General features: G+C 37.5%; 4 protein-coding genes, 2 long non-coding RNA genes and 60 other non-coding genes across 68 annotated transcripts in view; 3 read left to right on the top strand and 63 right to left on the bottom strand.

Moving 5' to 3' along the window:
• Positions 1-6,027: 6,027 nt before the first annotated feature.
• On the bottom strand, positions 6,028-12,462 carry LOC115928450 (ATP synthase mitochondrial F1 complex assembly factor 1-like). Its single transcript, XM_030995621.1, has 10 exons — positions 12,198-12,462; positions 10,754-10,844; positions 10,255-10,308; positions 9,637-9,699; positions 9,188-9,238; positions 8,892-8,939; positions 8,193-8,288; positions 7,844-7,910; positions 7,635-7,675; positions 6,028-6,950 (listed from the first exon to the last, which is right to left on the bottom strand). Exons 1-10 carry the CDS (start codon positions 12,398-12,400, stop codon positions 6,786-6,788), a joined length of 879 nt encoding a protein of 292 aa, XP_030851481.1. The 5' UTR covers positions 12,401-12,462; the 3' UTR covers positions 6,028-6,785.
• A 10,470-nt stretch (positions 12,463-22,932) lies between these two features.
• Positions 22,933-31,771, top strand: LOC115928449 (UDP-N-acetylglucosamine transporter-like). Its single transcript, XM_030995617.1, has 7 exons — positions 22,933-23,128; positions 23,995-24,152; positions 26,977-27,099; positions 27,563-27,731; positions 28,493-28,611; positions 29,337-29,470; positions 30,048-31,771. The coding sequence occupies exons 1-7, from the start codon at positions 22,933-22,935 to the stop codon at positions 30,145-30,147; spliced, it is 999 nt and encodes a 332-aa protein (XP_030851477.1). The 3' UTR covers positions 30,148-31,771.
• Positions 31,772-38,287: 6,516 nt separating this feature from the next.
• On the bottom strand, positions 38,288-40,690 carry LOC115928835. The gene is made up of 3 exons (XR_004066244.1): positions 40,484-40,690; positions 39,739-39,964; positions 38,288-39,150 (listed from the first exon to the last, which is right to left on the bottom strand). It is a non-coding gene; the product is annotated as an uncharacterized LOC115928835 (long non-coding RNA).
• Positions 40,691-47,197: 6,507 nt separating this feature from the next.
• On the top strand, positions 47,198-50,542 carry LOC100889735 (beta-1,3-galactosyltransferase 5). The gene has a single exon (XM_003724366.3). It carries the CDS (start codon positions 47,847-47,849, stop codon positions 48,987-48,989), a length of 1,143 nt encoding a protein of 380 aa, XP_003724414.2. The 5' UTR covers positions 47,198-47,846; the 3' UTR covers positions 48,990-50,542.
• Positions 50,543-58,584: 8,042 nt separating this feature from the next.
• Positions 58,585-58,657, bottom strand: TRNAI-AAU. Its single transcript has one exon. It is a non-coding gene; the product is annotated as a tRNA-Ile (tRNA).
• Positions 58,658-58,779: 122 nt separating this feature from the next.
• On the bottom strand, positions 58,780-58,852 carry TRNAI-AAU. The gene has a single exon. It is a non-coding gene; the product is annotated as a tRNA-Ile (tRNA).
• A 685-nt stretch (positions 58,853-59,537) lies between these two features.
• On the bottom strand, positions 59,538-59,610 carry TRNAI-AAU. Its single transcript has one exon. It is a non-coding gene; the product is annotated as a tRNA-Ile (tRNA).
• Positions 59,611-59,733: 123 nt separating this feature from the next.
• TRNAI-AAU lies at positions 59,734-59,806 on the bottom strand. The gene has a single exon. It is a non-coding gene; the product is annotated as a tRNA-Ile (tRNA).
• A 123-nt stretch (positions 59,807-59,929) lies between these two features.
• On the bottom strand, positions 59,930-60,002 carry TRNAI-AAU. Its single transcript has one exon. It is a non-coding gene; the product is annotated as a tRNA-Ile (tRNA).
• A 123-nt stretch (positions 60,003-60,125) lies between these two features.
• On the bottom strand, positions 60,126-60,198 carry TRNAI-AAU. Its single transcript has one exon. It is a non-coding gene; the product is annotated as a tRNA-Ile (tRNA).
• A 123-nt stretch (positions 60,199-60,321) lies between these two features.
• Positions 60,322-60,394, bottom strand: TRNAI-AAU. Its single transcript has one exon. It is a non-coding gene; the product is annotated as a tRNA-Ile (tRNA).
• Positions 60,395-60,713: 319 nt separating this feature from the next.
• Positions 60,714-60,786, bottom strand: TRNAI-AAU. Its single transcript has one exon. It is a non-coding gene; the product is annotated as a tRNA-Ile (tRNA).
• A 122-nt stretch (positions 60,787-60,908) lies between these two features.
• TRNAI-AAU lies at positions 60,909-60,981 on the bottom strand. The gene has a single exon. It is a non-coding gene; the product is annotated as a tRNA-Ile (tRNA).
• A 122-nt stretch (positions 60,982-61,103) lies between these two features.
• Positions 61,104-61,176, bottom strand: TRNAI-AAU. The gene has a single exon. It is a non-coding gene; the product is annotated as a tRNA-Ile (tRNA).
• Positions 61,177-61,299: 123 nt separating this feature from the next.
• Positions 61,300-61,372, bottom strand: TRNAI-AAU. Its single transcript has one exon. It is a non-coding gene; the product is annotated as a tRNA-Ile (tRNA).
• Positions 61,373-61,495: 123 nt separating this feature from the next.
• On the bottom strand, positions 61,496-61,568 carry TRNAI-AAU. Its single transcript has one exon. It is a non-coding gene; the product is annotated as a tRNA-Ile (tRNA).
• Positions 61,569-61,887: 319 nt separating this feature from the next.
• On the bottom strand, positions 61,888-61,960 carry TRNAI-AAU. The gene has a single exon. It is a non-coding gene; the product is annotated as a tRNA-Ile (tRNA).
• Positions 61,961-62,082: 122 nt separating this feature from the next.
• TRNAI-AAU lies at positions 62,083-62,155 on the bottom strand. The gene has a single exon. It is a non-coding gene; the product is annotated as a tRNA-Ile (tRNA).
• A 122-nt stretch (positions 62,156-62,277) lies between these two features.
• Positions 62,278-62,350, bottom strand: TRNAI-AAU. Its single transcript has one exon. It is a non-coding gene; the product is annotated as a tRNA-Ile (tRNA).
• A 123-nt stretch (positions 62,351-62,473) lies between these two features.
• TRNAI-AAU lies at positions 62,474-62,546 on the bottom strand. Its single transcript has one exon. It is a non-coding gene; the product is annotated as a tRNA-Ile (tRNA).
• Positions 62,547-62,668: 122 nt separating this feature from the next.
• TRNAI-AAU lies at positions 62,669-62,741 on the bottom strand. Its single transcript has one exon. It is a non-coding gene; the product is annotated as a tRNA-Ile (tRNA).
• A 122-nt stretch (positions 62,742-62,863) lies between these two features.
• On the bottom strand, positions 62,864-62,936 carry TRNAI-AAU. Its single transcript has one exon. It is a non-coding gene; the product is annotated as a tRNA-Ile (tRNA).
• A 123-nt stretch (positions 62,937-63,059) lies between these two features.
• On the bottom strand, positions 63,060-63,132 carry TRNAI-AAU. The gene has a single exon. It is a non-coding gene; the product is annotated as a tRNA-Ile (tRNA).
• Positions 63,133-63,255: 123 nt separating this feature from the next.
• On the bottom strand, positions 63,256-63,328 carry TRNAI-AAU. The gene has a single exon. It is a non-coding gene; the product is annotated as a tRNA-Ile (tRNA).
• Positions 63,329-63,647: 319 nt separating this feature from the next.
• On the bottom strand, positions 63,648-63,720 carry TRNAI-AAU. Its single transcript has one exon. It is a non-coding gene; the product is annotated as a tRNA-Ile (tRNA).
• Positions 63,721-63,842: 122 nt separating this feature from the next.
• TRNAI-AAU lies at positions 63,843-63,915 on the bottom strand. The gene has a single exon. It is a non-coding gene; the product is annotated as a tRNA-Ile (tRNA).
• Positions 63,916-64,037: 122 nt separating this feature from the next.
• TRNAI-AAU lies at positions 64,038-64,110 on the bottom strand. The gene has a single exon. It is a non-coding gene; the product is annotated as a tRNA-Ile (tRNA).
• A 123-nt stretch (positions 64,111-64,233) lies between these two features.
• Positions 64,234-64,306, bottom strand: TRNAI-AAU. The gene has a single exon. It is a non-coding gene; the product is annotated as a tRNA-Ile (tRNA).
• Positions 64,307-64,429: 123 nt separating this feature from the next.
• Positions 64,430-64,502, bottom strand: TRNAI-AAU. Its single transcript has one exon. It is a non-coding gene; the product is annotated as a tRNA-Ile (tRNA).
• A 123-nt stretch (positions 64,503-64,625) lies between these two features.
• On the bottom strand, positions 64,626-64,698 carry TRNAI-AAU. The gene has a single exon. It is a non-coding gene; the product is annotated as a tRNA-Ile (tRNA).
• Positions 64,699-64,821: 123 nt separating this feature from the next.
• TRNAI-AAU lies at positions 64,822-64,894 on the bottom strand. Its single transcript has one exon. It is a non-coding gene; the product is annotated as a tRNA-Ile (tRNA).
• A 122-nt stretch (positions 64,895-65,016) lies between these two features.
• Positions 65,017-65,089, bottom strand: TRNAI-AAU. Its single transcript has one exon. It is a non-coding gene; the product is annotated as a tRNA-Ile (tRNA).
• A 122-nt stretch (positions 65,090-65,211) lies between these two features.
• On the bottom strand, positions 65,212-65,284 carry TRNAI-AAU. The gene has a single exon. It is a non-coding gene; the product is annotated as a tRNA-Ile (tRNA).
• A 123-nt stretch (positions 65,285-65,407) lies between these two features.
• TRNAI-AAU lies at positions 65,408-65,480 on the bottom strand. Its single transcript has one exon. It is a non-coding gene; the product is annotated as a tRNA-Ile (tRNA).
• A 123-nt stretch (positions 65,481-65,603) lies between these two features.
• Positions 65,604-65,676, bottom strand: TRNAI-AAU. The gene has a single exon. It is a non-coding gene; the product is annotated as a tRNA-Ile (tRNA).
• A 123-nt stretch (positions 65,677-65,799) lies between these two features.
• TRNAI-AAU lies at positions 65,800-65,872 on the bottom strand. Its single transcript has one exon. It is a non-coding gene; the product is annotated as a tRNA-Ile (tRNA).
• Positions 65,873-65,995: 123 nt separating this feature from the next.
• Positions 65,996-66,068, bottom strand: TRNAI-AAU. Its single transcript has one exon. It is a non-coding gene; the product is annotated as a tRNA-Ile (tRNA).
• Positions 66,069-66,386: 318 nt separating this feature from the next.
• On the bottom strand, positions 66,387-66,459 carry TRNAI-AAU. The gene has a single exon. It is a non-coding gene; the product is annotated as a tRNA-Ile (tRNA).
• A 123-nt stretch (positions 66,460-66,582) lies between these two features.
• On the bottom strand, positions 66,583-66,655 carry TRNAI-AAU. Its single transcript has one exon. It is a non-coding gene; the product is annotated as a tRNA-Ile (tRNA).
• Positions 66,656-66,778: 123 nt separating this feature from the next.
• Positions 66,779-66,851, bottom strand: TRNAI-AAU. Its single transcript has one exon. It is a non-coding gene; the product is annotated as a tRNA-Ile (tRNA).
• A 123-nt stretch (positions 66,852-66,974) lies between these two features.
• TRNAI-AAU lies at positions 66,975-67,047 on the bottom strand. The gene has a single exon. It is a non-coding gene; the product is annotated as a tRNA-Ile (tRNA).
• A 123-nt stretch (positions 67,048-67,170) lies between these two features.
• On the bottom strand, positions 67,171-67,243 carry TRNAI-AAU. Its single transcript has one exon. It is a non-coding gene; the product is annotated as a tRNA-Ile (tRNA).
• Positions 67,244-67,365: 122 nt separating this feature from the next.
• TRNAI-AAU lies at positions 67,366-67,438 on the bottom strand. Its single transcript has one exon. It is a non-coding gene; the product is annotated as a tRNA-Ile (tRNA).
• Positions 67,439-67,560: 122 nt separating this feature from the next.
• On the bottom strand, positions 67,561-67,633 carry TRNAI-AAU. The gene has a single exon. It is a non-coding gene; the product is annotated as a tRNA-Ile (tRNA).
• A 122-nt stretch (positions 67,634-67,755) lies between these two features.
• TRNAI-AAU lies at positions 67,756-67,828 on the bottom strand. Its single transcript has one exon. It is a non-coding gene; the product is annotated as a tRNA-Ile (tRNA).
• A 123-nt stretch (positions 67,829-67,951) lies between these two features.
• Positions 67,952-68,024, bottom strand: TRNAI-AAU. The gene has a single exon. It is a non-coding gene; the product is annotated as a tRNA-Ile (tRNA).
• A 123-nt stretch (positions 68,025-68,147) lies between these two features.
• On the bottom strand, positions 68,148-68,220 carry TRNAI-AAU. Its single transcript has one exon. It is a non-coding gene; the product is annotated as a tRNA-Ile (tRNA).
• A 123-nt stretch (positions 68,221-68,343) lies between these two features.
• TRNAI-AAU lies at positions 68,344-68,416 on the bottom strand. The gene has a single exon. It is a non-coding gene; the product is annotated as a tRNA-Ile (tRNA).
• Positions 68,417-68,539: 123 nt separating this feature from the next.
• On the bottom strand, positions 68,540-68,612 carry TRNAI-AAU. The gene has a single exon. It is a non-coding gene; the product is annotated as a tRNA-Ile (tRNA).
• A 122-nt stretch (positions 68,613-68,734) lies between these two features.
• On the bottom strand, positions 68,735-68,807 carry TRNAI-AAU. The gene has a single exon. It is a non-coding gene; the product is annotated as a tRNA-Ile (tRNA).
• A 318-nt stretch (positions 68,808-69,125) lies between these two features.
• On the bottom strand, positions 69,126-69,198 carry TRNAI-AAU. The gene has a single exon. It is a non-coding gene; the product is annotated as a tRNA-Ile (tRNA).
• Positions 69,199-69,321: 123 nt separating this feature from the next.
• Positions 69,322-69,394, bottom strand: TRNAI-AAU. Its single transcript has one exon. It is a non-coding gene; the product is annotated as a tRNA-Ile (tRNA).
• Positions 69,395-69,517: 123 nt separating this feature from the next.
• On the bottom strand, positions 69,518-69,590 carry TRNAI-AAU. Its single transcript has one exon. It is a non-coding gene; the product is annotated as a tRNA-Ile (tRNA).
• A 123-nt stretch (positions 69,591-69,713) lies between these two features.
• TRNAI-AAU lies at positions 69,714-69,786 on the bottom strand. The gene has a single exon. It is a non-coding gene; the product is annotated as a tRNA-Ile (tRNA).
• Positions 69,787-69,909: 123 nt separating this feature from the next.
• TRNAI-AAU lies at positions 69,910-69,982 on the bottom strand. Its single transcript has one exon. It is a non-coding gene; the product is annotated as a tRNA-Ile (tRNA).
• A 122-nt stretch (positions 69,983-70,104) lies between these two features.
• On the bottom strand, positions 70,105-70,177 carry TRNAI-AAU. The gene has a single exon. It is a non-coding gene; the product is annotated as a tRNA-Ile (tRNA).
• Positions 70,178-70,299: 122 nt separating this feature from the next.
• TRNAI-AAU lies at positions 70,300-70,372 on the bottom strand. The gene has a single exon. It is a non-coding gene; the product is annotated as a tRNA-Ile (tRNA).
• Positions 70,373-70,690: 318 nt separating this feature from the next.
• Positions 70,691-70,763, bottom strand: TRNAI-AAU. The gene has a single exon. It is a non-coding gene; the product is annotated as a tRNA-Ile (tRNA).
• Positions 70,764-70,887: 124 nt separating this feature from the next.
• TRNAI-AAU lies at positions 70,888-70,960 on the bottom strand. The gene has a single exon. It is a non-coding gene; the product is annotated as a tRNA-Ile (tRNA).
• A 123-nt stretch (positions 70,961-71,083) lies between these two features.
• TRNAI-AAU lies at positions 71,084-71,156 on the bottom strand. The gene has a single exon. It is a non-coding gene; the product is annotated as a tRNA-Ile (tRNA).
• A 122-nt stretch (positions 71,157-71,278) lies between these two features.
• TRNAI-AAU lies at positions 71,279-71,351 on the bottom strand. Its single transcript has one exon. It is a non-coding gene; the product is annotated as a tRNA-Ile (tRNA).
• Positions 71,352-71,474: 123 nt separating this feature from the next.
• TRNAI-AAU lies at positions 71,475-71,547 on the bottom strand. The gene has a single exon. It is a non-coding gene; the product is annotated as a tRNA-Ile (tRNA).
• A 123-nt stretch (positions 71,548-71,670) lies between these two features.
• On the bottom strand, positions 71,671-71,743 carry TRNAI-AAU. Its single transcript has one exon. It is a non-coding gene; the product is annotated as a tRNA-Ile (tRNA).
• A 2,472-nt stretch (positions 71,744-74,215) lies between these two features.
• On the bottom strand, positions 74,216-74,288 carry TRNAI-AAU. Its single transcript has one exon. It is a non-coding gene; the product is annotated as a tRNA-Ile (tRNA).
• Positions 74,289-87,329: 13,041 nt separating this feature from the next.
• On the top strand, positions 87,330-92,472 carry LOC115928662. 3 transcript variants are annotated; one of them, XR_004066153.1, is made up of 4 exons: positions 87,330-87,556; positions 88,788-88,954; positions 89,630-89,777; positions 92,273-92,472. It is a non-coding gene; the product is annotated as an uncharacterized LOC115928662 (long non-coding RNA). The 3 variants fall into 3 exon arrangements; XR_004066151.1 differs by lacking the exon at positions 92,273-92,472 and having other exon boundaries at positions 87,332-87,556; positions 89,630-92,156; XR_004066152.1 differs by lacking the exon at positions 92,273-92,472 and having other exon boundaries at positions 87,336-87,556; positions 88,788-88,939; positions 89,630-92,156.
• A 35,223-nt stretch (positions 92,473-127,695) lies between these two features.
• Positions 127,696-137,500, bottom strand: part of LOC105437347 (multiple PDZ domain protein-like) — a 67,598-nt gene continuing 57,793 nt past the window's right edge. The window contains exons 24-30 of the mRNA XM_030996902.1: positions 133,670-133,753; positions 132,822-132,897; positions 132,154-132,238; positions 131,080-131,191; positions 129,620-129,769; positions 128,534-128,778; positions 127,696-127,808 (exon numbers count right to left, since the gene is read on the bottom strand). Coding sequence (XP_030852762.1) covers positions 128,566-128,778; positions 129,620-129,769; positions 131,080-131,191; positions 132,154-132,238; positions 132,822-132,897; positions 133,670-133,753 — 720 coding nt within the window. The 3' untranslated portion in view covers positions 127,696-127,808; positions 128,534-128,565. The remainder of the gene's footprint in view (positions 127,809-128,533; positions 128,779-129,619; positions 129,770-131,079; positions 131,192-132,153; positions 132,239-132,821; positions 132,898-133,669; positions 133,754-137,500) is intronic.

Genomic DNA, 137,500 nt, shown 5'->3' with positions numbered 1-137,500 from the left:
GGGTATTGTGTCGAGTTGTCCAGGGTTGAGCTGTCTTTGGGTCGAGTTGTCTGGGATTCAATTGAAATAATGACAAATTTGACACTACAGATTTCTGTCCTGTGTGTTCAAAGGTCTTATTTATATTATTGCATATTGAACTATCGTATCGTTTTGTTTTGTTTGGTGAGAGCCAGAAGGCTATTAACTTGCTTGATTTTGCTGAGTTAAGACCCTTCTGGTCCTCACCAGGCAATATTTGTCTACTTTATTCTTGCTTTTAAAGCCCCACTGCACTACTTATAGCTACTTGCGCCCTCTATATAGCAAACAATGCCTAATCGGTGCCTGTTGGTCCCCCATGATTCCCTTTTTCTTATGTTAATTGAGGGCTGATTTGATGAGATAACCACCTGTCAGTGACCATGGTGGGAGGTCCAATCCCTCTTGGCCAAACTAGTGCAGACGGGCTTTAAAGGTAATGTGGAGTTCATATTTCAAGTTGAAATAATGACTGGAAATGTAATTTTCTTTGATATATCAAAGGGACTGAAATAACTATGTATAGAATTTGTTTTGGTGACAAATCTTTGCTTCATTTAATGCGGCTATAATTGAAAGGTGACATGAAAGAGCCCGATGTTTATAATTGATTCAAAGAAATATTCAAATTTCTGGCAATGAAAGAAGACAAGTCGATATGTCAATAATCTAGAATTGATTTTTTTCCCCCCTTTCTTTGCAGTCACACTATAAAGATATGTAGATTTTATTTTTCCTTTGCAACAGAGATAGTTTTTTGCTGAAGGTAGTCATCCATTGATTTCAGGTTTACTCCATGTTATGTATTATCAAACGCTTCTATTGAATGAAGCACACTGTAATATAGGGCGGAGTTATTTTGATTAATCTGAAATATATATCGAAAGATAAATTTAAAATGTTTGGAGATTTAAGAAAGTAATCTATATTATAATGATATATCAAATAAGAAGTAACCAAAGTCCATAGGCATTTGAGATGTTTTTAAATCGTATGCCTCTTTTACTGAAATGGAAAATGTGTGGAGAATTCATTTTTGAAGTACTGTAATCCAAATAAGTTTTTAAATTTCTACATGACTATATTAAATCAATTCTGTTTATTTTTATACTTCAAACATTATAATTATTAAATTAATATGTCGTATGTAAATTGAGGCTAATAAGCAATACATGTAAACAAAATGCCAAAAATATAAATCTGTTTGAGAGTTGCAAATAATTTGTTTTGTTTTTGTTTTGTCAAGCTTTATGATTTGTTTTAAATCTAACAAGTAAGGATTTAATGAAAGAAAGCTTGAAATTTTATTTTTTGTAATCACATTGAAGCTAGGATTGGAAATGATTGAAGATTGAAATGGAATTGAAGTACTCTGGTTATGGTATTCAACATTTACTGATTTTTTTTAGCCATCCACAATATTAATTAATATTTGTAATCTATATTGCCTGAATTTAATGAGTAATCTTCCTTTATTTAATTGCCAGACTCTTCCTTTAATGTCCTTTTCTACAAAAGTAAATCTGAATTTAGCTTGTTTGCATTTTGTATCTATGTTGTTAGTAATCCCTCATCTGTCAATGTAAGTTAAAAGTTGTAAATACTAGAGTTATATAAAATATATATATTTCCCTTTACCATACATGTGTATGTAAGGGCTATTATTCAAACTGAAATGGGAAAGATCAGTAATAGGTTATCAAGGTTATTAAGTTGTCTTAAGTTGGTACTCACCACCTCATTTTGATGTTCTTTCGAGCTTACACAAGAACTTATTATAAATAAAATTGTCAACCTATAATTGTTAATCTTTCTTAATTATGAATTTGATATTTATGAGTGTTATGTTTCAACAGTACAAGTTGAACTATGGGAAAATTCACATCTAGTTGTCAAGTGTGTGTCTCTATCTTTCTACCTCTTGTCCTAACATATCACCTAGTCCCAGGTGTAGCATATTGTGCAGTGGTGCATTTTTATCTGCTCCTTTAACATATTGCTTCATGCATGAATTTATATGCCATAGACATGTTGTCTGTTTGGAGCCAGAAGGGTGTTACAGAGCTGCCAACCATTCCGTTTTTGCCGGAATTACTCCTGTTTTTTCCACCAAATTACCGTAGTACGTTTTTTCTTCATAAAATACGTTTTAAAATTATTATTATTATTTTTTTTTTTTTTTACACACCGCACATCAAACAACTGCCCTAGAATGTTGATTTGATCACAAATTCAATAGAAAACTAAGGTTAAAACAAACTTGAAGAGAAAAATATTCTCAAAAAGAATGAAATGCCGATAATACCAAAATAACAGAAGGAAAAAAATTCTTGCTTGTATGGAAAAAACAGCACGAGGAATGGACATTTTTACATTGGAAGTGTGACGCGCATGGTTATAAGTTGTTTTTTTGCCATCATGGTTCCTTTTTTGATCGTACAAGGTTGGCAACTCTGCTGTTAGTTCATATACTATGCTCTTCTGGTTCTAAACAGACGCTGTATTTCAGTTATTGCATTATACAAGATGTTTTGCATGAAATGTATACATTTATAGATGTAGTCTACTGAAGTAACAAACTGATTGATTCCATATCATATGGATGTAGGAGGATCAAATAGTGGTGTTATTGGCATTGATGCATTTGTATATATGATATACATGTATTTATGAATTTAATTCAACCATACTCGAGTCTTGAACTGTGTGTGAATCGAGTGTACAAAGCAAGTTAACACTTTTCACCATTCTGTCCTGCTATTCAACCTACTTTTAATAGTGACCACCTGTCTATAAAGACCACATTTGTTGTCCCCCTTTAATAAGGATTTCTGCTGAAACGTGTACTAAAGGAACCTTATATGTGAAGACCACCTGCCTATAAAGCCCTCTTTTCTTGTCTCCCTTGAGCGGTCTTTATATACAGGTTTTACTGTATTTTTAACCAGTCACCATACAGGGTATGCACAAGTCGTAAGCATTTTAAAGGTCGTCTTCTTGCATGCATTATTGTATTTATTACGTTGTGGCTGATGCTATGTATGCTAACATGCAAATTCAATTCATTACTGGTACCTTGCATGTACATTCAGTTATGAAAGACACTGTACTTTAAAAAAAAAAGATCTACATTTCTTAATCAACTCGTGCATGATGCATGTATCTGTACATGAATATTTGTGTCTTTTTACAGTGCATATTATAATGCATCAACCTTAATTTGTCATCATGAATATATAATTTTCTTCTGCAGCAATTACACATTTGATAATTTCTGGTTTGTTTATTGATTGTTTATCATGTATCAATTTCCTGACTTAGTCAAGATGCTTTAGTTTTATTAATTTTTAGAGAAAATGATATTAAATAAGATATGAATGACATACTCATGCTGTGGATGGCTGGTGTATATTTTGTTTTGTGTGCCTTGGTAGTTGTTAGTCTTACTTAAGAGTAAATTTGCAACTTAACTTATTTGCACAATTATGTTATTTGACAATCTCTTTCCACATGATGGGGCATGTATTATGAATTTATACTTTCAGTGACTTATATACCAAATGCATGCCAAGAAACAGGAAAGAAAGAGTCAATTTACTTTCAATGTACGTTTGTCTTAATGATGACATCTATAGATTATAAACCTTGGCTTTATATGAATTCATGTTTACCAATGCTACACATGTGTGCGGTTTCATCAATCAACTTTTGATTTGTTATGTTTTATATTCCTAGGCCTGTCTTCACCAGCTCGAGATTGCCAAATAACCCGCTATTTTTCTGATGCATCTTTACCAGCCCGAAGACTCGCACTGCGCGAACTCTGAGCAAAATATCTCAAGCTTCGAGGTCGAGTCTCGAGCTGATGAAGACGCGATTTGTAACTTTGGGCTTATTTCCCAAATCAGAAATACCGGGCTATTTGGCAATCTCGAGCTGATGAAGACATACCTCCCACATGTGTTCTGTACAAGATGGTGTACCTAAGGTCTTAGTTCGATTGTGTAACTATGATCTTCATTATCTCATCAAATAAGCTCTCAAGTAACATAAGAAAAAGGGGGGACCATCATGGGGGACCATTGGTCACCGATTATATAGGCATTGTTTGCTACATGGAGGGCGCAAGTAGCTTTGGGTAGTGCAGTGGGGCTTTAATTGATGTGGAGGTACATTGGCATGATAAAGTACACTTTACATTAGATGTGTGTGAAGCATTTCATTTTAAGTATTTTATTGAAGAGCACAACATTGTAACATGATATGAATAAATTCTTTACATGATGTGCTAAAAATATCACTCTGTGAAATTCAGTAACAATGAATGATAGGACTTGTTTATGAGGTAAAGAGCCAGAGAGAGGGGGAAAGAGAGTGAGGGGGAGGGGGAAAGAGAGCGAGGGGGAGGGGGAGAGCGAGGGGGGGGGGGGGAGAGAGAGGGGGAGGGGGAAAGAGAGTGAGGGGGAGGGGGGAAAGAGAGTGAGGGGGAGGGGGGAAAGAGCGAGGGGAGGGGGAAAGAGCGAGGGGGAGGGGGAAAGAGAGAGAGGGAGGGGGGGGGGAAAGAGAGTGAGGGGGAGGGGGGAAAGAGCGAGGGGAGGGGGAAAGAGCGAGGGGGAGGGGGAAAGAGAGTGAGGGGGAGGGGGAAAGAGGGGGAGGGGGAAAGAGAGTGAGGGGGAGGGGGGAAAGAGAGTGAGGGGGAGGGGGACAGGGAATGAGGGGGAGGGGACAGAGAGTAAGGGGAGGGGGACAGAGTGAGGCAGAGGGAAATGGAGAGAGAAAGGGAATGAAAAAACCCTGCTTCACATGCATAGTTGGCTGCACTCCGGTTCATGGGGCCTCCATTTAACATCCTATCTGAGGGACAGTCTTGTTCAAAGCACATCTTGAGAAGGCGTCATGGTAGAGTGGTACTCTTGACCTTTAATCATAGGATTGAGTTGATGAATCCCCGTCCAGCACCAATATCCTTTGGCAAGACATTAATCAATCCATGTTTGCCACTCTGCATCCAACTGTACATGGGCACCAGATAAACAAGAGCGCAACTTATCTGGCTGCTCGGCTATGAATTGGGTAATGACGATGGATCACTAGGAGCATCACGGAGTGTAAGACATGAGTGCTTGAACAAAACCAGCATCATAAACACTGATCATCCAGTGTCGACTAGCTCAGTAAAACTTACTGTTCAAGTCGAACATCTGCCATCCTCTCAACATACCTTCCTTTTTCTGTCCTGAGGCCGTTTCAATGCAGCATCCCATCATTGTCAGACAAGTCTGGATAACCCAGATTGACCACTGTTTTGGAAAGCTAACCCATCATATTCACATGCTTCTACTTGTCTGGGTCCCGTTTCACAAAACTTGTCATCCGAGTGACAAATGACAGTCTTTACTTTACCTTTACTTTACCGCAAATACTGGAAGAATGCTGAGACAGCAGTCAAGCTTCCAGGTCTATCTTCTTGTACTCATTCTCTTTAAAGGAAACCAAAACCTTCATACTAAATTACTTTTATTGTAAAGTTTAAAAGATTTGAATAAAATCAGTGAAAATTTGAACAAAATCGGGCAAGGAATAAGAAAGTTAGAGCATTTTGAAATGACTAGTCACTAGAGGGCAGTATTCAATTTGATGACATTATCTGTGAACAACTCTCCAATTTCACAATTTTTTTGTTTTCTTCGTATTTATTTGTGTTCTTGATCCGACTTCATAACATGAGAAGTAGAATATCATTTTGCATTCTATATCTTGCTTTCAGGGGAGTACATTATCTCAATCACAAGAAAGAAGGAAAAACATGAAATTTGATGTACAAAAGGCATGGAGAGTTGTCCACAGATGATGTCATCAAATTGAATACCACCCTCTAGTGACTAGTCATTTCAAAATGCTCTAACTTCCTTATTCCTTGCCCGATTTTGTTCAAATTTTCACTGATTTTATTCAAATATCTTAAACTTTACAATAAAAGTAACTTAGTATGAAGTTTTTGGTTCCCTTTAATGATAATTCTCATTACCGGTATATACAAGGGAGGCAGAGGGGCAAGAGGTTGCATCTTGTCCCAGGAGCAAAGAAAATTAAGAAATTAAAGAAATCAGTTCGAGTATTGAGAGATATGACACTGTTCCTTCCAGCAATGATCAAGCCTGGTTTTGAAGGCGTCTAAGGTGGGAGCCTGAACTACTACTTCAGGCAGAGAGTTCCAGTCGTCAATCCCTCTGTGACTAAATGTGTTCTTCCTTACATTTGTCCTACACCTCGGCTTTGCAAGCTTGAGACTATGCCCTCTTGTTGGTGGTAGGTCTATGGTGTAAGCTACTGAAATCCTTGCTTCTGAGTGGTTATCTGTCATTTGTCATTGAAAAAAGGCTTTGTGAAACGGGTCCCTGGTCTCTTGTTGAAATCTTTTGTTTTGGACATCCATTATACATCACATCTCACAATGAAGGTCATCTCCTTCTGTCTTAAAACCTTGTCGGTGCAACAGAACATCTCTTTGTTGTTCAACGAGTCTGGCAAACTCAGGTCGACTCACGTTTTGGAGAGCTGATCTATCAGGATCATATATTTGAAATCAGTTAATTTCTCTTTCTGTACAATATAGTTCCTTAGAAAACACATTCCATCTGCATCAAACTGAAAATATGTCATCGTTGAAATACTTGAAGATTGTTATCACCATTACAAGTTGCCTTTTTGTCTTTGGAATACTTTTCATCCAAAAATCTCTCAATTGTCTCGATTAAAGTTAGTTAGCTCAAGTTGACGGTTGTGTTTGATAGCTGATCTATCAGGTCCGCATGCTTAAAATCGGCTGGTCTCTTGTTGAAAGCCCTTAGCAACCGCAATCTGTCTGCATCATCTGAAGCATAGTAGAGCTGGACTTCATTGGCAAAGAACTGGGCTTGCTGAACGGTCTAAAAACAACACAAACAAAAATAGAAAAGTGACATGTAGGATGACAATGGAAGATATCGCGGGTTCATTGACACAAAGACGAAACTCAATATTTTGCCAAAATGATATCAAAATGTTCAGAAAAATGTGGGCTTTCCAGGAAACACAAAGACTTAACTCCACCGAAACACCCCATTGAAATCAATGGCTAGTGAAACATGAATTAACTCCTTATTAAGGCCCAAGTGCTCGGTAACACATAAACCACTTTTTCTCAAAATGGCCAAAATGGAGTTACGTCTTTGTGCCACTGACCCCTCGATATATACAAATGAAAGAGTTTGATACATAGTGTGTTTTTTTATTTTCTGTCTTTTTTCATCCTTTTTGCCGTCTTATTTTGGGGTTGTCATGGAGGAAACAGAATTAAACGTAAAATATTCCTGTTTGCATATAAATCTTTTTCCTACTTTAAATGCTGTACCCCAAAATCGAATAACTTTATTTTTCTGAGGTGATCTTCGGGGGTACCAAGGTCAAAGTTCACCTCTGTATTAAGTGGTGCTTGAGATATGCAGAGTGATGTACAAGCAGCTACCGGTAAACAGAACACTACATCAACATAAAATGGTTCTAGGACCAGCTTAGCTGCCAGTGGGGGCGTGCAGTACAAAAATGTCACTCTTTTTTGACAACAAACTTACCAAATATTTTGTGTCCAACTCTCCCCTCATCAGTACAATTCCTGAGGATAAAATAAAAACATTCAGTAAAATAAATACACGTAATTATATTTAAAATCAGATTATTCTTTCATTACAAAACTTTTTAAAAGTCCACTTGCACCCCATCACAAAATGAATATAGCCAATTCTACATTGCTGAATTTCTAAATTGATGAAAGGAACAGTACCTTTTTCTTCTTGTAGCTCGGTGTAGTGAGTGAGAGTCAGAAGAGCTGGAGCATTTTCTTGGTATGCCTGAAATAAATCAAAAAGTTGTTCTGAATTAATGTTAGCTTGAATAAGACCTACCTGTATCACTCTCTTAGTAATATTCTTGTAATGAACATGTTCCAAAGGGCACTTAATTAGGTGATTATTAAAACAAAAATTTGAGTTCCATATCTATATTTGTGTAGAATTACTCTTTTTAATTGCCGAGTTTAAGTTATTTATTTTGTCAATCCATGGCCGAGATCTCCAGACACAAGTGACGCCAAATATTTAATAATATTAGTAATAATAATAATAAGAACTTACCTGATAATTAATGACCGAGGTGAAGTAACAGCTGTCAATGAAGAATTGGGCAAAGAAGAACTCATACCCTTCATCCCTAGGTAGTGGATACAGGAACTGGTTCACAAAATCAAGAAAAGTAATACCATTTAATCATTAAGATTGTAAATATCTGGGACTATGATAAATAAAACTTAATTTTTTGTGTATGTTTTGGGGTTATCTGATGAAAAACAACACAATAAGGATGATCAAATGAGCCAATTGTTCAGACACCAACCTAGCCATTATTTCAATTCATACCACACATACCACAAAAATGAAATACATGTAGAGAATTACTACTCCCTCCCCCCCCCCCCCTCTCTCTCTCTCTCTCTCTTTCTCTCTCTCACTCACTCTATATCGTTGTATTATTGTATTGCACTATTAAACATGTCAACCACGAGCCGCACATTTGTTCTCAATTGATATTTTACAGAATGTGGGGGTAACACAGCTACCGGTAGTTCTTTTCATATTCAGTGGGTAGATGGATTTGTTGAACGTGCTCCCTCATTTCTCTCTCTTTCACCATTTCTATCTATCTATTTCTCTCTTTTATCTCTCTCTCTCTCTCTCTCTCTCTCTTGCTCGCTCTCTTTCTCTCTCTCTCTCTCTCTCTCTCTCTCTCTCTCTCTCTCTCTCTCTCTCTCTGTCCAGCTTGTCCCTCTGTCTTACCATAGGAAACTCTTTTGCCTTCTGCTGTATTTTAGCATAGGTTTCTTTCTGTAATACAAAAGGGATGAAGAGAAAGAAAAAGATATTTTTAAAAGTCACATCATGTTTGCAATACAAACTTGCAGTCAGCTAAAGGTTAAAATACACAACAATAATACACCTGCACTAGGAAAATGCATCATTTGTCATAGAAAATTAAAGGGCAATCTACATTCTGAGCCAATGACTTACACATCTCAGGAACTGTTTATCTAATTTAAAGTAAATCAAGTTAGAAATGAATCATGTATACTAACAGGTATGACTGCGCAAATGAAATCCTTTTCACGGTGGAAGCCTTTCCATATCTGAAAAAGAAAGGTTTTCAACATAAAATACAGATGATTATTACATGATTTCACACTGAATAAGCCAATTCAAATATTTTTTTTCAATCACATTTTTAATATTTATGTTAAGGATTAACAGAGTTGGTAATAATAAGAACTGAGCATTTCAAAACTAGATTTTGCTTGGAGCATGTAGAGTGTATTTAAGGTTAAGAAATGTATCATTGTAGAAAAGTAGATTACTTTCAATATAAATGTTATCAACAATGGTACGTAATTATAGTCCAATGCAAGCAAACAACCCAGGTTGCCCTGTTGTGCATGTGTATTTTAAGAAATTCTATTTTGACATTCCATCATTACCCTTTCATTTTCATCCTGTAACATTTGACCAACAAAAAGTGTGTTCTTCTCACCTCTGTTATTTCTTCTGCAGAATGTTTTCTTAGTAGATCTACCTTGACCACAGAGTCCAATCCCTGAATATAGTGTGATGGATAGAGAGAAGAATGGATAAAACGAAGAATGGATAAAACGAAGGATGGATAGAAAGAAAGAAGGGAAGATGAGTACAAGAGAAGAGGGACATGGAATACAATAGATAAGGGCCAGGGGGAGGGGGTGAGAGAGAGAGAGAGAGAGAGAGAGGGGGGGGGGTTACAGTGAGAGGGAAGCAATACATTGAAGAAAGTGAGTCATGTATTAAACTTCTCTTTTCACTTTTTATTTTCAAAATCCATAGATCTACAATTTAAAATTAGCCTAAGATATATAATATTTATAATACTTAGCTTTTATATAGCGCTTAATACAATGTCTCTAAGCCCTTTACAAATATACTATTACCCCAGTCATTGGATTCAGTGCTTGCCCACACACACTGTGTGCACATCTTCACTCGCCTGATATGATGACATGATGATCTTGACTTTCTAGAGATTACTAGTTGACAATAGTATACTTCAAGATTTTATAGCAAACTACTTTTTTTACTATTCAAATCACTAACAATCTTCTTAAATTTTTGTTTTTACCTTCTCTTCTCCACTGGTTCCAGACATTAACTTTGGCCTTGGCTGATCTGATAGCTGTGAAAATACAACAACAAAAAACAGCATGGAATTGAAAGTGAAAGACATGAAGAAAAAAAAATAACAGCACGGTTTTGAAAACTTCACAGAGGGTAGCTAGGTGTGCATGCCGGAAACATTTTTTAATCTAGTTTAATTCACAAAGCAGGGTCTGAAGACTCTGAAGTTTGAAGTTTATCATCCAAACAAAAAGTACATCAATTTAACAATAAAATGTGAATGTTTAACATAGAAAGGGTAAACTTTGTATATTGGTTGTAGACTAAATAGAAAAGAAGGAGGATGAGGAGGAGGAGGAGGAGGAGGAGGAGGGGGAGGAGGAGGGGGAGGAGGAGGAGGAGGGGGAGGGGGAGGAGGAGGAGGAGGGGAAGGGGGAGGAGGAGGAGGAGGAGAAGGAGGAGACTGGGATAGAAGATGTGTGATCTACCCATGAAATACTCACTGTGGGAGTTTGCTCTTGAGTGACATCTTCCTTTTTCTTTACAGATTCTCTCATCAAATGAAGACGTCTTTGGTATTCCTCAGGGTTAGAACTGCAGAACAAGAAGGGTCCAATTCACAAATTTATTTACATCAAATTAAATCAATGTATTTTCAAGAGCTAACTAACTTTAGTCCAGGTTAAAACCCTGCTAAGACCTAAATTCAAGCATCAAGACATCCCAACTGATTAATGAATAGGCACTGCACATCGTTACTTGATACTTGATGAGTGTAGCAGCTCACACAGGTGAGCTGAGCTGAGGAAGCCTTATTGAGATGGGGTGAGGGGGGGGGGGGAGGGGTGGGGTGAGGCGAGTATCGGTAGTTGCAAGCAGGGGATCAAGTGCCATGAAGTGCATGTGATGTGTGTAGTTCATGGTTCATCGTTGGATTAATTTTAAAGCAAAATACGTAAAAATGCATAACATCATAAGTAAATACCATGCCAACGACCTAATTTATATAAATTTATAAATAAATAACAACAATAATATTATCAAAAATAATTAATAATAATAGGATCTAGATCTAGACTAGGCCTAGACCGAATTTTTCTGTCTCTTTCGTTCGTTAGCCTCTGATTTGGGTAGGTCGGCTCTCTCTTTAGAGACAGAACAGCCCCATACGCTGTAGTGGCCGCGCGTTTGTACTAAGAAACGTTACACAAAACTTGGCCAAACTTAATCCCTAATTTTTATATTTTACCGGATGCGTATCCGATGCATTTAAAGTCCTAAATTAGCTAAATACTTAACTACTTCGGTTCCACTTACCAACTTGACTGGAATAATCCGTTTAATGGTCCATTTTTAGGAAATTATGGGTCAAGATCGACATCCATGAAGAAAATCTTGCAGCCGAGTCTCATTCTTTCTAGTCTACGCCGAAGGCAAAATGATTATAACGGAAAAACTGTGCATGTCATTACGAACTCGTAGCTCGTGCACAGTTTTTCCGTTATAATCATTTTGCCTTCGGCAAGTCACGGCAAGTCGGATACGCATCCGGTAAAATATAAAAATTAGGGATTAAGTTTGGCCAAGTTTTGTGTAACGTTTCTTAGTACAAACGCGCGGCCACTACAGCGTATGGGGCTGTTCTGTCTCTAAAGAGAGAGCCGACCTACCCAAATCAGAGGCTAACGAACGAAAGAGACAGAAAAATTCGGTCTAGACTAGGCCTAGAGTCTATTCATTAATTATCATTAACAAAAGTCTGTAATCGAATGACAATGATGAATTAAATCTTTGAAATAAACTCATTAATTGCTTATAAATATAGACAGTCAAAGAAAACAATTCAAACAAAAGGTGAAAAACTGAAAACACATTTTATTCTTTTAGTTTACTGATACTGCCCACTGGGGCTACAATTTCCAAAATGTTTTTTTATAATTTACTTACCTCTGCAATTTCTTTAACTTGTCTGCGTATTTCTCGTAGAGGGGATTTTTGTCAATAGACGAATCTTCATCTGCCTTGCTACTGTGGGCATAAGATACATTCAGTGTCCTTGCAACTGGTCTCCATGATGCGGGAGTAAGCAAAAACTTGTTGACATTGTGCTGAAACATGACTCGCATGGAGGCTGCCATTTTTATTATCATGCAATCACCGATAGAGGGCCTAAAAGTGCTCACAGTTCCGTAGAGGTACTGTGCTACTACCGTACCGTTTAATGCTATGCCGCTACGCTGGCCGACTTACGTTGCGAATTCCTGTACACATCACCAGACCAGCCAGCCAGCCGAGCAGCTAGTTTGCATTGTTGTTGAATTGACTCCATAATCTAGTTAAACATCATCTTCTTGTAAAAATTCGTTGAATACTCCTAGGGGAAATTCTGAGATACTATTTTACCATTTGCCTGTTGTGATCAAGATTGGATCCAATCCAACTTCCAAGCCAACACAGAATCTGCTGATGAGCATGACTCTGCCTCTGGAGATAAAAAAAAATTGAAATTGAAGACAAAAAGTGAAAGAGAAAAAGGTTGGTATTGACGATTGTTTAATTGGCTCCTACGGTCCTACCTGCATGTATTTTGAAGTTTGACTAAAACACGATATTGTTTAACTAAATTCTGTAGTCATTACAGTCTAGAGTAGAGTCTGGACTAATTTCTAATTTGTTTGAATAATAGACAATAGATCTAGATCCAGTCATCCAGATCCAGACCATCAACAGATACAACTAGACAACCTAGATTCTAGTAGACTATCAGCACCCAACTATCTTGGTCAGTTATTGTCTGATTTATTTTGAGCCCCACAATTTTAAAAACTGTCAATAAAGTGGATCTAAAAAGATTATAAATTGTGTTGTCATAGCGGGTCAGCCATAATTTGTGTTGTCATTAATGTCAGTGGGTCACCTATTTTGTGTTATCTTTGTCCGTGACCTACAGAGTTGTCAGGAAGTTTCACAAAACCATGATGATAACAGAGAAATTCATGGTTTTGATAATATCGCTGAAAACTATACATTTATTTGTCAGATCACTAAGGCCAAAGACAGTATCATAGTATGCAAGTCCGCAGCACTGTTGGACACTTCCTTCGATGCCCCCTACAAGACCCTCGCGCACACAGATAATTCCTGATTGGCCCGACCTAGCGCCACACGTTCTTATAAAAAAAAAAAAAAAAAAAAAAAAAAAAAAAAAAAAAAAAAAAAAAAAAAAAAAAAAAATCGAAATTTTTCAAAATCAGAATATTCCGGATTTTCAGGTCCTAGAAATCCCCCAAAACAGAATATTCTGATTTATTTGTAAGGGTTGGCAGGTATGGTATTGTGTGCACATAGCTTAAGAAATAGCAATAAGCAATAAGAAAATGCAATATTGTTTTTAATATAAGGAAAATAATTACAGCCTTAAAAAATCCAAACAACTAGTCTAGGATCATTCTCATTTTGTTTTCTTCGTAGCATTGGATAACAAATTCCAACATAGTCTAGACAGATAGAATAACATTGATAATTTAGATTATTTAGTGCAAGGTTAAATATGACAATGACCTGGAATATAATACCATGATAAAGATTCATCAAATTACTTGTAATACTTGTAAAAAAAATATTAAAAAAAAAAAAAAAAAAAATTACTTTTTTTTTTTTTTTTTTTTTTTTTTTGGGGGGGGGGGGGGGGGGGGGTCCCTCGGGTCGCGCCACGGGTTTTAATTTCTTGGCGAGAGGCCTGGCCCCCTAAATTACAAAAGAGATTATGAGGCTTAAATCTTTGATTTCTATCAAACTGTTTGAAAAAAATGTAAGGGAATTTGTAGCATCATTAGCATGAATGATACTAACATCAAATTTGGATGAAAACCTGTGTCACTTACGCCGCTACGCGTCTAAGAATGAATAAAATTGAGGAAACTCAAGGTTCCTTTTGCGACAAGCGAATCAAAAGTTACAAGTAAGAGGATACAATATTTTTACAGTCAAACCTGTCTATAGTGACTGACCGCCCAAGGGAAACACAAAAAGTGGCCTTGTAGACAGGTGGTCTTTGTAGACAGGTTCATTTAGTACATGATTCAATGAGAAACCCTTTTCAAGGGAAAAAACAAACGTGGCCTTTGTAGACAGGTGGTCAGTAAAGCAGGTTTGACTGTATCCAATCAAAAGAAGAGTTAGAAGACCCTGATTTTATTTCTATTAAAAGAAACCCTGGATGAAACACTCGCCTACCTGACCATTAAGGGGATAGTTGAGTTCTGTTTTCAGACCGCAAATGCCTTCAAAGTGCATGGTTATTGCTCTTATTCTTATTAATGACATTTTTAGTGCCCTGTGAGGACCTAAAATTGCTATGAAGGTAATTTTAGACCCCAAAATGTGTGAAATTTAGCCAATACGATCATACCAACTCGGCTCTAATTTCAAAAAAATATGGTGACCGTTAATTAATTGATTAATTAATAATAACAATACATGGGCCGCTGGTTGGGCATAAAAGAACCATAACAAAAAAGCCAACATCGGCATTGGCTGAAATACAACGTAAAAAGCGTTATTTCGTTTTTTCAACGTTTTTTTCAAATTATCAAATATTTTTGTTGAGTACCGGTACACAAATATTAGAATCGTTATATGGATATTTCAGCCGTCTCTGAACCGATTTTGATCAAACAAAGATGATTTTCAAATTTGACCCTCAGATTTTCATTATCTCACAAAAAATTACTTTGTGTAGCACCCTCTGCAACAGAACTCAACTATCCCTTTAATCCTAACTCTAGACCTAACCTGCACCCCATTTGCAACCTAACCCTGTATCTTGGATGAAATAAAGCCCCGAGCAGTTGTCACTGGAGGCTTCTGTCAGGGTACCGAATGTACATGTGGCATATTACTCTCAGTCACTGTATGACACGTAGGTTGTTAGCTATTAGCTAGAGCAGTGATAATTGCTTTAAACATTCTGATTGATGGCTTGGTGTTTGTTTTACCACAAAAGGAGGGAGCCAGCAAAAGGGATAAACTAGTGCAGAGCTGCCAACCAGTACGATTTTATTGTATTTCATACAATTTTTCCTCAGTAAAATATGATTTTCCAACAATTTTTGTTTTTAATTGCCCATTCTTTCCTGTAGAGTATCCTACAACAAGCATCTCACATCAGCATTTTGGAAATGTTTGTTGGTTCATCGAACACACCAGTCATGACAAAATCATGCATATTATATTCAACTATAATGGTCCATAAAAATACATTAACATGCAGCTCATTGGTTCATTGAACAATCATTCATGACAAACTCTTACTTGCATATATTCAACAAAATGTTTGTAAAATCAGGAAGCTGTAATGAATGGAGATACCGTCTCGAAAGAATTTTCCGAGGGAAAAATAATTAAGATTAACCTGGCTTAACAAAACGGAATGTAACCCTCTCCAACCATCATTTCCATCAACAGCTGTCCATATCAATGCACAGTCCCTCTCTGGAATTCCAAATAGTACGAAATGTTACGTAACGCCATCTGCTTCCCTAAGTTCTCTATTCACTCTTTTGCAAATATATGCAAGCATCGAGCTTTGAAGCCATGCGTGGCACCGAAAAATTAAGTCATGTTCAGTGAAGATGTATTTAGCTATAACATATAAAATACAGAATTAACAGCATAAGACCATTGCAACTTTATATTAGTCATCAAATGCTTTTTCTGTTCTCCGATGGCTCTACTGAATGCATGGCCATTTCAACCAGCGAAATCGACCAAGGAAATCGTGAGTTAGAGCGAATGAAAGGTTTTCATCATCATGATTTTCTCATTTAATTATTGATATTTTCCGAAAATTTCCGAAATTTGTACATAGCTAGGAAAGTAGTCTAAAGGTTTATCTTCCTAAAGAACTAAATGAAATTGTGTTATATGTTTGCGCATTTATTGATTGAGGGCTAGAAGTTGTCAAGTTATCACCACTATTCACCCCAAATACGGGCCCACAAAGCAAAAGCCGCCGTGCTCGCTGGGCTGGGATGTGTGTGTAAAGGGAGGACCTAGTGCTACTAGGGAGCTGTACGGTTTCGGAGGGGGATTAAGGGGATTACGATAGGGGAAACAAAAGACACGCGGTGCCACGGATGGCTTCAAAGGGGCCTCTTGGACGGGATCTCCATTCATTACAGCTTCCTGGTAAAATGTACTTGTGCATAATTCTTCAAGATATCAACGAACACAGTCTAACAACAAGAAAGTACTTAACGATCAAAAATAGGATTTTTGTTCAGATGGGGTTGGCAGCTCTGCAAGTGATTTTCACAGAGAGTTGCAATTAAACACACAAGTAAATAAATCAAATATAGGTTTTTTTTAATCTTTTGATTGAGTTGAGTAAATCACAATTGATTTTTTATCATTTCAGTGTGCACTGCAAGAGCCCCCAAGAGCCCCCAAGGGCATGTGCATGGCTTAAAGGTAAAGACCAGTATTGGAAACGCCCCAATTTCAAAAAATGAAATGGAAGCTCTCATTACCAATCATGTGAAAGAATATGTTTTGACTAATGCATGATGATAAAAAATTTGCCGGGAAACCGCCTACTAATTCATATATATGGTAAATTTGTTTCTCTCATGGTCTGTGAGAGATATAGGGTAGTCCCATATACATATTTCTGTGTATAGTGCTTGTAACTTTACGAAGAATGGGCCAAATTTCTTATCATTTTGATGATTCCAGAACCTTGCAGATGCTAGATGCTAGATGATCAACCTTTTCTGATCGATTCCACAACGTTCCTTTCACAATGCAATCGCATGACCATAACTGGTCTTTACCTTTAAAGTCACACTGAAAGGATTCATGTTGATATCAATAGTCAATGCATTTTAAAGAGAAAATTATTACAAATAAAATTATAGCATTGAAAACATGGATAGATAAATTATTGAAGAGTTAAGAGAAGTAAAAAAAAAAAAAATTATAATAGAATAAAAGTTAAGAATTCCTGAAAGATATCAATTTATAATAATTGATTTTGACCGGTGTGTTGGCTCAGTAAGTAGAGCGTCTGCCTCACAACCGGGAGGTCGTGGGTCGAACCCGGCCGCGTCATACCAAAAGACATGAAAAGACGGGAGTTGCTGCTACCTTGTTTGGCGTTCAACAAAATAAGGGATAGAGCAACATCGATCTGGCGCTGCTCAGTGGCTGCCGAGCTCACGATCAATTAGGCAAAAAGAATTTCCATTTTCGGTTTAACATTATAAAATTTGGAGTGGACTTTAAAAGATTATTATTATTATTATTATGTATTAGATTTGTATAAAATTCAACACAAGATGATGCCTTTCCTTAATGTTAGTAATGAGATTCTAGTATGAATGTATGATAGTAATTAGTAACAGAAAATTTGATGACATTTGATTTGATGACATCATTTGTGGACAACTCTCCATGCCTTTTGTACATCAAATTTCACAATTCTTTCGTTTTTTTCCTATTTATTTGTGTTCTTGATCGGATTTCATAACATGTGAAGTAGAATATCATTTTGCATTCTATTATCTCAATCACAAGAAAGAAGGAAAAACATGAAATTTGATGTACAAAAGGCATGGAGAGTTGTCCACAAATGATGTCATCAAATTGAATATCGCCCTCTAGTGACTAGTCATTTCAAAAAGCTTTAACTTCCTTATTCCTTGCCCGATTTTGTTCAAATTTTCACTGATTTTATTCAAATATCTTAAACTTTACAATAAAAGTAACTTGTATGAAGGTTTTGGTTCCCAGTTACTAATTACCATATTCATGAATACCTATTAATTAGCATATGAACAAAATGCCATTTGTTTGGGTGTGTACATGTATGCAGTGAGGATTTTATAAATCTGTTTGTGTGTTCCTACTATGAGTTTTGTGCTGCTAAGTATTTCAGAACAATATTTTCAGTTATGAGGCTAAAAACAAGTAAAATTATTAATAAATAGAGAATTAAAATCATATTTCTCGTTTTTTACATATTTACCGGACGGTATTTACCGGTATTTACCGCCGGTAATTACCGCCACCGGTATTTACCGCCCAACCCTGGTATACATGTGATTGTGTTCATTACATGTGTAGGACTATTTGCACATCTGTTCCACAAATCTGTTTTCCTACCAATATTTGAACAAGTTGATTTTGTATGCGTTCAAAATTTACAGTACATACTGCAAAAACACCTACATGTAGGTCTGTACCCTGCTAATTCTTGTTGATCTTCGAATAACAAACTTTGATCCTAATTGAACAGATTCGAACCGGTTCTCCCTTCCTGTCCTCTGATGTATTACTTTATTACATATCATAACATTTCCTCTTAAACCACCTTTAAAGGTACGTATGTCCCTTTTGCAGCCAACCTCAAATTCTGTAGAACTTTGCAGGAATTATGAATATGTCATGTATGTCCTATCTGTGAAATTTAGACATTAGCAGTGTCCTCATATTCAAATTATACAAGGAAACCTGTTTACTTGCTAGACTTCACTGTCAGACACTATTGAGTGACTGACTGGCTTTTTTTCTTCTTTGGTAAAAACATACATGAAAAGAGTTGTAAAGGGTACATGAGCATTTGTCTACATCAATAACCCACTTCTTGTGATGGCCAAGATTAAACTGATTGAATCTTTGCGCAGCATAAAACGTATGACCATTCGGTGCAATTGTCTGAAAATCAAGACTATTACTTTTGGGCTCTATAGCCCTAAAGTCGATTTGACAACTAATAGTCGTTATTTTCCCACTTGAAGACATTTTCAAGCCCCACCTTTTTTAGGGAAGTTCTAAATTAGTATTATCTTTCAAATGCAGTTGGAATTTAACTTTTTCATTTTTTTGTCCTGCAAAGGGGACATAGTACCTTTAAACCCTAACATTGAGTCATGTTTACCTTTTGCGAAACTCAAGGCTCAGTCTACTATCATGAGCACACAACCATTTTAGATCAACTTTGTGTTGCACAGCTGCTTTTGTGCTATATTTAAATGCATGAGTTACTGTGTAGGCCATTACCTCTTTCACAGTTTCACTATAAATGAATTGCAATTTTGCAAGAGTTTACGAATTACAGATACACATTTTCTTCTTGTGTGAAAGGCTTCTGGCTTTGGTCTGGATGACAGTTTGCAGACACCGTTAAAAGGAAACATTAGTTTGATAGGAAAGTTTGGTTCTTCAAAATCATGATTAAGGATTCTGAGGTGAGTTTAAATACATATTGGGGATTTCTAAGCTTTCTTCTCGGGATCTTATCAGGCTCACATGAGGGACTATAAACCTTACAGGAAAACTAATCTAAAATGAAGAAGAAAAAAAGATTATTCAGAGAAGAAGACTGGTGAAAGTGTACTTGCGCCCTCTATATATCTATCTATATAGCAAACAATTGCTTAATCGGTGCCTGTTGTTCCCCCATGATCCTCTTTTGATTGAGAGCTGATTTGATGAGAAACCCATCACTCAGGTACCTTGCAGGAGGTCTAATTCCCCTGGCCAAACTAGTGCAGACTGGCTTTAAATGTTTCTGTCTAATCGCTTTATGTGGTGGAAGGTGAAGGAAACATCTCATTGCCCCATCGGAGACAAACATTTCAAACTAGCATGTGTTTGCTTGAAATCTGTGTAATGATGCTTGCCTTTCATTGTTGTCTTTGAATCAGAATTTACTTATCAAAGTTTTTCCGTATTTTTTTCATACCAGAGCACCCTTAACTTTTTACATGTAGGTTAGTTTTAACTCTTGATTGTTATGGTCAGTATCTTTGTCAAATAGATTTGTCACTGGGGGGGGGGGGGGGGGGGGGGGCTCTGCAATACAATACAATGCTTTGGCAACATTTGCTTGCCTTCTGCTTTGTCTTGTCAAAGATATAGAGTACGGACAGTAATCAAGTCTGGTTCTAGGATGGGGGGGGGGGGGGGGGGGGCCTGGGGTTTTGCGTTCATTTTTACATGTGCCTCGCTTAAATTAATTTAACATTAAGAAAATATTAATTCCAGCATGAGCTAATCCTAATCCTCCCCTTTCTCCCCCTCCCTTCCCCCTCTCCCTTCCCCCTCCCCCTCTCCTCTCCCCCTCTCCCCCCTCTCCCCTCCCCCTCTCCCCTCCCCTCTCCCCTCCCCTCTCCCCTCCTCCCCACCCCCTCTCCCCTCCTCCACTCCCCTCTCCTCCCCTCCCCTCTTCTCTCCTCCTCTTCCCTTCCCCTCTCTGCTCTCCCCCTCCACTTCACTTTCTGTGATTTGACTTGTTCTCATCTATGACTCTTTGAAAAAGCTTATCATGCAAATGACAATGAAAATTAGGGCTGAAAATATATTAACATTGGTACCCGCTGTACATGTATCATGATGCACGATGCTTCATTGTTAACATATATTCACACAATATTTAGATATGCAAATGCCGTTCAGGATGATCTGGGATTTTTAGAGGGACTTTTGGAGGGTGTGTCTGTTTCGACTGTTTGTCTATTTGTATTTATATATATTCCTTACCTCTTCTGTTTTCTTTCAAACAGTCAATTCTACTAGAGTACAATCTCATGTACTTTTTGGTAAAGTGCCAAGTAGACACAAGAGATTTCATCTAAACTCTGATAGTTCTGCCTGTCACAAATGGAATGATTGAGGGATGCTATATCTATGAAACATAGAAGTAGTGGACTATATTCTTGGTTGAAGATTATTTCATGACAATAAAACGAGCAATTTCCCGTCAGTAAAACTGCAGGATTACAAAATTGTGCACCAGCATGCAGGTAGTGTACTGGTAGTGTATTAGTACTTTTGCTTGTACATGTAGTTTGTTGGTTATTTAATACTAATTTGAAAGACTGTACCTGGAGTTTTGTATTATTGAGTCTTACTTTTCCATGATTTTCTTTGTCAATCTGCATTTTTGATTTTTCATAATTTTATTTTTTTAAACCTTAAATTGAATTTGCCTTATATACGCTGTTCTGAGATTGTACCATGGATATACAGTTAACAAATAAATTATTCATACCCTTACCAACTTTGTCAATTTGTAAGTATGTGAAAAATCAAGTTTTCCCCATTTATGTTTCTTGAGAATGTAATACCGGTATATATCAAAGCTTACATCTAAAAATATTCAACAAAGGCCCTAATTCAACCGGTCCTGTTTTTATTATTGAGTTAGGAAACACGGACCAAAACACAGAATTTACAAGGGGTATGAATAATTCAGGTGTTAACTGTATGTTTTATCGCTCTAGTTTAAAGATAAACTTGAGTTCTGGTAAAAAAAGAAAATGAATTCTCACAGAATCTAACGAAACTTACACTGAATGTTCAAGATTACAAATAAATGTCATGTGCCAAACAATTTTGGAAGAAAATGTATACTGGCTGAGTAATGAGCATAGAAAGATAAGGAAATCAGGGTAGTACAAGCCCCGACACCATGTGTGTTGTCCCATATACATCTATCTGTGTAAGTGATTGTTACTTTACCAAGACTCTGCCAAATTTATGATGATTTTGATGACTCTAGAACCTTGCATTACACACCATTACTAACATGCTATATGATCAACTTTTCTGATCCATTCCACACCTTTTCTTTCACAATGCAAGCGCATTACCAGTACTCAAGTTTATCTTTAATTCCTAAAACATTCACATTTGTATGCGGTCCCATCTGCTCAAATGTCATTCATCATTCCAATTACTGTTTCTTTTGATGTGATTAATTATTTAAGAGTACAGTCAAACCTGCTTTAGTGACCACCTGTCTACAAAGACCACCTGCCTACAAAGGCCACATTTGTTGTTTCCCTTGAAAATGGTTTCTCATTGAATCATGTACTAAAGGAACCTGTCTTCAAAGACCACCTGTCTACAAAGGCCACTTTTAGTGTTTCCCTTGGGCGGTCGCTATAGACAGGTTTGACTGTAGTTACTTTTTATGATAGAAATTGTAGAGGGTATGTAATATGTATAGACTTCTATTTGGTGCTGAACATTTGTTTCATTCTTAACATTAAACCTAATGAACACCAAACCTAATCTTAATGCTTAAACCTAAAACCTAAAACCTATAACCTTATTGTTATACTTTTGAGGTAATAAAGCCCAGAGCATTTTGTCTCAGGAGCTATAATGTCAGATCTTTAGATCAAGGCTAGGATGGTAATATTGAAAGCATACTGGTATAGAGATGTTAAAGATAAAGTTGAGTTAATTCTGGTCATGCGATTGCATTGTAAAAGAAACGTTGTGGAATCAGTCAGAAAAGGTTGATCATGTAGCATGGTGTTCATCATGAATCATCAAAATGATAAGAAATTTGGCCCAGTCTTGGCAAAGTTACAAGCACTGTACATAGAAAGATGCATATGGGGCTACACGAACATGTGGCATAAAATCTGTCCTGATTTTTATCATGTTACATGCCATATTTAGAATATTAAGGCATTTGAAGAGCCTTGCTTTTCAGGGAACATTTTTTCTCTGATGTTCTTCCACACTTGCATAATACAATGATAACGCTCACAAATTATTTTTCACCTCTTCCCACTACTCAACCTTCTCTTTAATTCAATGTGTAGTACATGCTATAGATTAACAAATTGAGTCTTATTGATTTCATTCATTCCTATCCCTCTTTCAGATGAACACTGTAAAGTACAACCTTAAGTACCTGTCGCTGGGCATCCTGATCGTCCAGACGACGACTCTCGTCTTGACCATGAGGTACTCCAGGACCGTCGAGTCGGAGGGACCACGCTACCTCAGCTCCACGGCCGTTGTCATGGCCGAGTGCATGAAGATAGTGGCCTGTATATTGCTTGTATACTTCCAAGAGGGTGAGTTGAGTGGTAGTTGTGGTAGGGGTGGTAATAGTGGTAGAAGTAGTAGTTGTAGTAATGGTAGTGGCAGTGGTGGTGGTGGTGGTAGGAGTGGTGGTAGGAGTGGTAGTAATATTAGTAGAAGTAGTGGTAGTAATAATGGTAGAGGTGATGGTGGTAGTCTAAATGTTAGTGGTATACATGTAGGTGGAAGTGCAGTGGTGGTGGTTGTAGAGATGTTAGTGATGGTGATGGTGATCATGTAGTTGTTTTATAAGATAAGTAGATGGTACATCCAGGTTTCTTCTGGATAGTACTTATATTTGTGGTAGTGGTACTGGTAGAGCTTGTGGTAGTAGAAGTAGTGGTTGTGGTATCGGTCGTGGTAGTGATAGTGGTAGAAGTAGTGGTAGAAGTAGTGGTAGTAATAATGGTAGAGGTGATGGTGGTAGTCCACATGGTAGTGGTATAGGTGATAGTGCTGGTTGTAGAGATGTTAGTGATAGTGATGATGATCATATAGTCGTTTTATAAGATAAGTAGATGGTACAGTGTTCATGCAGGTATTTTTTCTTGATAGTACTTACATGTATATTTGTTTCAATTGTTTTACTTTGTTTAATGTATGAAGGGAGTGCATTCCACAAACGTGGGGCTGCTACAGAGAAGGACCTGTCGCCCCAAGACCGCCTTGTTCGAGCTTTCTGAAACTGGTGGACATTTCCTGAACGTAGACCAAGTCCAGAGGATCTCTTCTCCTCCAGTAGATCTGACAAGTATAATGGTGTCTGGTTGGTTTTGGTTTTAAAAACCAGGGACCTTCATATTCATGTATTACTACAAACCAATATTTGGAATTAAAACGTCTCTACTTTATTTTGCAGGGGGCAGAACAATCGAAGGCTTTACGAAAGTGATCAGAGAAGAAATCATCAACAGCCCTATGGACTGCCTCAAATTAGCAATCCCAGCCGGTCTGTACACACTCCAGAACAATCTGCTCTTCCTTGCGCTCTCCCATCTGGACGCAGCCACATACCAGGTACTCATAACATGAATCACATCTGTCGTAGAGTGCGTTTATCGTCTTTTCCCACTCAGAAACAGCGTTTCTATATCGTACTCCACTGTACTAATGTGTTTTGCGGGATGTCACTTTTATCAACTCATCACGATTCGTCATGCTATTTCTCCAAACTGGAAATTAGCCTGGGAAAGTCCGATATGTATATGCATTTCTTAAAAATGTTTGCGTTTATCACCATGCAAATTTGCCTGAAACACGTTAGAAACACTGATTTTTAGCAAAAATAGGGATGATAAGCGCACCCATTAACAAGGGATTGATTCATTCATCTCCATTGTACATCATATGACAAGAAAGAGGTTATTATGATATCACACCTAATTGCTTCAAAAATCTTCAAAATCAAACACATGTATACTCAAAATTTACAAAATCAGTATGATGATAATGATTCACATCATTTATGAGAGTATTTATTTTTGTTTGAAGTAATTCGAATGCGCAGGCTCCTCCAGTGAATCAATAGCATTGACTGAAATCAGTATTTCACATTTGCTGATATACATCAGGGTGCTACAAGAATTTTTTTCACCACTTGCCCTGTCGGGCAAGTGGGTTTTCAATTTACTTGCCCAAACAATATTTCCACTTGCCCAAAACTTTAAAGCGAAAAAGTAGTTCGCTTTCTTGGCTGGCGGTGCCTCCATGTTTACTAGCACAATCGAGAAAAAACAGCTGATCAACGCACGTGTGTGTCTGTGCAAGCCGCTGTCATTTGGAAACGTAGGCTAATTTTCAGCTGTTAATAATTTGGGTCAACTCTTCCATCAAGAAACGTCATGTAAATAATGGGTAATCAACTATTTTAAATAAAGTACGGACATTTTTATTTCATCATTCACTGCTATAAATATCATGCCAAAATTTGTAAATTCTTACTAAATAATAATATTGAAGATATTTTACGATAAATCTCGGATAAGTATGCGAAAACTAGACTAAACAACGTCGCTAAAACCATGAAAACAAAACAACAACGGCTTATATTCTGGGGGTCTCGATACTATTATCAAAATGACTCGCTCGGTCGGATCTTGAGACCGCAGTAATAAATTGAAAACGAGACAAAAACATTCATCTGATTTATATGAGCAGCGAGTTTTAAATAATATGTTCACAATCATTAACAGTCATTATGAATAAATATCAAACATTTGACTTTTTGTACTTACTAGAAAATCCCTGTTGTTTATTCCATTCCGATTCGCACGTGTTCATTTCCCTAGAATAATGACGTCATATTTGGCGTGATTCAACCAATCGGCAATCAGAGAATAGCAAAGGCCTGTCGGTGCGGCCTGCAGAGCTAGAGAGAGAGAGCGCGAATAAGCTCGCAGCTGGTACGATCGCGCTAGCTGTCTCTAGCTAGCTCACGGCCGGCCGTGCGTGGAGGCGGAGCGGCATTCATGGCTTGAAGTGTCACTGTTGCATGCGCGCTGAGCTAGCTGAGCTGGCTAGCTGTCTGTGAAGTTTTTTCGAAATCGGAACGATCGCTTTTTTGCTTCTGGATTTTGACGACGGGTAAGAAGTTGACGGGTGAATGGTAGAGTTCTTGGACACTACATGTAGGAAATTACTGTAAAAGTATCACTTGCCCGAATCGGGCAAGTGATAATTTGATTTACTTGCCCGACGGCTCAATTTGGTTGCCCCGGGACGTCGGGCAAGCGGGTTTGTCGCGCCCTGTACATGAAGGTAAGTTTTGATGCGTGATTTGAAGTGTTTTAGACTGTCAATCTCACGAAATGAGGAAGGAAGTGAGTTCCAGAATGGGCCATAATAATGTAATGTAATCAAACCTAATACATAAATCTTTGTCAAGTGCCTCTTTACAAATCATTTCATTCACCTGTTACAAATAATTGTATGTCAATAGTCAGAATAAGAACTGCATATAATACATGTTGCTAGGTAGGACAAGGCATAATGTTTGTTCTTCCTAGCAACAACTAATGTATGCATTTTGGATTCTGACTATTGAATACAATTATTCATAACAGGTGAATGAAATGATTTGTAACAAAAAAAAAATTGCATTATATTTGACTACCAGGACATTACAAAAAAAATGGTCTACATTACGAGCACTGGATGGAAGCATGGTCTCTATATCCCTTGGGATGTGTTATATGTACCTACAGAGACCAGATGAATGCAAGCCATGTTTGTTGTTTTTTAATTAGGAGCCTACTGTACTTGGAACAGGTGCATGACCTTTCACCCCTGTCTATTATTGATCAATCATTTTCATTGATTGAGACTCTGAGTATTAATGTACATGTGGCAGGTATACTGTATGTTTACATCCTAGGCAGCTAGCCCCATAGTGGATGAGGGTATTGTTGTTTTTTATTTTAATTCAAATAAAGCATGGTGAAAGAAGGAGGGATCCAGCTTTCGCTTTTTGTATACTTTCATAAGGGGAATGGAAATGCTGGTGAACTATTTGTGGGCCAGAATGTGTATTGCAGAACTCATCTCTCTCTCTCTCTCTCTCTCTCTCTCGCTCTCTCTCTCTCTCTCTCTCGCTATATATATATTTTTTTTTCTCTCTCTCTCCATCTCTCTCTCTCTCTCATTTTCTTTATCTCTTTCTTTACCGACTTCGTTTTTTGTGTTTAATTATAAGTTTCAAATCTCCTAATTGTAATCCATTTGTATTAATTTATTTTTGATTGCGTAATTTGTGGTCATGGATTCTTTACTGCATCCTGATGTGTATTACAATTAATCTATTCTTAATTTGCATCTTTTCTTAATTGTGAATCTCCCCAAACAGGTGACCTACCAGTTAAAGATCCTTACAACGGCCATGTTTTCAGTGTTCATGCTGGGGAAGCAATTGAATGCATCAAAGTGGATATCCCTGATCCTATTAATGGCTGGAGTAGCCCTGGTCCAGGTAAGTAATCAATCTCAAGTATGATTTATAGAATGGATCACGGTTTGAAATTGTAAGGACAAAGTTATTACAATGATAGATGTTTCACTTTATGTTTGGGGAACATTGTGGGAACGATTGTTTCTTATTTATAGCATAATGAACCATGCAGAATAACCTCTAGACATTGCCTGTCCAACGTGTAACAAATTCTTTAACGTTTTTTATAACACTACAGTCTATTGGGGAAAATAAGTATGGTATAACCAGTCACTCAAAGATTTTTACTTTTTTGAGGCACTTCATGATCATTTTGAAGCGCAATTTTTTTAGAGCTTCAATATTACACCATATCACAGACACTGATATTAACACGTAGGGCCATGCTTCTCAGATTTAACATTATTAAACGATGCCTTTAAGACAATGGCCTCTGATTCATCTAGTATGTATTAAAGTCCTTTTCAATCTTGTGATTTCGCAGATGCCCTCAGAAAGCAAACCAAAAGAAGAAGAGCACTCTATGTCGTCTGAGCTGATCGGTTTAATAGCGGTCCTATGTGCGTGTTTCTCCAGTGGGTTTGCAGGTGTCTACTTTGAGAAGATCCTGAAAGGCACAAAGCAATCATTATGGCTCAGGAATATACAACTAGGTCAGTGTGAAGGATTTCTACCTCACAAGATGAGTTTGGGAACTGTTTGATTCTTCTTGATTCAGAAAGAGTCTTTAAAAAAAATTTAATTATAATAATAATAATGATATACGTTCATTTGTATAGTTTACATATCCACCAAGCAAGGTGCTCAAGGCGTTCAAATATTACCCTGGCTCTGCTAGGCCACCGAGCATTCAAGGAATCTCTTCCTACCAGTGCTCATTTAATACCTGGGTGGAGAGTGGCAAATGTAGATTAATGTCTTGCCAAAGGACACTTCGTGACCATGACACCTCTACGTAGGGCATACTCTCAATACTAGATGATTGATTGATTTGTTGCACTTGATGTGGGTAGGAATAGATCCATGGACAACAGATTTACATTTCAAGAAAAATGTATTCAAAAGCTTTGATCTCTCTTTAGCTACATCTACCAACACATTTTAATCTGTATGTTTTCAGAATTGCTAATTGCTATTAATTAAACAGTGATATTTTCAAATCGTAAAAAACAAAGCTAAACAAATCAAAACTAACTTTTATTGTGCCGTCCTGGCAGGCTCACCACTAGTAACTGCAAGATATGTAGGTTCACTAGGTTGTAATAAGAATTCAGCTATTGTTATCATATATTTTGAAGAGTTACGATTGAAGAAAAAAAATGAAAGATTAATTCATGAGACCAGTCAAATATACTGAGAAAGTAATTCATGTAAATTTTGTTTCTCTTTGTTCTTCCATTGTCATATTCTGTAGCATTCTTTGGAGTAATCTTCGGTCTAGGGGGTGTTATAGGAAAAGACGGTTCCAAGGTCGCAGAGAACGGTTTTCTTCAAGGCTACTCTACGATTACATGGAGTGTAGTCATTTTACAGGTCAGTTTATCTGTCTGCAAGGGTGTGTGTGTGTGTATTACATGAAAAGTAGGTTACAAAGTGGCAAAATTGGCATTTTTCATGGATTATACACAATAATCATGTGAAGTTTAGTACTCTTAAATCCAGGTCAGTATAGTTCAACTGTCTGTCTGTGTGTGTGTGTCTGTCTGTAAGACTGTGTGTATGTTTCAGTACGAGTATTATATTGTGAAAGATTGCAAAGGTTGACCTTTTTCAAAGCTATGCAATGATCACATGGAGTATAGTTTTATAAAAGACAGGTTAGTATCTGTCTGCGTGTCTGTCTGTTTGTTGTGTCTGTCTGTATGTGTGTTTGTCCCTCTCTCTATCTATTGTGTAATGCTACAGGAAGAGATATGATTTTTGTTCCAGGAAAATAGATAACATAATCTTCTTTCTGGGGTCAAGATACACTTGGCCTTAATTTCATTCTGTCTCAAAAGGCTTCATATTTTATTCAATGTGCAAAATTGTATGGTTCAAAAACAATAATATTTCCTTTACAGTTGTGAGAACTTTTCATAAGGAACAGCAGCCATGCTCTCAATTGCCTTGTTATGTTTGATAATAATATTCTGGGATATATGTAGCGCTTATTACATCAAGCCAAATGAATGAACCACTAAACCACGACACCTTAACATTTGTGCATCTGGCTCACTTTTTTAATTGATCACTCTCTCTTATGTTTATCATACCAGGCACTTGGTGGCCTCATCATAGCAGCTGTTATCAAGTATGCAGACAATATACTGAAAGGATTTGCCACATCATTATCGATCATCTTGTCCACCGTAATCTCCTATTATCTGCTGAATGATTTCACACCGACGAGGTAAGGAAAGGGGTTTAGAATCTGTTTTGATGAAATTATTTATGTCATCGGATGGAAAAATAATGTTAGAAAATATTTTACTATCAGCAATGCCAATTAATTAGGCTTTTTTAGAGTAGGTAATATTTAAATTTCCTTGTAGTTATTAAAAGAATGATATCCTTCCCATAATTCTGTGACCAGTTGTTAATTTACTTCAATATACAAATGATGCAAACCAATGATTTTTGTTTGCAAAAGGTTTAAGATAGTTTAGTAACATTATTTTCATTTACAGGCTGAGTTTATTTTTGTCCCGTCTGAATGTGCTAAGATATGTATTAAATACAATAATATATGAGGCTGTTCTGACCATAAAAGAATCTTAAAGTGAGTCAATTCTCAAGTTTCTTACTTCAATGTTTCGCTGTTAACAGGGAACATATTGTTCAGTCCATCTTTGTAATGGCACTTTCCTTTTTACAATTGATTTGAACCTAGCATTTCCCCAAATGGACTTTGAATTGACCAGATTCCATGTTCTATGTTATGGCTTTTTGTCTAATATTCCCCTTTTCATGTTTCTTTCTTTGTTCAGCTATTTTTTCATTGGGGCTGCATTCGTCATTTCAGCAACGTTTCTCTACGGCTACGTCCCCAAGGTAACAACGGATCCCACGGTATCGAGCGTTGTTTAGTTGTGAGCATCTCCTTCAAAACGTTTAATCAAACAGTAAAAAGTCCTAATCACCAGCTGGAAGACGTTTTTGAAACATCATTGTGCAGCTGTCATCATTTTACCATGACTGTTTCAGTCTATTTAAAAGTGTTCAATCCAGCCTTGTGCAAATATATATATTGTAAATGTCAAATATGTTTGGAACGTTAAAGTGTGGAAGCGTTCAATCAAACATTCAGGATTGTCTGACAGTTCGTGGGTGATCTGCACATATTTTTATCTACTTCAAAAGCCTTTTGTACATATTATATTCAGAGTTAACTATACTTTTACATTCATGTAATTAGAATCAAAAAGACTTGTGGTATTGTAATGCAAGGTCTGGAAGTTCCAGAATATAGACTACTAGTATGCAGTAACTCTTTTTTTTTGAATGCGTGTCATTTATGTTGAAATATCAAACAGAGTCTGTTCTTCTAGACTAGCATTTAAGTGTAGTCAAGTTGTTAATTTAAGATATTTTAGACCCCTACATCAGTGTCATTGAGACATACTATTACATTTCTTTACTAGTATAATTGGGTAGATTAAGTCCTCTGGCTTATGGAATGCCAAGGTTCGAGCTCCTCATGCAGGAAAGATTACCAAAACTGTGTAATTAAATTAACAAATGTATATCATATCATCATGAAATCAATGTCCAATTTCTTTTCATGGCTGAATTAAGTGTCTATTTTTTGTTGTTATAGAATTCCAATGATATTTAAAAAAGCAAAGAGATTTACACTTTGTGCCCCATTAGAATAGATTTACAGTAATTTCTATAAAACACAGAATTTGACACTCCATACTCCATATGTGAGTGGACCAAGTTAAACCGGGTTTAAATTTGCCCACTTTTCTTCTGAATATGAGCTCTTGGTGTTTGTATTGTTTTGAAATCTAACCAAGGTCCCGTTTCACAAAGCCTGTTTCAATGACAAATGACAAAAATCTGTGACAAATGAGGAGGCGCAATAGCTCAGTTGGTAGAGCAGTGGTCTCGTGATCCGGTGACCCGGGTTCGAAACCAAGTCGATGCGTAGTGCCTTTTGGTAAGGCATTAATCCTCATTACCAGGTCCCTCAGAGAGGACCTAAAGCAGTTGGTCCTCTGGTTGCTTACTTACAAGCATTCATACTTTCTTAGCAGTCAGGTAGAATAAACTCCACTACTATGTCTACTATAACCAATCGATAGCAAGGATTTCACTAGCTTATAACAAAAACTGTCATTTGTCACTGATGACAAGTTTTGTGAAAAGGGGCCCAGGAGTTCTGGTTATGGAATGACAAGAGACATTTTTACAGAATGAAGAAAAAAGCCATTGCAGAAGCATGCTACCCTAAACAACTGTAGAAGTTGGTATTTTAGATACCGGAGACACATGACATTACATGTGCACCTTACAAACGCATGACTTCATGTATCAACACATTGCTCCATCAAGCATGACCATGGTTGCAAAAGTATCACGTTTTGAAAACGATGTTGTCTGACAGAAATAGCCTTAGAAAACAAAAATGCCTTTGATGATCTTGGTGTCATTTTGATCAGAAGACATGAAAATAAACAGATGAGAGTGTATGAATGCTGTCCTTGAACTTATAGATGTCAGAATTTGTGTTCTTTATCGGCCGCCCCATTTTGTTTCTTTTTCACCTTGTGTCCCTTGAGCATTTGTTTCTACTTGTAATTACTACGAACATAACGGACAAAGAAAGCGGACAAAATATACAGTTCCTCATTCTACCCTCAACAATTGCTATGGTAGACAAAGGAACATCCCTTCACTGCTATTATGTACAAATCTGTGGTAACAGCTGTCACATGCATATTCACCTGTTCTACACATTTTTACATAATAGCAGTGAAGGGATGTTCCTTTGTCTACCACAGCAATTGTTGAGGGTAGAATGAGGAACTGTATATTTTGTCCACTTTTTTTGTCCGTCATGTTCATAGTGTTTGGTGCCTTACAAATCTCATATATCATCACTATTATCATTATGGTACCTTCATGTCCGGTGGCTCAGTCCAATGTCTGAACTATGAACTATGACCTTTAAATTGACTTCAGTTTTGATGTGTATTCTCATGATTAAGTCTGCTTTTTTTAATGCCTAGAAGACAGTGACATAAGTTTTATCCTCAACTTGGAGGTGAGTTTTTAAAAAAGTTTTGTTTGCGTTTGCTATCCAGCTTTTAATATCTAACCCCAAGTGTCGTCATTGATTATTTGTAATTTTTTTGGCTTTTTGTTAGTTTTTTATAAATTTATCACTGCGTAGCTTGTTTCTCAGGATGACTTGTTTCTTTTGTCATCCAAAGCAAAATTAATTTAAAGTCCCACTGCACTACTTATAGCCACATGCGCCCTCTATATAGCAAACAATTCCTAATCATTGACCATTGGTCCCCCATGTTCCCCTTTTTCTTATGTTAACATTTCATACAGAGCTGATTTGATAATATAACCACCTGTCAGTGACCATGCAGGGAGGTCTAATCCCTCCTGGCCAAACTAGTGCAGATGGGCTTTAAACTGAGTCTGGAGTTTGAAGACTCTCACTGCCTTCCCAGCTTAACTAATTAAACACAGAAATATATTTGCTACTGCTGTGTTACCTGTGTACAATTAAAGCACTTGAAAGTAATGCAATTGCATAGTATTGATTGAGAATACTTTTCATTAATTTTCAACATTTTGGATACACCTACAAGTATGAGGTTTGCACACAAGAGTTGTACCATCTGTTCTAATTGCTTCAAGTTTAATTAAATCTTGCATGAAATGGACACCATCTGCTACATGTCCTTGTGATGTATATAGCATAGAGCTACTGGTATGCCTGAAAAGCTGTTTGATTGGTGGAAATACCATTACGGGTGTACAAGTCTCGCACACAGCAATTGTAATGTCCCACCAAGAAATACAACCCCCACCCCCCCCCCCCTCCAATCTCACCAAGAAGTCTTTGGGTAATAGAACTTTTTCTTACGGAGCGGTTGGTGGAAAGTAGATTTTTTTTTTTTTGGGGGGGGGGACAAGTCCATTGTGCCCACTCAAACAAATTGACTGAACTAAGCAATTAAAAAACCATTGATGCATTTTTGAATGGTAAATACTTCAGGAGAGTTTTAGGTTTTCTTTCCCAGCAGCATATCTTGATGGGTAACATCAGATATAGTGTTTTTATAGGAAGATGGTAAAACATATTTCATTGTTTTTGTTTTTTAAGATGTCCCTAGCTCTTTGTTGCTTCTGTATGATCCCAGTCCAATGTTTGATTAATCTGTGATTAACATTTGTTTCAAAGTGGAATGTGTCTGCCCTTAAATGCTTTTAAACACCTGTGATAATCTAATCTAACAAATGTGTGTTCATTAAATATAAGGAAAACTAACAAAGAAGAGAAGAATACAAAGAAAACTATGAAAGAAAAAAAACGAAGGAAAACTGAGAAAAAAAAGGGAAAAAAAGATTTTATACACTACATGTATTTTCAGATTGATGATAACCAGAATGTGTGTTCAATAGTTCATATTAGAAGATGAAGTTTTGAACGGAAAGATTAACATGTAGGTAAATAATAACAGTCCAGTGGCAATATATTTTATGTTACAAAGGTTCAGAGACCTACTGGTGGATTTAAATTAGGATGGGGGGGGGGGGGGAGGGCACAACCAGCAAGTCCCCCTTGTATGCCCAGTCTACCATTCTAGTTCACAAACAAAACTTTTGTTGCTCAATTATATATTTTTCCAAAATGTTGCACCTCCCCCTTTTTTAGAATCCTGAAACCAACATTACAGTGACCAAAAGAGACATAAAGAAATAGTTATGTAATGAATGGGTTTAAACACCTAAAGCCCCACTGCACTACTTATAGCTACTTGCGCCCTCTATAGCAAACAATGTCTAATCGGTGCCTGTTGGTCCCCCATGATTCTCTTTTTCTTATGTTAATTGAGAGCTGATTTGATGAGATAACCACCTGTCAGTGACCTTGGAGGGAGGTCTAATCCCCCTGGCCAAACTAGTACAGACAGGCTTTAATATGAGTACATGTATGCTGTAAACAACATTGATAGATAAGTGAAAGTATGGCTGTCATGGTTTCAAACCATTTTATCTCTCTTCCTGTGCATTTTTTTCTGGAATAATTCTTCTTTCATTTCCCTCTCTTCCCACTCTTCACCATGCAGATGAAGAACCTGAATAGCGCCCCCTATGGGTGCATTATTACATCTTCTGTTGCTAGAGTATTCAGCATAGCTACCAATCATTCCTATGAAGGAGGAATCCTCCCTATTTTTGTCCTCTCCTTCAAAGTAGTGTTATGAATCATAGATTCATCTCTTTCTCTTAAAACTTCTGTGTAAAGGCATCCAAAATACAATCTATTCATATTTTGCTTTTGGAGATTTCTGATTTTTTGCTCTGGAAGGTTGGCCAGTATGGAGTTCTAATGGAATGGCTATTGGCAGAGTATAAGACCAAATAATTAAAAAACGTGTTTAGCGTCCTGTTTTTTCAAAAAAATAGGAAGGAGGAGGCGCTTTTTTTTTTTCTTTCAAAATGGCCGCTCGGTACATTTTCCCTGACTGTCGGGCTATTTTGCAAGATGGCCGCCAACATTTTATTTTTTTTAAATTTTTTTAAAATCAGAAATAGATCCATTTTAGCAGTGTTTTTCATGTTTTTTTTCTTTAAAAAAAAAAAAAAAATTATTAAAAAAAAAAGGAAGCGGGCGGGGACACTAAACATGTATATTTTTTTAATGGCCTAATAGTGAACATTTAGTATGGGTCAGGCCTGGTCCTATTCAAGCTGGGCAAATTTGAAACTAGACCAGGGATATGTTCCGCTGAGACTCTTGGAGGAGAGCATCAAAAGACAAAATATATTTTTTAAACTCCTCTGAGCTGACGTTTTTTTTTCTTTCTTATTCGAAACTTTCCATTGATCTTGGGCCATTTTGAGCTGTGGAGCTAAGTGTGGTAAAAGTGGAGATACTTATGCCTATTAATGATTAAGCCATGCTTCTTCTGTGTATCTGTATGCCCCGCTGAATTAGTTTGTATTGAGTGGTAATGTCAACGAGATTAATGGCAACTTGAATTAAAATGCGTATATTCAGTGCTGTCCCATATGAACATTGAAACAATCTATTATATAATAAAGAGCTAGGTACATGTAGGTCTTGTTTGTTGGGTAAAATACTTCAAAAGTTACCCATTGAATTGATTTTAAAACAACTAAAACATAACTATCAAGATGGCCATGATAAACAAGAGTATGGAAATGTTTTTTAAAGAAGGAGCAAATGCGTTAATTGCAATTGAATATTCCATCTTTAAAATAGGATAAATTGTCTTTTCTAAAATAATTGGAGTGTAGTTACCCCTAATTGATGCATTAGTCCTGTCCAGAGAGAGTTATTATGGTTATGTGTACAATACTGTTTTTAGTTCTTTTTTTAATTTCATCTCAAATTCTCATTCATTTTTGTATGCTGTAAAAGTGTAAATATCATTTATTTATTCCAAACAGAACTGTGTCATTGGAATACATCAGGGCCCTGTGTCATAAAACTTGTTAAGTTGTTATCAATAACAAGTTACAATAATAAGTTACAATAACTGTTATGAGCTACTGAAATGGTGGCGTTCGATTGGCTGAGAGCAAATTTGTCATATAAATTTTGCATTTTTTATTGATAACAAGTTTTAGTGAAACATGGGCCAGAGGATAAAGGGTCCAACATCATCAAAACAGTTTTTGAAACAATATTTTGATGAGGTTTATTAAAGGACAAAGTGTTTTCATCTTTCATAGTGCATCTACGTTCTAGAGGTGTTGTAGTCTAGGGTTGCGTTTATCTAGCAAATTTTTGGCTAGAATCAGGTTTCTCAAACGTCTTTCAGGCAAATTTAGAAGTAGATAAACGCAAAGCCTTTTTCAAACGTCTTTAGATATGGGCATATCTAAAGACGCAAAAAGGTGCGTTTTGAATGTGACATACAGCCAGAATCACGTTTCTGAGAGATCGATAAACGCAAAGCTGTTTTGAACCTCACATACAAATATGACCACCCAGGTGTTGTGTACAAGCATACGTGTGAAGTTGACCTCCGAGAAACTGTCTGCTTCCCGGGTCAAAACAGCTGGGCAGACACAAGGCCTTTATTTTGAATCGTGAAGGGTCGATAAACGCGACATCCCGCAAATCACGATCGTATAGTGGGGTACGATAGTGGGGTTCGATTGTGGGGTACGATATGTACATATCTAGTGGCAAGCCTAGATAAACGCGCTCTAGGATTGGAGAATGAGTCTCTGGACTGTAAACCACAAGGTACAGGGTTCAAATCCCTTCCAGCTCCTTTGGCAAGACATCAATCTCTATTTGCCACACTTGACCCAGGTGTATGCAGTTGGTGCCTGGTAGAACTTATTCCTTGAATGGACTGAGCACTGTCATAGCTTCAGCAAAGATAATAATTTGCAAAGTCCTTAAGAAGCATCTAGAGACATTATATTATAGTGTCATATGTGCAATAGACAATATCAGATTAATATTATTAATATTATTTTTTATTTTTATCATGATTATTATCAATAATATTAATAGTAGTAATAGAAGTGGCGGTATTAGTGGTAGTGGAAGTAGTAGTAAGTAGTAGAAGTAGTAGTAGTAGTAGTAATAGTAGAAGAAGTAGTAGTAGTAGTAGTAGTAGTAGTAGTAGTAGTAGTTGTAGTAGTAGTAGTAGTAGTAGTAGTAGTAGTAGTAGTAGTAGTAGTAGAAGTAGTTGTAGTAGTAGTAGTAGTAGTAGTAGTAGTAGTAGTAGAAGTAGTAGTAGTAGTAGTAGTAGTAGTAGTAGTAGTATTAGTTGTAGTAGTAGTAGTAGTAGTAGTAGTAGTAGTAGTAGTAGTAGTAGTAGTAGTGGCAGTAGTAGTAGTAGAAGTGGCAGTAGTAGTAGTAGTAAACAGAGGACCTTTAAAACATAAAGATGAAAACATTCTGTCGTATAAATTTGTCAAAATATTCACGTTTCCCTTAAAGTTAAAAAAATGATGGAGTATGGCCTTTTTCTTCTCACGTATTCATTAATTGGAAATTAAAAGGAAAAGTGGTGGAGAAATATTTTTTCAAACAGATGTTACATCATGTGAGATGTAATCACTTTCAAGTCTTTCATTTCTGCTGCATTCCCAGTGGAATGTACTTGTATGCTTCCAATGTTTGTTGCAGCATAATTGTAAATAAGAGTGACGACACTATATATGAAGAGTTTAATTCCAAAAGGCGCTAAATCCACTTTTGGCGTTTTCGAGTAAATCAAGGTTTTCTGTTAGACCACTTTTGTTTCAACGAAACTGCCAAATTTTCACACAGTTCAAAGATCTACCCCCAAAGATCATTAAAATATTGCTTAAAGAAATCCTGCCATAGTAATTATTTTTTAATATTTTTTTATTTTTTCAATTTGTTCGGATTTAGCGCCTTTTGGAATTAAACAAGGATTTAGCGCCTTTTGGAATTAAAGTTTTGATGTGTCATTCCGCATTTCAAATTTGTTTGTTTTTTTGTTTTAAGAATGATGTTCGGATGTAATAACATACTTCTTTAATTATAATTCAGGGTCTAACACACACATATCTATCCATTTAACACATTGAAAGCCTACATTATGTTGAACATACTTCTCACATCTCATCATTCTAGACGTTTTCGCTCCACACTAATTTCAATCAAAATTTTACACATTTCGCAAATAGTTAGTACATGAGCAACTTCAATCATAAAAATGTTCTCTCTATTCAACTTGTAAAAAAACACAACAACTCGGGTGACTCAGCACATTTTTAAATTGACAAAATAAACAGGCAGTAAAGACTTGTATTGTGTGAAATTTGAAAATCTTGTAAATTTGCTTTACTCATTATCTGATGTCATAACGGTGAGTTAATTAAGACATACAAGAATTGGCAAGTACTTAAATAATTAACATACAGTCATTAATGAACAGTTTCTTTAACAATATCATATGAATGTCAACAAGAAGATACCTTACAATGGAAATTATTCATAGTTCACTAATGTAAACGACTCCTCATAAACAGCAGATAAAATACATACTTAAGTGCTGATTATGCATACATATTATTTGAATAATTGTTTGTTAACATCCTAATGGAAATAGGAGCAATAAAACTCTACCCATACAATATCAGTACAATCTACCGTAAAGTTGTGAGATTAGCCACAATCAATTAGTTGTTATTATACAGTGAAGGTAGCAAAGCGCCAAATATTAATTATCTGTGTGCATGCATTCTGGTTTAGTAAATTTGCATTAATAATTACCAGCGCTACTTACAACAAAATGCATACATGGGTAATAAAACGGAATTTGATTCCAACTGCACTGCTCAATGAATGCACATTTTAGAAGCCTTCTCTGTTCTTGAATTAAATAGTTTAAACTGATCCATTAATTGTGTAAAAGGCATAAAATCAAATGTCAATCTTCATAGGCAGCAATGATGCCTTCGTCCTCATCACTCTCCACGTCCATTGCATCAGTAGGCGCGCACACCTCTTTGTAAAAGGCACCTACTTCCTGAATGAAGTTGCGTGGCCCATACCCTACTAGCGGGTCCACTTGTAGCTCCACCCCCATCGCTCGTAGAAGATTTGCTACATCCCGCTGCTTCAGCAATGGGAGCTGATTGACCCGAAGAGTACTCCATCTCTTTCCTCTCTTTAATATGGTGTACTCATCTCCAGGTGCGCTATAATACTTGGCGACAGTGACTGGGGCTGGGGCTGGTCTCACGTTGATGCGTTTGGCCTCTGTGATTTTGAATGGTAGGCGTACTTCATTAGGTTGCCCAGACGTTTCCTACCAAGTACAGAAAGGATCTGAATCTTCGGGAGCATACCTCCACATTTTTCCCTTGCTGTGTCGTAATCTGTAAATTAAAAGTGAAACATTGTTAATGGACATTTCCAGCTACCTGTATTATAAATCACAAAAACCGTACATGAAAAGTTTATTTTTGTTGGTTTCATTCAATCTAAATAAACAAGTTTGTAATACTAAGCACAGCCCCCCCCCCCTTCCACCAACTGTCCTTGCCTATACTGCTCATGTTTGTTATATCTACATACAGAATTGCATTGCGCGAGTGCACATTTTTTTGCACAGTGTGACATGCAGTGTATGTTGATTGCGCGAGGGGAATTCGTGAATTCACTTTGACCCAGTTGTTTATGGTTCAACCTACGCTACCGGTATAAAATAAAAACAACATTACGACCTAGTTTGACATGTGTATCATAGATAGCATATTACACATGACAAAACATGTACGCCCCTCCCCCCCCCCCCCCCCAGTAGCAAGAAAAACCCCAGCGAATAAACAACTCAATTAAAATTAACAGAAAATTATTGCAATGAGAAAATTGGTATCAATTCTGGCAATTGTGTATGATCTGTATTCAACAATTTGATTTGCAAGCAAAGGATAATTTGTTTTAATGACTCGATTAAAACTTACTTGAAATGTTGGGGCATAGTTCCGCTCTCTCCTTGGTTGTGGACCATTTCCTCGATGGCGCATGACTGGATTGAGTTGTAAGTGGCACATGATGAATGAATCTTGCCGCGGTTGTTCGAGTCTCTGTAGCAGTCCTGGAAAGTATCTGTGATGTCTCCTTCTGTCAGCAAATACGCCTTACAAAAGCTGTGAGGTATGTGCTGGCATCCAATGGCTGGTTGCTTCCCTATTGATAAACGAAAGTCATCATGGTAAACATCAGGTATTCCACGAAAACAAATTCCTCAAATTTAACAAAACACCGATTATGACTGCACTCAAATACAAAATGTTTGTTACAGACTTACAGCAGATATTTTCTTAATAGATGGCAAATTATCATTACACTTATGCTATGGCATGAGTAACAACGGCTTGTGAAATATCCATAAACTACTGCACCAGGTCCAGGGCAGATAGTGATCAAAGCCAGTGACCAGTGACTGAAGCCGGCGAAGGCGAAGGCGTGGCGCGCCAGTAAACACATAATTTACCCTCACGGCCTCAGTTTAATTACAAAATTGTATCTAGTAATTCGTTTTGGTTAAGCCTTGAGCTCATACTACATGCAAACAGAATTGCAATAGTCTTAGTTAGACTATTACCTATTAGTATTACAATTCATTCAATGCAATATAAATAATGCAAATGCATCTGCACTTAATTACACACTAACACAAAAATGAGTAAGTGGGACTAAACTTACCAGGAGCGGTGTTATGATCTTCCTTGTTCTGGTTTTTGGCCCATTATTTTTCATTTCGCTTCCTTTTTCTTGGATTGTTGGTTCTCTCAACTAGCACCCTTCCCTCATCCATGCTGCTAAGTGAGCTAAAGACTGTCAAAACACTGTAAATACTGCAGAAATAGGATCGATCTCGATGCAAGCAGCAAGCTAAAAGCTGTTGTCAATCCGGGTCGCGCGTTTCCGTTTTACACCCTGCCCTAGGCTTTTCGGCAAGAAATTACACGAAACATGCTGTATCCGAAGTCTAAGTTTGTTTATATCGACGTCAAGAATAGCGAAGCCAAAGCTTATGTACAATTTCAATTGGGGATGCGAGGGTCTTCTTGTTCAAGACGGTTTTCCCGATATATTATTGTTTTGTTATCGCTGGGCTAAATTTTGCGAGCTGATCACGCATCCTCACGCTCTTAGAGTATTGCGTATTAATGGATAAAAATAAATGATACGACTAGGAAGATCAACTAGTATAGAGAGTTAGCTAGCGCTACGTGACGTTTTCAGAGTGGTGGTGTGCAGAGCGCCGAGGCAAGATGTGGACGACTAGACTCCGAATACCAGTCGGTTTGTAAAATTTTATTGGAGAAAAGCCTAGGGCAGGGTGTAAAACGGAAACGCGCATCCGGGTCACTGGAACAATACTGCGCTCTGATTGATCAAAACACACAAGGTGGATATAGCGCCTTTTGGAACTAAACACTTTTGGATTTAGCGCCTTTTGGAACTAAACAAATTTTTTGTGTCAATTTTTTTCATATTTCTGAAAATTATTTTCAGAAAAGGAATGGTGATTTAAATGCGCATGTGCAACTGGAATGTACTCATACTAATAACTCCATTTTGGTAAAAAATGGATTTAGCGCCTTTTGGAATTAAGCTCTTCATATAGTGTTTATTATGTATAAGATATGTAATAGTATGTAATAGATACATCGATGATGATATTAGAAATTATTACTTCATCAGGATGTGCCAACGAGGATGTTTATATTATGTAATGATCAGGCCTGTTTTCATCAGCTCAAGTTTGCCAAATAACCCACTATTTTCAGACTCTGGATATTATCCCGAAGCTCGAAATTAGGTCTTCACCCAACCGATATGCTCATCACAAACTAGCTCAGACAGGCGCAAATTAGCCCGCTATTTCCCAAATAGGGGTATATTTTGGAAACAAGACCAATATTTCTAGGGATATTTTCTCGACCAAATATCCCGCTAATTGCAACTGCGGGCTGATGAGGACGCAAATTAATTGGCTAATTTGAGATCGGGATAGTTAAAATAGTTGGTTGTTTGGCAAACTCAAGCTGATGAAGACAGGCCTACAGTTGGAAGTTGGATTGGTGTTTAGAGTATATGTTGCAGTATTGATTTGACCATGATCAATTATTAGTACTGAAGTACTGTTGTTTGTTGTTGGCCATGCATTGACCTATTTCATTGACCTATTTCGGAAGGGGAAAAATCTTTTATTTTTTCCTATAAGAAATATTATTTCATGAGCTTTACCTATAAATCAAACTGTCAGACTTTGTCATTAATTTGATCGCAGATGTTGTGTTGGATGTGCCTCGTTTGATCCTTATTCACGCATGACGTTATAGTGCGGTTGAGTTGACATGGTAAACCGCCTATTAAACCACTAATGTTTTCACTTTAATCTGTGCATGATTAGATACAGTAATGTAAAGGGCACCACTCACATGTCAGTTTACAATGCTCTATACTGAGAATATGTTAAGGTACGCTATCAATGGTTATGACTGCTTCTTTTCCATTCCATCTCTGATTTGCATTGTTTTCCTTCTTCTTGCAACTACTATATTAAAATAGACCTTGGGCAATTCAATAGCCTTGCATCTGATCGACCTGTTGAAATGTGCGAACATGACAATGGCGCATTGCGTATTCCAAACATAATTTCTATGGGATATTCAATAGGGTACTGAAGTTGCCCTTGAGTTGATTTTGCGAAAGGAATTGCAATAGACCATTTTCGTAATGTAACCAAATTTAATGCACAAGTCTTGGTGAAGTGCCTCAATACAAATTATTTCATTCACCTGATAAGAATAATAGTATTTCAATAGTCAGAATGCAACTGCATATATTATTAAGTGTTGCTAGGTAGGTCAAGCCATAATGTTTGTCCAACCTGGCAACAACTAATGTGTGCATCTTGGATTCTGTCTATTGAAATACTATTATTCTTACCAGGTGAATGAAATAATTTGTATTGATGCACTTCAGAAAGACTTATGCATTAAATTTGGTTACATTACGAAAATGGCCTATTATGTTAATTTGAGACTTATTTGTTTACTTGTTAGTTAGTGCCATAGTGGTCTATTCTCCTTTGTAGATTCATATTTTAGTAGATCACATATTACCCAATTCAAATTGTGTATAAATCTAATAATGTGAAAGAAATGTTATCTATATGAATATTGGTTCAATATGTTTGGAACTATACTTTTTATCATATTTCTTGTAAAATAGGCAATTCACTGATTCCTTGATCAGGGATTATTTTCAATCAAACATTTATTTCTCCTTTGCTTAGTCGAAAAAGCTGAAATAAACACAGATATTTTTCTTGTGTAATATTCATCATCGTTTACATTGCTAGCGTGAAGGATGAAAAGTCTTGAATAATTTTGTAACTCCAAATGTTGATCAGCTGAGCATAAGGTATGTTTACATGGTCTGCTGTGAGCTAGAAGGACGTTTCCTCTGTGTGTGAACGCCTAGCTTCTGGCTTCCACTAGACGATATTAGATGTATCTCAATTGATTTATATGATAAAGTTGAGTTTTCAGTTACATAATGTTGCATTTTTAGTTATTATAATATTTCTATATTCCTAAGTTATTTCATGAGTAGATTGTGTACAAGCATGAATATATTTGTGTCATTGACACATATAAAGATAAACTTGAGTTCTGGTAATGATAGAAAATAAATTCTGACAGAATCCTACAAAACTTACACTGAACGTTCAAGATTACAAATAAATGACATGTGCCAAACGATTTTGGTAGAATATGTATAGGGGCTGCGTAATGAGCATAGAAAGTAAAGGAAATTAGTCAAGTAGGCCCGACACCATGTGCTTAACACAGCTCACTTTGTGCAAATAATTAGAGTTGTGGAATTGATTGAAGATGATTTCCAGCAAGTTTTGTGAGGCTGTTTTTGTGACTGGTTCAAACAATCAATCTACTGCAGGATAAACAATTCAAAATATGATGCCCATGGCACTTTTATACCAGAGAACAAGATTAGCTTTGTAGTTCAATCACAATTCACTTCTCTACATCGAAATTATTTGAGGTTACATGTATATATATTTTGTTAATGTTATTAATTCCCATAGGTTATTGATATCATCTGATTGTGCGACAGTAAAAAAATAATGATTATTACTGTATTTTGTAGATATATGTATATGAAATTATGGCTATTGGATTTTTAGGTACTTTGTAAGATTTTGTAACATGTTAATTCTCTCTACCTTGTCATTTGGAAAAATGGAATAAACTATTTCAGGTAAAAGTGTACCCTGTTGTGTAAGACTTTTTTTGTTGTAATTACTGGTGTCTGTTTTTATCGTTTGTTGCAGCTCAATTATGATATATAGAAACACCTTATGAAATTGAGCAAACAATGTAATGAAAATTGTTTCTTTGATATGGCCATAACCCAGATGAATATGTAGGCCGATAGGACAATGCTCTTGGTGTGTAATTTTGTTATCCCAAAATACAATTGAACATTGACAAATATGTCCTTTGTATCTTGTAATGTTATGTTTTGTCCAGAATTATTCTGTAGGCTTTGACCTAAAAGGGTAAAAGAAGATGATAAAGGAGGGGAGAAGAAAAAGAATGAAAGAATTAAGGAGAAGGAGATGAAGAAGTATAGAACTCGAACTGTTGAAGAAGAAAAGCCTCTCAATTTGACATTTTGCAACAACTTTTGCCTAACAGAATCCTGTCTTAATTCTTATCCAGCTCCTTTTGTTTTCTCAATCTATTCACTAGGAATGTTTATGTGCCTAAAATACTACATCGGATATATAAATATATATATAGGACTGACGCGTGCATCATACAATGCCGTACACGTTATAGCCTAACCATATACATGTATACTCTCTGTGCTGACGTCATCGTTGTTTACTTACGCACTGTCCGATGTCTGCTTCCGTAAAGACGAGAAAGTTTGTCGACCTCTATCCACATCCACGGTGAAGGAAACACGCGTAGTCTCTTTGCTTCAGACCCACATTGTTTTCTTGTGACTACTCCGATCCTCATCCACGTACGTACACAAGCTCACATACATTCAGTGTAAAGTTTGTCGACCTCGAGCCAGAGCCATTATACGCGTAGTCTCTGTGCTTCAGACCATACATTGTTTTCTTGTGACTACTCCGATCCTCATCCACGTACACGTACACAAGCTCACATACATTCAGTGTAAAGTTTGTCGACCTCGAGCCAGAGCCATTATATGCGTAGTCTCTGTGCTTCAGACCTAGATTGTTATCTCATGAAGCGATCGCTGATTTCCTTGAATTTCAATCTCATATTGTACTTTATTTGAACATTGCACAGTAGCACTAATTTAAAAAGAAAATGAAATCTGAATAAAACGAGCAATTTTTCAGACAAAAATATAGACTTACTCCCTCAAGAATTGATGGTCTTGTATGATCATTACTCTCAGATTATTTTGTTCTTTTATCTTGCTGTTACACATACTAATAAAGCAATAGGCCGTTCAAATAAAATGCAAGTTTTTTTCCTGTTGGTGTGTAGTCCTGCATACATTTCATATGTTGATATGTAAACTTCTGAATGTGTTTCATGGATTTTTAAATGGAATTCTGAGATATGGTGGTGGTGGTTATTTTACCTGGCTGCTAAGAAAGCATAAATGCTTGTAGTAAGCAGCCAGATGGTCGATGGCTTTAGGTGCTCTCCGAGGGACCTGGTAATGAGGATTAATTCCTTACCAAACACTCGTCTTGGTTTCGAACCCGGTTATTTCTTCAAACTTGCATACCAGTTAATACCACTTTCTCAAGTTAGCTCATTTGATGACTGACAGATGATGTCATAGGGGGAGTGAGATCTAGAGGATTTTTAGGGTTTTAAAAATCTATGAAACACATTCAGAAGTTTACATAATTATCAAAATATATGAGATGTATGCAGGACTATACACACCGACAGGAATAATGAATTGAATGGTGTCAGCTTACAAGCGTTTCAAATTTATACTTGAGCTGAAAATCTAGTCTCAATGAGAATCTGACAGATGTTCTGGTAAAACGCCCGGTTTAATGTTTCACAGCGGCTGATGTATGCATTTTTAATTCAGTAGCCATTAATCTTGTCGGCAAATAGACTATAAACATATGCAAAGCCTACATGCCAATCTTTCTATGGAACATAGTCACCGTTTCTTTTATGAAAGTACAATAAATAGATATATATATATTTTTTTTTTTTTTTTTTTTGCCTAGACGACAATGATGCAGGTTAAGAGGAATGATTGTTTTTATCGGTGTGCATGTGTCCGAACAGTTGATTTATAACGGTAATTAAAAAAAGGTAACACGCAATGTTCCATAAGGCTTTGAAGAATTATGATAGTCAATATAATAAGAATGAATATTTCTGATGGTTAGTGCTATTTGGTGCATCCATTTAGTTCAAACCAAAGGCAAAAGCGGTGGCTTTAATTGTCCGGAAACACTGCCCCATACATCATACATGGGGAATTAGAGAGCGTCATAATTTATGTGAGGATCGGAGTCAACAAACTTTCACATCCTTAGCGTACGGTTTCTTGATAGTCTAATTCCAAAACTGTATTTTCATAAATCACAAAATCACTCACTGATTTAGTATTCATTAATTAGAATTTATTTCTTGAATTGTATTGGTTTATTCCAAATCGAAAGAAAATATTAAGTATGATATCCATCAAAGGTACTTGTTTGTTTTCTTTCCCGTTATTCTTCAAATAAATTTGCAACAAATAAATCATGGTCTGCTTTTGTAAGCTACGTAATGAAAAGTTTGTTCACCTTGGATACTCGCTCTTGGAGTATGGTATCCTTGAAACGTCCAGCCTTTCGATTATCGTAATATTGGCACCCGCTGATACAGCATAAATTAGCAATATTTTAGGACAAGAATGTCGTTCAGATTATACCCATTGAAAGCATGATGTTAAAATATACCATTGCATCCCCTTTTTCTTAGATTTAACGTTGGTTATTATGTTTTACGTTGATTAATATGCTGAAAGCATAATCATATTACAGATAGGGTGTTTTATTGGAGTTTTTTTAGAAAAATATCTTTCTTGACAATCGAATAATTGCGTTCTTTTTTTACATATTGTCACCATTTTTTCCTTTATTTCAAGAAAGGCTTAGAAATCGTAGAAAGAATGGTATAAATCTTACGACCACGTTGCACTAGGGTTTACGACTTAGACTAGCAGCAAATTTTTGCGGGAAAGTTTGTCGACCCAACATTGTCCCCTGCCAAGCCTCTCCGCATGGCCAATCAGGGAAGAAAGCGAAGTTGTGTCGAATTTACATCATGAATACTACCGACCGCATTCTCCTCGCCAACTATAATGCTTTCACTCATTCATATTATAGAAGCTTCGCATGCGAATTGATATGTTTTGTTTTTCCTTTAGAACGTGACGGACTATTCTCCTCGTGATCTGTAAAGAGATTTTTTTGCGTAGCGAAAAGGGATAAGGAGAGAACGAAATTCCCTGTTTCCCAGCCGACAACCAGTTCGCATTCTCCGTCTCAGACTCGGAGTCAGATATCGTGCTTATTTTGCTGGTCAAAAAGTAAACAAAGTGTAGGCCTAGTGAGTGGTAGATCTATGCATAGATGCACTGGCAGTTCCAGCCAATCGCCTGATGGTGCTTCGTACAGGGGACAAGGCCAGGCATAGTGAGTGAGCCCGGCGAACTGGGGAATGATAGCACTGGGTAAATCGCAGAGGATTGATTCCCTGAATGCTGAGTCCAGCATTAGTACATTTTTACTGCCACGTTACATGGAGCCGTTTTCAAGCTGATGCCCAGCAACTCTGACTGAATTTGTTGAAAACTTTTTTGAACTAAATGATTGGATCTAGAGTTCTCAGACTCAGTGCTGTTTGTTGGAACAATATTATTATTTAATTATCCATGTGGATCAAATCGCTTCTCAATATGATTCTTTAATGAAAGAATGGAACAACAGTGAGTGACTTGCCATTCACAAGATTTGGACAAAATGCCTATCCATTTGAACATGTCACCAATTCTCTTGCGAATCCTGAGAATATTATTCATGAAGCTTCTTGGGACAACTTCGGTTTTGGTCGCTACCGGCTTTAGCATATCCCTCCTGCTCCTACTTGCCGTCATAGACACTGAAATCTTCCAGGACGACCGGTTCCGGATGAGCATCGACCTCGACAACGGTCATGGGATCTCAAGAACGTTACCAACATTGGATGATAGAGTGGCGGTGATTGGTCGACACAAACTTCAGTGGGAACAAGGCACCGATGCAGCTGAGCAGTTTATGAAACCCGAATGGGATGTGAAACAATATGTGGATGTGTTTAGCCCAGGCCCAGATTGTTCGGTTAATCCTCTTCTCCTGTTAATCGTCACATCAGCACCTGAAAACATCAAAAGGAGAACAGCCATAAGAAATACATGGGCACGATACAGAGACCCTAAAGTCTTGAATACAACACATTTCAAGACTGTGTTTTTAATAGGCAAAACCTCTCCTATGTTGAATGAACAGATTGAAGCAGAAAGTGAAAAGCACAAGGATATCCTGATAGGAGATTATGTTGATAGTTATCGGAACCTCACTTATAAAGTCCAGCATGGGATGACGTGGGCAGCCGAGTCTTGCCGATCCCAGTTTGTTCTGAAGACAGATGACGATTGCTTTGTCAACACTAAAATTCTGGTGGAGTTTCTCATGAGGTATAATCATCAAATGACAAACTTGTACGTCGGCCACAAGATGAGGAGTCAGGAGGTGGTGCGAGATCCTGACAGCAAGTGGTACGTTTCCTGGAAGGACTACCCAAGAGATTCTTACCCACCGTATGCCAGCGGAATAGGGTACCTACTCTCCTCCGATGTGGTCCAACGGGTCGCCAGACGGACGTTGTTCCATCACCCATTCCCGGTCGAGGATGCCTACATGGGGGTCCTTGCGGAGGACTTGGGAGTCGGTCTTAGGGACACGCCTCGCTTTGCTCTCTTCAGTACCAAGTGGACCATGTGCAACTACCTCTATTTCTTTGTGGTCCATGACCTGACTCCAGAGCAGCAGTATGTTTGCCTGAGGTATGCTGATGAGAGCGAGAGCACCTGCCAGAAATCCAAAGACCTGGAGCTTTGGGAATGAATGAAAGATGGTACATACCTCTTCAGTCTTCAAATTTGTTGTGTACTAGTCTGCTACTAGAGAGTGAGGACGTCAATTCTACAATTAAATACAACTTGATTGCAGAAAATTTCAATGGCTACATATTGATGAAATAGAATTGACATATTATAGGAAGAACAAAATGGTTTGAATATTTTCTAGGTATCGACTTCAAGAATGACTTCAAAGAGATGATATCATATATTTTGGAAGTGAAAATAATGTAGGCCTACATGTATTGAAATATATTGACTCTCTTGTTTTTCTTCCAAAAATGTTTATGGTTAGTTGTAAAGTGTGCATGTACAAATGTACAAAAGCATTGGGTTGTATCATAAAGAAAGTCTTCCAAATATGAAAGCAGCTACAAAACTTTTTCATGCACATAGAAATTTGTACACGTAACTTATTACAAAAATCATTGGCAAGCAACATATGTGCTTTATATTGTGCAATAAATCTGTGTCTAAAACTCTATCCTGCTCTATGTCACAGGGTAAAACAGTTTTGTGGTAAACTTTTTAAATCTCTATAAAAAAAAAGTGTAAATGATTGGCAGGATGAACTTTATTCACCTTGTAAGAATGTTTACCAAATGCCAGCTATTTCATCACACCAGTGTGATAAAGTTGATTTATGCAGTGGGTACATCCCTGTAGTTGTGCTATACTACATGTAATTTATGTGTCACATCCATAACATGATGCTGACTGTTCTTGTATTTTTATGCTGTTCCCCCACCCCTCCTTAACCTCTGAAACAAAATATATCTCTGCATACTTGGCACATAGCCCCCAGCTGGCTGTCAGCTAGCGGACACAAACATCATTTTGACATTGGCTTTGGGTAAGGGGAGCATTCCCCTATAACTATGAAGTGCTATGAATCATTCTCACGTTTCCTTCAGTATCCACTGGCCTTCTGTAGGACTAATTCGATGAGGCACCCTGCTTCCACTTCTAAACTTTTCGAGTTGAGGGGTTCAACAGGGTAAAGAACGCTTACTTCCGGGCTTATGTTGTAGGCAGGGTCGCAGACAACATGTCGGTCGAATTTCACAGGTCAAATTCATGACGTAGTCATACGGTTACCTTGAACTTAGAAGTTTCATGAACGAGATGAGTCATTACTCTGTTTGTAAAGGGATGTTTATTTTACTGATCTTTTATAACTACATGGTGTATGAATCATTTTATTTCATATTATGGGGGATAATGGTGACAGAGTTTGAGTGCAATGTTTGCATTCTCCCTGAATCCCTATTGTAAGAAAGAAGAAGGCTCGTAAAGCTCACAAATGTTGTCAATACAATGTGCACTGGAGTTTCGTGTATGATTCATGAACAAAAGGAATGACTGCTAAAAATATACAATCCCGGCCTGGCCCGGGCGGCTGTGGGCGTGAAGGTTTCCTGCTGACTGCTTCCCCCTAACAGATCAAATTCTCAATCTGGTAGCTGACCTCCTACACACTAACTGAATGATGTAGGTTATTACTTGTGTAATGGATATTTAAATTCTCTCACACTTTGTTCCCAAGCATGTTTAAAAGTTTTAAACTTTTCCTATAGCTTTTGAGTAAAAATTGCCTACCGCATTTGGTTTTTTAGTGGTTGAATGTGTTTGTAGTTCATAATTTTTCTGTTTTTTTTTTTTGGGGGGGGGGGGGAGTAATTTTGTTGCTCGGTGTAAAAAAGCAATAACACTTGAGATACCAAGGCTCAAAATGCTATATGCATTGCTGTGAAATTACTGAAATACAACAATTTGTTGCCTGGATTGGTGAATATACATGTGTGCCCTGGAAATAATATTTGTAGTAGATATAGATTACACATAACATTAAGATGTACATTACATTTGTATCTATCATGAATTGGGTGATTATTCAAAGCAGTGTGAGTGTACATGTCTAATCCTAGATTGTGGACTTATCAAAACTAATTCATCCAAACATGCTACAGTACAACTATTGAACACGTGTCCATACTCCATAGATACAGGGCATGGACCTACAGTATTGTAGCAGGTGAACAAAGGCTCCAGACCATTTCCGGTTATTTGAACAGGAGACTGTAAACTCCAGGGAGCTTTATTACAGGCTTCCCTGCCCTGGTTGACCTCCTTGACCTCAGCCCAAGAGGTCAGTAACCATGCTTTCTAAGCATGCTAGTCTGCCCTTGTATTTTCCTTACTTTTCTCCAGGCTTTTATAATACATCCACATGTGTAGACCTGGTACTTTATTGTACATGTAAATCAGTTTATACATGTTTCTCATTAGAACTCATGGTTGCCAACTAATGAGTTCACCTGTTAATTATGATGTATGGTGCAGGTGAAATCCACTTTGCATGCATTGGTTGTTGCTATGTCTGGCAAGTTTTTAGTTGTCAAGAGAAAACATTAAATTGTTCAGAAAGTAAATAGCCAATGGGTCTAATTTTGAAATATAGGCCTCTGGCTCCTGTACATTTTCTCAACTTAATTACAACTCTTAAGTTCATTTCCACAGTTTATTATAATAAATAGGTTCACCTGTTATATGCACATGTTAGAGCTGGGGTTAAAGGTCAGACAGTCGTACCATGTATGCATGCAGTTCCTACTAAGCATTGTGTTACCTAGACTGTTTTGTAAGCTGTTTTGTCAGCTTCTTACAAACCTACAGTACTAGAGATTCATGCTATTATATTAGTCTTTAGACGAGTGACCCTAAAAAAAAAGCTGAACCTGGCTCATTGTCGTAGTATTACGATAGGAGTCTCAATAGGGCAGGTACCTTGATATCAAGCAAAGTAGGAGTGGAAGAAAGAGATTTAAAAAGATATCATGACTAATTGTAAAGTCCTTGAAGAGAAAGTGATCAAAATAAGCTTTGGTCCTGAAAATTATACCAGGTTTTGTTTGTTCAGTCATAAAATTCACGATAGCTTAGATTTATGGCTGTTTTGTTTCCCAAGTTATAGTAAAATGTAATTTTGCTTTAATGGGGAAAAGGGGGAATTGGCCTGTATTTCACATTGTGGATTACCCTTTGTTCACTTTGTTCCCTCTTTTTCTTCGCTAAAAGTGGAATTTCCACATTGCAATGTTATGTCCTTTTCCATTTCCTTTTACCAATACCAGTCTAGAGCTCTTTTCAAAACTTTCCACTTCCAGAGTTAATTGGCAATTAAACCTCAAAAATGCATTTTTTAGATTGTGCACTTCTACAGGTACCTGTACATTGTACATGCATGCCTATGCCTTGTTGTTGGTTGATCATCAATTTCAATTCAATTCAATTTATTTATACTGGTATTATAAAAAATCACGTCAAGTACGTCTATACATTAGGATGTATGGAAGATCTATTGCCCCCAAAGCCAGCGGATTGAGATTATAGGTCCATGCGTATATTCACTATTAAAAGCTACATGTATATTGTAGATGATTAGATTTGTATGCCTACTGCAGCTGTGATATACATGCCTTTAAATTTTGCCCCGTTGGCAAGTGACAGATTTCCTCCCAAGTGTCTAGTTCAGGAATGATTGCAGGAGATGATATGATGAGACCCAGTGGGTCGATTGATGGGTCACAGGTTCAAGGCTCGCTTGCAAAATTTCATTCCCTCTATCCAGTATCCACCCACTCATATTTAGGTCCATGCTAACTTTAATGCATTCTCTGGAATTACTGCCATCTTGCAAAAATGCCAGATTAGTTTTGATGATTCACACAGAAATTTTCCCACAAGCGTGCAGCATAAATGTACATGTACAAATGCTAATATAATATGCTCTTACAGAAGTTGCAGTATTTCTTTGCCGCCTTTGAAATTTAGTTTCAGGCAAGCATTTTCCTACACATGTATGATGCATTACAAACAGCACAGCCCTTTAATGTATGAATTCATGTATAAGGTTCCATGCACGTGATTCCTTTAATGTATGAATTCATGTATATAGTTTCCATGCGTCTGATTCCTTTAATGTTTGAATTCAAGTATAGGTTTTCATGCGTGTGATTCCTTTAATGTATGAATTCATGTATAAGGTTTCCATGCATGTGATTCTTTTGACCCCATAGGTCAAAATAACATTCATCAGAGATATCATTGAAAAGGCTCACAGTTGGGCTAAAATTCCTCCTCTTTCTGTACACCAGGGAGGCATAGAATTACAAAATTGAATATTCTGACTGGTTTCGACAAAGATCCAGTATTTGTGAGTGCTTGTAATGCTGCAGAAAGCTGCTGACTGGACTTCTTTTTTTTAATTCTGAAAATCCAAAGATACTTGTACTGGTATAGTGTTTTGTCAAGTGATGGTTCTTTCGCTGCATAATATGACTTTGGAAAATATATATATGCAAATAGGACATTAAAAGCATCTTTTGTGGTTCTTTACAAAGATAACATTAACAAGTGTATTGTTATCAAATCTTTAATTGTACAATGTACTTGCTATTCATACTTGAAGGAAAAACAGGCGAAAAATAAGTAAGGGAACAAACGTCTGATGTAATTCACAGAGTGATAACGATTTTTTCATTATCAAATTGTGGTTAATACTGCAAGGTGTATGAACTCTCTTATGAGTTCATCTTAGAGTCGCACGATTCTATAATTGTTAACTTTGTTCAAATATTTGCCTAGTGCTTTAACTACTTCAGATGAGATTAAATCTACATAACCGCAACTTGTTATCATCGAACCACCAGTTCCAGGGAGCATTTAAATGTCAGAATAAATCTGTTATCAGGTCTTTTGAAGGTGGAGATAGAAGTAGAAATCCATGTGTCTGGCATCTGTTCCTCTTACAATGCCATTTGTCCCATTCTGATTTTCAAACTTCAAAGTATAAAATTGTAATTTTTCTCCTATATTAATGCCATTTCTGTCCCTAATCGTTTCTCGCTGCTGAATATTTGCTGCTATTAATGATTATGCAAGCATGTTATAGCATTCAAGTCAGTGCTGAGTGTTTTTTTTTTAATATGAAGTGGATTGCCATTGCAGCATATGCTCATCGATGAACTTCTAAGTGTTTGTGCTATTTATGAACTAGTTAGCATGCATACAGAACGTCCCGTGACACATGTGTTAAAGTCATTATCATTGTTAGTTGTAGGAATAGAATACACTTGGCGTATCTCTAATCTTACATTACAGATGTGGAGTTCATATGTTAAGATTGAGGTGTGTCTGTTTGTGCTGATATAATAATCATCTGTTCCGCCTCCATTCTCTTGCCACCGATATGAGAAAACCATACTGAATTTATCTTAATGTATTTTGTCCATGTTAAACTGGTAATACATTTCTGTTCCGGTACATGTACATGTACATGAAAAGTGATGATGTAAAACGTTAACCATCTGTCATATTTTTCTACATTAAAGATTTTTTGAGGGGCATGTTCACATGTGACTGACCCTTTCTGTTATTTTAGCTCATGCTTAACAAAACACAGCATGGTGGAAAAAAAATCTGTGATATATGTAGTTATTTATGAGACAGATGCTCAAAATCATCACCATAGCAAAGAATTAAATGATATGGGACAGTGGTGATGTGCGTGGTATATGTGAAGGAAGTAAGGTAGATGCCATTAAAACATGTGCATGTATTGATATCAATCATGTCAGTATAAAAAGACTTTGTATGAGCTCCTTTCAAACTTCCTTAACTTTGTAAATGTGAAATTTCTATTATTACATTGTTTATCTATGGGTTGAATTCTGTGAAAACAACATTGAACACATTTCTTTGATTCTTAGGTTCTGAGTCTGAGTTGTACATCATTATAGTAAGACCTCCTGGTACTAAAATGGCACTGGTAGTTTGTAAAGTTTTACTGCATTAACATTTTTTCCAGCAAATTTGTCCGCTCTGAGATCTAGAGCATGAAACTTTTGCAGGGACATGTAAAAAAACAACTGAACAATATAACTGTGTACATTGTTTGCTCGCCCAAGGTCTGGAACTATTTACTCCCAAAGCTGAAAAAGAAAAGCAAATGTTGTTTAGGTCTGCAAAACTATTGATGCAGTGAATTGTTTGTTACAAGAAAGCAAGTCAATCAAAATTGTATTTCCCTCCTTATTCCCTCACTGATGGTAAGCTTAACTGAACCGTGGACGGCATAGCGTGCAACTAACCAACTTATATAACAAAAGAACAATCATATTTTTAGGTTGGTGTCATTTGTCTTCACGCCCCACTACGTTAGTTGTATAGTTTATCAGCATATGGCGAGGAGAGGGGTTAGCTTTTATTCGATTTGGTAACCTTTAACCAAGGTCCGTGCTTTAACCCACATTCAAAGCTTTAGTTGCTGTTATACAATGTAAATATGCTGATCGCATTATTCCATTGTTGGAAATTGAAAAACAGGTTATTCAGACATTTCATGCGCATCCTGGTAACATTGCAAAAGACTGTTTGGAGGGCCGGGACAAACCCGTGTTGATTGTAATATGTACATGGATCGAATAAGTGCAAACACTTGAATTTAAGGTAGACCAGGGATTCAGGGAGTCAATCATTAACACCATACAGGTTAATACCCCCAGCCATATACCTGAGAGCAACACAGGACCAACAACAGACCCCTGGAGCAAACAATGATGTTATCCCCACATGGCCCCCAAAATGGGTTGGTTTGGGGTGTGACCGTGGACCTGGGTGTGATTGAGGTACCAGTAGTGCGGTCCCCAGTAGTAAGGGGTGTACAATTTAGGGCTTACAGGGCCTTGTAGAGAAAACTCTAATTATGTCAGTGTTAAAGTGAGAATTGAGCAATTTTCTTAACCCATTGCCTGCAGAAACAGGGTACATGTACATGTAGTACCGTTAAGATGTAGACAACAAAAGGTTGGATTTTATGATGTGTATTTGCCAAATTTGCTAAATTGTAATGGAATGCTGAAATAAGCTGTCCTTGATGTATGTGTTTTATGGATTTATTTGAAACAAGGAACATTCTGCTGTAGTATGACCTTGACATCAATTTCAAACTTTGAAACAAAAACAACTAAAAATTGTTTTGTTCAACAAAGGCCTTTGTCTTGGAGCTTTAACTGTTATATCATTTACAGCATGCCTAAAAAATCTGTTTTAGTTCACATAATTTTGTCTTGTTTTGGAAGATACGACTGTGCATGCTAAGATTATGTTTATTTTTTATTGAAAGTACTTTGTTATTCAACTCACTAAAGTGTAATACCGGTAATGATACAAGTTATTACCATTGTATAATGTATAATGGGTGTGTGTGTATGTATATATACATGTATATATGATTTGTAAATACAGAGCTTTATTGAGTATATACAACTATTGATTTATTTGCCTTTAGTACATATACTTACTAGGGGTGAATAATAATAATATTTTGTCTCATGCAGAGTAAAATGCTATGAGAAAGAAATGTAGAAGTGAAATCTGTGATTTTTCTTACGACTTTCTATTAATTTGAAAGAGAAGTTGGCCTACTGCCAAACAAACAAGGGTAGGTCTATATGAGATAATACAATGTGCTGTTGCATCTCAAAGTATCTTTAAAATAAACCAAGTGAAATATAAACAAGTTGAAGTTTGTGCATTTATTGCTCTCAGATATTTGTAACTATGCTGGTGGTGGTGGTGGTGCAACGATGGTGATGGTAGTGGTGGTGTTTTTGATGATGATGGTGGTGGTAGTGGTGAAGATGATGATATAATCATGATTATGGTGATAGTGGTGATGGTGATGATGGTGGTGGTAATGATGATGGTGATGGTTATGATCAATATTGTGACGGGGTGGTAAAGATGATGATGATGGTAGTTATGATGATGATGATGATGATCAGATGATAACAATTGGGATGGTGAATATGATGAGGAGGAGGGTGGTGGTGGTGATGATAGTAATGATAATGCTAATAAAATGACAGGATTTAATTTCATGATTCAATTTTATTCTTGAATTTTAGGCACCCTAAAGTAAAAACATCAAGAAAATGGAGAATAGAATTACACACAAAAATTGACATGATACATTTTACGTGTTACTAGCCTACTTATTTCATGACCTTGTGTTGTACTTTCACTTCTGTTAACATAAACAACAAAGGCCTCCATTTCAAGGCCAAACAAAATTCTTTCCTTTGAATTCTGTGAAGGATGCCTGTACGAGGAAATGGTAAGGTCACTTCACCACACCCACCCACACGCACACACCCACCCTCACACATACTACGCCATTTTGAAGACGTTTACCACTACATCGATCTCACTGTTGATTGTACCATTGTTCTGAATTCTGCTCTGCATCTATTGATTGTATTGATTTTATTTTGACGTTGTGCCAAGTTTGATAGGGGTGGGAGCCTGGAGAGAATTTTCTGAACGTGAATAGGAAGACAAAAATTGAAATAAACGTTTCATAAAGAATAGTCATATAGTATGCAATTATGCCGAAGCGCGGTAAATTGAAGAAAGAGAGAGAGAGAGAGAGATAGAGAGAGAGAAAGAGAGAGAGAGAGAGAGACAGTGAGAGAGAAGGGAGGGGTGAGATGGTGAGAGATGTAGGCTTTATAACATGAATGTAGGGCCCTCAAGGAGAACGGTGTTCATACTGATGAGGTTATCCAGGGTAAACAAGACTATCATCATTGCCATTATTAGTAGTTTCATTGATATAATATAGTAGTAGCGTTATTGTTATTTTTATCATCATTATCCATGTAGAAGTAAAAGAGGGAGATGAAAAGACGTAGAGTTATTTTGCCGAAAGATAGACATTTGAAAAGAGAGAGGGGGTGGAAAGGAGGGTTCGAAAGAAAGAGAGGAGGAGTGCAAATTATGAAAGAGAGATAGAGATATAGAGGGGGAGAGAAGAGGAACATAATGAAAGAGAGATAGAGAGAGAGGGAGCGGAGGGGAAAATGAAGAGGAAAAGAAAATCTGACTGCACGTATAGGACTTCAAATTGTCAGAATCGGTAATGTCAATGTAATGTTTTTGTAAACAACTTTTCCATTTGTTCCAACACACAAAAAGTTTTAAAATTCTTTTTTTTTTACAGATATATGACTCAGCAGGATCTGTTCTCTTTAGAGGACCTAAGCTAATATGCCAACCATAATATATTTTGATGAGTGTCCCAAAAAACATGGCAATTGAGAGAAAAACATAAATTAATGATATTTGTGTACACCACAAAAAACGGGAGAGTTATCCGCGACTACGTCACAATCCACTGATTAAACTGCCAATTTTAAATTAAGTGATCTCATATTTCAAACACACATAGCTTTCTTATTTTGGCCCGATTTATTTCATACTGTTGTATTCTGCTTGTCTTATTTGTCTGATTAAATATAAAATATGTATGGGTGGTAGTGATTCAGATATTTCTTTTGCCCCCCCCCCCCTCCACCCCCCTCCCCCCCCCCCCAAAAAAAAGACGTATTTGCTCATTAAGCCATTGCCCCTGGAAGATGAACCCCCTGGAATGGTTGCCCCCCCCCTCCAATACCCCAACTGCTCCCGGCGCGCCTGTATTATTACGTTTTGGAAATATAAATAAAAGGAATGGGGTATGGTCCACGTGAGGATCGAACTCACGACCTTCGCGTTATTAGCACGACGCTCTGCCGATTGAGCTAGCGGACCCATACTCGACAACTGAAAAACATCATTACAATTAAACTTATTTTTGTAAGTTTGTGAGAAAATAATGGGCCCAGACTTTTCAAGTATTATATCTTTTGGAAATATAAATAAAAGAATGGGTATGGTCCACGTGAGGATCGAACTCACGACCTTCGCGTTATTAGCACGACGCTCTGCCGATTGAGCTAGCGGACCCATGCTCGACAACTAAAAAGCATCATTACAATTCAACTCATTTTTGTAAGTTTGTAAAAAATAATGGGCCCAGATTTTTCAAGTATTATACCTTTTAGAAATATATAAATAAAATCGTACCTTTTTATGCGTTTGTTGGAAAATCACAAATTCCCTAATGTACAATCAGGCGAAATAATATGTTTATTTAGAAGCTTTCGTGTTAGGGCCTAGAGAACGTCGGGACTCGGGGGCTCCAGCGCCCCCGAACTTTTTTGAAAATGGATGTTAAAGAGCAAAAGATTAAAAGAGAGAACAAAATGAGCGACCTGCCAAAGTCACAAATGAGGTATCAAAATATGCTCATCTCGTAATTAAATGCCTAAAACCCCTGAGCGTACAGGGGCTACGCCCTTTAGACCACACCAAGGGGCCTAAAGAGGGCCATTGGATGCTCATCTGACAGTAATTAAATATGTAAGATTGGTGGTGATTCAGATATTTTTTTGCCCCCCCCCCCTTCCCCCTAAAAATCGTATTTTCTCATAAAGTCATTGCCCCTGGATGGTGAGCCACCTGGAATGGTTACCCCCCCCCCCCCCCCCAAAAAAAAAAAAAAAAAAAAAAAAAAAAAAAAAAATCCCCAACTGCTCCAGGCGCGCCTGTATTATTACCTTTTGGAAATATAAATAAAAGGAATGGGGTATGGTCCACGTGAGGATCGAACTCACGACCTTCGCGTTATTAGCACGACGCTCTGCCGATTGAGCTAGCGGACCCATGCTTGATAACTAAAAAGCATCATTACTAATAAACTCATTTTTGAAAGTTTGTGAGAAAATAATGGGGCCAGACTTTTCAAGTATTATATCTTTTGGAAATATAAATAAAAGAATGGGGTATGGTCCACGTGAGGATCGAACTCACGACCTTCGCGTTATTAGCACGACGCTCTACCGATTGAGCTAGCGGACCCATGCTCGACAACTAAAAAGCATCATTACAATTAAACTTATTTTTGTAAGTTTGTAAAAAAATATTGGGCCCAGACTTTTCAAGTATTATATCTTTTGGAAATAGCAATAAAAGGAAAGGGTATGGTCCACGTGAGAATCGAACTCACGACCTTCGCGTTATTAGCACGACGCTCTGCCGATTGAGCTAGCGGACCCATGCTTGATAACTAAAAAGCATCATTACAATTAAACTCATTTTTGAAAGTTTGTGAGAAAATAATGGGCCCAGACTTTTCAAGTATTATATCTTTCGGAAATATAAATAAAAGAATGGGGTATGGTCCACGTGAGGATCGAACTCACGACCTTCGCGTTATTAGCACGACGCTCTGCCGATTGAGCTAGCGGACCCATGCTTGATAACTAAAAAACATCATTACAAATAAACTCATTTTTGAAAGTTTGTGAGAAAATAATGGGCCCAGACTTTTCAAGTATTACGTCTTTTGGAAATATAAATAAAAGAATGGGGTATGGTCCACGTGAGGATCGAACTCACGACCTTCGCGTTATTAGCACGACGCTCTGCCGATTGAGCTAGCGGACCCATGCTTGATAACTAAAAAGCATCATTACAATTAAACTCATTTTTGTAAGTTTGTGAGAAAATAATGGGCCCAGACTTTTCAAGTATTACGTCTTTTGGAAATATAAATAAAAGAATGGGGTATGGTCCACGTGAGGATCGAAATCACGACCTTCGCGTTATTAGCACGACGCTCTGCCGATTGAGCTAGCGGACCCATGCTTGATAACTAAAAAGCATCATTACAATTAAACTCATTTTTGAAAGTTTGTGAGAAAATAATGGGCCCAGACTTTTCAAGTATTATATCTTTTGGAAATATAAATAAAAGAATGGGGTATGGTCCACGTGAGGATCGAACTCACGACCTTCGCGTTATTAGCACGACGCTCTGCCGATTGAGCTAGCGGACCCATGCTTGATAACTAAAAAGCATCATTACAATTAAACTCATTTTTGTAAGTTTGTAAAAAATAATGGGTCCAGACTTTTCAAGTATTATATCTTTTGGAAATATAAATAAAAGAATGGGGTATGGTCCACGTGAGGATCGAACTCACGACCTTCGCGTTATTAGCACGACGCTCTGCCGATTGAGCTAGCGGACCCATGCTCGACAACTAAAAAGCATCATTACAATTAAACTTATTTTTGTAAGTTTGTAAAAAATATTGGGCCCAGACTTTTCAAGTATTATATCTTTTGGAAATAGCAATAAAAGGAAAGGGTATGGTCCACGTGAGGATCGAACTCACGACCTTCGCGTTATTAGCACGACGCTCTGCCGATTGAGCTAGCGGACCCATGCTTGATAACTAAAAAGCATCATTACAATTAAACTCAATTTTGAAAGTTTGTGAGAAAATAATGGGCCCAGACTTTTCAAGTATTATATCTTTCGGAAATATAAATAAAAGAATGGGGTATGGTCCACGTGAGGATCGAACTCACGACCTTCGCGTTATTAGCACGACGCTCTGCCGATTGAGCTAGCGGACCCATGCTTGATAACTAAAAAACATCATTACAAATAAACTCATTTTTGAAAGTTTGTGAGAAAATAATGGGCCCAGACTTTTCAAGTATTACGTCTTTTGGAAATATAAATAAAAGAATGGGGTATGGTCCACGTGAGGATCGAACTCACGACCTTCGCGTTATTAGCACGACGCTCTGCCGATTGAGCTAGCGGACCCATGCTTGATAACTAAAAAGCATCATTACAATTAAACTCATTTTTGTAAGTTTGTGAGAAAATAATGGGCCCAGACTTTTCAAGTATTACGTCTTTTGGAAATATAAATAAAAGAATGGGGTATGGTCCACGTGAGGATCGAAATCACGACCTTCGCGTTATTAGCACGACGCTCTGCCGATTGAGCTAGCGGACCCATGCTTGATAACTAAAAAGCATCATTACAATTAAACTCATTTTTGAAAGTTTGTGAGAAAATAATGGGCCCAGACTTTTCAAGTATTATATCTTTTGGAAATATAAATAAAAGAATGGGGTATGGTCCACGTGAGGATCGAACTCACGACCTTCGCGTTATTAGCACGACGCTCTGCCGATTGAGCTAGCGGACCCATGCTTGATAACTAAAAAGCATCATTACAATTAAACTCATTTTTGTAAGTTTGTAAAAAATAATGGGTCCAGACTTTTCAAGTATTATATCTTTTGGAAATATAAATAAAAGAATGGGGTATGGTCCACGTGAGGATCGAACTCACGACCTTCGCGTTATTAGCACGACGCTCTGCCGATTGAGCTAGCGGACCCATGCTCGACAACTAAAAAGCATCATTACAATTAAACTTATTTTTGTAAGTTTGTAAAAAATATTGGGCCCAGACTTTTCAAGTATTATATCTTTTGGAAATAGCAATAAAAGGAAAGGGTATGGTCCACGTGAGGATCGAACTCACGACCTTCGCGTTATTAGCACGACGCTCTGCCGATTGAGCTAGCGGACCCATGCTTGATAACTAAAAAGCATCATTACAATTAAACTCATTTTTGAAAGTTTGTGAGAAAATAATGGGCCCAGACTTTTCAAGTATTATATCTTTTGGAAATATAAATAAAAGAATGGGGTATGGTCCACGTGAGGATCGAACTCACGACCTTCGCGTTATTAGCACGACGCTCTGCCGATTGAGCTAGCGGACCCATGCTTGATAACTAAAAAGCATCATTACAATTAAACTCATTTTTGTAAGTTTGTAAAAAATAATGGGTCCAGACTTTTCAAGTATTATATCTTTTGGAAATATAAATAAAAGAATGGGGTATGGTCCACGTGAGGATCGAACTCACGACCTTCGCGTTATTAGCACGACGCTCTGCCGATTGAGCTAGCGGACCCATGCTCGACAACTAAAAAGCATCATTACAATTAAACTTATTTTTGTAAGTTTGTAAAAAATATTGGGCCCAGACTTTTCAAGTATTATATCTTTTGGAAATAGCAATAAAAGGAAAGGGTATGGTCCACGTGAGGATCGAACTCACGACCTTCGCGTTATTAGCACGACGCTCTGCCGATTGAGCTAGCGGACCCATGCTTGATAACTAAAAAGCATCATTACAATTAAACTCAATTTTGAAAGTTTGTGAGAAAATAATGGGCCCAGACTTTTCAAGTATTATATCTTTCGGAAATATAAATAAAAGAATGGGGTATGGTCCACGTGAGGATCGAACTCACGACCTTCGCGTTATTAGCACGACGCTCTGCCGATTGAGCTAGCGGACCCATGCTTGATAACTAAAAAACATCATTACAAATAAACTCATTTTTGAAAGTTTGTGAGAAAATAATGGGCCCAGACTTTTCAAGTATTACGTCTTTTGGAAATATAAATAAAAGAATGGGGTATGGTCCACGTGAGGATCGAACTCACGACCTTCGCGTTATTAGCACGACGCTCTGCCGATTGAGCTAGCGGACCCATGCTTGATAACTAAAAAGCATCATTACAATTAAACTCATTTTTGTAAGTTTGTGAGAAAATAATGGGCCCAGACTTTTCAAGTATTACGTCTTTTGGAAATATAAATAAAAGAATGGGGTATGGTCCACGTGAGGATCGAAATCACGACCTTCGCGTTATTAGCACGACGCTCTGCCGATTGAGCTAGCGGACCCATGCTTGATAACTAAAAAGCATCATTACAATTAAACTCATTTTTGAAAGTTTGTGAGAAAATAATGGGCCCAGACTTTTCAAGTATTATATCTTTTGGAAATATAAATAAAAGAATGGGGTATGGTCCACGTGAGGATCGAACTCACGACCTTCGCGTTATTAGCACGACGCTCTGCCGATTGAGCTAGCGGACCCATGCTTGATAACTAAAAAGCATCATTACAATTAAACTCATTTTTGTAAGTTTGTAAAAAATAATGGGTCCAGACTTTTCAAGTATTATATCTTTTGGAAATATAAATAAAAGAATGGGGTATGGTCCACGTGAGGATCGAACTCACGACCTTCGCGTTATTAGCACGACGCTCTGCCGATTGAGCTAGCGGACCCATGCTCGACAACTAAAAAGCATCATTACAATTAAACTTATTTTTGTAAGTTTGTAAAAAATATTGGGCCCAGACTTTTCAAGTATTATATCTTTTGGAAATAGCAATAAAAGGAAAGGGTATGGTCCACGTGAGGATCGAACTCACGACCTTCGCGTTATTAGCACGACGCTCTGCCGATTGAGCTAGCGGACCCATGCTTGATAACTAAAAAGCATCATTACAATTAAACTCAATTTTGAAAGTTTGTGAGAAAATAATGGGCCCAGACTTTTCAAGTATTATATCTTTCGGAAATATAAATAAAAGAATGGGGTATGGTCCACGTGAGGATCGAACTCACGACCTTCGCGTTATTAGCACGACGCTCTGCCGATTGAGCTAGCGGACCCATGCTTGATAACTAAAAAACATCATTACAAATAAACTCATTTTTGAAAGTTTGTGAGAAAATAATGGGCCCAGACTTTTCAAGTATTACGTCTTTTGGAAATATAAATAAAAGAATGGGGTATGGTCCACGTGAGGATCGAACTCACGACCTTCGCGTTATTAGCACGACGCTCTGCCGATTGAGCTAGCGGACCCATGCTTGATAACTAAAAAGCATCATTACAATTAAACTCATTTTTGTAAGTTTGTGAGAAAATAATGGGCCCAGACTTTTCAAGTATTACGTCTTTTGGAAATATAAATAAAAGAATGGGGTATGGTCCACGTGAGGATCGAACTCACGACCTTCGCGTTATTAGCACGACGCTCTGCCGATTGAGCTAGCGGACCCATGCTTGATAACTAAAAAGCATCATTACAATTAAACTCATTTTTGAAAGTTTGTGAGAAAATAATGGGCCCAGACTTTTCAAGTATTATATCTTTTGGAAATATAAATAAAAGAATGGGGTATGGTCCACGTGAGGATCGAACTCACGACCTTCGCGTTATTAGCACGACGCTCTGCCGATTGAGCTAGCGGACCCATGCTTGATAACTAAAAAGCATCATTACAATTAAACTCATTTTTGTAAGTTTGTAAAAAATAATGGGTCCAGACTTTTCAAGTATTATATCTTTTGGAAATATAAATAAAAGAATGGGGTATGGTCCACGTGAGGATCGAACTCACGACCTTCGCGTTATTAGCACGACGCTCTGCCGATTGAGCTAGCGGACCCATGCTCGACAACTAAAAAGCATCATTACAATTAAACTTATTTTTGTAAGTTTGTAAAAAATATTGGGCCCAGACTTTTCAAGTATTATATCTTTTGGAAATAGCAATAAAAGGAAAGGGTATGGTCCACGTGAGGATCGAACTCACGACCTTCGCGTTATTAGCACGACGCTCTGCCGATTGAGCTAGCGGACCCATGCTTGATAACTAAAAAGCATTATTACAATTAAACTCATTTTTGAAAGTTTGTGAGAAAATAATGGGTCCAGACTTTTCAAGTATTATATCTTTCGGAAATATAAATAAAAGAATGGGGTATGGTCCACGTGAGGATCGAACTCACGACCTTCGCGTTATTAGCACGACGCTCTGCCGATTGAGCTAGCGGACCCATGCTTGATAACTAAAAAACATCATTACAAATAAACTCATTTTTGAAAGTTTGTGAGAAAATAATGGGCCCAGACTTTTCAAGTATTACGTCTTTTGGAAATATAAATAAAAGAATGGGGTATGGTCCACGTGAGGATCGAACTCACGACCTTCGCGTTATTAGCACGACGCTCTGCCGATTGAGCTAGCGGACCCATGCTTGATAACTAAAAAGCATCATTACAATTAAACTCATTTTTGTAAGTTTGTGAGAAAATAATGGGCCCAGACTTTTCAAGTATTACGTCTTTTGGAAATATAAATAAAAGAATGGGGTATGGTCCACGTGAGGATCGAACTCACGACCTTCGCGTTATTAGCACGACGCTCTGCCGATTGAGCTAGCGGACCCATGCTTGATAACTAAAAAGCATCATTACAATTAAACTCATTTTTGAAAGTTTGTGAGAAAATAATGGGCCCAGACTTTTCAAGTATTATATCTTTTGGAAATATAAATAAAAGAATGGGGTATGGTCCACGTGAGGATCGAACTCACGACCTTCGCGTTATTAGCACGACGCTCTGCCGATTGAGCTAGCGGACCCATGCTCGACAACTAAAAAGCATCATTACAATTAAACTTATTTTTGTAAGTTTGTAAAAAATATTGGGCCCAGACTTTTCAAGTATTATATCTTTTGGAAATAGCAATAAAAGGAAAGGGTATGGTCCACGTGAGGATCGAACTTACGACCTTCGCGTTATTAGCACGACGCTCTGCCGATTGAGCTAGCGGACCCATGCTTGATAACTAAAAAGCATCATTACAATTAAACTCATTTTTGAAAGTTTGTGAGAAAATAATGGGCCCAGACTTTTCAAGTATTATATCTTTCGGAAATATAAATAAAAGAATGGGGTATGGTCCACGTGAGGATCGAACTCACGACCTTCGCGTTATTAGCACGACGCTCTGCCGATTGAGCTAGCGGACCCATGCTTGATAACTAAAAAACATCATTACAAATAAACTCATTTTTGAAAGTTTGTGAGAAAATAATGGGCCCAGACTTTTCAAGTATTACGTCTTTTGGAAATATAAATAAAAGAATGGGGTATGGTCCACGTGAGGATCGAACTCACGACCTTCGCGTTATTAGCACGACGCTCTGCCGATTGAGCTAGCGGACCCATGCTTGATAACTAAAAAGCATCATTACAATTAAACTCATTTTTGTAAGTTTGTGAGAAAATAATGGGCCCAGACTTTTCAAGTATTACGTCTTTTGGAAATATAAATAAAAGAATGGGGTATGGTCCACGTGAGGATCGAACTCACGACCTTCGCGTTATTAGCACGACGCTCTGCCGATTGAGCTAGCGGACCCATGCTTGATAACTAAAAAGCATCATTACAATTAAACTCATTTTTGAAAGTTTGTGAGAAAATAATGGGCCCAGACTTTTCAAGTATTATATCTTTTGGAAATATAAATAAAAGAATGGGGTATGGTCCACGTGAGGATCGAACTCACGACCTTCGCGTTATTAGCACGACGCTCTGCCGATTGAGCTAGCGGACCCATGCTTGATAACTAAAAAGCATCATTACAATTAAACTCATTTTTGTAAGTTTGTGAGAAAATAATGGGCCCAGACTTTTCAAGTATTACGTCTTTTGGAAATATAAATAAAAGAATGGGGTATGGTCCACGTGAGGATCGAACTCACGACCTTCGCGTTATTAGCACGACGCTCTGCCGATTGAGCTAGCGGACCCATGCTTGATAACTAAAAAGCATCATTACAATAAACTCATTTTTGAAAGTTTGTGAGAAAATAATGGGCCCAGACTTTTCAAGTATTATATCTTTTGGAAATATAAATAAAAGAATGGGGTATGGTCCACGTGAGGATCGAACTCACGACCTTCGCGTTATTAGCACGACGCTCTGCCGATTGAGCTAGCGGACCCATGCTTGATAACTAAAAAGCATCATTACAATTAAACTCATTTTTGTAAGTTTGTAAAAAATAATGGGTCCAGACTTTTCAAGTATTATATCTTTTGGAAATATAAATAAAAGAATGGGGTATGGTCCACGTGAGGATCGAACTCACGACCTTCGCGTTATTAGCACGACGCTCTGCCGATTGAGCTAGCGGACCCATGCTCGACAACTAAAAAGCATCATTACAATTAAACTTATTTTTGTAAGTTTGTAAAAAATATTGGGCCCAGACCTTTCAAGTATTATATCTTTTGGAAATAGCAATAAAAGGAAAGGGTATGGTCCACGTGAGGATCGAACTCACGACCTTCGCGTTATTAGCACGACGCTCTGCCGATTGAGCTAGCGGACCCATGCTTGATAACTAAAAAGCATCATTACAATTAAACTCATTTTTGAAAGTTTGTGAGAAAATAATGGGCCCAGACTTTTCAAGTATTATATCTTTCGGAAATATAAATAAAAGAATGGGGTATGGTCCACGTGAGGATCGAACTCACGACCTTCGCGTTATTAGCACGACGCTCTGCCGATTGAGCTAGCGGACCCATGCTTGATAACTAAAAAACATCATTACAAATAAACTCATTTTTGAAAGTTTGTGAGAAAATAATGGGCCCAGACTTTTCAAGTATTACGTCTTTTGGAAATATAAATAAAAGAATGGGGTATGGTCCACGTGAGGATCGAACTCACGACCTTCGCGTTATTAGCACGACGCTCTGCCGATTGAGCTAGCGGACCCATGCTTGATAACTAAAAAGCATCATTACAATTAAACTCATTTTTGTAAGTTTGTGAGAAAATAATGGGCCCAGACTTTTCAAGTATTACGTCTTTTGGAAATATAAATAAAAGAATGGGGTATGGTCCACGTGAGGATCGAACTCACGACCTTCGCGTTATTAGCACGACGCTCTGCCGATTGAGCTAGCGGACCCATGCTTGATAACTAAAAAGCATCATTACAATTAAACTCATTTTTGAAAGTTTGTGAGAAAATAATGGGCCCAGACTTTTCAAGTATTATATCTTTTGGAAATATAAATAAAAGAATGGGGTATGGTCCACGTGAGGATCGAACTCACGACCTTCGCGTTATTAGCACGACGCTCTGCCGATTGAGCTAGCGGACCCATGCTTGATAACTAAAAAGCATCATTACAATTAAACTCATTTTTGTAAGTTTGTAAAAAATAATGGGTCCAGACTTTTCAAGTATTATATCTTTTGGAAATATAAATAAAAGAATGGGGTATGGTCCACGTGAGGATCGAACTCACGACCTTCGCGTTATTAGCACGACGCTCTGCCGATTGAGCTAGCGGACCCATGCTCGACAACTAAAAAGCATCATTACAATTAAACTTATTTTTGTAAGTTTGTAAAAAATATTGGGCCCAGACTTTTCAAGTATTATATCTTTTGGAAATAGCAATAAAAGGAAAGGGTATGGTCCACGTGAGGATCGAACTTACGACCTTCGCGTTATTAGCACGACGCTCTGCCGATTGAGCTAGCGGACCCATGCTTGATAACTAAAAAGCATCATTACAATTAAACTCATTTTTGAAAGTTTGTGAGAAAATAATGGGCCCAGACTTTTCAAGTATTATATCTTTCGGAAATATAAATAAAAGAATGGGGTATGGTCCACGTGAGGATCGAACTCACGACCTTCGCGTTATTAGCACGACGCTCTGCCGATTGAGCTAGCGGACCCATGCTTGATAACTAAAAAACATCATTACAAATAAACTCATTTTTGAAAGTTTGTGAGAAAATAATGGGCCCAGACTTTTCAAGTATTATATCTTTCGGAAATATAAATAAAAGAATGGGGTATGGTCCACGTGAGGATCGAACTCACGACCTTCGCGTTATTAGCACGACGCTCTGCCGATTGAGCTAGCGGACCCATGCTTGATAACTAAAAAGCATCATTACAATTAAACTCATTTTTGTAAGTTTGTGAGAAAATAATGGGCCCAGACTTTTCAAGTATTACGTCTTTTGGAAATATAAATAAAAGAATGGGGTATGGTCCACGTGAGGATCGAACTCACGACCTTCGCGTTATTAGCACGACGCTCTGCCGATTGAGCTAGCGGACCCATGCTTGATAACTAAAAAGCATCATTTCAATTAAACTCATTTTTGTAAGTTTGTGAGAAAATAATGGGCCCAGACTTTTCAAGTATTACGTCTTTTGGAAATATAAATAAAAGAATGGGGTATGGTCCACGTGAGGATCGAACTCACGACCTTCGCGTTATTAGCACGACGCTCTGCCGACTGAGCTAGCGGACCCATGCTTGATAACTAAAAAACATCATTACAAATAAACTCATTTTTGAAAGTTTGTGAGAAAATAATGGGCCCAGACTTTACAAGTATTATATCTTTTGGAAATATAAATAAAAGAATGGGGTATGGTCCACGTGAGGATCGAACTCACGACCTTCGCGTTATTAGCACGACGCTCTGCCGATTGAGCTAGCGGACCCATGCTTGATAACTAAAAAGCATCATTACAATTAAACTCATTTTTGTAAGTTTGTAAAAAATAATGGGTCCAGACTTTTCAAGTATTATATCTTTTGGAAATATAAATAAAAGAATGGGGTATGGTCCACGTGAGGATCGAACTCACGACCTTCGCGTTATTAGCACGACGCTCTGCCGATTGAGCTAGCGGACCCATGCTCGACAACTAAAAAGCATCATTACAATTAAACTTATTTTTGTAAGTTTGTAAAAAATATTGGGCCCAGACTTTTCAAGTATTATATCTTTTGGAAATAGCAATAAAAGGAAAGGGTATGGTCCACGTGAGGATCGAACTCACGACCTTCGCGTTATTAGCACGACGCTCTGCCGATTGAGCTAGCGGACCCATGCTTGATAACTAAAAAGCATCATTACAATTAAACTCATTTTTGTAAGTTTGTAAAAAAATAATGGGTCCAGACTTTTCAAGTATTATATCTTTTGGAAATATAAATAAAAGAATGGGGTATGGTCCACGTGAGGATCGAACTCACGACCTTCGCGTTATTAGCACGACGCTCTGCAGATTGAGCTAGCGGACCCATGCTCGACAACTAAAAAGCATAATTACAATTAAACTTATTTTTGTAAGTTTGTAAAAAATATTGGGCCCAGACTTTTCAAGTATTACGTCTTTTGGAAATATAAATAAAAGAATGGGGTATGGTCCACGTGAGGATCGAACTCACGACCTTCGCGTTATTAGCACGACGCTCTGCCGATTGAGCTAGCGGACCCATGCTTGATAACTAAAAAGCATCATTTACAATTAAACTCATTTTTGAAAGTTTGTGAGAAAATAATGGGCCCAGACTTTTCAGGTATTATATCTTTCGGAAATATAAATAAAAGAATGGGGTATGGTCCACGTGAGGATCGAACTCACGACCTTCGCGTTATTAGCACGACGCTCTGCCGATTGAGCTAGCGGACCCATGCTTGATAACTAAAAAGCATCATTACAATTAAACTCATTTTTGTAAGTTTGTGAGAAAATAATGGGCCCAGACTTTTCAAGTATTACGTCTTTTGGAAATATAAATAAAAGAATGGGGTATGGTCCACGTGAGGATCGAACTCACGACCTTCGCGTTATTAGCACGACGCTCTGCCGATTGAGCTAGCGGACCCATGCTTGACAACTAAAAAGCATCATTACAATTAAACTTATTTTTGTAAGTTTGTAAAAAATAATGGGCCCAGACTTTTCAAGTATTATATCTTTTTGAAATAGCAATAAAAGGATAGGGTATGGTCCACGTGAGGATCGAACTCACGACCTTCGCGTTATTAGCACGACGCTCTGCCGATTGAGCTAGCGGACCCATGCTCGACAACTAAAAAGCATCATTACAATTAAACTTATTTTTGTAAGTTTGTGAGAAAATATTGGGCCCAGACTTTTCAAGTATTATATCTTTTGGAAATAGCAATAAAAGGAAAGGGTATGGTCCACGTGAGGATCGAACTCACGACCTTCGCGTTATTAGCACGACGCTCTGCCGATTGAGCTAGCGGACCCATGCTTGATAACTAAAAAGCATCATTACAATTAAACTCATTTTTGAAAGTTTGTGAGAAAATAATGAGCCCAGACTTTTCAAGTATTATATCTTTTGGAAATATAAATAAAAGAATGGGGTATGGTCCACGTGAGGATCGAACTCACGACCTTCGCGTTATTAGCACGACGCTCTGCCGATTGAGCTAGCGGACCCATGCTTGATAACTAAAAAGCATCATTACAATTAAACTCAATTTTGTAAGTTTGTAAAAAAATAATGGGTCCAGACTTTTCAAGTATTATATCTTTTGGAAATATAAATAAAAGAATGGGGTATGGTCCACGTGAGGATCGAACTCACGACCTTCGCGTTATTAGCACGACGCTCTGCAGATTGAGCTAGCGGACCCATGCTCGACAACTAAAAAGCATCATTACAATTAAACTTATTTTTGTAAGTTTGTAAAAAATATTGGGCCCAGACTTTTCAAGTATTATATCTTTTGGAAATAGCAATAAAAGGAAAGGGTATGGTCCACGTGAGGATCGAACTCACGACCTTCGCGTTATTAGCACGACGCTCTGCCGATTGAGCTAGCGGACCCATGCTTGATAACTAAAAAGCATCATTACAATTAAACTCATTTTTGAAAGTTTGTGAGAAAATAATGAGCCCAGACTTTTCAAGTATTATATCTTTTGGAAATATAAATAAAAGAATGGGGTATGGTCCACGTGAGGATCGAACTCACGACCTTCGCGTTATTAGCACGACGCTCTGCCGATTGAGCTAGCGGACCCATGCTTGATAACTAAAAAGCATCATTACAATTAAACTCAATTTTGTAAGTTTGTAAAAAAATAATGGGTCCAGACTTTTCAAGTATTATATCTTTTGGAAATATAAATAAAAGAATGGGGTATGGTCCACGTGAGGATCGAACTCACGACCTTCGCGTTATTAGCACGACGCTCTGCAGATTGAGCTAGCGGACCCATGCTCGACAACTAAAAAGCATCATTACAAATAAACTCATTTTTGAAAGTTTGTGAGAAAATAATGGGCCCAGACTTTTCAAGTATTACGTCTTTTGGAAATATAAATAAAAGAATGGGGTATGGTCCACGTGAGGATCGAACTCACGACCTTCGCGTTATTAGCACGACGCTCTGCCGATTGAGCTAGCGGACCCATGCTTGATAACTAAAAAGCATCATTACAATTAAACTCATTTTTGTAAGTTTGTGAGAAAATAATGGGCCCAGACTTTTCAAGTATTACGTCTTTTGGAAATATAAATAAAAGAATGGGGTATGGTCCACGTGAGGATCGAACTCACGACCTTCGCGTTATTAGCACGACGCTCTGCCGATTGAGCTAGCGGACCCATGCTTGATAACTAAAAAGCATCATTACAATTAAACTCATTTTTGAAAGTTTGTGAGAAAATAATGGGCCCAGACTTTTCAAGTATTATATCTTTTGGAAATATAAATAAAAGAATGGGGTATGGTCCACGTGAGGATCGAACTCACGACCTTCGCGTTATTAGCACGACGCTCTGCCGATTGAGCTAGCGGACCCATGCTTGATAACTAAAAAGCATCATTACAATTAAACTCATTTTTGTAAGTTTGTAAAAAATAATGGGTCCAGACTTTTCAAGTATTATATCTTTTGGAAATATAAATAAAAGAATGGGGTATGGTCCACGTGAGGATCGAACTCACGACCTTCGCGTTATTAGCACGACGCTCTGCCGATTGAGCTAGCGGACCCATGCTCGACAACTAAAAAGCATCATTACAATTAAACTTATTTTTGTAAGTTTGTAAAAAATATTGGGCCCAGACTTTTCAAGTATTATATCTTTTGGAAATAGCAATAAAAGGAAAGGGTATGGTCCACGTGAGGATCGAACTTACGACCTTCGCGTTATTAGCACGACGCTCTGCCGATTGAGCTAGCGGACCCATGCTTGATAACTAAAAAGCATCATTACAATTAAACTCATTTTTGAAAGTTTGTGAGAAAATAATGGGCCCAGACTTTTCAAGTATTATATCTTTCGGAAATATAAATAAAAGAATGGGGTATGGTCCACGTGAGGATCGAACTCACGACCTTCGCGTTATTAGCACGACGCTCTGCCGATTGAGCTAGCGGACCCATGCTTGATAACTAAAAAACATCATTACAAATAAACTCATTTTTGAAAGTTTGTGAGAAAATAATGGGCCCAGACTTTTCAAGTATTATATCTTTCGGAAATATAAATAAAAGAATGGGGTATGGTCCACGTGAGGATCGAACTCACGACCTTCGCGTTATTAGCACGACGCTCTGCCGATTGAGCTAGCGGACCCATGCTTGATAACTAAAAAGCATCATTACAATTAAACTCATTTTTGTAAGTTTGTGAGAAAATAATGGGCCCAGACTTTTCAAGTATTACGTCTTTTGGAAATATAAATAAAAGAATGGGGTATGGTCCACGTGAGGATCGAACTCACGACCTTCGCGTTATTAGCACGACGCTCTGCCGATTGAGCTAGCGGACCCATGCTTGATAACTAAAAAGCATCATTTCAATTAAACTCATTTTTGTAAGTTTGTGAGAAAATAATGGGCCCAGACTTTTCAAGTATTACGTCTTTTGGAAATATAAATAAAAGAATGGGGTATGGTCCACGTGAGGATCGAACTCACGACCTTCGCGTTATTAGCACGACGCTCTGCCGACTGAGCTAGCGGACCCATGCTTGATAACTAAAAAACATCATTACAAATAAACTCATTTTTGAAAGTTTGTGAGAAAATAATGGGCCCAGACTTTACAAGTATTATATCTTTTGGAAATATAAATAAAAGAATGGGGTATGGTCCACGTGAGGATCGAACTCACGACCTTCGCGTTATTAGCACGACGCTCTGCCGATTGAGCTAGCGGACCCATGCTTGATAACTAAAAAGCATCATTACAATTAAACTCATTTTTGTAAGTTTGTAAAAAATAATGGGTCCAGACTTTTCAAGTATTATATCTTTTGGAAATATAAATAAAAGAATGGGGTATGGTCCACGTGAGGATCGAACTCACGACCTTCGCGTTATTAGCACGACGCTCTGCCGATTGAGCTAGCGGACCCATGCTCGACAACTAAAAAGCATCATTACAATTAAACTTATTTTTGTAAGTTTGTAAAAAATATTGGGCCCAGACTTTTCAAGTATTATATCTTTTGGAAATAGCAATAAAAGGAAAGGGTATGGTCCACGTGAGGATCGAACTCACGACCTTCGCGTTATTAGCACGACGCTCTGCCGATTGAGCTAGCGGACCCATGCTTGATAACTAAAAAGCATCATTACAATTAAACTCATTTTTGTAAGTTTGTAAAAAAATAATGGGTCCAGACTTTTCAAGTATTATATCTTTTGGAAATATAAATAAAAGAATGGGGTATGGTCCACGTGAGGATCGAACTCACGACCTTCGCGTTATTAGCACGACGCTCTGCAGATTGAGCTAGCGGACCCATGCTCGACAACTAAAAAGCATAATTACAATTAAACTTATTTTTGTAAGTTTGTAAAAAATATTGGGCCCAGACTTTTCAAGTATTACGTCTTTTGGAAATATAAATAAAAGAATGGGGTATGGTCCACGTGAGGATCGAACTCACGACCTTCGCGTTATTAGCACGACGCTCTGCCGATTGAGCTAGCGGACCCATGCTTGATAACTAAAAAGCATCATTTACAATTAAACTCATTTTTGAAAGTTTGTGAGAAAATAATGGGCCCAGACTTTTCAGGTATTATATCTTTCGGAAATATAAATAAAAGAATGGGGTATGGTCCACGTGAGGATCGAACTCACGACCTTCGCGTTATTAGCACGACGCTCTGCCGATTGAGCTAGCGGACCCATGCTTGATAACTAAAAAGCATCATTACAATTAAACTCATTTTTGTAAGTTTGTGAGAAAATAATGGGCCCAGACTTTTCAAGTATTACGTCTTTTGGAAATATAAATAAAAGAATGGGGTATGGTCCACGTGAGGATCGAACTCACGACCTTCGCGTTATTAGCACGACGCTCTGCCGATTGAGCTAGCGGACCCATGCTTGACAACTAAAAAGCATCATTACAATTAAACTTATTTTTGTAAGTTTGTAAAAAATAATGGGCCCAGACTTTTCAAGTATTATATCTTTTTGAAATAGCAATAAAAGGATAGGGTATGGTCCACGTGAGGATCGAACTCACGACCTTCGCGTTATTAGCACGACGCTCTGCCGATTGAGCTAGCGGACCCATGCTCGACAACTAAAAAGCATCATTACAATTAAACTTATTTTTGTAAGTTTGTGAGAAAATATTGGGCCCAGACTTTTCAAGTATTATATCTTTTGGAAATAGCAATAAAAGGAAAGGGTATGGTCCACGTGAGGATCGAACTCACGACCTTCGCGTTATTAGCACGACGCTCTGCCGATTGAGCTAGCGGACCCATGCTTGATAACTAAAAAGCATCATTACAATTAAACTCATTTTTGAAAGTTTGTGAGAAAATAATGAGCCCAGACTTTTCAAGTATTATATCTTTTGGAAATATAAATAAAAGAATGGGGTATGGTCCACGTGAGGATCGAACTCACGACCTTCGCGTTATTAGCACGACGCTCTGCCGATTGAGCTAGCGGACCCATGCTTGATAACTAAAAAGCATCATTACAATTAAACTCAATTTTGTAAGTTTGTAAAAAAATAATGGGTCCAGACTTTTCAAGTATTATATCTTTTGGAAATATAAATAAAAGAATGGGGTATGGTCCACGTGAGGATCGAACTCACGACCTTCGCGTTATTAGCACGACGCTCTGCAGATTGAGCTAGCGGACCCATGCTCGACAACTAAAAAGCATCATTACAATTAAACTTATTTTTGTAAGTTTGTAAAAAATATTGGGCCCAGACTTTTCAAGTATTATATCTTTTGGAAATAGCAATAAAAGGAAAGGGTATGGTCCACGTGAGGATCGAACTCACGACCTTCGCGTTATTAGCACGACGCTCTGCCGATTGAGCTAGCGGACCCATGCTTGATAACTAAAAAGCATCATTACAATTAAACTCATTTTTGAAAGTTTGTGAGAAAATAATGAGCCCAGACTTTTCAAGTATTATATCTTTTGGAAATATAAATAAAAGAATGGGGTATGGTCCACGTGAGGATCGAACTCACGACCTTCGCGTTATTAGCACGACGCTCTGCCGATTGAGCTAGCGGACCCATGCTTGATAACTAAAAAGCATCATTACAATTAAACTCAATTTTGTAAGTTTGTAAAAAAATAATGGGTCCAGACTTTTCAAGTATTATATCTTTTGGAAATATAAATAAAAGAATGGGGTATGGTCCACGTGAGGATCGAACTCACGACCTTCGCGTTATTAGCACGACGCTCTGCAGATTGAGCTAGCGGACCCATGCTCGACAACTAAAAAGCATCATTACAATTAAACTTATTTTTGTAAGTTTGTAAAAAATATTGGGCCCAGACTTTTCAAGTATTATATCTTTTGGAAATAGCAATAAAAGGAAAGGGTATGGTCCACGTGAGGATCGAACTCACGACCTTCGCGTTATTAGCACGACGCTCTGCCGATTGAGCTAGCGGACCCATGCTTGATAACTAAAAAGCATCATTACAATTAAACTCATTTTTGAAAGTTTGTGAGAAAATAATGGGCCCAGACTTTTCAAGTATTATATCTTTCGGAAATATAAATAAAAGTATGGGGTATGGTCCACGTGAGGATCGAACTCACGACCTTCGCGTTATTAGCACGACGCTCTGCCGATTGAGCTAGCGGACCCATGCTTGATAACTAAAAAGCATCATTACAATTAAACTCATTTTTGTAAGTTTGTGAGAAAATAATGGGCCCAGACTTTTCAAGTATTACGTCTTTTGGAAATATAAATAAAAGAATGGGGTATGGTCCACGTGAGGATCGAACTCACGACCTTCGCGTTATTAGCACGACGCTCTGCCGATTGAGCTAGCGGACCCATGCTCGACAACTAAAAAGCATCATTACAATTAAACTTATTTTTGTAAGTTTGTAAAAAATAATGGGCCCAGACTTTTCAAGTATTATATCTTTTGGAAATAGCAATAAAAGGATAGGGTATGGTCCACGTGAGGATCGAACTCACGACCTTCGCGTTATTAGCACGACGCTCTGCCGATTGAGCTAGCGGACCCATGCTTGATAACTGAAAAGCATCATTACAATTAAACTTATTTTTGAAAGTTTGTGAGAAAATAATGGGCCCAGACTTTTCAAGTATTATATCTTTTGGAAATATAAATAAAAGAATGGGGTATGGTCCACGTGAGGATCGAACTTACGACCTTCGCGTTATTAGCACGACGCTCTGCCGATTGAGCTAGCGGACCCATGCTCAATATCTAAACAGCATCATCGCAATTTCATTCATTTTTGTGAGTTTGTAAGAAAATAATGGGCCCAGACTTTTCAAGTATTATAACTTTTCTGCAATAATTCGTTGTTTGTTCCTAGTATTTAGTTATACATACTTCTAGACTGTTGGTGATAAAGGTGGAATAATATTTTTCCCCAATATATGGAATGATTTTTGACAATAAATTAATCATAATACATCTAAATAATTGTACACATTCTCAGTTTTTATTAACTAATAATTTGCGAGTGTTTGTTTTTCCTGACTGCTAAAGCTTGTGCGTGCTACTATGCTGTAATGAGGATTAATGCCACACAAAAGGGCACTAATATAGCTGATCGACACGGTTTTTATTCTGGGGCCTCGAAATAACGAGGCCATTCCTTAGCAATTGAATAATGACTATACGCAGCGGGGGCTAGGGTACGTCGTCGCCCCTATACATACAAAAAAAACCAAAGAAAATGCAATAAATTATCAATAATTCATCGCACCCCCCCCCCCCCTGGTCCCAAACAGGAACATTCCTCTGTAGAGGATTTTTTTAATTTCATGTTAAGGGTCGTAGTCCACAGCTTCTTATTTTATTTAAAAAATGATTAGTGGTCCCATCCATTCATTTTTTTTAAAGATTTAGCCACACTTACCTTAATAGTTGGAAGTTTGTTCAAAATACTTTATTATACAGTGTGCTGAATTTTTTTTTCTTTTCAGTTACTGTTTATCAACCCGACCATTATTTTTTTCCCACATAGATTTGTATTACTTTTCTCCTTCTATTTTCTCACCAAAAAAAAATCCATCTATACCTCTATCTATCTATCTATCTCCCCGTCACTGTCTATGGTTACGGGCTTGCAGGCCTTTCCTTTACTTTCCCATTTCCGTTTAATCTCAGTCCAGGCAATAACTTACCCCTCCTCTTAGAAACGTCACGACCCATCATTTCCTTTCACGATTAAATCTAAAATTCAAACCATTACATCATTAGTCGTATTAAAAATAAAGGCATGTTGGTGTTTCATGAAAAAATGATATGTTGCGTCACATGACTTGCATAAGGTATTCATGTGTGAAATCTGCTTTTAAAATATTGAAAGACAATTATTACTGACAGATGAATGAAGTAATGGTTTGTACTCAGCTTTCACTTCAAATAATTATTTATAACAAAATAAATATATAAAAAGATGAGGATCTGGTCCATGTGGGGATCGAACCCACGACCTTCGCGTTATTAGCACGACGCTCTGCCTGTTGAGCTAACGGACCTATTCCTGGCGATGCAGTGTGCACTTTTGTTCTTTATAGTTTAGCGTCTCTTGGATTCACGCTAGTCTGCAGTCAAAGACTCTAATTTGACACTACCATAGTACCATGAATATCATCAACTTTTAAAGTTTTTAATCGTGAAAAAACAATGGATTTGAGTGGTCAGGGTAGGAACAATAATAGTCCACAAACGTATGGGTGTCTTCTGCAATAGCTAAAATAGTATTCTGCAATAAGAAAATAGTAGGCCTATCTACAGTAGGCCTACTCTTTAAGTTTGCCCATATAATATGATATTAGTTATTACAATATGAAATATAATATGGCTGATTAAATAGATTATAGAACATCAAGAAATATTCATGGAATGTAATGTTTCAATTTACAGAGCTTACCAATATTGCGTGATGTTTTTTCTTAGAGCTATACTTGACCCTGGAATTCGTACAGCAGGGCGCCGGAGGAGGGGGGGGGGGGGGGGGGGGGGGGGGGGTCTACCGCCCAAATGTGTTATGTGATGAAAAAACAGTTTGATAATGAATTCACATTTTATTTAAACATTTTTGTTTCGTTTCCCTTTGGAATCGTTCACTTATTGATCTATAGTTAGAAGGGTGCCTACCTTTTTTTTTCTTGATCAGAAATTAATCTGTCAGGAGCGGCAAAAAGCCCCCTAACTCCTCCTTGAAATTCGCTACTTGAGATTTATCAAACATTCTACATTAGCGTGTCCAGGGTAGGGGGTTTAGGGTCAGAAGCCCCCCTTACATGTAGGCCCCTACCAAAAAAAGGGAATGAGAGAAATTTGAATTCTCCTAGGAGACATACGAATTAAAAAGAAAATTAATAAGCGGAGGGCATACTGTGTTAAATATCATGCTTAGTTGTACGTTACCTGCCACTACCACACAAACTAAGCACACCTTGTTTATTAATATCACAATACAACATTTTAGTATCATGCTATGTTTTTTATGTTACACTTTAATGTAAAACAATATGATTATTTATTAATTTTTCTGCCAAAAATATAGCGCATGTTTTGTAAATCATTGTGTTTTCTGACCAATAAAACTTATCAAGATAAAAAAAAAAGATAATCTATAATAATAATACGCTAAGGCTCCGCGGGGGGCGCGACGTCTCCGCCAGCCTTTGTATTCTATTGTTTTTTAATGAGATCGCCGACCCAAGTTGGTGCGGCTATCTCCTCCCGAACCCTCCCCTCGGGGTCCCGGTGACCGGTGCCGTCGTCCGCGGGAGAGTCTACTCTAGCGAATTGGCTATACTCCGCCCGAGGTCCTCCTCCGTGTCGACGTCCAGGGCGAAAACAGACGCGACATGCATAATGCAGGATATGCGTGACGACAGAGATACCTCATGGATATTCAACATTGCATCCGTAGACACACGACCGATGACCGTCCACTCACATTAAGTTGCGTATTAAATACACGATGGACAGGGTCGGGATTACCCGAGTGAAGCATCTTTCTATAGGATATCCTTTGTAGTAGCTGCACAAGCCACAAAGATACACACGAAGCTTCCCGTCCACGTCCAAACTTAGAGACGTATTTCCATCATTTTTGCCGCGATTTTTATATAGTTTTCGTGAATGGAGGTATGAAATGAAAGCTTATTTTGTGATTATTACGGCAATTTATACTTAATTTTGATTATCATTTTCTAAAGGAAAGTTTTCACAAGAAAACCATTAGACTGACAGTTTAGTCGCAAGCTGCCTTCAGTCTACATACACATACATACATTACACACAGTGCAGTGTGAATCCGAGAAGCTCCAACACCGGGACCGGGCATCGCAGGCGTCCGACGCCTGCGGCGCCGGTGTTCGAGCATTGAGGAGTTACGCTGTAGTGTGAGTGTGAGTTGAGCTGAGCTGAGCTCGAGTCGAAGAGATTTGACACTTTGAAATTGTTATCTGTTGGTTTGCATCATTATTGCCGCGATTTCAGTATAGTTTCGTGAATAGATTTACGAAACCTGAGCTTAGAATCAGTAAATGTAGTCTAGAGTCTATTACTAATGTCTACGTTTTTAAACGACTGTAGACTAGAAGGGTACGTCTGATTTTCTTGTGAAAATTTTACTTTGAAAAATGATTATCGAAATTCATGGTCAGAAATAGGGTCTATTATGTTACAGTTCTTGCATCAAATCGGTGCATGAAAACTTAGTTATTGAACTAGGAAAATGTTATTTTTTTTTAAATAGGCAATTAAGTAGGAAGCCTGAAACATTAGCCTACTAAACAAATCTCAACAAAGTGTAGGCCTATCCTTTAATGAATTAATGAAAAAGTAGCCCAGAAAAAAGAGCCCCCGAAAGTTGAAAAAGTAGCCCCCGGAAATTTCCCAAAAATTTGAAATGGAGCCCCCGAGATGAAAAACTTAATTTTTTGCCTGCGCCCCCCTCTAGAATCCTGCGGATTTCCGCGTGTCCTGAGTTGAGTGTATATATTAATATAGGCGTGGGGTCCACGGGTTTCAAGGGGCCATAAACCCCCAAAAGCTCGGGGGTTACATTCTTCAAAGTTGGGGGGGGGGGGGGGGAGAGATCAGATCGCAGCGAGTTGAGCATATATATAATATAGGCGTGGGGTCCACGGGTTTCAAGGGGCCATAAACCCCCGAAACCCCCGAAAGCTTTAGGCGTTTAATTAGGGTCAGATGAGCATATTTTTAATTCTTTATTTGTGACACTTGCGGATCACTAATTGGTGTGGGGTCAATACGTAGAGTTGCGTAGTGTTGCGTACCAACTACGCTGGGCTACGTTTCTATATGCTGAGGGACGGAAAGGGGTACGCGCAAGATGAACGAAAACAATTCAACATGTTTATTTTTTTTTGCGTACTTTCGGCGTAGAAACTTGAAGCAGAAAGTACGCCTTTTTACGCAACACTACGCTACATGCCTACGCAACAGTACGCTACCCTATGCCAGATCGTCAAAGCAGTAAAAGCTTTCTACACAGTAAGCAACCATAAGCAATCCTGTACGCCAGCCTACGCATAACCTACGCAGGGACTATTTTCCCATTAATACGCAGCCTAATTTCTGCGTAGTCAGTACGCCACACTACGGAACTCTACGTAGTTCCAGTGGCTTAAAGAATAACTACAGGTACAGTTGGATCGTATTTTTTTTTTTATATAAGGCCAAATTAAAAAAAAAAACATGTTTAGCATCTGTTTTTATGAAAAATGGGAAGGAGGAGGCCCTTTTTTTTTTTTTTTCTTTCAAAATTGCCGCTCCGTACATTTTCACTGACATTCTGGCTATTTTTCAAGATGGCGGCCGACAATTTTTTTTTTTTCTTTTTTAAAATCAGAAATACATTTTAGCAGTGCTTTTCATGTTTTTTTTCTTTCAAAAAAAAATAAAAAATAAAAAAATAAAAAATAAATAAATAAAAATAAAAATAGGAGGCGGCCCCCTTTTCTTTCAAAAAAAAATAAAAAATTAAAAAAAAAAATAAAAATAGGAGGCGGCCCCCTTTTCTTTCAAAAATAAAAAAAATAAAAAAAATAAAAAAATAAACAATTACAAAATAATATAAAAAAATATTTAAAAAAATTAAAAAAAAAAAAAAAATAGGAGGCGGCCCCCAAAAAGGAAGCAGGCGGGGATCTGTTTTTTTTTCTTTCAAAAAAAAAAAAAAAAAAAAAAAATCAAAAAAATTTCAACAGAATTTCAACAAAAAAAAAAAATAGGAGGCGGCCCCCGAAAAGGAAGCTGGCGGGGACGCTAAACATGTTTATTTTTTTAATGGCCTGAATGGCAAATAAAGTTCTTGGTGGTTTTAATTTAGGCAGTCTCTATATATCTATTTACACCCCCGCCCCCCTCTAGAATCCCGCGGATTTCCGCGGGTCCTGCTAGTCTATAATAATAATACGCTAAGGCTCCGCGGGGGGCGCGACGTCTCGGCGAGCCTTTGTATTCTATTGTTTTTTAATGAGATCGCCGACCGAAGTTGGTGCAGCTATCTCCTCCTGAACCCTCCCCTCGGGGTACCGGTGACCGGTGCCATCGTCCGCGGGAGAGTCTACTCTAGCGAATTGGCTATACTCCGCCCGAGGTCCTCCTCCGTGTCGACGTCCAGGGCGAAAACAGACGCGACATGCATAATGCAGGATATGCGTGACGACAGAGATACCTCATGGATATTCAACATGACATCCGTAGACGCACGACCGATGACTATCCACTCACATTAAGTTGCGTATTAAATGCTCTATGCAAAGGGCGGGATTACCGAGAGTAAAGCATCTTTCTATAGGATGTGCTTTGTTGTAGCTAGGATGTGCTTTGCATGGATTTGCATGTAGTAGCTGCACAAGAGATACACGGGGCTTCCCGTCGACGTCCAAACTTAGAGACCTATTTCCATCATGATTGCCGCGATTTTTCGTTTTCGTGAATGGAGGTATGAAATCAAAGCTTATTTTGTGATTATTACGGCCATGTGTACTCAATTTTGATTATCATTTTCTAAAGGGAAAGTTTTGACAAGAAAACCATTGGACTGACAATTCAGTCGCAAGCTAACTTCAGTCACCACACATCACAGTGCAGTAACTCGAGGAATCTCCAACACCGGCACCGGGCACCGCAGGCGTCCGAGGCCTGCGGCGCCTGTGTTTGAGCTTCGTGGAGTTACGCTGGAGTGTTATGTGTGTGAGTAGAGCTGAGCTGAGCTCGAGTCGAAGAGATTTGACACTTTGAAATTGTTATCTGTTGGTTTGCATCATTATTGCCGCGATTTCAATATAGTTTCGTGAATAGATTTACGAAACCTGAGCTTAGAATTAGTAAAAGTATTACTAATGTCTACGTTTTTAAACGACTGTCTGATTTTCTTGTGAAAATTTTACTTTGAAAAATAATTATCGAAATTTATGGTCAGAAATAATCACAATCTAGGGTCTATTATGTTACAGTTCTTGCATCAAATCAATGCATGAAAACTTAGTTATTGAACTAGAAAAATGTTTTTTTTTAAAATAGGCAATTATGAAGAAGGAAACCTGAAACCCTGAGTTGAGTGTATATTTGTTTCAAGGGGCCATAAACCCCCAAAAGCTCGGGGGTTACGTTCTTCAAAGTTGGGGGGGGGGGGGGGAGAGATCAGATCGCAGCGAGTTGAGTGTATATACAATATAGGCGTGGGGTCCACGGGTTTCAAGGGGCCATAAACCCCCGAAAGCTCGGGGGTTTTAGGCGTTTAATTAGGGTCAGATGAGCATATTTTTAATACTTTATTTGTGACACTTGCGGGTCACTAATTGGCGTGGGGTCAATACGTAGAGTTGCGTAGTGTTGCTACCAACTACGCTGGCCTACGTTACTATATGCTGAGGGACAGAAAGGGGTACGCAAGATGAACGAAAACAAGTCAACATGTTTAATTTTTTTCGCGTACTTTCAGCGTAGAAACTTGACGCAGAAAGTACGCCTTTTTACGCAACACTATGCTACCCTACGCCAGATCGTCAAAGCAGTAAAAGCTTTCCACACAGTAAGCAACCATATAAGCAAACCTGTACGCCAGCCTACGCATAACCTACGCAGGGACTATTTTCCCATTAATACGCAGCCTAATTTCTGCGTAGTCGGTACGCCACACTACGGAACTCTACGCAGTTCCAGTGGCTTAAAGAATAACTACCGGTACAGTTGGATCGTTTTTTTTTATTTTTTTATATAAGGCCAAATTTTAAAAAAAACATGTTTAGCGTCCTGTTTTTTCTGAAAAATGGGAAGGAGGATCGAGGCCCTTTTTTTTTTTTTTTTTTTTTTTTTCTTTCAAATGGCTGCTCCGTACATTTTCCCTGACATTCAGGCTATTTTTCAAGATGGCAGCCGACAATTTTTTTCTTTTCTTTTTTAAGATCAGAAATACATTTTAGCAGTGCTTTTCATGTTTTTTTTTCTTTAAAAAAAAAAAAAATAAAAAAAAATAAAAAAAAAAATTCAAAAAAAAAATAAAAAATAGGAGAGGCGGCCCCCAGAAAGGAAGCGGGTGGGGACGCTGTTTTTTTTCTATACAAAAATTTTAAAAAATAAAAAAAATTCAAAAAAATTTCAACACAAAAAAAAATAGGAGGCGGCCCCCAAAAAGGAAACGGGCGGGGAAGCTGTTTAAAAAAAAAAAAAATATAGGAGGTGGCCTCCAAAAAGGAAGCGGGCGGGGACGCTAAACATGTATATTTTTTTAATGGCCTGAATGGCAAATAAAGTTCTTGGTGGTTTTAATTTAGACAGTCTCTATATATCTATTTACACCCCCCGCCCCCCTCTAGAATCCCGCGGATTTCCGCGGGTCTTGCTAGTCTATAATAGTAATACGCTAAGGCTCCGCGGGGGGGCATGACGTCTCCGCCGGCCTTTGTATTCTATTGTTTTTTAATGAGATCGCCGACCCAAGTTGGTGCAGCTATCTCCTCCTGAACCCTCCCCTCGGGGTACCGGTGACCGGTGCCGTCGTCCGCGGGAGAGTCTACTCTAGCGAATTGGCTATACTCCGCCCGAGGTCCTCCTCCGTGTCGACGTCCAGGGCGAAAACAGACGCGACATGCATAATGCAGGATATGCGTGACGACAGAGATACCTCATGGATATTCAACATGACATCCGTAGACACACGACCGATGACTATCCACTCACATTAAGTTGCGTATTAAATGCTCTATGCAAAGCCCTGATAGCAGACTGACGTCTTAAAGACGTCATAAATTGGTCGTAAAGTGGTAAACACGTCGTACGTCGTATGGACGACGTAATTACGACGTCATTATGACGTCTTTATAAGACTATTTTTTCCAAGATAATTTTTGTCGTATTAACGACGTCATAAAGACGTCATTTTGACGTCTTTAAAAGACTATTTTTTCCAAGCTAATTTTTGTCATATTGACGACGTGACAATGACGTCATTATGACGTCTTTAAAAGACTATTTTTTCCAAGATAATTTTTGTCGTATTAACGACGTCATAAAGACGTCATTTTCTCGTCTTTAAAAGACTTTTTTTTCCAAGCTTATTTTTGTCGTATTGACGACGTGATAATGACGTAATTATGACGTCTTTAAAAGACTATTTTTTTCAATGTAATGTTGTCGTATTGACGACGTGATAACGACGTCATTATGACGTCTTTAAAATACTATTTTTTCCAAGCTAATTTTTGTCGTATCGACGACGTCATTATGACGTCTTTAAAAGACTAATTTTTTCAATGTAATGTCGTCGTATTGACGACGTGATAACGACGTCATTATGACGTCTTTAAAATACTATTTTTTCCAAGCTAATTTTTGTCGTATCGACGACGTCATTATGACGTCTTTAAAAGACTATTTTTTCCAATGTAATGTTGTCGTATTGACGACGTGATAACGACGTCATTATGACGTTTCTAAAATACTAATTTTTCCAAGCTAATTTTTGTCGTATCGACGACGTCATTATGACGTCTTTAAAAGACTATTTTGTTTCCAATGTAATGTTGTCGTATTGACGACGTGATAACGACGTCATCATGACGTATTTAAAATACTATTTTTTCCAAGCTATTTGTTGTCGTATTGACGACGTCATTACGACGTCATTATGACTTCTTTTAAAGACTATTTATTCCAAGATAATTGTTGTCGTATCGACGACGTCATTACGACGTCTTTAAAAGACTATTTTTTCCAATATATTTTTTGTCGTATTGACAATGTCATTACGACGTCATTATGACCTCTTTTAAAGACTATTTTTCCAAGATATTTTATTGTCGTAAGGACGACGTTATAACGACGTCATTGTGACGTCTCTAATAACTTTTTTTTTTCAAGATAATAATTGGGTTAAGACTACAACATCTAATATGAGCATAAGTCAAAGTAAATAGGGCAATTATCAGAATTAAAAATAGGGAACAACCCCCCCCCCCCCTCAAATGTCATTAGTCATTAATAGTGGACCAATTTCACACCAAAGTCTGCAATATCGATCAAGACTATACATGCTCGCATCTAGTTTGCTATTTCAAACGGGAATGTGTACGTACGTGTGTGTACAGGTACATTCAGCACTCAAGGCAATGCGTAGGACTACAATGCATTGCATTGCACGATGTGTATGTAATGTATTTGAATTCAGAGTGAAAAAGCCGTTGCAAGAAGTATCCTCCTCCTGAATACTCCAGTTTTCTCCTGCAAATTTACAGTATGGGTAAGTCCTAGAATTACCTAATTTATTTACGAAAAGTACATAAATCTATAGTTACTGTTTTTTATTCTGAAAAGTTGATATGTAGACTCTTTGTTACTGTAATGCATGATCTTATGTCAGTGATAGTGAGCTCGGACTTTCAACTTTTGCTGACTAGATTCGAAATGTATGATCCCATATATGTATTTTTATGTAGGGTTTTGATTGATGGGATGCATGGCATGGGGCATCATTTAAAGCAAAAAAGTTTACTCATTTGCCTACACATGGGCTGCATGGCTTTAAAGGGAAATCTAACTCGAATATAGTATTATACAACTGCTCTAAAACTGAAAGAAAGCAGAAAAATAAGAGAAGCAAACTGATGAAAGTTTTGGCACTAGGTAGGTCTAGATCTACTGCTAAGTCACACTAAGATGGATAATACATGCAGTCACTCCTTTATTCCAAGCAATACTGTAGATCTACTACTAGTTCAGAATCATATCCAGACTTTTTGACCAGTGACCCATGGCGTGGCCGGTGAGAGTCCTAAAAATCTTAAACATAGGTCTAGATCGGCCTACCCCAAATCAAGCAAATATTCATGAAATGTTCAAATAATGCCAGTCATGATTTAAAAGTCGTTATGTTTCTAACCTGTTTCTGGTCAATTTTTCTTATTTTGGGGGGAGTATTTTTCGGGAAAAACGTTGATTGTAGAATACACTTTCTGACAGGTTGCACGGCAAACCGCTGCACAATACAAGTGCATACAGATGGAGGGTTGCGGGGGCACGTAAGTCTGCGTGAAGTGATCTACCTCCTCATTGTACGGTAGATAACTTCACACAGGCGTGCACCCGCCCGCAACCACCATCGGTATGCACTTGTAATGTGCAGCGGTTTACAGTGAAACCTGTGAGAAAGTGTACTATAGTACCGGCCCAGGCCCAGATGTTTGAAAATTGAACATTGCGTGTCGATACGTAGAGGAATAAAGCAGTGACTTGTGTCACAAACATGTAACCTTAAACAATTTGTTTCTACAGTCTTTAGACAGCAAATTTAGCTTATAGGCTACCGTATACAGAAATCTTATCTGGAAATAGTCGGTTAGACCTGTAAATGGTAACCAAAATTCTTTCCCCACAGGCTGTTCAAAGAAGCTTGTAGTATTTGTGTTGCACATGCATACATTATCAACCTTTCATTTTGTTTTAACTTTATTCATTTTCTCATTTATTTGTAGGCATCTTTTTTTAACATCTTTCGTCAAAGAAGTGGATTCAAAGCACATTGTGGCCTCAGTATATTGATGTGAAACCATGCAGAAAATGCTACTTTCTCTCAACCTTGTGGATGTTCCCTACTTCCCTAAGGATCAGCAGCCTCTTGAAACAGGTGAAGCCATTATCGGTAAATGTGTACATGTACTTGTATTATTTCTGTACATTTATTTGTCATATTGTGCATGATCACTGAGACACTGACGAATTAGACACTACATAATGGTTCATTTCATTTGAAAGGCTTATTTCAGTTATTTGTCCTAAGTTTCAAATATATTTATAATTCAATTAATTTTAGATCACTAAAACCTGCAGGTATGTTGCAATAACCGACAATATTATGTGAGTTTCAAACAGTGTTTTTTTACCCTTCAGCATAGGTCAAGGAGCTTTCATTCTACCCTCATCAGCAAACTACAGGAATGCCAGTTTTCAGGCAATAGCCTGAATTCAGGCCCTGAGGAGTTATTTTCATACCATAGTTTAGGTTTTTTGTGTACAAGCTAGCTCATTCTAGGTGATTTTTCAGGTCCTCTGATCAATTCTAACTGGCATCCCTGAAACTAGAATTGTATTGATAATTAACCAAACAAAATCCTGAATCACGTTTTGCATTGCCCACAAATGTTTAAAACCCAAAGGTGTGTTGACTTTATGTTTGTGAGCAATAAGAAATTATTTCTGATAAATCTTACCAAGCAGTACTTTTCTGACAGAATTAATTATTTACGTTCCAGTTTTAAAATATATGAAAGTTTTTCTTAAATTGTATTCCTTTCTTTTTGCTTTATTCATGCATTAGAATTCCTTGCGTCTATGTTCCTTGGATCTGAAAACAGTGCATAATGCAGGAGATTCCACCCAAAAGCTAACCCACAAGTCCAAGCTGAAGTGGAATATTTCGCAAAATTTGATCTACACTCACCCGATAGCTTTACTGCTAGAGAAAGGTTATTTTTTCACTTCATTATACTTTATAGAGAGAGATTGGGGGAGGGGGAGGGGGAGGGGGAGGGGTGAGGTGTAGCCACAAACCTGAATGGATAAGCTGTAGAACTGAAATTTCCAGTCATGTTACTTGCAATTTTAATGAATTACAGGATTTACGAACTGACATAATAACGATTTGGGTAAAAGTCTAAAAGATTCCAGTATTTTGAGGATATTTGTAATTACTATTCATAAAGTTGACCTGTTTCATAATGTCTCATGCTCACCCCCCTCCCCCCACCCCATCCACTTCATATCAGTTCTTAAAACATGTTGCAAATTATATATACATTGTAAGTTGGTAATAGAGAAAAATTGAGTGAGGTAAATGCAATACAAATCGAATCCATTATTAAGCAATTAAGACTTGTTCAGGTACGGCACGTGAACCTCCAACAAATTTAAAAAATGATGCAGTTTGGTTTTATGTGTAAAGTGAATGGCAACAAAGGACCTACCGGTGCGTGTCTTTGTATGTTTTGGACTGCGCAAATTCAGTGAGCTCTTTTTAATAATATACACTATGTAAAGCGTATTGAACTCTATGTCAGCATTTAAAAAACTCTGCGATTTTGACTGTTTTGCAGCATCATATCTGAGCAAGCCTTAACGGGACGTGGTAAAATTGTTCAGATGAGAGACAATTGTGCTAAGGTATGACTTCAATGCTATATGTACACTTAAAGATAATCTGAAAGTTTGAGTGAAAAAAGACCATTATTGATGATAAAAATTGGGAACAACTGATCTGATCGATTCCTTAATTCTTCCAACTATATTATTATAATTTAATTTAATTTTAGGTGAATGTAAATCATCACAAAGAAAAGAATTGGCTCTAATACCTTAGATTTTTAAAGGCCTGTTTTATATCTTATTTTCATGGAAAAACGGTTGGGGGAAAATTCAAAAATTTATTGGGAGAATGAAGTGTTAAAGAGTGACACACAGTGGCGCCTTCAAAGAAAACCATAAATATCTTTGTGGTTTGAGAATTTTTTGGTAGTTAAAAGTATAAAATTCTTGGATTGTATCTGTGATTTTTAGAGCACTATATGGCTTACCTTTATTGAATTCGCTTTTAAAATTTAAGTTAAATTAATATTTTGTGAAACTCCCCCCAGGAGTTTCAAACGTGCCAAATGAATGTTGTGACATTAGCAATAGAATGTATCTCTTTGTGCTAAACTTGTTCAGCATGTTTGCTATTTTATCTTAAACTTGGAAATATCTTCTGAATAATTATTGCACAGTCACCTTGGAATTGCCCAACAAAGCCACTCGTACTGGCGGGAATGTTATCTGATAGAAATTGTATTTTTATACTTGAACTTCAGCTTCTGTATTTGCAACAATTTTTTTTTGGATGATATTTATAAAATATGAATGTTGCCACTAATGCCTTTTCTTGTATTTAAGTCATGTGCCAGTAAGAAGCAGGTTTCTAGCACAGAAAATAGGTACAGTTGAGCTGATATCTGCACAGTTTTCCAATATGCTGTATCGCCAAATGTGAACATCGTGGTTTCAACGGGCAAGCAACCATCATCAGAAAACTCTGCAGGTATCAGTGAAGCTGTCCCTGTTCCCCTTGCTGCCAACTTGTTCCTTTTGAGTGTAAGAAATAACTTAGCTAAGCCATGTGTTTATCATTTGTGCCATTTTTCTCTTGTGTGTGATTTAGATTGTATAGTTTTATACTTTATACTGAATTATTGCCATAAACTTAGATATTCCCCTTGTATGTAACAAGTATTGATCTTTCATGCTCAGGAATTGTTTCCAACAACCTTTTGTTTTATGTTATAGTCTTTATCTGCATTAAAGTATTGGGGTTGTGAGGAGCAGTGTTGCAGCATGGAGAAGAAATAGAGCTGCACTGATGAATGCCCAGCTTTCCACTATGCTGTTTTGCTGAATATGAGGAACTTCCCCAGTCTGATGTTTTCTTGTCTACTAAACAACTGCGGGTATCAGTGTAGCTTTACCTAGTCTCTATGCTGCTAACCTGCTTCTCACAACCGCAAGACTTATAAGTTAAGCCAATATATATCATAGTTTCTTGTAACTGAATTAAATTTGAAATGAAATAGCACAATTTATAACGAAACAAATATCTTTGTGATGGCCTGTTAACTTTCTTAAAATCAATTATGAGACTGACAGAAATACACTAGGTATTTATACAGCATGTTTTGGAAGAAGTTTCAGGATTGTGATGGAAAGATTTTGTATTTATAGAAGACAAGTTAGATAGAAGAAGGTATAAACATAAGTATTCTATATTTTTATTATCCATTTTCATACCATATAAATGAACATTAAAAATATGAAAATTACTTTCTGTCTGGCATGTGTATATATTATGTGATGCAATATCTGTTGCTCTATTTTTACTGTGTGAATGTTCAGAATGTATTCATGAAGTGACTTTTACACTTTCTTCCTTCATCAGGTGGTCATATAGATGTCATTTAGAGGACACAAAAGACGTAAAGATCATGTAAGGATAAAAGGTACATCGAAATGACCAGTAAGACGTAAATATCACGTCAAAATTTGATGTCCATACAACGTATACACGACGTCTGTAGGACGTCTTTCTTGGGTAAAAGTTGACGTCTTAAAGACGTCTTTCTTGGACCAATAAGACCAGAAAAAAATATGACGTCCATACGACGTCTTTCTTGGACCAATAAGACCAGAAAAAAATATGACGTCCATACGACGTCTTCCATGGTACAAGTTGACGTCTTAACGATGTCTTTCTTTGACTAATAAGACGTTAAAATCACGACAAAATATGACGTCCATACGATGTCTTTCTGTAGTACAAGTTGACGTCTTAAAGACGTCTTTCTTTAACTTATAAGACGTAAAAATCACGTCAAAATATGACGTCCTCATGACGACGTGCGCGGGTGCAAAATCATGTCTTTTTGACGTCGTGTTATGTCGTCTTAAAGATGTCTTTCTTTAACTAAAAGACGTAAATATGACGTTCATATGACGTCTTCCTATGGTACAAGTTGACGTCTAAAAGACGTCTTTCTTTAACTTATAAGACGTAAAAATCACGTCAAAATATGACGTCCTCATGACGACGTGCGCGGGTGCAAAATCATGTCTTTTTGACGTCGTGTTATGTCGTCTTAAAGACGTCTTTCTTTAACTAAAAGACGTAAATATGACGTTCATATGACGTCTTCCTATGGTACAAGTTGACGTCTTAAAGACGTCTTTCTTTGACTAGTAAGACGTAAATATGACGTCCATACGACGTCTTCCTAAGGTACAAGTTGACGTCTTAAAGACGTCTTTCTTTGACTAATAAGACGTAAAAATCACGTCAAAATATGACGTCCTCATGACGACGTGCGCGGGTGCAAAATCATGTCTTTTTGACGTTGTGTTATGTCGTCTTAAAGACGTAGTACAAGACGTAAATATGACGTGATATTTACCAGTCTCTGCTATCAGGGAGGGCGGGATTACCGAGAGTAAAGCATCTTTCTATAGGATGTGCTTTGTTGTAGCTAGGATGTGCTTTGCATGGATTTGCATGTAGTAGCTGCACAAGAGATACACTGGGCTTCCCGTCGACGTCCAAACTTAGAGACCTATTTCCATCATGATTGCCGCGATTTTTATATAGTTTTCGTGAATGGAGGTATGAAATCAAAGCTTATTTTGTGATTATTACGGCCATGTGTACTCAATTTTGATTATCATTTTCTAAAGGGAAAGTTTTGACAAGAAAACCATTGGACTGACAATTCAGTCGCAAGCTAACTTCAGTCACCACACATCACAGAGTAACTCGAGGAATCTCCAACACCGGCACCGGGCACCGCAGGCGTCCGAGGCCTGCGGCGCCTGTGTTTGAGCTTCGTGGAGTTACGCTGGAGTGTTATGTGTGTGAGTAGAGCTGAGCTGAGCTCGAGTCGAAGAGATTTGACACTTTGAAATTGTTATCTGTTGGTTTGCATCATTATTGCCGCGATTTCAATATAGTTTCGTGAATAGATTTACGAAACCTGAGCTTAGAATTAGTAAAAGTATTACTAATGTCTACGTTTTTAAACGACTGTCTGATTTTCTTGTGAAAATTTTACTTTGAAAAATAATTATCGAAATTTATGGTCAGAAATAATCACAATCTAGGGTCTATTATGTTACAGTTCTTGCATCAAATCAATGCATGAAAACTTAGTTATTGAACTAGAAATTTTTTTTTTTTTTTAAATAGGCAATTATGAAGAAGGAAACCTGAAACCCTGAGTTGAGTGTATATTTGTTTCAAGGGGCCATAAACCCCCAAAAGCTCGGGGGTTACGTTCTTCAAAGTTGAGAGATCAGATCGCAGCGAGTTGAGTGTATATACAATATAGGCGTGGGGTCCACGGGTTTCAAGGGGCCATAAACCCCCGAAAGCTCGGGGGTTTTAGGCGTTTAATTAGGGTCAGATGAGCATATTTTTAATACTTTATTTGTGACACTTGCGGGTCACTAATTGGCGTGGGGTCAATACGTAGAGTTGCGTAGTGTTGCTACCAACTACGCTGGCCTACATTACTATATGCTGAGGGACAGAAAGGGGTACGCAAGATGAACGAAAACAAGTCAACATGTTTAATTTTTTTCGCGTACTTTCAGCGTAGAAACTTGACGCAGAAAGTACGCCTTTTTACGCAACCCTACGCCAGATCGTCAAAGCAGTAAAAGCTTTCCACACAGTAAGCAACCATATAAGCAAACCTGTACGCCAGCCTACGCATAACCTACGCAGGGACTATTTTCCCATTAATACGCAGCCTAATTTCTGCGTAGTCGGTACGCCACACTACGGAACTCTACGCAGTTCCAGTGGCTTAAAGAATAACTACCGGTACAGTTGGATCGTTTTTTTAAATTTTTTTATATAAGGCCAAATTTAAAAAAAACATGTTTAGCGTCCTGTTTTTTCTGAAAAATGGGAAGGAGGATCGAGGCCCTTTTTTTTTTTTTTTTTTTTTTTCTTTCAAATGGCTGCTCCGTACATTTTCCCTGACATTCAGGCTATTTTTCAAGATGGCAGCCGACAATTTTTTTCTTTTCTTTTTAAAGATCAGAAATACATTTTAGCAGTGCTTTTCATGTTTTTTTTTCTTTAAAAAAAAAAAAAAAAAAAAAAATCAAAAAAAAAATTCAAAAAAAAAAAAAAAATAGGAGAGGCGGCCCCCGGAAAGGAAGCGGGTGGGGACGCTGTTTTTTTTCTATAAAAAAATTTTAAAAAATAAAAAAAATTCAAAAAAATTTCAAAAAAAAAAAAAATAGGAGGCGGCCCCCAAAAAGGAAACGGGCGGGGAAGCTGTTTAAAAAAAAAAAATATATAGGAGGTGGCCCCCAAAAAGGAAGCGGGCGGGGACGCTAAACATGTATATTTTTTTAATGGCCTGAATGGCATATAAAGTTCTTGGTGGTTTTAATTTAGATAGTCTCTATATATCTATTTACACCCCCCGCCCCCCTCTAGAATCCCGCGGATTTCCGCGGGTCCTGCTAGTCTATAATAATAATACGCTAAGGCTCCGCGGGGGGCGCGACGTCTCGGCGAGCCTTTGTATTCTATTGTTTTTTAATGAGATCGCCGACCCAAGCTGGTGCGGCTATCTCCTCCTGAACCCTGCCCTCGGGGTACCCGTGCCCGGTGCCATCGTCCGCGGGAGAGTCTACTCTGTGGAATTGGCTATACTCCGCCCGAGGTCCTCCTCCGTGTCGACGTCCAGGGCGAAAACAGACGCGACATGCATAATGCAGGATATGCGTGACGACAGAGATACCTCATGGATATTCAACATTGCATCCGTAGACACACGACCGATGACTATCCGTATAAAATTGTATACACAAAAATCGGTCGTAAAAAAAACTCGAACCATATTCCATACCTTACCTGGCTTACCATGTCGCACGCAAGTACGCCAAAACACGTGCATTTTCGCAGTTGCGAGATCGAGACGGAGCGTAGGGCTCGAGTTTTTGGCGGTCGATTTTGTTTCGGTAGAAGCTGAATCTAGACCATGAACCACTAAACATCGCGAAACTGCAATCAATTTCCATCACGAATTCACGATTGCTGCAATATTATAAAGTTTCCATAAATAGAGGTATGAAATTAAAGCCTATTTTGTGATGTTCTCGCCATGTTTACGTAATTTTGATAATCATTTCTTCAAAGTAAAGAAAATCAGACAAAATCACCGTAACTGACAGTGCATTGCCACTGTGTAGTGTGTGTGAGATGAGCTGAGTTGCAGTTGAAAGTGTGTGAGTTGAATTCGAGTCGAAGAGATTTGACACTTTGAAATTGTTATCTGTTGGTTTGCATCATTATTGCCGCGATTTCAATATAGTTTCGTGAATAGATTTACGAAACCTGAGCTTAGAATTAGTAAAAGTATTACTAGACTCTAATGTCTACGTTTTTAAAAGACTGTTTGATTTTCCTGTGAAAATTTTACTTTGAAAAATGATTATCGAAATTCATGGTCAGAAATAATCACAATCTAGGGTCTATTATGTTACAGTTCTTGCATCAAATCAATGCATGAAAACTTAGTTATTGAACTAGAAAAATGTTTTTTTTTTTTAAATAGGCAATTATGAAGTAGGAAGCCTGAAACCTAATAGCCTACTAAACAAATCTCAACAAAGTGTAGGCCTATCCTTATATGAATTAATGAAAAAGTAGCCCCAGAAAAAAGAGCCCCCGAAAATTTCCCTAAAATTTGAAATGGAGCCCCCGAAATGAAAAACCGCGGGTCCTGAGTTGAGTGTATATATAATATAGGCGTGGGGTCCACGGGTTTCAAGGGGCCATAAACCCCCAAAAGCTCGGGGGTTACGTTTTTCAAAGTTGGGGGGGGGGGGGGGAGAGATCAGATCGCAGCGAGTTGAGTGTATATATAATATAGGCGTGGGGTCCACAGGTTTCAAGGGGCCATAAACCCCCGAAAGCTCGGGGGTTTTAGGCGTATAGGGTCAGATGAGCATATTTTTAATACTTTATTTGTGACACTTGCGGGTCACTAATTGGCTTGGGGTCAATACGTAGAGTTGCGTAGTGTTGCGTAACAACTACGCTGGCCTACGTTACTATATGCTGAGGGACGGAAAGGGGTACGCAAGATGAACGAAAACAATTCAACCTGTTTAATTTTTTTCGCCAGCCTACGCATAACCTACGCAGGGACTATTTCCCCATTAATACGCAGCCTAATTTCTGCGTAATCGGTACGCCACACTACGCAACTCCAGTGGCTTAAAGAATAACTACCGGTACAGTTGGATCGTTTTTTTAATTTTTATATAAGGCCAAATTAAAAAAAAAACATGTTTAGCTTCCTGTTTTTTCGAAAAATGGGAAGGAGGAGGCCCTTTTTTTTTATTTTTATTTTCTTTCAAAATGGCCGCTCCGTACATTTTTCCTGACATTCAGGCTATTTTTCAAGATGGCGGCCGACAATTTTTTTTTTTCTTTTTTAAAATCAGAAATACATTTTAGCAGTGCTTTTCATGTTTTTTTTCTTTCAAAAAAAAATAAATAAATAAAAAAAAAAAAAAAAAAAAAAAAATAGGAGGCGGCCCCCAAAAAGGAAGCAGGCGGGCACGCTGTTTTTTTTTCTGTCAAAAAAAAAAAAAAAAAAAAAAAAAAAAATTCAAAAAATTTCAAAAAAAAAAAATAGGAGGCGGCCCCCAAAAAGGAAGCGGGCGGGGACGCTTAACATGTATATTTCTTAATGGCCTGAATGGCAAATAAAGTTCTTGGTGGTTTTAATTTAGACAGTCTCTATATATCTATTTACACCCCCCGCCCCCCTCTAGGATCCCGCGGATTTCCGCGGGTCCTGCTAGTCTATAATAATAATACGCTAAGGCTCCGCGGGGGGCGCGACGTCTCGGCGAGTCTTTGTATCCTATTGTTTTTTAATGAGATCGCCGACCCAAGTTGGTGCGGCTATCTCCTCCTGAACCCTGCCCTCGGGGTACCCGTGCCCGGTGCCGTCGTCCGCGGGAGAGTCTACTCTGTGGAATTGGCTATACTCCGCCCGAGGTCCTCCTCCGTGTCGACGTCCAGGGCGAAAACAGACGCGACATGCATAATGCAGGATATGCGTGACGACAGAGATACCTCATGGATATTCAACATGACTTCCGTAGACACACGACCGATGACCATCCACTCACATTAAGTTGCGTATTAAATGCACGACGCACAGGGTCGGGCTTACCCGAGTAAAGCATCTTTCTATAGGATATCCTTTGTATAGTAGCTGCACGGCCACAGAGATACACACGAAGCTTCCCGTCCACGTCCAAACTTAGGGACCTATTTCCATCATTATTGCCGCGATTTTTATATAGTTTTCATGAATGGAGGTATGAAATGAAAGCTTATTTTGTGATTATTACGGCCATGCTACTAAATTTTGATTATCATTTTCTAAAGGAAAGTTTTCACAAGAAAACCATTGGACTGACAATTCAGTCGCAAGCTGCCTTCAGATCTACACACACATACATACAGTACACGGTGGTGCTGCGCTGTGTCGGCCGTGGGTAGCGTACGAAGGTGCGAAGTAACGCTAGGCTAGCGGCCTCATGAATAAACATGAGTACTTTGGCTGAGTGAGGTAGAGTCGAAGAGTATGGGGGGCCAAGCAGGCCAATAATCGTACAACTATACAATTACACATACGTCTATCCATCCATCGAAGAACCCGTCAACACAACAGCGTGTGGGCCGAAGTGCCATAATTTTGTCCACCGACTCTACGTCTACTCAGCCATATCTACAGTAAATTAAGAGAAAGCATTAATTTTAAATAAGGTTATGAATTGTACTCAACCAGAGAGAAGTATGTGACTTCATGCATTGCAAAACAGTTACGTAATGAGTAAAATCGTTTGGGGGGGGGGGGGGGTGCAGAAAGAAAATCTGCATCACCATGCACCATTCTTGCATGTTACATGCAGGCTCCAAGAAACGTTCTTCAAAGTGGGGGGGGGGGGGGGGAGAGATCTGATCGCAGCGAGTTGAGTGTATAATATACATGTAGGCGTGGGGTCCACGGGTTTCAAGGGGCCATAACCCCCCGAAAGCTCAGGGGTTTTAGGCATTTAATTAGGGTCAGATGAGCATATTTTTAAAACTTTATTTGTGACACTGGCAGGTCACTAATTGACGTGGGGTCAATACGTAGTGTTGCGTAGTGTACCAACTATGCATACTTTTTTTGCGTACTTTCGGCGTAGAAACTTGACGTAGAAAGTACGCCTTTTTACGCAACACTACGCTACATGCCTACGCTACAGTACGCTACCCTACGCCAGATCGACAAAGCAGTAAAAGCTTTCCACACAGTAAGCAACCATAAGCAAACCTGTACGCCAGCCTACGCATAACCTACGCAGGGACTATTTTCCCATTAATACGCAGCCTAATTTCTGCGTAGTCAGTACGCCACACTACGGAACTCTACGCAGTTCCAGTGGCTTTAAGAATAACTACCGGTACAGTTGGATTGTTTTTTAATTTTTATATAAGGCCAAATTAAAAAAAAACATGCTTTTAGCGTCCTGTTTTTTTGAAAAATGGGAAGGAGGAGGCCCTTTTTTTTTTTTTTCTTTCAAAATGGCCGCTCCGTACATTTTCCCTGACATTCGGGCTATTTTTCAAGATGGCGGCCGACAAATTTTTTTTTCTTTTTTAAAATCAGAAATACATTTTAGCAGTGCTTTTCATGTTTTTTTTCTTTCAAAAAATAAAAAAATAAAAATAAAAAATAAAAAAATAAATAAATAAAAATAGGAGGCGGCCCCCAAAAAGGAAGCAGGCGGGGACGCTGTTTTTTTTTCTTAAAAAAAATATTAAACAATTACAAAAAAAATTTAAAAAATAAATAAATAAATAAAAAAAATTAAAAAAAATAGGAGGCGGCCCCCAAAAAGGAAGCAGACGGGGACGCTGTTTTTTTTTCTTTCAAAAAAAAAAAAAAAAATTCAAAAAAATTTCAAAAAAAAAAAAATAGGAGGCGGCCCCCAAAAAGGAAGCGGGCGGGGACGCCAAACATGTTTATTTTTTTAATGGCCTGAATGGCAAATAAAGTTCTTGGTGGTTTTAATTTAGGCAGTCTCTATATATCTATTTACACCCCCGCCCCCCTCTAGAATCCCGCGGATTTCCGCGGGTCCTGCTAGTCTATAATAATAATACGCTAAGGCTCCGCGGGGGGCGCGACATCTCGGCGAGCCTTTGTATTCTATTGTTTTTTAATGAGATCGCCGACCCAAGTTGGTGCGGCTATCTCCTCCTGAACCCTGCCCTCGGGGTACCAGTCCCCGGTGCCATCGTCCGCGGGAGAGTCTACTCTGTGGAATTGGCTATACTCCGCCCGAGGTCCTCCTCCGTGTCGACGTCCAGGGCGAAAACAGACGCGACATGCATAATGCAGGATATGCGTGACGACAGAGATACCTCATGGATATTCAACATGACATCCGTAGACACACGACCGATGACTATCCGTATAAAATTGTATACACAAAAATCGGTCGTAAAAAAAACTCGAACCATATTCCATACCTTACCTGGCTTACCATGTCGCACGCAAGTACGCCAAAACACGTACATTTTCGCAGTTGCGAGATCGAGACGGAGCGTAGGGCTCGAGTTTTTGGCGGTCGATTTTATTTCGGTAGAAGCTGAATCTAGACCATGAACCACTAAACATCGCGAAACTGCAATCAATTTCCATCACGAATTCACGATTGCTGCAATATTATAAAGTTTCCATAAATAGAGGTATGAAATTAAAGCCTATTTTGCGATGTTCTCGCCATGTTTACGTAATTTTGATAATCATTTCTTCAAAGTAAAGAAAATCAGACAAAATCACCGTAACTGACAGTGCATTGCCACTGTGTAGTGTGTGTGAGATGAGCTGAGTTGCAGTTGAAAGTGTGTGAGTTGAATTCGAGTCGAAGAGATTTGACACTTTGAAATTGTTATCTGTTGGTTTGCATCATTATTGCCGCGATTTCAATATAGTTTCGTGAATAGATTTACGAAACCTGAGCTTAGAATTAGTAAAAGTATTACTAATGTCTACGTTTTTAAACGACTGTCTGATTTTCTTGTGAAAATTTTACTTTGAAAAATGATTATCGAAATTCATGGTCAGAAATAATCACAATCTAGGGTCTATTATGTTACAGTTCTTGCATCAAATCAATGCATGAAAACTTAGTTATTGAACTAGAATTTTTTTTTTTTTTTTTAAATAGGCAATTATGAAGTAGGAAGCCTGAAACCTAATAGCCTACTAAACAAATCTCAACAAAGTGTAGGCCTATCCTTATATGAATTAATGAAAAAGTAGCCCCAGAAAAAAGAGCCCCCGAAAATTTCCCTAAAATTTGAAATGGAGCCCCCGAAATGAAAAACTTAATTTTTTGCCTGCGCACCCCCTCTAGAATCCCGCGGATTTCCGCGGGTCCTGAGTTGAGTGTATATATAATATAGGCGTGGGGTCCACGGGTTTCAAGGGGCCATAAACCCCCAAAAGCTCGGGGGTTACGTTTTTCAAAGTTGGGGGGGGGGAGAGATCAGATCGCAGCGAGTTGAGTGTATATATAATATAGGCGTGGGGTCCACGGGTTTCAAGGGGCCATAAACCCCCGAAAGCTCGGGGGTTTTAGGCGTATAGGGTCAGATGAGCATATTTTTAATACTTTATTTGTGACACTTGCGGGTCACTAATTGGCGTGGGGTCAATACGTAGAGTTGCGTAGTGTTGCGTAACAACTACGCTGGCCTACGTTACTATATGCTGAGGGACGGAAAGGGGTACGCAAGATGAACGAAAACAATTCAACCTGTTTAATTTTTTTCGCCAGCCTACGCATAACCTACGCAGGGACTATTTCCCCATTAATACGCAGCCTAATTTCTGCGTAGTCGGTACGCCACACTACGGAACTCTACTCAGTTCCAGTGGCTTAAAGAATAACTACCGGTACAGTTGGATCGTTTTTTTAATTTTTATATAAGGCCAAATTAAAAAAAAAACATGTTTAGCTTCCTGTTTTTTCGAAAAATGGGAAGGAGGAGGCCCTTTTTTTTTTCTTTTTATTTTCTTTCAAAATGGCCGCTCCGTACATTTTTCCTGACATTCAGGCTATTTTTCAAGATGGCGGCCGACAATTTTTTTTTTTCTTTTTAAAATCAGAAATACATTTTAGCAGTGCTTTTCATGTTTTTTTCTTTCAAAAAAAAATAAATAAATAAAATTAAAAAAAAAAAAAAAAAAAAAAAATAGGAGGCGGCCCCCAAAAAGGAAGCAGGCGGGGGGACGCTGTTTTTTTTTCTTTCAAAAAAAAAAAAAAATTCAAAAAAATTTCAAAAAAAAAAAAAAGGAGGCGGCCCCCAAAAAGGAAGCGGGCGGGGACGCTTAACATGTATATTTCTTAATGGCCTGAATGGCAAATAAAGTTCTTGGTGGTTTTAATTTAGACAGTCTCTATATATCTTTTTACACCCCCCGCCCCCCTCTAGGATCCCGCGGATTTCCGCGGGTCCTGCTAGTCTATAATAGTAATACGCTAAGGCTCCGCGGGGGGGGCATGACGTCTCCGCCAGCCTTTGTATTCTATTGTTTTTAATGAGATCGCCGACCCAAGTTGGTGCGGCTATCTCCTCCTGAACCCTGCCCTCGGGGTACCCGTGCCCGGTGCCGTCGTCCGCGGGAGAGTCTACTCTAGCGAATTGGCTATACTCCGCCCGAGGTCCTCCTCCGTGTCGACGTCCAGGGCGAAAACAGACGCGACATGCATAATGCAGGATATGCGTGACGACAGAGATACCTCATGGATATTCAACATGACATCCGTAGACACACGACCGATGACCGTCCACTCACATTAAGTTGCGTATTAAATGCACGACGCACAGGGTCGGGCTTACCCGAGTAAAGCATCTTTCTATAGGATATCCATTGTATAGTAGCTGCACGAGCCACAGAGATACACACGAAGCTTCCCGTCCACGTCCAAACTTAGAGACCTATTTCCATCATGATTGCCGCGATTTTGATATAGTTTTCGTGAATGGAGGTATGAAATCAAAGCTTATTTTGTGATTACTACGGCCATATAGTCTAGACCTAGAGGTCTATACTAAATTTTTATTATCATTTTCTAAAGGAAAGTTTTCACAAGAAACCCATTGGACTGACAGTTTAGTCGCAAGCTGCCTTCATACAGTGCAGGGCTTCTGTTCAGTGTGTGTGAGTTGAGACGAGCTTGCAGAAAGCTCCAACACCGGCACCGAGCACCGCAGGCGTCCGACGCCTGCGGCGCCGGTGTTCGAGCTATGGAGTTACGCTGTAGTGTGTGTGAGTTAAGCTGAGCTGAGCTCGAGTCGAAGAGATTTGACACTTTGAAATTGTTATCTGTTGGTTTGCATCATTATTGCCGCGATTTCAATATAGTTTCGTGAATAGATTTACGAAACCTGAGCTTAGAATTAGTAAAAGTATTACTCATGTCTACGTTTTTAAACGACTACCTGATTTTCTTGTGAAAATTTTACTTTGAAGAATGATTATCGAAATTCATGGTCAGAAATAAGCACAATCTAGGGTCTATTATGTTACAGTTCTTGCATCAAATCAATGCATGAAAACTTAGTTATTGAACTAGAATTTTTTTTTTTTTTTTAAATAGGCAATTATGAAGTAGGTAGCCTGAAACCTGACCCTTCTAAACAAATCTCAACAAAGTGAAGGCCTATATCCTTTGATGAATTAATGAAAAAGTAGCCCCAGAAAAAAGAGCCCCCGAAAGTTGAAAAAAGTAGCCCACGAAAATTTTTTCAAAAATTTGAAATAGAGCCCCCGAAATGAAAATCTTAATTTTCTGCCTGCGCCCCCCTCTAGAATCCCGCGATTTCCGCGGGTCCTGAGTTGAGTGTATATATAATATAGGCGTGGGGTCCCCGGGTTTCAAGGGGCCATAAACCCAAAAAGCTCAGGGGTTACGTTCTTCAAAGTTGGGGGGGGGGGGGGGAGAGATCAGATTGCAGCGAGTTGAGTGTATAGGCGTGGGGTCCACGGGTTTCAAGGGTCCATAAACCCCCGAAAGCTCGGGGTTTTTAGGCGTTTAATTAGGGTCATATGAGCATATTTTTAATACTTTATTTGTGACACCTGCGGGTCACTAATTGGCGTGGGGTCAATACGAGAGTTGCATAGTGTTGCGTACCAACTACGCTGGCCTACATTACTATATGCTGAGGGACGGAACTGGGTACGCAAGATGATCGAAAACAATTCAACATGTTTAATTTTTTTCGCATACTTTCGGCGTAGAAACTTGACGTAGAAAGTACGCCTTTTTACATACGCAACACTACGCTACATGCCTACGCAACAGTATGCTATCCTACGCCAGATCGACAAAGCAGTAAAAGCTTTCCACACGGTAAGCAACCATAAGCAAACCTGTACGCAAGCCTACGCATAACCTACGCAGGGACTATTTTCTCATTAATACGTAGCCTAATTTCTGCGTAGTCGGTACGCCACACTACGGAACTCTACGCAGTTCCAGTGGCTTGAAGAATAACTACCGGTACAGTTGGATCGTTTTTTGAATTTTTATATAAGGCCAAATTTAAAAAAAAACATGTTTAGCGTCCTGTTTTTTTCGAAAAATGGGAATGAGGAGGCCCTTTTTTTTTTTTCTTCTTTCAAAATGGCCTCTCCGTACATTTTCCCTGACATTCGGGCTTTTTTTCAAGATGGCGGCCGACAATTTTTGTTTTTCTTTTTTAAAATCAGAAATACATTTTAGCAGTGCTTTTCATGTTTTTTTTCTTTCAAAAAATAAAAAAATAAAAATGAAAAAAAATAAATAAATAAATAAAAATAGGAGGCGGCCCCCAAAAAGGAAGCAGGCGGGGACGCTGTTTTTTTTTCTTTCAAAAAAAAAAAAAAAAAATTCAAAAAAAATTCAAAAAAATTTCAAAAAAAAAAAATAGGAGGCGGCCCCCAAAAAGGAAGCGGGTGGGGACGCTAAACATGTATATTTTTATAATGGCCTGAATGGCAAATAAAGTTCTTGGTGGTTTTAATTTAGGCAGTCTCTATATATCTATTTACACCCCCCGCCCCCCTCTAGAATCCCGCGGATTTCCGCGGGTCCTGCTAGTACACATATAATAATACAAAACAATACAAAATATTTCAGAGATTTTTTATTTTTATTTGTAGCAGTCAGCCCTTTATCGGAGGGGGCGTCTAAAAAAAGCAGCACTTTTAACGGAAATAGCATCAAATGATTTCAGTTGTGAATAATATTTCAAGGAAATCTTGCACCAACATGCGGCGTTTTAATGATGTCATAATGAAGAAAAAAAAAAATTTGATACCACTTTTAATGGAATTGGGATTGATTAACAATGACATTTTTAAGTAACTGAAAAGATGACTTTATGTGATTTAAAAAGAATTCACTCATGTACTATAAGGACAATATCTTGTGCAATTAAGGAGAGGCTCATATCTGTTTCCGGCAGGATTTCCACAAAAACGACAATCAAGTTTGGCCCATATTACATGTATATGTATTGTATTGAGGATGCGTTTGATGTGTTGAATTCGGGTTCTAAAGATACAGTTTAAGTAAAACCTCTAATCACCATGTTTTTAGTGTCAAATTGAATGATCCGGGCCAATAATCTATGGATACCTAACAACTGAGTAAAATTGTTTAATGCAGTTTGATTAGATAATGAGCTGAAAATGTGCTTTTGGTTGATAATTTCCCCCTAATTTTGACCTAGATATCTATTATATAGTAGTCACCCCTCCTTGTTTGGTTACTAACGGGACATTGAGGAGTGATACAGAAGAAAAAGAAGTGAAAAGTCCCCCCCCCCCCCCCCCCCACGCAGTGAGTGAGCTTTGATCGGTCCATTCATTTCATTACCGTTTGCGCATGTCATGCGCAGCAGCCTAAGGCGTAGATTTAGTCTGCATACGCAGGCCCTGATTCAGGCACAATGGAAATAACAATACTATTATGTTTCTATGGCAACACACCCTTGTCCTTTATTTTACGTAACAGTGTTTGCACTTTTAGACTAGGTTGATGGCATGCTGTATGCCTTGAGATTGTCAGAAATTTATGTAAAATGTTTTTGAAATCAATCATGGTAGGGTTAAATTAGAGTCTTTGAAATACAGACTAGCGTAGATCCGAGAGACAGTTAACTTTAAGTACCGTAAAAGCTCACTCGATAACAGGAATAGGTCCGTTAGCTCAACAGGCAGAGCGTCGTGCTAATAACGCGAAGGTCGTGGGTTCGATCCCCACATGGACCAGATCCATATCTTTTTATATATATTTTTTTAATAATTTGAGCGAAAACTCAATATGAATTATGACTTTATTTAAACAAAAATTCCATCCCAATTTAAAGCTTTAACTTTTTCTTCATTTCTACCTAGATATATCCCCCAGACATTTTACTGGCTCAGCCGAAAAATGTATCCCAATTCCATTCCATTTTTTTAAAAATCCTGCACTAAATATATTATTTCCGACTTTTTACAGTTGTTTTAGAAATTTTCTGGTATTTCTAAAACAATTAAGTTCCCTCACAACAATATCTGCTTACCGTAATGAATCAACAATCATCCGCACACTGTATGCTTTTTTAACTTTTTTTTTTGCCGTCCATATTCCCTCGACTTGGAATCTGTATACCACATATATTTTGTTTTGTTTTATCCTTGCAGGCTTTGCAGCTTATACTTTCACCGTAATTATAAATGACAAAGCAGAGAGAGAGGACACCGTTGCCTCACCGGGCACCTTCTGTATAGAAAATGATATGGAAATCCAAACAGCATAAACAAATTACAACTTTTCCACTTGTATTTTTATTAATGTTCGAATCCATGAAATGAAAGTTTTTTTAAATCCACATTTATAGGATTTTATCATAATACACAATATTTTCTTTTAATTTGTCACGGTCACCCCTAATTCGGAGGGGACGACATTTTTCTAAATAAAAACATCATTTTCTATAGGCCTATATTTAATCGGAGAGGTGTCTCTTTACGTAACTTTTCAAGAATTCGTCCATGTATAAGGACAATATCTTGTGCAAAGGAGATGCTCACTAATTAAGTACCTCTTTCCATTAAAAAAAAAGTTCATTCTTTCCACAAAAAACGACAGTTTGCCCATTTTATGTATTAACTGAATGCATATAGTAACGTGTATGAGTGTTATTGAGGATGTGTTTAAATTGGGTTCTAAAGATAACTTTAATTTAAGTAAATCCTCCAAACACCATGTTTTTGGTGTCAAATGATGGATAATAAAAAAAAAAAACTTCAAGTTAATATCACTATTTCACTAGCTGAGTTAAATATAAATATTGAGCTGAAAATGTGCTTTTTGTCATGATTTTGCCCTAATTTTGGCCTAGATATCTATTATATAATACTCAGTTTTATATATCGCTTATTAGAATCACTAATCGCTTTCAAACTTGGAGATTATTACCCGGCCGTCTTTAGCTGTGCTGCCATTGCGGCACTCTAGCATTTCAAAGAATTAATTCCTGCCAGGTACCCATTTACAGTACCTGGGTTGAATGTGGCAAATGTAGATCAATGTTTTGACATAGGACATTGCTGCGGCGGTCTCGAACCGCGGACCTTTCGGATCGACAGTAGTCAAGATATCTATTATAAAGTAGTCAATCTTCCTCGTTGGGTTCCTAACGGGACATTGAGGAGTATACCGAAGAAGAAGAAGTAAAAAGTATTTGGAGCTCCCCCCCCCCCCCCCCCCCATGTACAGTGCGTGACCTTTGATCGGTCCATCAATTTCAATACCGTCTGCGCATGTTATGCGCAGCAGCAGATGGCGTAGTCTAGTTTGCATATATGCAGACACCGATGCAGGCACAATGGAAATTACAATACAATATGTTTCTATAGCAACCAAACCTTGTCCTTTGTTTTATGTAATGGTGTTTGCACTTTGAGACTAGGCTGATGGCATGCTGCATAGGCCAGAGACTGCGGATGGTTTCTATCAATGTTTTTTAAATCAATCATGGTAGTGTCAAATTAAAGTCTTTGAAATACAGACTAGCGTAGATCCGAGAGACAGTCAACTATAAGTACCGTAAAAGCTCGCCCGTTGTCAGGAATAGGTCCGTTAGCTCAACAGGCAGAGCGTCGTGCTAATAACGCGAAGGTCGTGGGTTCGATCCCCACATGGACCAGATCCATATCTTTTTTTTTTTTTAATTATGTGAAGGAAAGCTGATTATGAATTATGAAGAAAGAATAAGTTACTTCATTCACCACCACGAAAAATTGTATTTGAATAGATTAAAAGCAAATTTCACACATCAATACCTCATGCAACTATTGTGATGCAACATTATCTCCTTTATGAAACACCATTGTGCCTTTATCTTTAATATGGTTTGAATTTTAAATTTATTTGAATGTAAGTAAACTAAACAAATACTAATGCAAATCAAATTTTTCTTCAGGCCGAAGCCGCTTTTCTTTTACAAATATAAGTGATAAGTGATCTTAAAACGGCAAACCTTTACGACCTGCACAGCATAATAATTATAAATGACTTTATTTTAAATGATCTCACGATTGATCTTTTGCGTCTTCTTGATATTGAATAGTATATATCTTATGCAATTATATATTCATATAATTCATGTATATTCATGTATATTTATGTATTTTTATGTATTTTTATGTATATTCATGTATATTTATGTATATTCATGTATATTCATGTATATTCATGTATATTCATGTATATTCATGTATATTTATGTATTTTAATGTATATTTAAGTATTAGGCATAAGCTAGTGAGGAGACCCTTCTACAGAAACAAGATTTCTTTTGGTTATCCATATGCATATTAGTTGATAGTTTCTCTTCTTTTATTATTGTATTTATTATTTTACTTCATTTTCTTGTATTCTTTGTTATTTTAAATAAAATGAAACAAGAGGAATCTCGTGTTGTTATAGGTAGGCCTTATATTCCGTTTCCGTTTCATTTATTTCTCCTCAAGAGATCAACAGATATTTAAAAAAAAAGGCATATATAAACAGACTAATGTATGACAATAAATAAAATGAATAAAGTGAGGAAGGCAGTGGCCCCAAAAAAAGAAATAAACCTTGGGTGAGAGGCCAAACCTTTACAAGATATAGCCATAATCGTTTTCCTACTTAGCAACAATTAATAAGGTATACAATTCACACCCTGAATATTGAAATACAATGATAACACCGGGTGAATGTGATAGTTCGTTGAGATGTATGTATTGAAGGTTTTACATTATGCTCGCTTCCAATGTTTTATTTAAATCTGGGCAAAGAGGTCAGTCTCCCTCACCCTCAGCAAATAATTATGTGTCCATACATAAATGACTACAACTCATATCCTTTACAATAAACCCAGGCGTGCAAGCTCACTCAGTACATCTCCCCCTTAGAAATATAACACAAATAATTACTTTATTTTTTATAAGAATCGTCCTTTAGGATACAGATGAAAATCATTCCTCGCACCCTCATAGACGTGTAGTACAAATTACCTATAATGTATTACTGTTTGAGTAATAAAGTTATATTCAATGATAGCCTACTATTTTTATATGCCGGTGAATGAAATGTTGTTTATTTCACTTAGTTGTTGAAATTAACTTTACTTATAGGTCTACATTCAATTTGATTGTTATAAATGTAATTATATTAGTTTACATAATATAAATAGATCTACCACAATACAATGTAAATGTATACGCCTTATTTACTTTGATTATTGTGAAGATGTTCTTTTGTAAGGAGAATGGACTTTGCCCAGTCATGTCAAATATGATTACAATTGCAATCAGACTATGTCCTGTCTACGACCTCGTGGGAGGACAAGCACCGCGGTTTTATCATGTTTGTTGTTTATTCATCGATAAAAATGCACTTCTTCTATCTTAATATTGATGAAACCCATGCAAAGTTCCTTTTCCTGCAGCTGCAAATACCAAATCAATTTATCTCGACAGTAAATATTGAGCTTTCATATCGCAATGCAAAGTTCTTTGCACTGCATGCAGGAAAAAGATATCACTTTAATATTTTTTTATCATGCATTGTGATGCCCTAGCACAGCAGGAACATCAAATCATTCTCTATTTTTTTTTTTTAAATCTTATTTGTGGGTGATCTGTGTGATTGAGAGCAAACTTTTACGAAGGGGCGTCGATATATATATATATATATATATATATATTTTTTTTTTTTGGGGGGGGTGGTCTTGTTGGAACAATTTTGCGGGCTGACGTTTTTCAAAGGATGCCAACTTTGAACCAAATGTTTCCTATTTCCTTTTCAACGTGCTAGACAAGTCTACAATAATGTATTGATTCGTGGACAGAAATTCTTAATAGGGAGGGGGGAGGTGTCCAATTCTTTCTAGCGATGTCCATATACACAGCCAAAGCCAAATAATTCCGCGAACAATGGGCTAAATATGTTTCAAATAGCAAGGGACTCGGTTAAAATATGGATGCCAAATGAAACGAAATTTTTGGCGTTAAAGTTTTAGGTCATTACTTGGATCATCCGATGGAAACAAAACCCAACAAATAAAACATACGCAAAGGGCATCAAGTATATCAGAGTCCAACGGTACAGTAAAATCGTGTTGGAAATGAAGCCTAAATAAAACACATGCCCATGATACTATCAGGTTCCTATAGTGGAACATTCAGTTTAAAGAAAAGGAAGATGATAGATGCATGTATAGATAGAAAAAGAAAACACAAAGGATGTGAGAGTCGAACCCAAATTATTCGTATCTAAAGCGTTAAAAGAGCGGAAACAGGAGTATTTCGCGAGTAGGAGAAATGTATGTTTAATGAAATGGTTTACAGTGATTGGTGTATCATGGGGGAAATGAGCCTTGCACTATCATCAAGTTAATGTCGCTTAAAATTAAATTGGGGCAAAGTTGAATGACAAAAAAAAAAAATTTGGAGGGGGAGGGGAGGGGGAGGGGGGGGGGGGGGGTTCTGAAGTGCAAACCCTTAGCCACGTACAATACTTTTTTTTAATCAATCACTCAGACGATTGTTCAGATATAACGGATAACAGTTGTCAACTTTATCAGTTCAAACGTCAATCCTAAATTCGTTTATTTATTTGAAGCGATAAGGGCGACCCGATTTAGCCCAATTAGGATTCGTGACAAAATTCAGAGCTGATAATTTGAGATGAATAACCTTTGGGGTTTCGCAATATAACGCTTATGATGAACAGAACAAGGGGTATGCGGAAGAGAAAGAGAGAAGTTGAAAGGGAAATGAAATGTATCGGATTAATGATATACTTATTGTACAAGGTGTTTGACATGTACCGGCAATTTATCACAACAACGAGGATGTCGACATTTTAGGATAGCATATATTATAATTTACAAAATATGGGAAACTCGTATTCTCCTCGTCATCACCTTAAATACTTAACCACCACCATCTCCTGCATCTCCACCACCATCAAGATTATTACTATTATCTCCATCTTCATCATCACCACGACCATCATCATCATCATCAACATAATTACCATCTTCATAATCACCATCTTCATCATCACCATCATCCTCATCACCATCATCCTCACCACCGCCATCATCATCATCATCATCATCACCACCATCATCATCATCATCACCATCACCACCATCATCACCATCACCACCATCTTCATCACCATCACCACCATCTTCATCATCACCACCACCATCATCATCAACATAATCACCATCACCACCACCATCATCATCACCACCATCTTCATTATCCCCATCACCATCATCATCATCCTCATCACCACCACCACCATCATCACCACCATCATCAACATAATCACCATCATCTTCAGGATCACCACCATCTTCATCATCACCATCATCAACATAATCACCATCACCACCATCATCATCACCATCATAACCACTATAATAGTATGATTCATCATTATAGTTATCATCATTATTGTAACTTTAACTATTCTGACACCAATATCATTCATATCACTAGGAACACAGATGAGAATTAAACAGACTCATCAATATAAAGGGTATGCGGGTAAGTACTTTAATTTATTTGCATCATTCATATATAACAATAAAATGTGAACTAATTCAAACTAAACATTCATAAAAATATACATATCATCGATGTCAATATTAGAACCCAGTGGCTAGTTTCCATAATCAAGGCACTTTATAGGCATAAACTATAATAGTAAATATGAAAAATGAGTTAAAATACTATTAATCATCTATGAACATGGATTAAAAATGCACCCTTTGAATACCAACAGCGACAAAAGTACTTCCAAATGATCTATAAATAAAATATAAGTATTACATTTATTTATTGAAGTTAAAATGCTATATTTGAATATCGACAGTAGAATATAAGAGATGAATATTTAAGTGACAAATATTTGAATACAATATTGTTTTTAATGTCAAGATGAATTGAGTGGCATTTGACCAATGACAAATTTAAAGACTTACAATTTACATACTACTAATCAAAGGCACTATTAAGCATTTTTAAGAAAAGGTGGTGGAATTCCGCATGAACTGATTTCAATATTCAGAAAAAACTTTGGACAGTTCCTTTTAATTTTCAATGTCATCTTAATAGTGGCCTCATGTATAACAGAGCATTGTTTTCTATATATTTGTACGACACATGCTCCTATGACATTTGCTTTATGGTCAATTATTACGCTAACCAAATTCTTAATTTCAACCCTAGTCTCATGCCTCAGTCACACATTTGTGTATTTGGCTTGCTGATTGCTGCATATTTAATTTATGGCAAGCCGTTTTAACATTTATTCCAATTTCTAGATATCAAGATTTCAATTCTTGAAATCAAGAATTACCATTGCTTTACAACAGTAAATCATTTCTTGATATCAAGAAATAGGAATAAATGTTAATTAATTAATGCCATAAATACGCAGCAATATGCAAGCTAAATGCCCAAAGGTATGACTGAGGCATAACCTTACACTGAACCAAACTGAAAACCCAATTGCAACCCTAATCCTACATTAAAATAAAATCCACAAAATTTGTCTCCCACAGCATTTGTCCACGTAGCAAATATTGGATCAAATCATGTTACAGACAAATGTAGGATCACCAAGGTTGTTAAGTGAAAAAAGATCTTTCCATGGTTATCATATCTCATTATTCTAGACAAATTATTTGATATCCAATCATATAAAAGAAAACATACTGGTAGGCATGATAGCAGGTGCTACTCCCCGTTTCATGATTTTAAAAGTTTGTTGAACCCAAGCTGGCTAGATTAGTCTTACAACTAGCCCAATTTTTCATATATTTCCATCGCTTATAATGAAGAACTACATGTAGGCTATGTATATTTAGTTTTAGAAGCCTGGTACTTAGCCTAAGTGTGGTTAATATAAAACCCCAATATATATGTAGAATTGATATATGCATTGCTTTATGTGCATCAATTTTTTTCTCAGTTTTACAGAGCAGCATAACTGGAAAACCATGTTCATACATTGATACAAGTTTACTCACTGGATAAGTATTTACATAATTTAAAAAAATGAATCATGATTGGTAGTTCTGAGTGATAAACATCAAGAATAAGTTTGTAAAAATGACATATATCCTTCAATATAATGAGACAAAAAAAGTGAGGCATGCAGGGGTGATAGTGAGCACTAAAAAAAAATAGGTTTTTTGTTTTCCCCTCAACCACGCCCCCCTTGAGGAAAAAAGAAGAAGAGGATACGCGGGGAAAACAATGACATCTAACAACATTCCCCCCTTTCGAGTTAGAAAATTGGGACAAAATTGGGAAAATTAGAAGAAAAATAGGGCAAAACATGGAAGAATAGAGAAAATAAGGGGAATTCGGGAAAATCAGGATAAAATAGCGAAGAAAAAAAAAAATTGGTAAAAAAAAAAAAAAAATAAATAAAAAAGGAAACCGATTTAAATCGGGTTTTTATCAGGCCTGGACATGTTGAGTATATCAACGCAAAGTAAGAAGTCTATTATGAATACAGAAATGAATACTTGCACAATTTTAATTTCTTTCTGAATAAATATTTAACGTGATAAATCGGTTGTACGATACATGCTCTGGCGAAAATTGCTCAATTTCCTACACTTAACAAACACTTAATTTAACCCCAGAACTAAACCACACACTATAGCTAACCCTTAAAGCAGTCACCCAAAGAATCAAAAGTGTTTAAATTGATGCAAAATTCATATCATTGCGAAGGGAAAGCCTTACTGATCAAATATAACAATTTCCCTCTTCAAAATATGTTTGGGCCCGCAGTAATAATCTCTCAAAAATGTTAATTTTGAGATCCAGATTTTCTGCCTTCAGCGGTCCTCCATAGAGCGTCAAGATTCGTGACGTCACATGCTAGACAAAGCTAGCCACAAAATTGCATTTCATGCCTTTCCATGAAATCTATATGTTTCTTCAGCAAATTCTTAGTGTTTTTCAAGAGAAAAAATTTCCATCCATAATAATTTGTCCATAATTATCAGTTGTCATGAATTTTCTTTGGGTGAGTATTTTAACCTAACCTTAAACCCAATTGCATGCCAACCCTAACCCAACATATATATCTTTGACAAAATAAAGCCTGGAGCAATTGTTGCCCGAGCAAATGTCAGATCACTGAAAAAATCATGATGCAGGCAAATACCAAGTACTGAGTACACTTGAACGCATTGAAAAATCACACATCAAAATGAATGAATTAATAGTCGTATCTCGTCAGTGAATATACATACCGTCATGGAATGATCGGGTTTATATATAAAGTGAAACGTTATGTTCCTACAAGGTATGGAAGTATGAATAGTAACTTCGATTTTTTGGAAATATTTTAGTACTGGGTGCGAACAAGAATATCATATACGGTATGTAATCTACTCCTTTACTTTATGACAGGAAATATCTGCTACCGGGAATACCTGCAAGTTTATCATGATTGCAAGTAATATACACTGCCCTCAAAATTTTTTATGACATTTCTATATGCCACATGTCACTTTTGCATGAAACAAATTTCACAGTGCAAGCTCATATGTAACCGGTCGGGGTCAAAGGTCATGTGATACCAATAGAGAGTGATACATCATTGAATAACTTGATAGACAATTTAAAAAACAGGACTGAATATTTGAGGGTCAAAGGTCAATGGATATCAATACATCAATACAAAGGAATACAAATTTGATCTCTGTATGCACGATCCGAGAACAGGGTCAAATGTTATTCAGATACCAATATACAGAATGATACAAATTTGCATTTTCCTTTGAAAAAATATATCAGTAGACAGGGTCAAATGTGGTTATGTCAAGGGTCACTGGATACCAATATAGCGCAATACATCTTTGGTCTCTGGGTACAATACAAAGGACAGTTCAGGTCGAAGGTGACTGACCTATGTCAAAGGTCACTAGATATCTAAACAGACGATGCAGGTCATAATCCGATCAATTGGTCACCACAGTCAGAATGACCTGACCCCGAGCCTTCTTCAAGAGATTGACTGCAGTCTGGTGTGTGGCGCCCTCTAGTGATTCTCCATTGACAGCCAGGATCTGGTCGCCTCGTTTGAGCTGCTTGGCGACGGCCGCAGCGCCGCGGTTGAAGACGGTCTTGATGTAGATGGGGAGGTTGCCGTGGGGACTGCCGTAACCCCCGACAATGCTGAAGCCCAGGCCGTCTGGTCCTCGCTCCAAGGTCACGGTCTTGACACCAGAACTGAGGGAAGAGGAATTTCAAATCCATGCCATGGGATCATTTCATCAAAATATTAATAATAATCTACATCTTATTTACCTTCATGCAGGTTGCAGCTGCATTATTATTTCAATATATTCATAACTCAAAATATGCAGTCACCTATGGAATTTGGGATACACGTTAACAATCCTCATTCGTTTTGAATACTAAATCAATATTCAAACTACCGGGTACCTTTCCTAGAAAACAAAAGATTTTAGGTGGCCTTCTTTCGCTATAACCCGTGTGGCAAAAAACCCAATTGTATTATTACTTCATTTTCACTTTCAGCGATGCGCTGATCTTTTAAAAGGTCTGTGACAAATTGCATTTCTGTACTAACAATGAGAACCTGCAAAAACAAAAGATCGAACTGGGAATGGCCTGAAAATGAGACAATATGAAAAAGTCCTTTTGAAACTACCAGATCAAAGAAAGTGGATAACCATAAACCTTTGCTCCATGACATCACTGGAAACATTATCTATTTCTCAATCATCATTCTTCAAACACATTCAGAGAATCCTTAAAATGCTACATCACCTCGTCGAAGGTTCGTTTGTTTGTGTCTCCTTAGATCAAGATTAATGTAAAGTTCCTACATCAAATTAAATTAAGTTCGTCCATCGCCATGTTGGCCTTACACCGCCCCATTCTCATCCGCATTCGATTCAGGCATTTCCACTCCGGCAACTTCAGGTTTAGGTCAAAGGTATTTATGTCCCCACCCTCTCATAGTTGGCGATTACTTGCTTCATATCAACCTTGTTCAATCTTCAAACACAATTCAGAAAATCTAGGACGGGGACCCGTTTCACAAAGCCTTTTTTCAATGACAAATCTGTTGATAACCAATTAGAAGCAAGGATTTCAGTAGCTTATACAAAAAAATCTGTCATTTGTCACTGATGACAAGTTTTGTTAAACACCCCCCAGGTCTTACCCTGAAGATGTTTCTTCTTCTTCCTCAGAAAAGATCTCAGTGCTAGAACCAAACGATTCATGAGACTGGGAGAACTCTTCTCTTCTCGTCTCAGCACCACCTAATATTACAAATAAGAAAATCAAATTTAGCACTTCTTATTAATACAATTTATTAATAAGCCCTATAGTTCCACCAATATCTTATATACTGCAGGTTATTAATTGAATTGATTTATTATCCACTAAAAAAAGGAAATTTGTAGCTCATTGGTATTACAAACAACGTACCGGTACACAATTATACAAATTATAAAACATAATAACAACATAACAACAATGGCATTACATCCAAAAATTTGATCATAATATTTTCAAATAAGGTAATCATATTTTGCACTTATTATTAATAAAGTTTAAATAAAAGCCCAATAAGTCTCCAATGATAATTCATACTCTGCAGGTTCTAAATTAATTTGATACAATATTTGCATGATGCAGTAACATGTATATTAGAGCTGCTCTGATATGGTACTCCAGGATTCACAGATTTTTTTCTCCTTTTAGGAAGCCATGTACTTCACCTGGGTTAAGGGTGGGAAATATAGATTTAATGTATTGTGAAATGGTGTTAGCACCATGGATAATACTCCAGGTGAGGATCGTATCATCCTCAAGACAACTCTCTCTTAGAATGACTACCCTTAAAGGCATCGTTTAACAATTTAAATCTGAGATGCATGGCCCTACATATAATCAGTGTCTGTGATATGGTGTTATATTGAAGCCCTAAAAAAAAAGCGCTTCAAAATGATCAAGAAGTGCCTCAAAAAAGTAAAAAAAATTTGAGTGACCGTTTTTTCTATCCTCATTTTCCCCTATAGACTGTGGTGTTATAAAAACTGTTATGAAAATGAAAAATGAAATTTTGATATCCAATCATAAATATCTTGATAATCACACAGGCGATCGGCTTGTAAGAGTCATGGGGTTCCTGACTGACCTAAAGGTTTATAATTATCATTGCAGCATGGGCTAAATACACGATTTTGTTTCAGAATCTGGGACAAAGTTACCGGATCCCTTTAAGAATGACCCTACAGAATATCACTTCCCTGATGACTACCTCAAGGACATCCCCCCCCCCCCCCCCCCCCCCCCCCCCCCCCCACCCCCGAATATAACCCGTTAGGAGGACTTCCCTCATAGGGTGATTATCTCTCACAACTACCACCAGAGATGTAATGCTCTGAAAAAAACCCTCTTTATACCCTCATACAGCAACCGAGGAGGGTGGGGGGGGGGGGGGGGGAGGGGATATAGATATTGAATCTGGGGGTACTAGATAGTGAAAGTTCAATGACTAGTTGTCTTAGAACACCACCTCTACCTTTCCATATCCAAAGTTCCTATTTAAAGCGCATCTGTACTAGTGTGGACAGGAGGGATTAGACCACCCAGCAAGGTCACTGACAGGTAGCTATCTCATCAACTCAGCTCTCAATTAACATAGAAAAAAGAGGATCATGGGGGACCAACAGACACTGATTAGGCATCGTTTTCTATATAGAGGGCGCAAGTAGCTACAAGTAGTACAGTGGGCCTTTAAGCTTACCTGGACTCGGGGACTGTTCAATGGTGATAGGTTGGGCGGTGACAACGGTCTCGAATGAGCTCATGCTCAGCCGAGATCCTCCACTACGATGGATCTTCAGCAACACATCACCCTCTTCATTCTGGAGGTCAAAGGTTACAAGGTCAATGTGTTGATCAGTGCATATTTCATGGATTTTTAGGTATTTAGCTGTCAAATTCTAAATCCAACTACCGGTACCCACCCATCTGTATCCAAGTCCATAAATAAGGTTTACTTTTATATATATATTTAAATAGAAACATTACTTATCTTAGTGCACTTCAAATGATTTGTTATATTATATTCTTTTTCATGTGATATTAACTCCAATGAATTGTGAAATTGCAAACATGCATGCATAAATACAAATAAACCGGAAATAAACCAGAAAACATCTTGAAAATTATAAGAGAACTGCAGCTTCTTTTCCTATAAGAGCTGGTAGGAAATTATTGCACATGTCTGATATCATTTGTTTTTAAATTACATTGCATTGTAGAGTCTTGCCTGGTACTGTATCAGAAAGTGCACAATACAAATACTTTTTGTATGAGAATTTTATTTTGAATTCCAACACATTAAAGCACTGCATGTGCAATGTGGTCACAAAAATGAGAAATTTGCATTCCAAGTGTTTCAACAGCTGCCAATGCCTGATATGCTAGAAATCGATTTTGTCACCATGGCATCACATTTCTCAGAAGGACAGCTGTTAAATTATTTTTAATAAAAAGATGAATAAATTGATTTCATGCAGGTTTGTGTACCATAAAAGATCAACAGTGCTATACCTACCATGTATCAAATTCAGTTTCTTCAAACAGTGTATTATATTTCCAGAGAGGCCTGCGCAGCGGAAATACACAATTTTGGGGAATAATAATTTTTGTAACATTTCTATTTTCATTGACTTTTCTTCATTTTCATGACTGACCTGTCGAAGGGTGGCTAGAGCTTCCTGTGGAATATTCTTGACCGCTAGATTGTTGACCGCTATAATCTGGTCACCTCTCATGAGCTGACCGTTGGAATCGGCCACACTCCCCTGGGCAATGTCCGAGACATAGAGGGCACCTCCCCTAAACATTGTAGAATTGAAATACAAGTGATTACTAGCATTGTAAATTTTTTTTTTTTTTTAAATATATCTCATCGTGTGCTGACAGCAATTAGGGCATAAAACTCATACTTTTAAAAAGACTAAATACCATTTTGGCTATCAGCGCATCATATTTTACAATTATGTGTGTTACTATAAATAGGAATATTTGAAGAACATCAGCTCCCAACAATATTTGCATTTGATTGAAATGAGCTATTGTCATTGTTGCAGTTGATTGATATACCGTAAGCTACTGAGTTGTTGCATGTGGTTGGTTGTGAGCAGTTATTGAAATTAATTGATATAAGCTCATGAATTTGTTGCAGTTGATTGATGTTGATAAATTACTGCATGTGGTTGATTTATGATACTGAAATTGTGTCATTGAAAGGGCTGTAAGAAAAAGATAATTACAGTAAAAAAGCTTCTCTAATTAATATAACATACTGAAATTATTGCATGTTAGTCATATATGCTACTGAAATTGTTGCAGTTGGTTGTTATAAGCTAAATGTAATTGTAGAAGAAGAAGTAGAAGAAGAAGAAGAAGTTAAAAAGGAGAAGAAGAAGAGGAAGTAGAAGGAGGAGTATAAGAAGAAGAAGAAGCAGAAGGAAAAAAAGGAAAAGAAGAAGAAGATGAAGAAAAAAGAAGAATAAGAGAAGGAGAAGGAGAAGGAGGAGGAGAAGGAGGAGGAGGAGGAGAAGGAGGAGGAAAAATGAAGAAGAAGAAAAAGAAGAAAAAGAGGAAAAAAATTGAACCTAAAAATGTTGCTATTAAAAAAAATAATGAAAGGAGAAGGTTGTCAGAAACGTAAAATAGCGACTTGAAATATCAACAATTTTACATTCCCCATCTTTTTCCTTACTAAAAGAATCCTCTACTCACTTTCCAGCAATGCTGAGCCCGAGACTCTGACCTGCTGGCTGATGTATGATCACTGTAAAAGCCTCTGCATCTTCATCTACCTCCTCCTCCTCCCCCTGGCTTGGGGCAGCGATGGGGGTGGACGGAGAGGGGTCTTCCCGAAGCACCAGCATGCGGACCTTGGAGGCTGTCTGCCGGAGGACATTGAGGGCAGCCTCATGTGTGATGGTCTCAAAGTCTAAGCCGTCCACCTGCAAGACGGTCAGATGCAAAAGGATCTTGATATTATTTACTTCCATTGTGCAAATCTTTGCATTGCCTATTGAAGTGTCCGAGGGCATATGTACATGGGATATCATTAGAATTCAGAGACTGTTTGGGTGATAGCAACATATAAACGGTTCTTTCTGACGTAAAAAAACCCTAGTAACTGGCAACTTAAAACAATTTACTTTAATGACTAAATGGTTCATGTGCACACGATACAATGTGCTACAAATAAAAGCTCACCACAATACAGTGAATTATCATCTTACAAATATGTCTACCCTGTTTCATCCAGCAATTAGTGTCTTTTTATGATTGCCCTACATAATAATGATTTTTCTGTCGATGATGAATCTTTTAACTTTTAAATGCTTTAAACGTAGAAATAAATTTGAACGGTTAGAATCAAATGATTCAAGAACCTACGATGACTCACCTCCAGGATTTGATCACCAGCTTGAAGGCGGCCATCTTTAGCCACTGCTCCATCAGGCTTTATGCTCTGGATCATGATGGTAGTCTAGAGCAAAAAAGAGAAAAGGAAAAAAGGATAAAAATATAATATGCTTACTGGAGTGCATTTCAGTGACATACTAAAAGTCTAAAACACTGAAGATGAAAAGGAATACGAAAGTTAATTTAGGGCATTTTTTCATAGCCTGCAGAGTATGCAAATACAGATAAGCTACAAATTTAGCTTGAAAAGTCATACTTTTTAAAGATACAACTTGATGTCTCACATGTGGCCTGATGCCATGTCTATCTTATTTTTCCATGACCCCCCCCCCCCCCTCCCCATATTTCCAGTATCAGTGAACTGCTTTATTATTCTCTTTTGATTTACACTTCCGCATTTCATTTATCCACTCTTAAATTGAATTGAAGGAGAAAGAGCAGTTGGGACATTATTCCTACTATTATTGTTTACTGTTCAATACATGGAAACCTTAATGTGCTCGCACAAAATAGCTCTAATAAAAGACTCATGAAACGGCCCAAAAGATAAAGTCAAACATGTCTTAGTGGCTTGCTCTCTATAAAGGCTACCTGTCCATAGTGGTCACCCATATTGCCTCCTCGAGAATGAAATGTGTGTTGTAGGACCTGTCTAGAATGACCACCTGTCTATAGTGGTCACCCATATTGCCTTCTCTAGAATGAAATGTATGTTGTAGGACCTGTTTAGAAGGCTACCTGTCCATAGTGGTCACCCATATTGCCTCCTCTAGAATGAAATGTGTGTAGGACCTGTCTAGAATGACCACCTGTCTATAGTGGTCACCCATATTGCCTCCTCTAGAATGAAATGTGTGTTGTAGGACCTGTCTATAGTGGTCACCCATATTGCCTCCTCTAGAATGAAATGTGTGTTGTAGGACCTGTCTAGAATGACCACCTGTCTATAGCGGTCACCCATATTGCCTCCTCTAGAATGAAATGTGTGTTGTAGGACCTGTCTATAGTGGTCACCTGTCTATAGCGGTCACCCATATTGCCTCCTCTAGAATGAAATGTGTGTTGTAGGACCTGTCTAGAATGACCACCTGTCTATAGCGGTCACCCATATAGCCCCCTCTAGAATGAAATGTGTGTTGTAGGACCTTTCTATAGTGGTCACCCATATTGCCTCCTCTAGAATGAATGTGTGTTGTAAGAACCTGTGGCTGTCTAGAAAGGTCAACTGTCTACAGTGGCCATATTTTGTTTCTCTTGGGTGGCTTTAATAGACAGGTTTGACTGTGGTTGTTTGTTGCATGTACCTGTTGTGTATCTGCTCCTCCAACAAGGCTGATCCCAAGCCCCTTGTCGTAGCCCCTATCAACCACAATGAGTGTCTTGTGACCTTTGACTACGGGACAGGTCAAGGGGTCAGAGGGAGGATGAGGATCTGACCTTTGCTCCGCAGGAGAGGTGGCTGGAATGAAATAAATGGGACAGGTCAAGACATTCAGTGAAAGGTCCAAGCAATATTTTGTAGACATCTAAATAAGATGGACTAAAATAAAAATTTACACAAAGAAGAACATTTTTCTGGTTTGACATTAAATTAACTTTCTGCACTATTCAAACTGTTAATAAACTTCATGAAACATGTACTAAAATTAAAAGAAATCAAAATGAAATTTTCATTTGCTTATAATATAGCAGATGAAAAAATTAATTTGGATGAAATTTTATTTCTTTCAATAAAGACTTAATAAAAAGAAATCGGGTTTTACTTTTGTAATAGGAAATCTGTCAAGCCTTATCAAGAATCTTATTCAACCAAAAATTCACCTCCACTTGGCATTTGTTCCAGATTGAAAATTCATCAAAGAAATAGAAACATGGCTGGCTTAGTAATGCGGTTTTAGATTAGGGTTAGGAATGGATTTGGGTCCAGGGATGAAGTTAATTGGACTTATCAGAGAGGTGTCGTGGTCTGGTAGATATCACAATTCAAGTCACGCCATGGCACTAATGCCCTTTGCTAAGACATTATTTTACATTTGCCACACTCCATCCAGGTGAGGTATTACAGGAATATATTCCTTGAAATGCCATAATGGCAGCCATGCTAAGGCCAGGAGTGTCACACCTGACATTCATGAGGGCTATACATGAATCCACTATAATAATAATAATAATTATAGGCATTTCTATAGCGCCGTCTATCTAGAAATTCTATTCCGAGGCACATCAATTATTACCTCGGCTTTAGCATAGCTGCCATTACAGCGCTCTAGCATTTCAAGGAATTATATATATATAAACCCATTAAACAAGTTAAGGTGTTAATCATGATCTTAAAAACAGAGATTAGCAATGTAGGGATGTTCCTTTTCACCAACTTACTGTCTAGATTGTTAGTAGAGTCAAAGCTTGAATTAGAAGATGAAAACCTGGTCACCTCTAAGTCATCCAATGGGGGAAAGATGGCTTGATGTTAATAAAGAAACACGCATTGGATGTTAGTATTTTAAATATAATGAATCTTAAAAAAAGTGCTTAATATTAAAGAGTGCCTAAGAGTGATATTAAATGGATAAACATGCAACTGATATTGATATGTAAAATGATGAAAAGGATGATGCATTGGTTTAATGAACGGTATAATATATAGGTTGAGAGAGAAATAGAAAGAAATTCAGGAAAAGAAGGAGAGATGTTGAACATGAGAAAGAGTAAAAGAGAAGAAAAAAAGGGTGGTCATGGAAAAGAACATTAAAGTGACTCGGTAACATTGTTGAAGGTTGATGAAAAAAATTGCTTAATTTTTGTATAAAATGTTACTTACTATATTCCTTTTGCTATACTAACCCTCTGACATGCAAAAAATCCTGAACAAATTCTCAAACCACAAAGATATCTATGGTTTTCTGTGAAGGCCTCGAAGTGAGGCACCTTCTAATAGTGATTAACAGTAAATTCTCCCAACCATTTTTGAATTTCCCCAACCGTTTTTCCATGAGAAAAATATATAAAACAGGCTATAAAAATCTGTCAACACTTAACTGTCTGGAATGGAATGTAGAGCCATTTTATTGCTTTGTGACGATTTAACATTCACCTAAAATGTAATTAAATTGTCCTTGTCTTGATGCTGAACAGGCTTTGACAAGTAGCATAATAGAAGTAGAATAATATAGTTGGGAGAATTAAGGAATCGATCAGATCAGTTTTTCCCAATTTGTACCATGAATAATGATTCGTTTTCACTCAAATTTTCAGATTATCTTTAATTGTACATCTAGCATTGAAGTCACTACCTTAGCGCCACTATCTCTCATCTGAACAATGTTACAAAGTCCCTTTAAAGTATAAACTGGAAAACAGAGAGAGAAGGGATATTTCAGAGAAAGAGAGAGAGAGAGAGAGAGAGGGGGGGGGGGGGGGGGGGGAGAAAGCAAAGGGAAATGCGAAAATATAAAAGAAAAGGAGATATGGGGCATGAGAACAGATAATAAACTGAGGGTAGAGAGAATGGTAGAAACAGAGTCTATATAATATAGACATAACAGAGCATCTATGTAATACAGACACAACACAATGTCTATGTTACATGTATGTTTATGTTATAGACATAACAGAATGATAGACAAAATAGGCATAAATACATGTATACAATGAATTAAATTTGTTTATTGCATTTTGTTTAACAAACTCTGTTAACTGAAGTTAATCATTAATTAAAGCAAATGAAATGTTATCAAAACAGGACATGTTTAATAACAATAACATAAAATACTATTGGCCAGAAAAAAACAGGTTTAGCCAGCCATAACATATTTTATCCCCATAATTTGGCACATTAAAAAACTAGGGCTTTATTCCATTTCACTGAATTTTTTAATACTAAATTCAAGAAAATATTGATATCGACAAGCTTACCCTTGTCATGGGTTTAAAAAAACAACTACATATATACTTCATATATGTTTTACATTTCAATGTTACATACCTATGTATGCAGGCAGGGCTTGAGGGGCCCGGGACAAATGGGTTCCTGAAATCTAAGTCTAAACCCCTAAAATCTCAAGAGTTTTACTAAGGGCAGATGCATACAGACTTTAAAAGTTTGTATACAGAAATACCAGTTGGTTATATTCCATTAATCCAAAATTAATTTGAAAAGAAACCTGGAAGCCTGAAAAAGCTTGAGACAGAGAGGTACGATGACCCAAAAATGTGAATTCCTTGTATAAAGTCCAGAGCCGTTTCATAAAACTTGTCAATACAAATTTACACAAACGAGTACTAATTTGCTCTCAGCCAATCAAATTCAACAGTTTGAGCAGCTTATGACAGTCATGGTAACTTGTTATTGATATCAAGTTTAATGGAACAGGACCCTGTTTTTATAAATCTCCTAATCAGTAACAAATGTTCAAATTTTATGACAAATCACCTCTCAGCCAATGACATGCTCTGATTTCAGTAGCTTATAACACTGAGTTTAATACTGAAACTAGTTATTGATATCAAGTTTTAGGGCTCTGTATATTGTTCTTGATCCAAAAAAAATTACGGTTACTCTGTATTTCCCTTTTTTTCATGATCAAGATGTTTTGCTGAAGAAAAAAGAATTGTGGAATAGATCAGATCAGTTTTCCCTAATTTTTATAATTAATAATGGTTTGTTTTCATTCAAACTTTGAGGTCCTTTTTAATTGTACATCTAGCATTGAAGTTACTACTTTAGCACTATGTTCTCTCATGTGAACAATGTTACCAAGCCCCTTTAAGAGGAGATTGATGAAGAAAAACAGGAAAGACCACACACACATCCCTACTACTTACTCTCTGTGTCCCCAACAGCTTGATAGCTTATGCTAGAGGTGGCAAGAAAAGTGCTCGACTCTTCATCAATGTCTAGAGCTGGGAAGAAGTCTTCAGAAACACCAAGAGGGTTCGGAGGGGGGTAGATAAAAGACACACGCATATACCGGTATATATATATATATATAATGAGGTTAAGAAAAGGATCAACAAGAAAGCCCCCAGGGGGGTGTTTCACAAAGATCTCAAGTTGAACTTATCTCTACGTTGGACTTAACAATTATGGAAAGCCGAAAGCATCTTTAAAAATATTTTGTAAAAGTTATTTTAAAAGGCATAACATGTTGATTCAAATCATTCGTCTTTTCTATTATCTATTATTTCATGTTCTTGATATGGAATTATGTAAAGTCTAAAATACTTGAATTTTTGCTTTTGAATATATTTTATCTTAAGGCTGCAAATGGCTCTCAATAATGTTAAAGTTCGACTTAGGATCTTTGTGAAACACCCCCTAGATTTGTATGCCAATATTATCAATGAGGGTTAATAACCGAATTAGACTCTTATCGGAGTAAGATGAACGATGACATAGCTAGATCCAGAGGATGCATCCCAAGAAAGTTGTCGGTAAGTTATAAGGACTTGAAATTAGCACATGCTTGGGTGCAACTAACCGCTTAAAGTCCTACTTATGTTGCCAAGGTAATTTTGTGTAGTCCATTAAAAATGACCACTAAACATTGAAATTTGCAACTCTCAATGAAAAAGTTATGCCAATTCCAGGTTGGATGCTTCTACATGACCAATTGGCGAGAATAATTTTTAAATCAAAAGCTTCACATTGAACTTAGTACTAAACCATCTCAAATATTTAAATGGTCTAATTAACATGCCAACAATATTGCTGATAACATTTGCCTATGAACTTTTAACAATATTCATAAGATGGGATATGATTAGCAATAAAAAAAACCTTTCTATTATACAACTAAGCACGAGGCCCAGTGTAAAAGATTTAAGGTAAATATATATGCATATATTTAGAAAGAGTGGTTATTTGTATAATATAAAATATGGTAATTGAGCTATAATAAATACTTATATGTTTATATCTGTGTTACAAGGCTAAAAACAGTACATGCAAAATCTGTATGTGTCGTGTTAACAAGTGTAATCCCAGTAGCCTTCACAAACGGACCCTCAATGATGAATAAATAAAAGATGGATGAATTGATGAAATTAGGAGTAATGCAAGGCTGAACGTATTGTTAGCAGAACTAGATGGCCTCAAGCAATAAGCGAGTTCGTAAATAGCTCTGCACCGCATGACCCCAAAATATCCACAGATCTTAAACACGATGGATACATCCCACCTGTGCATTTTAGAATATTCACTGCCAAAGTGATGGAGGTGCTTCATGAATACCTTTTGTTTGCCTCTTGAGAAGAATATTTCCACCTGTGTATCAGATAAATGTACTGTTGGTGCATAAATGAATACTGATTACATAACTTTCATGAGCACGATCCGAGTATTCATCTCAATGGTTTTACAATTTAGGTACGAATGACCTTTATCTGCCCATGCGCAAATCCTAATTACGAACTCGCTTATTATGTCATGGTGTAGGGAAATAAAACAAAATGCAATCAGTATATTGACTTACTGCCGTGTCCGATTTGACTTTTGATCGGTGCTCCAGCAAACACGTCAGACTGGGCTGACGCTGTGATGGAGACGCCCCCCTCGAACCCACCTCCAGCATCCAATGTGGGGAAGAGGCTCTTTGGCTGGGGTTTTGGCGATGCGACAGGTTTAGCGGCCCCGACAGTGAGAGCGACAGATCCCTTGGTGTCCTTTAAGACGCTGATGGCGCTAAGCTTGGAGAGACCGATGACCGATTTGTCGTTGACCGCGAGGATCTGGTCACCGACCTTTAGATTGCCCTCCTGTAGGGGGTGAGAGATGGAATGTGGTCATAGTTCAGGGGTCAAGTTAGGGTCATATTAGTTATGATTCTGATATGCTGTCGATACACATAATGCCAATGGGGAGATCAAACTGCCAACGTATGGCAATTTTCTTTCAAATTTTGTAGATATTGACCAATCTGATAGATATATCTGCAAGATCAATCTCACAAGTGACCTGTATATTTAAAAAAAGAAAGATCACCAATACTATGTCTTGTGTGTTTTTTTCCACTCCCATTCGTTGTGTACCGAAGGATTACTAAAAATTTCCTTTTCTTTAGTCTTTATAAGATTGGACATACATCATCCCAATCATTATTTATTACCATCACCATGAAATAAACCACTACCCAGCATACTACAATCTGTAGAACCACTGTCAATGCAAACACCACCATTATCACCATCACCCTTGGTCCTCGCATTGTAACATCATTCAAAAAGGTGCAAAACAACTCTTTCTCATCATAATTCTTAGCACAATCCCCCTGGGGGCCTTTCTAGAAAGTGATGTTCTGAAAATATTCTCTCACCATCATTGTCGTCATCATCATCATCATCACTAATACCACTATCACCACTACCATCAGCATGAATTGAACCACTATCCCCATACCACAATCTGTAGTATCCAATGCCAAAACACATTTCCACCAGAAGTATAACCATCCATCCCCATGGAACCCCCAACATCCACTCACCGTCGCAGCTGGTCCTCCCATCGTTACATCCTTCACAAAGATGCCGGACAACCCCTTCTCATCCTCATTCTCATAGATGGCGAAGCCCAGCCCCGGGGGCCTTTCTGGAGAGTGATGTTCTTTGTGTTGGGGTAGTCTGCAGGGGTTGGGAGGGGCATCTCGGGTTCTGGTTCTGGAACAGCAGGGGCGGGAGCCTCAGCCTCATCGACGGCTTCTTGCTTCTTCAGGATGGTTGGTAGTGATGTCTGTAGCATTTTGGGGTGATAGAAAAAAAATTGTACATGTTAATAAATGATTAATAAATCAGAGGAAAGTAAAGCTTATTTTTGGAGGTGAAACCTTTATAAAGTAAATAGTTCAGTATCTTACATTGAAAATGCAAACTTTACATGTATGGTGATGATGATAACTTAGTGCCTGCCTCTGCTGGGCTCTTGCTCTAAGACCATAAGTCTCACAAATTTAACTTTCGTAGCTTGTGCTTCAATCAGTAATATATATTTCTACTATTATTATTGTTATTCTCACAATGGTGTCTCTGTGGCGAGTAGAAATGACAAACAAGTTGAAAGGGACTCAAAATTTCCTTAATGTCTGTCTGCACTAGTATGGCCAGGAGAGATTAGACCTCCCCGCATGGTCACTGACAGGTGGTTATCTCATCAAATCAGCTCTCAATTAACATAAGAAAAGGAGAACCATGGGGGACCAACAGGTACTGCTTAGGCATTTTTTTCTATATAGAGGGCGCAAGTAGCTACAAGAAGTGCAGCAGACTTCAAAAATTGTATGACATATATTGAATGTACAAGAACTTCATAACATCTGACTGCATTTCTTTACTCTCCAAGCATACTAACACTGATGAATGATACATGGATACCTGGCTGGAATGCTCCCCAGGGAGTGGAGATTGTGCACACAGTGTGTTTGCGGGCAAGTATTGAATCCAATGACCGGGGTAATAGTATATCTGTAAAGTGCTTAGAGACATTGTAGGCGCTATATAAAAGCGGAATATTATTATTATGTCTGTGTTCCTCTTATTTGACATCCTATCTGAGGGACAATTACTATGTACATTACCTGATTGGGGTAGATGACTGGTGGTACAGCAAGCTGATTCAGGAACTCCTGGTTTCTAAGGATGACCACCTTGGCCAGACCAGGAGCAAGACCACCGATGATGCTGGATGCGTTCTGATGGGAGTGGCCAAACACCTTGATTCCATTGATCTGGGGTGAAAAGAGTAAGGATGGGATGGTGTTTAAAGGCATCGTTTAACAATTTTAAATTAGAGATCCATGGCTCTACGTGCTATCAGTGTCTGTGATATTAAAGCCCTAAAAAAATTGCACTCCAAAGTGATAATGAAGTGCCTCAAAAAAGTAAAAAATTTGAGCTATACTCATTTTCCCCAATAGACTGTAGTGTTATAAAAACCATTATGAAAACAAAAAGTGAAATTTCGATTTCCAATCAGGCGATCGGCTTGTAAAAGTCATGGGATTCCTGACTGACCTACAGGTTTCTAATTATGATTGCAGCATGAGCTAAATCCAGGAGTTTGTTTCAGAATCTGAGGCAATGTTACCCAGTCACTTTAATAATTTACAATTGAGATGATCAGCATTCAAAGTTGGTTGGTTGGACCACTGAGCCATCTTGTCTCACTCAATATGATTGAATATATTCAGTAAGGGAGCATGTGGCTTCAACTTCTACTTTTTCACATCATGACCTATCCTTGTACCACTATTACCATCTTACATTCACTACTCATCTCCATTAAATATCTTTCAATCATTGACAACTGTTCCAGAACATTCAACAGCATTACCATGGTAACATCCTCCTCCTCCTCCTCCCCCTCCCCCTCCCTCCTCCCCCTCCTCAACATCATCATCATCATCATCACCATCATCACCATCACCATCATCATCATCAACATCATCATCATCATCATCATAAACATCATCATCATCATCATCATCATCATCAACATCACCATCATCATCATCATCACCATCACCATCACCATCATCATCATCATCATCATAAACATCATCATCATCATCACCATCATCATCATCATCATCATCACAATCATCATCAACATCATCATCATCAACATCATCATCATAAACATCATCATCATCATCACCATCACCATCATCATCATCATCATCATCAACATCATCATCATCATCATCACAATCATCATCAACATCATCATCATAAACATCATCATCATCATCACCATCACCATCATCATCATCATCATCATCAACATCATCATCATCATCATCATCATCACAATCATCATCAACATCATCATCATCATCAACATCATCATCACAATCATCATCAACATCATCATCATCAACATCATCATCATAAACATCATCATCACCATCACCATCATCATCATCATCATAAACATCATCATCATCATCATCATCATCATCATCAACATCATCATCATCATCATCATCATCATAATCATCATCACCACCACCACCACCGGCCACCTCTATCATCTTACCTCCAAGACCTCGTCTCCGATGAGTATCCTTCCATCTTTACCGGCCGCTCCTGCAGGGTTGACTCCAACCACAAACACACTGGTCTTACTCCTGTCCTTGTTTCCAGCAAGACTGCCCGACAAAAGATGAATAGCAATTCAATACTGATTATCATTTCAAAGGTAAAGACCAGTTTTGGAAACGCCCCCCTCTCAAAAAATGAAATGGAAGCTCTTATTACCAATCATGTGAAAGAATATGTTTTGACTATTACGTGATGATACAAATGTTACTGGGAAACCGCCTACTAATTGATATATTTAGTAAATTATTATATCTATAATAAAATATCTATAATGAAATAATCTACCGGTACGTGGTAATGACTTTGAAATATCTTATTATTTCAAGGTAGGTTGTTATGTTTAATTTTGCCAATAGTTTTTAGAATACTTGTAATGAGCATCTTTTAAGTGATCCAGAAGTAGTCCCTTCTCTGTCTGAATGCTATTTTTCATCAGTACTAGGCCATTCCTTGGATGCTCGAGCACCATATAAGATGGGTATTAGTGCTATACTAGAATCAACTATCATTATACCATTATTACTATTACGGTACTCTTTTTGTCTTTACTGTTTTTGCACAAACATTTATTAAAGATGTTTTTCAATAAAGCAGCAAAAAGACCACTCATCTAACACAGGTGTGATACAAAGCCTTTTTTCAAATACTTTGTGAGAAGCAAAATAGAAATTTCACAATTATCACGATAACAACAAAATGCAAAATTATGGAAGACAGCAATCTACCCCAACTCACCCTAAACCACCAGGGGCCATATTCTGAAAACGATTTCATCTTTTATGGGAGGAAAATGATACCAATTGTCAAAAAAAAAGACTGAAATTGCACGGAACTATCCCTTATAACAGGTGCTTGTGCAGATATCTCTCAATGCAAATGCAGCCAGCTTGGTGCAGACCTTAATCAATGACTTGTCCTTATTTTGCTTTGTTACGATGATTAACAGCATTTTACAAACATAAAAGATAACATTATTTTCAGAATACCAGTCCAGAAATTAATTATTTACCTAAGGCCCAATCCTCTGTCTCCTTTGTTCAGCTCAATCGCATGCAACTCTCCGTCTAGGTCACTGTATCTCTGACTCAATTTCTCTGAAGAAAAAAATTAAAAAAATAAAAAATATAACTATGTATTGATCATTCGATTTTAGGCAGTTTGGACATGGCATTTGGAGGTTATACTAGCATGAGAAAGGTCTGAGACTTGCTCAAATGTAGCTTAAGTTGGTACTTGAATGAGGTTTTTATACACTTTCTTTGATGCAGATTATAGCATTTTGAAGTTCTTACTGAACAACCTAAATTGTGAGAATGCAATCAATGTACCTGAAATGCTGGCGAATTTTTTAAAATGAAAAGTATCATGAAGTTTCTTCGGTTCTCATTGGCATATGAAGCAATCATGTTCATTATAACCAAATACATTTGATAATGTTATGCCTGAAGTTTCTCCAATTCTTCAGTTCTTATTGAAAACGTCATGTTCATTATAACCAAGTAGAGTTGATAACCTAAATATGCATGAAGTTTCTTCAGTTCATATATCATTTTTAGTTTACTAAGCCATTGCCTATTTGAATCGGATGGTCCATGTACAATGCCTATGGGAATGAGAGAATTCAAGAGTCAACATGTTAATCATGTAAACTAAATAGCAAAAGTGATTGAGACTTACTCCAAGTGTATCCAAACTCATCTTCTGATTCACTGTCGCTTTCTCCGTCAACTTCCCGGCCTTCTTCAGTCGCATCCTACAGGAATTAAAAGAAAGAAAAAATCTCATGATTTAAGGGACTAAGTAACATTGTTCAGATGAGAGAAAATGGTGCTAAGGTAGTGAATTCAATGCTAGATGTACAATTAAAGAAAATCTGAAAGTTTGAGTGAAAACAGACCATTATTAGTGATAAAAATTGAGAAAAACTGATCTGATCGCTTAGTTAATTCTCCCAACTATATTATTACAATGTAATTACATTTTAGGTACATGTAAAACGTCACAAGGCAATGAATTGGCTCTATATACCATTGCAGACATTTAAGTGTTAAGCGATTTTTAAGAGCCTGTTTTACGTCTTACTTTCATGGAAAAACAGTTGGGAAAATTCAAAAATGGTTGGGAGAACTTTGAGTATGACAGTGAGGCTTCATTTAAAGAGAAAGCAATGAAACATAATTTTGAACTGCGATTAAAACCCATACATAAAGACCACTCAAGAGAAACATGGAAAGTGGTCTTTTTATAGGCTGGTGGTCTTTATGTACAGGTTCTTTTAGTACAGGTTTGATGAGAAACCATATTCAAGGGGAACAAAAATATGGTCTTTATAGACAGGTGGTCTTGTGATACAGGTGGTCGCTAAAGCAGATTTGACTGTAATTATATGTTGCAGTAAAATTTATGAAGCCCAAATGAAGGTAAAATAACAAAAAATTATTCAAAATTGCATTTTCTGTCTTTCCTGGTAATTGACAAACAATTGTTTCCTTTCTGAAATGAGGTCATCCTAATCAGTTACTTACCAAATTGTCATCTGATTCGGCTCCTGCTTGGACCACGGTTGCCATAGCAATGACACTACCTCCATTTGTGACATCATCCTCCATCTGTAGACAAAAAAAAAAGAAGAAACAACAAAACATATATTACAAAAACATTGCACATACATGTACCAAGTTTAAGAGAATTCTCTAACATTCTGGTAACAGATTTCTCAAAAATGCTAAAATTTCTGAATTCTGTACCAGTTTACAATATACTGAAATGCATGCAGTGTATATTGTTGTCAACTGATATGTACAATTGCAGAGATCAGAACAAATTTCAACCCACAAACTTTTGAAAGACTTGTGTACCTTAAACTATTCAAAACAGTAATAAAACAAGATTATTACATTTTAAAAACAAACATGTCAGCACTGATGTAGACATATATACCTGTTAGAATACATTGCAATACCCATAAACTTAAAAAAAAGGAATGACATAGACAGGTGAAACATCTCTCTCAAAAATGCAAATCGTAGGAAAGTTTCACTTCTATCCAAAGTCCACTAAATATGCAATAGGAAAGAATAACGAAAAGATTCAAAAGAGGCAAATTTCTATTTTATAAATATTTTCTTGCCTGACACCTTACAATATGTTTTTTTTATAAAGCAGATATATTTACTCATAATTCAACCACACTTTCATTTCTACTCGGAACTGCAAATTAGGTGCATTTCAGAAAGTATCTGTGAAGAAAAAACTTGTTAAATAAAATGCTTCCTAGCATTGATAGATAGAATTTCTTGAAATCGCAGTTTAAAAAAATAAATTTAATTACAAAATTGTTTTAACTATAATTTTGTAATCATGTCATGTTGAATGGTCCTTAAAGGGAGTGTAGCTTGACAAATACTGGTTAACGTCATCTACTGTATGTCTTTTTTTGGACAACTGCATGTAAACAAATTGACTTGATTAACGGTAGTCAGCGACTTAATCTCTACATGGTCAGCGATCGCAAAACAGACCGAAGTTCTCCTCATGCTTTGTTTTCATGTATGTTGCACGAATGTGATTGCTGCGGTCGCGTTGTCTGTAGTCATTTATACCCGATTGACCCGGGTCAGGCTACGGGAAAGACACGTTCATGTAGTCCCATCAGGCTACACTCCCTTTAACATAAGAAAGCAGAACTAAACAAGGTATACACCATTTTATACAGGAGCACACTTTACAGATACAGTCAAACCTGTCTGTAGTGACCACCCAAGGGAAACACAAAAAGTGGCCTTTGTAGACAGGTGGTCTTTGTAGACAGGTTCCTTTAGTATATGATTCAATGAGAAACCGTTTTCAAGGGAAACTAAAAATGTAGCCTTTGTAGACAGGTGGTCTTTGTAGACAGGTGGTCACTAAAGCGGGTTTGACTATCATTATGCACACTATTACATCTCATCTTGCACTGAAATGAAACAACGTCAATGATGAAGTCAGCTAAAGAAACAATTCGTACTACTACTACTGGGCAGGCTCATACAATGGCAAACCATGCTAAAAATGAGCACAAATGACCCCTCAACCAGATTACAGTCAGTCTGCAATCGAACATGAAACAGAGAAAAGTTACATGGTTGTAAAATAAATCCAAACTGTCTCTTTAATAAAAGCAATTAATCATATAAACTTGGAATACTAAGTAAAATACGAATTTTAACTATCAAAGAAAAGAGTCGATCATTTACGCAGTAAATGCACTAGCTTGTCCATTAATTAATTGTCAAGTAATCATATAGACTTAGAATACTAAGTAATACATGCATGTCAATTATCAAACAAAAATAGTTTATTAGCTCGTCCAACTTCAATATGCCTAGGAAAGAAAACTTTTTTCTTATTTTGCCTATTTTCTCATTTTGATTTAAAATGTACCATATAATGACACAGATGATGTTTTGAATAATTTAGGGTATACATTTCAACCTTACTCAAAGTTTCACCACAAAAAACCAACATATTTGACATAGACATAACGATTTACTAGAGATTATTCTGTACAAATGTACAACAGCCAAATAAATCATTTTTGAGGTGAAAAATGAAAAAAGGACAATTGAAAAATGCCATTGGATTTTCATAGTGGTAGTTGAGCCATAAATAACACAGAAAGGCATGGGAATTTAAATGGTGCAGAAAAAAAGGTTGTGCATAATTAAAACTCATCTCACTTAAATCAAAAATTCTTTGAAAATATTGTGCAAAACTAAAAATATGAAAACAGGGTTGAAATGACATAAAATTGCCAACATGCTTGACTAAGTTTGAAAAGCCATTCACTACCAATGAACAACTTGAAATCTATAGACTTTAATCTCTCTACCAGAAAATTGTCCTGTTGTACAACTTGTCTGCCGTAAAATCAATTTTCTCTGAATAGACAGCTTAATAGTACCACTATTTTTTAGGAATGTCCTTATTTTGTCCGTTTATTTTGTTGCCATCTTGTGTACATGTGCAAATTACAAGAAATGAGTTGATTTTATCAACATGATGTGTATTTGTCGGAGAGCCAGGATACAAATGAATGAATGATTGATGCTGTAAAAAGGGAACAATAGAGTGGAGAAGTGTGACGTCATCAAAAATCTATTTTTAGAATTTCTCAATTTTTTCTTCATATTCCAAAAGAACACCCAAAATAATGTCCAAATGTCGAAAACCAATTGAATATGTTAAGTATTGGCTGAAATATGACAATCTGAATGAATATATGTCCTATGGGAGCTCAGTGTTATATGCTCTGGCTCCTAACCATTAGGAGCCAGAGCATATAACACTGAGTTCCTATGGGGAGTATATTTATTCAGATGGTCATATCTCAGCCAATATTTAACATATTCAATTGGTTTTCGACAGTTGGACATTATTTTTGATGTTCTTTCGGAAAATGAAGAAAAAATTGAGAAATTCTAAAAATAGACTTTTATGACGTCACAGCTTCGGTACTCTATTGTACTACTCTCCAAAACCAGTGAACATGAAGCAACAAAATAAGGTACAAAATCAAGGAAAATATTAATTCATGAACATGGATATAAACAATGCCAAATGCAATTGCAAAGCAGCAGATAAACAAACAATAATTATGTTTCCAATAATCGGAAGGACATAATTGGTTCAGGGAAGGAATGTAGTGGGTGCTGTGTGTAAAGGTGGTGAGTCAACCAATGTAAATGACCGATATGAGGTTTTTCAAGAATTAACACAGCACTTTCTGTGATGAATCCTTGTTTATGGTTCAATCAAATTTCTAGTCTAGAAATACTGAAGAATTGGGATGCAAAAAGTGCAAGTGCAAATGCAAGTGCAAAATGTGCAAAATATGAAGCAGAACAAGTTATTACTCGCTATGATTTAAGTTATCATGGAAATGAATTTGAAGTTCTCCATCCTTTCCAAAACAATCCTTTTCTTGCTATCCGTACTAGAATAAAAATGATAACCTTTTGACAAAACAAAACTTAATCCCATCCCTATATGTTGAAGTTGTAAGCTTAATTCATTTTGCTCTTTATCAGAATCTTATATGTTAACTGAAGCAAATTTGTGTCAGGATGAAATGGTTTTAAATATTCTAAATGAAATTTTTAATTTTCAATTCAAAGGCATGGTACATAAAGTCAGTATGCATGCATTGTTATCAAATTAGATACAAAATATGAATGCTATCATGCACAATTGTTAAAAAAAGGAGGAATTAGACTCAGATTAAAACACAAAATGGTAGCAGGATGGGTAAGGTTAGATTTTGAATCATAAAATCATCACAATGTACAATAATACAAATAAAATGCAGCAAATTGAAA

The sequence above is a fragment of the Strongylocentrotus purpuratus genome, unplaced genomic scaffold, assembly GCF_000002235.5.
Source record: "Strongylocentrotus purpuratus isolate Spur 01 unplaced genomic scaffold, Spur_5.0 spur5_scaffold_3, whole genome shotgun sequence".
NCBI lineage: Eukaryota > Metazoa > Echinodermata > Echinoidea > Camarodonta > Strongylocentrotidae > Strongylocentrotus > Strongylocentrotus purpuratus.
The sequence above is the reverse complement of the archived record's forward strand: the minus strand, read 5'-3'. Positions and strand labels throughout refer to the sequence as shown.

What these genes read in the sequence shown, in the direction of transcription:
- LOC115928450 (XM_030995621.1), bottom strand. Translation starts at nt 12,400, where the DNA reads ATGATAATAAAAATGGCAGCCTCCATGCGAGTCATGTTTCAGCACAAT. An exon ending in CTCAAGAGCAAACTCCCACA is followed by an intron (nt 10,309 to 10,753) that starts GTGAGTATTTCA and finishes GTATTTTCACAG; the next exon opens with CTATCAGATCAGCCAAGGCC. An exon ending in AGGCAAAAGAGTTTCCTATG is followed by an intron (nt 8,289 to 8,891) that starts GTAAGACAGAGG and finishes TTTGTGAACCAG; the next exon opens with TTCCTGTATCCACTACCTAG.
- LOC115928449 (XM_030995617.1), top strand. Translation starts at nt 22,933, where the DNA reads ATGAACACTGTAAAGTACAACCTTAAGTACCTGTCGCTGGGCATCCTG. An exon ending in TGGACGCAGCCACATACCAG is followed by an intron (nt 24,153 to 26,976) that starts GTACTCATAACA and finishes CTCCCCAAACAG; the next exon opens with GTGACCTACCAGTTAAAGAT. An exon ending in GGAGTGTAGTCATTTTACAG is followed by an intron (nt 28,612 to 29,336) that starts GTCAGTTTATCT and finishes TTATCATACCAG; the next exon opens with GCACTTGGTGGCCTCATCAT.
- LOC100889735 (XM_003724366.3), top strand. Translation starts at nt 47,847, where the DNA reads ATGCCTATCCATTTGAACATGTCACCAATTCTCTTGCGAATCCTGAGA.